At 44.8% G+C, this 121,896-nt stretch overlaps 3 protein-coding genes across 10 annotated transcripts; 2 read left to right on the top strand and 1 right to left on the bottom strand.

The window, feature by feature from the left end:
• Positions 1-792: 792 nt before the first annotated feature.
• PPP2R5D (protein phosphatase 2 regulatory subunit B'delta) lies at positions 793-58,544 on the top strand. 4 transcript variants are annotated; one of them, XM_080998149.1, is made up of 16 exons: positions 793-1,023; positions 5,678-5,803; positions 24,110-24,311; positions 28,144-28,343; positions 29,195-29,305; positions 32,791-32,883; positions 34,146-34,276; positions 34,907-34,966; positions 36,965-37,073; positions 38,575-38,628; positions 42,995-43,165; positions 43,493-43,620; positions 45,154-45,255; positions 48,420-48,492; positions 51,344-51,460; positions 54,214-58,544. In XM_080998149.1, exons 1-16 carry the CDS (start codon positions 808-810, stop codon positions 54,349-54,351), a joined length of 2,031 nt encoding a protein of 676 aa, XP_080854275.1. In that variant the 5' UTR covers positions 793-807; the 3' UTR covers positions 54,352-58,544. The 4 variants fall into 4 exon arrangements, with proteins under 4 accessions (XP_080854275.1, XP_080854273.1, XP_080854276.1 ...); XM_080998147.1 differs by lacking the exon at positions 793-1,023 and adding an exon at positions 5,430-5,532; XM_080998148.1 differs by lacking the exon at positions 793-1,023 and adding an exon at positions 5,432-5,532 and having other exon boundaries at positions 24,116-24,311.
• On the bottom strand, positions 58,425-64,847 carry MEA1 (male-enhanced antigen 1). Of its 3 annotated transcripts, none has more exons than XM_080998220.1 (5): positions 64,823-64,847; positions 62,709-62,747; positions 61,278-61,557; positions 61,059-61,155; positions 58,425-59,125 (listed from the first exon to the last, which is right to left on the bottom strand). In XM_080998220.1, the coding sequence occupies exons 3-5, from the start codon at positions 61,545-61,547 to the stop codon at positions 58,962-58,964; spliced, it is 531 nt and encodes a 176-aa protein (XP_080854346.1). In that variant the 5' UTR covers positions 61,548-61,557; positions 62,709-62,747; positions 64,823-64,847; the 3' UTR covers positions 58,425-58,961. The 3 variants fall into 3 exon arrangements, with proteins under 3 accessions (XP_080854346.1, XP_080854345.1, XP_080854344.1); XM_080998219.1 differs by lacking the exon at positions 64,823-64,847 and adding an exon at positions 63,281-63,564; XM_080998218.1 differs by lacking the exon at positions 64,823-64,847 and adding an exon at positions 63,287-63,499.
• A 337-nt stretch (positions 64,848-65,184) lies between these two features.
• Positions 65,185-110,799, top strand: KLHDC3 (kelch domain containing 3). 3 transcript variants are annotated; one of them, XM_080998176.1, is made up of 12 exons: positions 65,185-65,335; positions 66,697-66,798; positions 78,506-78,759; positions 81,764-81,940; positions 83,699-83,814; positions 85,827-85,898; positions 86,097-86,310; positions 86,885-86,971; positions 91,066-91,174; positions 108,559-108,632; positions 108,873-108,951; positions 109,812-110,799. In XM_080998176.1, the coding sequence occupies exons 3-12, from the start codon at positions 78,606-78,608 to the stop codon at positions 109,876-109,878; spliced, it is 1,149 nt and encodes a 382-aa protein (XP_080854302.1). In that variant the 5' UTR covers positions 65,185-65,335; positions 66,697-66,798; positions 78,506-78,605; the 3' UTR covers positions 109,879-110,799. The 3 variants fall into 3 exon arrangements, with proteins under 3 accessions (XP_080854302.1, XP_080854303.1, XP_080854304.1); XM_080998177.1 differs by lacking the exon at positions 66,697-66,798 and having other exon boundaries at positions 65,187-65,335; XM_080998178.1 differs by lacking the exons at positions 65,185-65,335; positions 66,697-66,798 and adding an exon at positions 71,821-71,844.
• The last annotated feature ends 11,097 nt before the right edge of the window (positions 110,800-121,896 follow it).

The raw sequence follows: 121,896 nt of genomic DNA, 5'->3' as shown, positions 1-121,896 counted from the left end.
GTTTCAACAGGAATGTTAAGCAGCGCTTAAATTCTCTCATGTGGTTCTACTGAAATTTTAAATAGGTCCTGAATTATTGTTCCAGTCCTCTCTCAATTTTATTTTCTCTGACCGATTGTGGATCTTGATTAGGAGCTGGGCTGTATAAACCCCATTTTCCTAGAAGAGTCTTCAATTGTTGTTGTTGTAATTATTATTATTATTAAATCTGTTTTATGGTTCCTCCTATTGTTTATTTTTTTTTAAAAAAACTGCCGCTTCATATAATAGCAGAACCTCGTACTTGAAGGAGCAGCGACCAAAACATTATTAATGGCTGGCACTTTTTAAGTGTGTGTGTGCAATGTGCAAAGAATTATAACTGCAATGCAGTTGCCATTCTTTGGGAGCAGCTTCATTCACGGCAACCTTTCACTTCGCGGGGTTGCCTTCTCCATCGGCGTTTCTCCTTGACAATGACACAGAAAAGAGACACACACAGAGAGAAAGAAAGCGGCCTGCACGCTGCACTACCCCAGTTGGTCCCTTATTTCACAAAAGGGCGCCCAGTCGCGGCACCCAAACCCCTTCCAACTTATTCGAAGCAGCCATGGTGACCTATATCCATAATCCGGCAGCCCCCCGCCCTCACCCCGAGCAGCCGGCGGCAGAGAAGCCCCCTCGCCCTCCTCCTCCAATCCCACCCGCTTCCCCTACAACCGCGGCGGCGCCTTTTTGCAAAACCGGCAGCGGCCTCCTCCCGCCCTCCCCAGCTGCCCTTCAAACCGGCCGGCCAATTGCAAAAATCGGCGCGGCCGCCGGCGGCCAATGAAGCGCAGGCAGCGAGGCGGTTGCCAGGCAGGTTGGGCCGAGCAGGTCCAATCGGGGGCTCACCCAACCCAGCGCAGAGGAGGGAGGAGGAGGCGGCGGCGGCGAGGAGAAACCGAGGGAGGGCGACGAGAGGAGGCCGGGCCGGCGGCGGCGGGAGAGGCCGAGCGAGCGCTTTCGAGGTCCGGGATGCCCTACAAGCTGAAGAAAGAGAAGGTGAGCGAGCGGGGGGCGGCGGCGCCCCGGGGCCGGCCCACCCCCATCTCTCTCTGGCGCCACCCCGCCCCAGGGCCGGGGCGGTGGGGTGGGCGGGAGCGCCCGGGCGCCAAAGCCTTTCCCGGGGCCTGGCGGCATCCGAGCTCGGGGCCTCCGCCGGGAGTGGAGCCGCCCCGCGCGCCGAGGGGGCCGAGGACGCGGGCAGGAAGCAGCTGCACTTGCAGCAGCCCGGGGCTTCGACGCAGGATCCGTGTACCTGTGCAACACACACACACTCACGAGCAAATCAGTGCACACACACCTGCAGGTCTAGGTTTGCAACACACACACATACACGTATCTATATCCTATGTAGGAAAGGGCGCACTGGCCAGACAATGCAGCACATATTTGTTATTACCCCTTAGCACGGGCCTCTTGGGTTAAGCAAGCGCCCGCGCGCGCACACACATCTTTATATCAATATCTGATTCACATATATATAGGAAAGGCACCGACCGGGCAACGCACAGCATATTTGTTACTACACTCTTAAGCACGGGCCCCCTGCGTAAAGCATACTCAAGCACATATGTATCTTTATTTCTGTATCTACATCTAATGCATATATATTTAGGGTGGAGGGAGGACGCACGGGCCAGACAATGCACAGCATATTTGTTGTTATCCGTGGGTTAAGCATACACACAAAACACACAAAAACATATGTCTTTTAAATCTAATTGCCGGAAAAGACGCCCTGGTCAGACAATGCACAGCCCGTTTGTTGTTAACTGCCTCTGAGCACGGGCCCCCTGAGTTAGGCGCGCACACGCGCAGGCAGGCAAGCACCCACACGGGGGAGAAAATGTCCGCACTCGTGCAGGAGCCTTGCACCTGGGGAGAGGCGGGCTGAGGAGGGTGTCGGCGGCGTAACACAAGGGTGCTGACGGGCAAGAGGCCGTTGCATCCTAGACGGGGTGGAAGGAGAAATGCAGGGGCCGAGAGTAAGGCGAGGGAGGGAGGAGAAGAGGCGATCGCAGCATGGTGCATAGGCAAGCGCCGTTGCATGGCACGGGGGGGGAGGGGGTTGGGTTGGGTTGAGTGCTTGCTTGCTTGCGGAGAAAGAGGGAATCTCGTAGTGACGGTCTCCGTGGCAGTTCCGGAGGCGGGGGGGGGGGGAACCCAACACGGATCTGGGCCTGGGCGTCCTAGAATGCAGTGTGCGCGCACCGATAGCGGAGGATGCGCTGCGCTTCTTTGTATGCTTCCTTCGCGTCCATCGCTTCCGGTTCGGGGGCTCCCTGTGCAGGCGTGTGCGCGATGCCCGTGTGCGTGTGTTGGTGTTGCATTCGGAGGTCAGACAAGCGCAATAGGCCTCACACTTGTCTTGCCGTGCAGCAGGGGGAGGCCTAAGGGCAGATTGCTCCCTTTAAATCGGACCCTTGCGTTTTAAGCACAAAGTTATGGGAAAGAGTACACAGTCATTGTTGCCTTTTGCAGTACATCGCAACCACACCTAAGTGGCACTGGGACAAATGCGGATTTAGGCAAGCGGCAGGAGTGTCACACTGTGGAAGTGGGGCAAATTCAAGGCCCATGAAGAAAGGCACTGACGATGTGATATTTAGGAAGGATGTGTGTCCATGTGCATGTAAAGAGGAAGAATATTGAAAAAAAGGTTTGTGTTATTTTGTGCGGGGCACAGAGTTCATGTGTGCGCTATGTGCAAATGCAGAGAAGGCTGTATAGGTAGTGTAAGCACCTGGTGGGGCCCGATATTGGGACACAGGAGGCTCTGGGTGCTAAGTGAGAGTGCACAGAGAACCCTGTGCAGACATTGGCCAGGCATTTGTTCATAACTTTAAGGGGATAGAAGACAGAACTCCTGTGAACTGCTGTACACTGCAGAAGTATGCAGAACACAAACAAACGTGCAGAGTCTAGGATTCGGAGCAGAGTCCGAAAGACTTAGCACCCCAGAAGTAATGTGTGTATCCATGTAATGTGCAGTGTAGGCGTGGCGCCTCTGTGCAACATAAGGCATGTGGCACAAATGTGTGGATCAGTTGCAGAGAGGAAGTATGCAAAGTGGGGTATGTTGGCATGCTGAGCTAAAGGTTCATGAGTGCAACATTCCTGCTAGTGGAAGTGGACATGCATTGCATAGGGATTGCATGTTCAATTTCCAGAAGCTCTCAGTAGGGCCAAGAAAGACTTCTATCTAAACCCTGGAAAACAGCTGCCAGGCTTTAGATGGCTTTGAACTTAGAACAAGACCTGTTCCTGTGTACCAATGTTCACCTTCATGAAGCAGGAACATGTAAATAATAATAATAATAATAATAATAATAATAATAATAATTTTCTTATACCCCACCAGTGTTTGAAACTCCCATTGTTCTAGGCGCATTTTGCGACAGGGAATTTCATTAGCACAAGCAATTTCTGAGCTCTGGGCGCAGCACTGTGCCTAAAATTTCATATTAAAACTGCAGAGTGGAAGGAAAGGAGGACCTTTTTTCTGCCTCCCCACTTCCAGTTACTCTCCGAAGACTGGAGAAGAGACCCTCTTAAGAATATTAGGGGGGTGGGCAGGGGAAGGACTGGACCTTGCAAAAAGTGAACATAACATTTTAGCTGCAGTTCATTCATTTTCAGCTTTGTATTCTTGTTATTTAAAGCGTGTGCCTAGACATTATGTTGTTGTGCCCATAACCTAGATTTAAGCTGCCATTTAGCTCCTGGCTTCATAGCCTAGTTTCTAACACTGTACCCCACCCATCTAACTGGGTTACCCCGGCCCCTCTGGGCGGCTTTCAGGAAAATACGGGGGGGGGGGACCTCACATCAAACATTAAAAGCTTCTTGAAACAGGGCTGCCTTCAGATGTCTATGAAAAGTCATGTAGTTGTTTATCTGTTTGACATCTGACTGGAGGGCGTTCCACAAGGCGGAACCAAGAAGGCCCTCTGCCTGGTTCCTTGTAACATCACTTCTTGCAATGAGGGAAGGGCCAGAATGCCCTTGGAGCTGGACTTCAGTGTCCAACCTGAATGATGGGGGTAGAGACACTCTTTTAGGTATACAGGGCTGAAGCTGTTAGGGCTTTAAAGGTCAATACCAGCAGTTTGAATTGTGCTTGCAAACATACTGGGAGCCAATGCAGATCTTTAAGGACCAGTGTTATATGGTCTTGGTGGCTGCTCCCAGTCATCAGTCTAGCAACTGCATTGGGGATTAATTGTAGTTTCCAAGTCACCATCAGAGGTAGTCCCTGGTTCCGATTTAAATGAGAGGTATCATCCACATACTGATGAACACTCAGCCCAAATCCCCTGATGATTTCTCCCACCTTTTATTTGAGCAGCAGATATGGACCTAAAGGCACAACACAGAATCTCTTCACAATATGGTTATAACAGATAACAGCAAAGGTTGCTAGGTTCATAGCAGGGGCAATCAGAATAAGGGCCACTAACTGACGGCTGATTCAGGACTTTAAATTGTGCTCTTATATCACGTTTACTTTTCTGAGTATACTGTAATGTTTTACTGTTGCTATGGCCATTGGCTAATGCAAATAAAGTTTTATCTATCTATCTATCTATCTATCTTCACAATATGGTTATCAAACACATGCATTTCACAGCAAAAAACAAAAGTGGTCCTGCAGCATGGATACTGTTTGTTATTATTTCTATCCCACCTTTCCTCAGACAAGCCCGTTCTGCTCCCCATTTTATCCTCAAAGCAACCCTGCACCATAGACTAGTCTGAGAGTGAATGGCTGGCTCAAAGTCACCCAGCAAGCTTCATAGCTGAGTGAAGATTTGAACCCTGGCCTAGTCCTTGTCCAGTACTCTTAACCACTGTGCTGCACAGGCTCACTAAAGCGTCATTTTCCACAGCAGCCCATCACATATGCCTTGGAGCAGGTCAAATTCCCTTGCGAAATATGTTTTAATACAACTAGTAAATGTATTTTCCTTACCTGTGATGAAGTTCGTTTAGATTGTAGCCTGTACACACTTCCCTGAGAGAGAGCCCCATTGAATTCTACCTTGGTCAGTACAGCTTCTGTCTGTGTTGGGGAGGAAAAAATAGGCTGAATACAGATTTTGTTGACTATCCACACACCAGTTGAATGGAGCTCCCTCCCCTCAGCTTGAGAACCCCTTTTCAGTTTGTCCTCCAGTCTTTGTTCTCTGCCTGCATTGCAAACTGCTTTCTAAATAGCAGTTTACTAGCATTTGCTTGCTGTTGGCAGATAAGCCCTTTCCCATGGAGGATGGCAGGAGCAGAGACTCGGCTGCTCTGGCTAAGGCAGAGAGAGCAACAGGCTGCAAAACAGGCAGCTGCCCCCCACCAGTGGGTGGGACTTCAAGAGAGTCAGGTGCCTTTTTTAAAGGGAAGAGAATTGATCGTTCTAGCAGAAGCACTTGGATGATGATCAGTGTGTTTCCGTACACAGACTTTTCTCTTGCGCCAGGAAGTTTGTGTCTCTTGGGCACCGACATGGAGAGCATGGTATAGGAGCCTATTTATGGGATGGTGTCCTCTTTTTCTGTCGGGGTTTCATGATGCTTGCCTTGCAGGATCCATGAACTTTGTTAAGCTGTTGGTAAAACAGTGCATCTGAATGTGCTTTTTTCCTGTTCCTTTTCCTCCTTAGGAGCCTCCAAAGTCTACTAAAAGCACTACGAAAGCCAGTAGCAGCAGCGGCAGCAGCAGCAGCGGCGGTGGTGGTGGTGGCAGCAGTGGCAGTGGCAAAGATGGAGGCACGGAGAATTCAGAAGAGGTAGGATGCTGAAGTCATCTTTTGCATGATGTATGTTGCAGTCTGGTTGGCTTAGAGGAGCCTTCCCTGACATGGGGACCACCAGATATTTGGGACTGCAACTTCCATCAGTGTTCCTATCAGCCCCTGTGCTGATAGGTTATTGTGAGATCAGAGAGGGAGACGGGGTTTAGTAAAGGAAGAATGGAAACCACCAGTAGAAATAAAAGCTCTACGCAAGCCGAAAAAGCATGTGAGGGGCTGCAATATGTGGTGGTTTAGCATGTAGCATAATAATTAAGTGTCTGAACTATAAAATTCAAATCTACTGTTGGTGTTGGAACTCCTGAAATTACCGCATTGTTCGCTCTATAAGACGCACCAGACCACAAGACGCACCTAGTTTTTGGAGGAGGAAAACAAGAAAAAAAATATTCTGAATCTCAGAAGCCAGAGGAGCAAGAGGGATCGCTGCGCAGTGAAAGCAGCAATCCCTCTTGCTGTTCTGGCTTCTGTGATAGCTGCGCAGCCTGCATTCGCTCCATAAGACGCACACACATACTTTTCAGGAGGGAAAAAGTGAGTCTTATAGAGCAAAAAATACGGTATTTCCATTCAAGCCACATGGCCTCAGCAGATTCCATTTCCTCATCTGAAACATGGTGATTATAATAATGATATACCGTATCTTATGTGGTTGTTTTACGGATTGCAACAAAATCATACATAAAACAGTTCGGACAATTATAAATTTTGTATAAGTGTTGAATATAATCCATCTATTAGGTTTTGGTAATTTGTGATTATTTCCTGAGCTCTTTTACCTACCCTCTTATTTAATTATAAAATATGGTTGTTTTAGATGAAAAATAGGCAGAAACTATTTTATGGGGTTTGTTTGTTTTTTTAATTAAGAGGGATAAAGGGTGAGAACTAAACCTTGTAGGAAAGGAACCGAACAGAAGACTAATCAAGTGTGTGTATCTAGGGTAGATGGAGATTACCAAAATACCGTTTTGGTTCACAGAATTAATGGCAGAGAAATTCAAGTGAAGGGTGGCATTCATGGAACTGACTGTGGTAGAAAAGCGTACAGGTTGCGGACTTGTTTTCAAAATCTAAAAGAAGATTTTGCATTTTTTCCCCTCCTTGAAATTCAAATAAATGGCTGTATTGTAAATAGAAAAAAAGGAGAAAGGTTAGAACAAAAATATCTGTTTCTTTATTTAGACTGAAACATCTTTTGGGGCTGCAGGTGTTTTTGAACTACACCTCCCATCATGCCTGATATTGGCCATGCTGGTTGGGGCTGATGGGAGTTGTAGTCCAAAACATCTGGAGGACACCAGGTTGGTGAAGTTTGTGTTAAAGGAACAGCAGTGCTGCAGGATTTGAAGTACAGGGGTTCTTCTTCCCATGATACAATGTGTGTATTGTCAAAGATGAGGATGCCTGTGTGGTAGTGAAGTTCTTTTAGAGTTAATCCTTCGTTGAGGCTTCTTGATGAGGTTCTGGTAGATAAGGTTCCCCCTCCTTGGGGTCTGCTTCCATTTAGCACCGACACCTCAGCCTTGGAAAACATGAGGTGGTCTTATTTTGGAATAAGAAACAAAGGTCCATTTAACGGTCACTTGAAGATAGGGCTGGGAAAATTCCAGCTGCTTTGTTGCTTGGGTTCTTAAACTCTTGATGCTGTCATCTAGGAATTGGAAAGGTCTGCAGGATCTGATAATAGCTTTTAAAAATGGAGGCCTAGGTCTTGAAATTATTTTTCATCAGCTGTGAGTTTGGAAGAAGTTTTTTGTGTCTGAAGTCGAGAGTGCTCCAAAGATATATCCTTCAATCAATAGCTTTTAATAATTCGGGGCAACTCTGGAATAATAAAATTCTAGTACCGTACTAAAATATGTAAACACAATTGGGAATTCCACCTCGTGTATATTTGCTCATTGTGTCCCAAGTAGGAAGAGGAACACCATCCACTGTGTTGGTCAGCAGATATCTTGGGGGGTTTCCCACAACATGACCCAGGGAGGAGTCAGGCTAGCATTTCCTGAGTCAATGGAAGATTCCCGTTTTCCTACTTGAATGTGTTGGTGGTAGACCTCTCCTTCCCATTTTGAATCACAGGAGTCCTAAACATTAGCTTTTCAAGGTTAGATCCCTTTGATAATATTATTGATCACACCCAGGTTGTTGGTGGTGGGAGAAACTGTGGCTCTCCAGAAATAGCTGGACTTATAGCTCCCGTCATCTGTGACCTTGGCCATTCTGGTTAGGAGTTGGGAGTCTACAAGTGCCCTTTCTTTGGATTAAACCAAACAATGTATTGTAGAAAGCTTTCCATCTCCTAATGGCAGTGAGGACAGGGTTATTGCTTTCCCCAAAGGTAGCTGGTTGCTCTCAGATGTAGTAGAAGATGCTGTCCCATAATTTTAGAAGACATCTGAAGGCAGCCCTGTTTAGGGAAGTTTTTAATGTCTGATGTTTTATTGTATTTTTAATATTTTGTTGGAAGCCGCCCAGAGTGGCTGGGCAAACCCAGCCAGATGGGTGGGGTATAAATAATAATAATAAATTATTATTATTATTATTATTATTATTATTATTATTATTATTAGTGTTGAAGTAAGATTCAGCTTGGGGTGGGCAGAGAGGGTTATTGGTTTGTTCCTGTTCTTGTTGTTATTATGCATTTTGTGTTTTTTATCTTGTGTTTTTATGTTGAGATCTACAGATGAAGGGTGGTATACAAATTTAATATTCATCACCATCTCTGGTTGCAGAAACAGACTTCTTTTATTGGCTTGAGGTAGAGTAGGGTGAAGAAAGGGACTAAGTAGGCACCGGGAAATGCCTCTCTTCTTATATTGTTGTCTTGAAGATTTACTGTAAGTCCTAACATTCAGGGACAAGAGCCCCATTCATATAATGTAGGAACGCTTATTCACAGATATGTATATTCGTGGGCATCAAGGCCATATTCACAGCATACATTCGAAGTTCTGTGACACCACTTTGAACAGTCACGGCTGTCTCCCAAGAATTATGGGAACTGCAGTTTGTTAAGGGTGCTGAGAGTTGTTGCGAGAGCCCTATTCCATTTAGGAGCTACAATTCACAGAGTGGCTAGCAGTTAATACCTCTCCACTGGGAACTCTTGAGAATTGTAGCCCTGTGAGGGAATAGGGGCCTCCTAATAACTCTCAACACCCTAATCCAGGCTTCCTCACCCTCCGCCCTCCAGATGTTTTGAGACTACAATTCCCATCATCCCTGACCACTGGTCCTGCTAGCTAGGGATCATGGAAGTTGTAGGCCAAAAACATCTGAAGGGCCGAGGTTGAGGAAGCCAGCCCTAAACAAACTACAGCTCCCACAGTTTTTGGGTGGAAGCCATGACAGTCTAAAGTGGTATCAAAGTTCTTTAAATGTATGGTGTGAATGTGGCCGAAGAGAGGGGGAATAAAATGACAAAGTGAGGTCAGGCTGCTGAAAATATTTTAGGCTATCGTACGGACCCCACTTAATCTGGGAGTAAGCCCCATTGAATTCATTGAGATTTACTTCTGAGTAGACATGGTTAGGATTGCAGCCATAGTCTTTTTAGATGCCACTAGGCACTCTTGTCATATTTTTTGTTGCACCAGAATACAGCTACCCTTGTGGCATTGATTAAAAGTTGCTAATGACGATGGCTGGAGTTCTTTCAAACTATCAGTAAATAATGTTCTATTGCGCTAGCATGGCTATTACTATTCAATGAAACAACAGCTCTAGTTTTCACACAGCCTGCTAAAAAAACAATGCCGATGCAGTTTCTGAAAGCATAGTTGTGAGTGTGTGACACCTAAGAATGTGCTAAGCAATTGTGAGCATCCTGGAAGCAAGTGTAAAACTAACTCGAGGCTTTCCGTTAATTTCGGCTGAGAAGCTGTTGCTATGCCCCAGCAGTTGGCATGAAAGAATTGGGAGTGTCAGCTTTTACCCTCTTGAGTAGGGCTGGGAAAAAATATTCCAGATTTCCTAGATTTCCCTAACTTAACTGTTTAGGGGCCTAGCACTAAAGCTCATGGCAAAGTCATGTGGGTCAGGAATCCCTATTTTTCCGTACTTGGGATTTATCCCGTTCTTCCTCCACATTGGGGAAGGCATGGAAGAAAACCTGCAAACTGTTCAGCAGCTTGCATCCATTAGCAAGATGTTCTTTGGGCTGAAAATAATTAGAATAGCAAATGGGCCGGAGAAGCTCAGAAGCTGTCCTCTATTCCTGCCTGCTATGTTGGAGCTGGGCAACAGTCACACCCTAGCAAAGAATGATCTTTAGTTGCTTCTAATGGGTGTGCATCTACATAGAGGTGAACCCGGCAGTTACCAGAGCAATCAGATGCTGAAATATAATGTCTGTGTGCAGGCTTTTAATGTGCAGAGATCTGGACACAAACCAAGAACTCCCGTTGTCTCGCTCCCATAGAGAGCAGGGCACATTTTAAGTCTGCATTGTTTTTTGATGCCTTCTTGATGGAATTCTGGTCGCAGAGCAGAGCGGAAACAGCAGCCCTCTGAAACTATTGACCTAAGCAAAGCCCGCTTAAAGTAGAGAAAAGGGCCTGTGCCCTACATGCAATTCAAAGCCAGCCTTGTAGACGTAAATCTGCAACTCCTTTCAATGGCAGCTGTGGCACCAGTGCGTAACCAAACTCATTCAATGCACATTTAGTCATGAGTTGGTTCTTTATCTGATGCCTTCTGATTTTGAACCAGCATCCTAGTATGGTTCGTTTGCCAGAATCTCTCTGAGGTCTGGACTGGTGTTGCTACTGAACAATCCTGCCCTGCTCCATTCCTGATGTGCATTAAGATGTTCCTTGCAATTCCTCTCCTATGTCAGATCTGCCGCTGCCAAAGGTACAACACTAGTCGTACAAATGGAAGCCACACCCATTATCTCCTGCAAGTACAGACTTATTGCTTACATAGGCTGACGGGGCATGTCTTCCTTAGGCAAAACTGATTGCAGGTTTCCAGCTCTCTCCTCCAAAATAATTTGTCTCTCAGTTACTCCCCATGCAAAGGATAAATTTAGGTATTTGAGGTGTGAAAATCATCATGTGTGCAAGCTGATACGTTCTCTCATTGAAACTAATTATTGCAGCAGCGGCCTTTAGCTTGTAGTTGCTTCCAGTGTGCAGGGCAGGACCATGTTTACTCTTTGCTCAAACAAATAAAATTGAAATTCTGCATCAACAAAAGTTCAGTTCTGCAATGTCCATATGCTAGGGCAAAAATGAGCACACTTGCATAATTTCCCTTGTTTAATTTATTCCCCATTTCCGTGTTACTTAATTTATCCTGGTTTTTCTAGTTAGGAAGTGGGGATGGACAAAAACCAACAGAAGGCACTGGACTCCTGTTTTTCTCCCCCCACCTAGCCAACCAAGCTTAGGAAGTCTTTGTTTATCAATTCTCCGGCTGCTGAGATTTCAGGAGGCATTAACCACACACTTTCAAGCATGCCTTTCCAGCCACAAGAACAGGAAGCTTGCCCGCTCCTTTTTATGAATACTGAGTTTTTGTGGGAGCAGAATAAGCAGTACCATGTTAATCCTGAATCCAGTACCATGTTCTGTGTTTCTGATGCATTGCATCACACCCACTGCCCTTCTTGGAGCTTTACTTTAGCAGAGGAAGTTCTCCCCACTTGCAAGCTCAACATCATATCAAGCTCTGTTTGTTCTGACATGTACTGTGGATGGACCATAGCTCTACGGGTAGAGCTCATGCTTTGAGTCCAGACGGCCTCGGGTTCAATCCCTAGGATCCCCAGCTTAAAAAAAAAAAAAGGCTCATGTAGCAGGTGATGTGCGAAGGATATTTGCCTGACATCTTGGAGAGCTCCTCGCAGCTAGACACCAATGTGATTTTGGGAAGTTTCCTACCCTCCAGCTCTTCAGGGCAGAGCACTGGCAGCCCTAATAAAGATGCCGGAAGGAACAATTAGAAATGAGCTGCTCCAGTTTGCAAAGAGAGAAGCAGAGGTGGTGATAGAGAAACCCGCAAAGTTCTTTTTCCAGCAACACTAATAAAATTACCTCTCCGTATGGCAATGAATTTCAAACACTTGGGGGGCGGGCCCCAGTGTCAAGGGCTGCTCAGAAGTCTACATTAGAAGAGCCCTGCTGGCCAGGTCAGTGGCCTATCTGGGCATGCAATCCTCAGAGTGCCCAGTCAGATGCCTGTGGAAATCCCACATACAGGATATAAGTGCAACAGTGCTCTCCCTTCCAGCAGCTGGTATACAGGGACATGCTGTCTCTAGCCACCAATAGCCTTACCCTCCGTCAATTTGCCTTCTCGTTGTTTAGTTGTTTAGTTGTATCCTACTCTTCGTGGCCCCATGGACCGGAGCACGCCAGGCACTCCTGTCTTCCACTGCCTCCCGCAGTTTGGTCAAACTCATGCTGGTAGCTTCCAGAACACTGTCCAACCATCTCGTCCTCTGTCGTCCCCTTCTCCTTGTGCCCTCCATCTTTCCCAACATCAGGGTCTTTTCCAGGGAGTCTTCTCTTCTCATGAGGAGGCCAAAGTATTGGAGCCTCAGCTTCACGATCTGTCCTTCCAGTGAGTACTCAGGGCTGATTTCCTTAACAATGGAGAGGTTTGATCTTCTTGCAGTCCATGGGACTCTCAAGAGTCTCCTCCAGCACCATAATTCAAAAGCATCAATTCTTTGGTGATCAGCCTTCTTTAAGGTCCAGCTCTCACTTCCATACATCACTACAGGGAAAACCATGGGTTTAACTATACGGACCTTTGTTGGCAAGGTGATTTCCACAGGCATCTATCTCTAATAGCCTTACCCTCCGTCAATTTGCCTAGTCCTCTTAAAGTCGCCCATGCAGCAGTGGGTGCCTTGCAGTGTGGCCCTGATGCTTGAGGAAATGAAACCTGCCCCTTAGTCTGAAGCACAGTTGTTGCTCAGAGCACACGGAGGGGTAATTGCATTGCAGCTGCTTGTTCTTCCGGCTTCAGAAAGAGCACGAGCAGGTTGAAGGAACAGTGAGCAGACTTAAGAGTCATTCCTGGAAATGACAAAGAAGAGGGAACCAAGGCTGCTTAGGACGCTGCCTCAATGCCAAGTCAGACCATTGGTCCATCTAGCTGACTGGCAGCATCTTTCTGGGAATCTCTCACAGCCCTTACCTGGAGATGCCAGGGATTAAACCTGGAGCCTTGCTCATCCAGAGCAGATGCTCATTAGCTGAGCTACAGCCCAGAGGTGCCCGTTGCTGGACCGCATTGCTCTAAATGCTTGGATGCTCCCTGCCTTTCAGTAAAACGAAACAGAGCAGCTCCTGTGCTTTCAAGATGCTAGCAGGTCAGGGAGATGGATTCTAGCCTAGACATGCTATGTTGCCCAGATCCTTTGTTGGTTTCCTTTTAGTGGCTTTTGAGTGGATCAGCACTAGGAAAGCTCTCTATTCATTTTCAGGGCAAGCACAACTGAAGAGAATCTTGCATAGTGGAAACAAGAACACACAAACGCACACACATTTTAAAAGCAGGTCTAAAAATGAACAGTGGATGAAGACCCAAGGGAGAGGGGTGTGAGAGAGAACATTGAATGAGGAAACATCAACATGGCAAAGGCAGTTTCAAGAGCCAGTGCTGATACCCAAGTCTTGCAATGCTGGGACCTCAGAAATGAGAGACTTTGTTTAAATGTAAAGTGTGAAAAGGGACTGAGCCTTAAGTGTGGCAGGCCCTGTCCTGTGGAACTCACTGCCAGTAGAGGTTTGGCAGGAACCACCCTTCTATCCAGATTTCTTCTGTTCTTAACATGAATTTTCTTTTTTTTAAGCCAATGAGTATTTATTGATGTTTTTATGCTGATTTTATTCTCCTGTGTTGAACAAATGTCTTTATTTTTTACATATATAAAAAAGTGTGGATTATAAATATGTAGGCAAATTAAAAGAGAGAGAGTACTCTTTGCCAGAAGAACAAAGAGATACCCAACTTTACTGAATGGTCAAGCCTTGCAGTTGTCCACAGTGCAGTTTTTACAAGTGTGCTAGTTTTTATATGGAAGCAGGAATCATTCAGGTATTTGATCGCTTCTGCAATCTAAGATGTCAAGCAAAAGATGCATTGCATGGGACATCTGGTTTTGTACCTTGGCTCTAAAAAGCTGTGGTTCTTCCATCCCACTAGCCAGGAGGAGGAACGGTTACAGTAGCTCCTTACCACATAAAGAGGAATGAAGGATTCTGCAAACCTGTTCACTTATAAGACCCTGACAAAAAGGGCAGGAGATCCTAAGTTTCTGCTGCTAATAGCCCACATCCTGCAATTCTACTATAGCTACTTTTCATAGAATCATAGAGTTGGAAGGGACCCCAAAGGCCATCTAGCCCAACCCCCTGCGATGCAGGGATACCTTCGCCAACCCCAACCATCTTCTTCCGACTACTTACCTTGGGATGCTAAATTGTAACGTGAGAAAGAAATCCTAAAAAGAGATATTTCGAGCTCTTTTTGAGTTTCAAGTGTTTATTGCTTTGTCATTTTCAGAGTTGGAACAGAAGGCCGAAACTGGATGTGATGCTAAATTCGGCACTCGCTGCTCCCTCTTTATTTTAAAAAAGCAGCCGCTTGGCAGAGACAGGCATTTTCATCAGAACAACAGTGCGTGGGAAGAGGTTAAACCTTTCTTCTTGGCCGCCTTCTCCCCCTCCGGCTGCTATTAACCACAAGAGGGAAGCTCCCATTCATGGAGGACAGGGCTTCTCAATGGCTACTAGCCCCCATGACCAGGTTCTGTCCCCACTTTTGGAAGGCAATGCTTCTTTGAATGCTAGTTGTGGGAATTGCAAGTGGGGAGAGAGTGTTGTTGTGCTAAGGTCCCGCTTTCGGACTTCCCATAGCCATCTGGTTGGCCTCTGAGAGAACAGGTCATTGGGCCAGGCAGCCCAACCTGTGGCCCTCCAGATGTTTTGACCTCCAGCTCCCATGATCCCTAGCTAACAGGACCAGTGGTCAGGGATGATGGGAATTGTAGTCCAGAACATCTGGAGGGCTGAAGGTTGGGGATGCCTGAGCTGGTCCATTGGTCTTTTCCAGTGGGGAGTCTTCTTACGTTCCACTGGTGCCAAAAAACCACGTTTCCTTCCATGCTGATGGTAGCAGCCGTGGGAGGCGATTTTTATGGGAAATTTTAGCAGGGAAAGAAAGGTCCTGATGAAAATCATCCCTCCTTGTTGCCTGCTATTAGTGGCTTAAAAATATGCAGCAGCAAGCATCACATATAGTTTAAGTCCAGAGAGAGAGAGAGACTCTCTTATATTTCTTCTTGTCCTCAAAAATTGGGTGGGACAGTGTGCTTGTTTTTTAAGCCAGCAAACTCTGTGCAAGCACGTTTCTGATGAAAGCACAGCAATTCAGTTGCAGGAACTTCCAATAAGGCTGCTTGTTGCCTTTTAAATCTTTTGATCTCCTCTGGGCAAAACAATAAGAGGCTGTTTCTGCTTATTCTGCTGTCGCCAGGTGCTTCTAAACCAGAAATCTTCCAGGGGGGCTCATATTAGTCATTATAATTTGTGGAGGTTTTGTTGAGGTTCGTTTGCGCGTGTATTCGTCTTTTCTTTAAAAAACACTCCCAACTGACAGGCTGATAGAACCTTTCTCTCTCTCTCCCTCTTTTTAATATACTCTATTCAAGATTCTGGGGAAGGATGCGCTGAGAAGTGGCACAGGGCCTCTTCAGACTTATAATGAACTGGCTGTGGTGAGATCCTGTTAATATTCAGCAGGCAGCGGGGGTGGGGTGGGGGCTGGCAAGGCGCCCCATGGCCCTTGTAAGAGAAGTGGGGAGCGAGGGCTGGGCAGCAGAAAAAGGGCCATCCATTTCCAAATGTCTTTTGGAGAGCATTGTTTGGTCCAGTTTGCTTCCCACAGTACTCTTTTTTCCCCCCTGGTCCAGGGAATGCCTCCCCCATTTCCTATAGCTGCCATCCACAGCCTTTCTCTCTCCCCTCCCCACATCGCGTAGACCTTAAAAATGCTTTTCCTCCTCCCCCATTGAGGGGAAAGAGGGGCTACACAAACCTGTAAGGAGAGCTTCCTGTTCTTTGAGCCTTTTTTTAAAATGCCATTTTTGAAACGTTTTGAATTAACCTGCTAAGGGTTGGATTTGGGAGGCGAGAAACGAACTTGGAGTGAATCCAGGGGGAAGTTCTGCCAGCCTTGTGTTGGCGAAACGAGGGCAGCATTTAGGAATGGGGTTCTGCTTCACTTTGAGTTATTTTTTCCTCTCTCTCTCTCCCTGTCTCTCCTGTTTCTAGGTGTCCTGCAGAATCCTCCCCTCCCCTTTGATATATTTGTTTATACCAGCTCCAGTTTAATCTCCTCCTGCTTTCACATTTGCCAGGGCTCTGGAGAGAGAGGGCTGTGTGTGTGTGTGTGTGTGTGTGCGCGTACACACACACACACACACACAGCCATTCCTCATCTAGTTTCGTGTAGCCTTTTAAAAATTAAAATCTCGCTGAGTACAAAGGCAGTTGCATCATTGCTTGCACGAAATAATAAAGTGTGCAGCTATAGCCGTATAAAATTCATTCATTCAATTCGTAGTGCTCCCTTCTTCCCAAAGGGTGCATATTGCCACAATACTTTACATTCCAGAGCACAGTGAATCACCATTGTTCCAGAAACGCATTTGGTCGTGCGGTGCAAGCTCTCCTAAAGCGTGTTAACTTGATCATGGTCAAGATTGACCAGTATCTTTGAGCCTATCTGTTTCTTGCAGCACTTGATCAGCCCGGGCCTTGTCCTCAGCAAACAGCTCTGATCCATTGGATTTTATCACCACTGCGTTGATGTCTGGACGATGGACTCTCCCTCCCCTCCAGCTCCTCCTTCCCAGCCTCATTGTTAACGTCTCCATTCATTATTATGCTGCAAATCTATACTTTGCTCACTTCTTAAATCCTCTTCCCAATGTTACTCTGCCTTGGGCATTGGAACCTCAGGAGGAAGGCGATTTCAAAGCTGAGGGGAAGCTCTCTGTTGAAATCCTGCACTGTGACTAGCTTACCAATCCTTTTGTTGCTTTCCTCTCACTGGCTTTGGGGCGGATCAGCATGGAGTGACTCCTAATTAGCTCTTTGGGAGAGTAAACCCAAGGAGAGTTCGGCTCAAGGAGATAAAAGCAGGTTTCGAAAAGAACAGCAGATGAAGGCCCAAAAGGTGGGGGTGGGAAGGAGACCGGGTGCAAAGGCAGCAAAGGACTTTGCATTTCAGGGTTTTTGTGTGTGAGGTTGCGGTAAGATGCAAAGAACCGTAGAGTCCAGACTTTGCAGTTTGGTGTCATGCAGTTTGGCCAGATGATCAGCTCAAGCCCAGGTGTCTGGCTACTGCATTCACAACGCAGTATTCGCAGTCCACCAGCCCACCACTTCAGCCTGTTTTGTATGATGGGGAAAGCCTTGCCTAGATTTTGTCTTCTTTCGGATTTGCGTCCAGAGTTCTGCCAGGTGGCTGTGCAAACGGAGAAAGGTTTGACATTTTCTGCGCAAAACTCTTCTGCGACCGGTCTGCTGCTTCATCCACTTCATTATACTGTTGAGGTGACCCACCCTCTGCAAATGTGAAATTATCCTCTTAAGATAACAGGGCACTTATTAACGAGCAGCAAGCATGAATTCAAACACACCCAGGGCTGAGTCACGCATGGCACTAGTCCCCCGCCTCCGAAGCTTGGTGGCTCTCAGCAGAATGAGCAAGCTGTCTCCATTTGGAAGTGCCGTGGTTCTGAATTGACATTGGATGATACGGCAGTTCTGCCGGGGGGGGGGGGGGGAGGCAGGCATTTGATCTGTGATGGCTCATTCACATGTGCACTAAGTGGCGGCTTGCTGCTGTAGATAAGGAGCAGTGAACATGCATGTGTGAGCTAGTCCTTAGTGAAGGCAAGACTCTTGTTCTTTTGGGATTCTGTGAGGGTGTCTGCCTTGCCTGCATTTTAATTTTTTTTTTTTTAAATCATTTTTCATTTAATGTGGAGCTGGGGAACCTTTTTCAGTCTTGGAATTCAGTTTGCATCCCCATGGGTCATATGCCCGTGATGGGCATGGTCAGAGGCAGTGTTAGAAATTCCCCTGGTGCGTTTTGCGACTGGCACAGGTCCAGTTGTGACCACATGGAGGTCTCTGGATGCCAGGTTCGCAACTGACACCTCCATGTGACTGGCCCCTCCTGTTTTCTTAAGAAAGTAAGCAGAAGAGCTTATTTATTGCATTTATATCCCACCTTTTCCTCAGGAGTACATGGCTCCTCCCCCTCCTCAGATAAACGTTACAACGACCCTGTGAGGTACGACAAGAGGCTGTGATTGGCCCAAGGTCACCCAGTGAGCTTCCCTGGGGATTTGAGCCCCGATCTCCCAGCTCCTAGTCTGACACTCTAAGCAAGGCACCCCCAAACGCAGCCCTCCAGATGTTTTGGGATTACAACTCCCATCATCCCTACTTACAGGACCAGTGGTCAGGGATGATGGGAATTGTAGTCCCAAAACATCTGGAGGGCCGAGTTTGGGGATGCCTGCTCTAAGCGCTATACCACTCTGGTTTCCTAAAGTCCCTCTGCTATGGGGCAGCTATATGAATTAAGTAGGTAAATAAATATGGGGAAAGCAAAATGTCACTTAGAGAAGTATCTGAAATATTTTCCTTGAAGCTTGAACTTGTTTTATTCTGGATTTTATTTGGTGTTTTAATGTGCTGTAAACAGCTTTGATATTTATTTTTTTTAAAAAATAAAGTTGTATAGAAATGAATAGCAATAATAAATTAAATTGCAAAAAAAGGTGCCTAGACCAGGGTTCGAAATTAGCAGGGCGCCGGATGCATTTTGTGCCTAAAGATTCTCTGTTTGTGAGCAGCTCAAAAAGTGTGGGTGCAATTTTTTGTGCCTGGCTGACGCTCAATGTATGTGCTTTGAAGCCTCAAAGTATATGTTAAGGAGAGACAATATGTTAAAGAATTTAACAATTAAGAAGAGTTTGGATTAAAGAGTAGAGTGTTTTGAAAACTGAAGTATGGTACCAATATTGCTATTGTAAACATCAAATTAAACATGTATTTACAATTTCTTCTAAAATTGTGAAATTAACAATGTGTCACTTATGTGATTTGCATATTAGTTCATGCTTATCAAAATAATAAATAAAGTATTGTGTCCCCCACAATGGCGCTCATAACCCAGGTACCAGAAGCCATTTGGCTCCTAGCTTTTCTATCTCAGTTTCTAACCCTGGCCTAGACATTTCGCTGTGGTGACTTCAACCTAGCTTTAAGGTGCCATTCAGTGATTGGCTTATATAACTTGAGTTTCTAACATTGACCAGAGCTGTGAATCTTAACCTTTTGTACAGTACAGTGGTACCTCGGGTTACAGACACTTCAGGTTACAGACTCTGCTAACCCAGAAATAGTACCTCGGGTTAAGAATTTTGCTTCAGGATGAGAACAGAAATCATGCGGTGGCAATGGGAGGCCCCATTAGCTAAAGTGGTAGCTCAGGTTAAGATGAGTTTCAGGTTAAGAACGGACCTCCAGAACGAATTAAGTTCTTAACCTGAGGTACCACTGTAGACTACATTTCAACCATGCAAAAGTCAAGAGTTTTCGGTACCTGCACACCTGTCTCTCCATTCAGGTGAGCAAGAGTCATTATCACAGTTCAAGAGCAGCTTACAGGCAGGCAAAAGCACTCATGGAGGCTGGTGACATAGGGCTGGTAAGATGTGTGGTCTGAGGAGAGGCATGTAGCCTAGGCAGAGTCCTGAAAGCCACAGAGAGAGTTCTGGAGCTCTATAGTTGGCCCTCCAGACCTGAGAGTTGTACACCCTTGATTTAATGAATGAATGTGTTATGGTAAAAGAAAAAGAAATCAATGTAAATGGCAACGAAACCTCTTAAAGGAGAGAGCCCAGGCAAATGGAAAAATAGGGCCCTGTGTTAAAAATGTATAGGGTTTCTTTTCCATTTTAACAGCTACGCCTTACGGACCTCACCGTGAAATAATGGCAAGGTAATCAATGGCTGGAACAGTTTCTAAAAGGTCTTGAAGGAAGAAGAAAAAAGCCTACATTTTGTTTGTATGTGTGCCCTAGGAGTCTTCAAAAGAAATAAAGGAAAGTCAAGCTAGCATGATGCGTTCCAGGTTTCTTTTCTCCTAGGAGGTAGTTTTTTGGGGTAAGCATTGTGGGGCTGAAGGGTACACCCCAAGCCTTAGGTTCACCTCCAAGAGGTGTTTTAGGTTTAACGCTGCCTGTATCCTGATTTGCAGGATGAGTGCGAGCCACAGGTTTCGTTTTCTGTTCGAGCAGTACAGTGGTACCTCTGGTTGCGAACGGGATCCGTTCCGGAGGCCCGTTCGCAACATGAAAAGAACGCAACCCGCAGTAGCGCGTCTGCGCACATGTGGGTTGCGATTCGCTGCGTCTGCGCATGCACGTGATGTCATTTTGTGCTTCTGCGCATGCGCGAGCGGTGAAACCCGGAAGTACCGTATTTTTCGCTCTATAGGACGCACTTTTTTCCCTTCAAAAATGAAGGGAAAATGTGTGTGCGTCCTATGGAGCGAAGACGCCATAGCCCCGCGACCCTCTCCCGGCTGGAGAGGTGACGGGCGGCTATGGCAAGAGCCTCAATAGCCGCCCGTCACCTCTCCAGCCGGGAGATGGTCGTGGGGGGCTGCTTTAGCCCCGCGACCCTCTCCCGGCTGGAGAGGTGACGGGTGGCTATGGCAAGAGCCTCAATAGCCGCCCGTCACCTCTCCAGCCGGGAGAGGGTCGCGGGGGGCTGCTTTAGCCCTGCGCGCGCTCTCCCGGCTGGAGAGGTGACGGGCGGCTATGGCAGGAGCTTCTATAGCCGCCCGTCACCTCTCCAGCCGGGAGAGCGCGCGCGGGCACCCCGCGACCCTCTCCCGGCTGGAGAGGTGACGGGCGGCTATTGAGGCTCTTGCCATAGCCGCCCGTCACCTCTCCAGCCGGGAGAGGGTCGCAGGGCTGCTGGAGAGGTGATGGGCGGCTATAGAAGCTCCTGCCATAGCCGCCCGTCACCTCTCCAGCCGGGAGAGGGTCGTGGGGGGCTGCTTTAGCCCCGCGCACGCTCTCCCGGCTGGAGAGGTGACGGGCGGCGATGGCAAGAGCCTCAATAGCCGCCCGTCACCTCTCCAGCCGGGAGAGCGCGCGGGCACCCCGCGACCCTCTCCCGGCTGGAGAGGCGACGGGCGGCTATTGAGGCTCTTGCCATAGCCGCCCGTCACCTCTCCAGCTGGGAGAGCGCGCGCGGGGCTGCTGGAGAGGTGACCGGCGGCTATAGAAGCTCCTGCCATAGCCGCCCGTCACCTCTCCAGCCGGGAGAGCGCGCGTGGGGCTGCTGGAGAGGTGACGGGCGGCTATAGAAGCTCCTGCCATAGCCGCCCGTCACCTCTCCAGCCGGGAGAGGGTCGCGGGGGGCTGCTTTAGCCCCGCGCGCGCTCTCCCGGCTGGAGAGGTGACGGGCGGCTATGGCAAGAGCCTCAATAGCCGCCCGTCACCTCTCCAGCCAGGAGAGGGTCGCGGGGGGCTGCTTTAGCCCTGCGCGCGCTCTCCCGGCTGGAGAGGTGACGGGCGGCTATGGCAGGAGCTTCTATAGCCGCCCGTCACCTCTCCAGCCGGGAGAGCGCGCGCGGGCACCCCGCGACCCTCTCCCGGCTGGAGAGGTGACGGGCGGCTATTGAGGCTCTTGCCATAGCCGCCCGTCACCTCTCCAGCCGGGAGAGCGCGCGCGGGGCTGCTGGAGAGGTGACCGGCGGCTATAGAAGCTCCTGCCATAGCCGCCCGTCACCTCTCCAGCCGGGAGAGCGCGTGTGGGGCTGCTGGAGAGGTGACGGGCGGCTATAGAAGCTCCTGCCATAGCCGCCCGTCACCTCTCCAGCCGGGAGAGGGTCGCGGGGGGCTGCTTTAGCCCCGCGCGCGCGCTCTCCCGGCTGGAGAGGTGACGGGCGGCTATGGCAAGAGCCTCAATAGCCGCCCGTCACCTCTCCAGCCAGGAGAGGGCCGCAGGGGGCTGCTTTAGCCCCGCGGGCGCTCTCCCGGCTGGAGAGGTGACGGGCGGCTATGGCAGGAGCCTCTCTGCTGCGCCTTTCCGCTGCTCCCTGACCTGCTCTTTGGGGCTGGTGGTGGGCTTCCCCCCGCCAGCCCCAAAGAGCAGGTCGAAATGAACCTGAAGCCTGGAGAGCGAGAGGGGTCAGTGCACACCGCCCCCTCTCGCTCTCCAGGCTTCCAAGGTAGCCGCCTGAACGCACCTTAAACGGCACCTTGTTTTAGAGCGGGAAAACAAGAGGGGGAAAGTTCTCCCCCTCTCTGCGCAGCGCCTCCTGCCACTTCGCTGAAGGGGCGCTGGGCAGAGAGGGGGAGAAATTTTTTTTCTTGTTCTCCCCCCTCTAAAACAAAGTGCGTCCTATTGTCCGGTGCGTCCTATGGTGCGAAAAATACGGTAACCCTTTCCAGTACTTCCGGGTCGCCGCGTGACGTAACCTGAAAGAACGTAACATGAAGCAGACGTAACATGAGGTATGACTGTATTATAAAACCACTGAGAGGAGATAGAATCGTGGAATTTGATATAGAGTTTGAAGGATATGATTGGGTGGGCCATCTGTCATGGATGCTTTAGTTGAGATTCCTGCATTGCAGGGGGTTGGACTAGATGCCCCTGGGGCGGTCTCTTTCAACTTTACAATTCCCTGATACTGTGATTCCTCAAGGCAGGATTGGAGGGAGCGAATTGACACATGTGAAGGGGGTGGGGAGGAAGCACACGAGTAACATGGCTTCTCACAGCTCATTGAGATCATGATTTGGCATTACATTTGAACTGCCCATAGGTTTCTGTAGGGCAGGTATGGGGAACCTGTCCCGTCCCCCCCCCCCCCAGCTCTCAGCATCTTTGTCCATTGCCCATGCAGGCTGAGGCCGATGGGAGTTGCCTGGATTCCACTTTATTACTGTTTAGGCATCAAGTTAAGACATCCCCCCCCAAGCATTTTAATGGTTTTCATTGAATAGAAGCTGGAAGCTTCTGATTGCTGTTTCCCTAGCTGTTTTATTTTTTGGGTTGCGCTGATTATGTTGTTTGTTTTATTGCTCTTAACTGGTTTGTTTTATTGCTTTGTTTAAAATTACATTGAAAACTATGCTGGGATAAAATGTTACCTAGGGTGGTATACGAATGTGTTAAATGCTTATCATAAGTCGTAAGTAGCAGCTTACAGGTACCGTACCGTACAACGGAATGAACTGTAACAGGGATAACCCACATCATTTGACGAGAGATAATCAAATGTGACAATATTTGACAGTGATTCTTAGATACTGTGTTTACAGTAGGTCCTTCCAGTAGGATATAATTGTTGCTTTACAAATTGCACCAAGAGTTGTATCCAAAAATTTTTAGTCCAAGCAGACCTAGTGAAACAAATGAACACAAGTGATTTGGGTTTGTTAATTTCTATGGGCCTACTATTAACTAAAACTTAATTGGATACACTTTTTTAAAAAAAACCACAAGATACAAGATACGATACAATAATCTTTATTGTCATTGTCCCATACAGAACAACGAAATTTAAAAAGAATATATACATAAAACATTCAAAACCAACAAGCCTGCTATCCCAACCTGGTTAGCCCCCTAAAATCTCTGATATCCCATTTTTAAAATACAATATACTCCCACATAGACTCCTTACACTGCGTTTAAAACCAAAATTTGGATAGAAACTGTTTCTCAGGCGGCTAGTCCTAGTCTTTATAACCCTGTACCTTCTTCCAGAAGGCAGAAGCTGAAAGAGATCATTTCCGGGGTGTGCACTATCCTGCACTATCTTTGCAGCTTTCTTATAGCACGGAAGTAATATAAACTTGGGTGCATAGTTTTTTTGTTTTTTTTGTTTTTATTTTTACATTTCTTACCCCACCTATTCTCCCAAATCGCTCAAGGCGGCATACACAATTATCACGGTTCCCGTTCTTTCTCTTGACAACCCTACGAGGAAGACTAGGCTGAGAGATAGTGACCGTCCCGAGGTCATCCTTCGGACTTGATGGACAAGTGGTGACTCGAACCCTGGTCTCCCAAGATCGCACCTGACGCTCTAACCAACACAGCGCACCGACTCTTTTATCTACAGCAAACCACTTAACTACTTACAGGAGCGTTGATTTCAAGTTAGCACTTAACCATTTATTGTCTGTGTACCTCCTTTTCTCTTCAGGTCCAGCAGCAGCAGCAGCAGCAACAGCAGCAGCAGCAGACCTCGAATAAGCGACCCAGCAACAGCACCCCCCCACCAACCCAGCTGAATAAGATCAAGTATTCAGGGGGACCCCAGATTGTAAAGAAGGAGCGGCGGCAGAGCTCCTCCCGCTTCAACTTAAGCAAAAACCGGGAACTCCAGAAGCTCCCTGCCCTTAAAGGTGAGAAGGAGTTGTAAAGGTAAAGGTAAAGGGACCCCTGACCATTAGGTCCGGTCGCGGACGACTCTGGGGTTGCGGCGCTCATCTGGCTTTACTGGACGAGGGAGCCGGCGTACAGCTTCCAGGTCATGTGGCCAGTATGACTAAGTGAAGCAGAGCAGTGAAACACTGTTTACCTTCCCACTGGAGTGGTACCTATTTATCTACTTTAACTTTGATGTGCTTTCGAACTGCTAGGTTGGCAGGAGCAGGGACCGAGCAACGGGAGCTCACCCCGTCGCGGGGATTCGAACCCACAGCGCCACCCATGTCCCTAGAAGGAGTTGAGTCGCCTTGAAATCACCGAGTTGGAAGGGACCTCAGGAAATCATCTGGTCCAGCGTTTTTTTAACCTTGCGTCCCCATATGTTGTTGGCTAAGCTGGCAGCAGAAGAGGGAGCTGTAGCCCAATGGCATCTTACTTACTTACTTACCTGGCAGGGGAGACACCTTGATCATGAAGGAGGTTTTCCTAGGGTGAGGCTCATCCATTGCACTAGCCACCCAGAGTGGCTGGGGAAACCCAGTCAGATGGGCGCGGTATAAATTATTGTTATTTGTTATTTTAAGGGCCCAAGGTTGAAGAACTCTGATCTAGTCCCAGGAATCCTGCTATAGCGCCCCTGTCAGGAATGGGCCACCCAGTCTCTGGCTAAGAACCTCCAGCAGAGGAGAGTCCAGGTTGTAAGCAACAGTGCATTACTCAGCAAGTGTTCTTGCCCATAATTACAACACCAATGTACCTACAAGGACTTAGTTATATTTTTGGCAGAGGCTGATAAGTAAGTGCTGGTAAACTGGTCTAGGATTAACATTATCCAGGTGGAAGATGAACAATTGGCCCTTATCTTTAGCTGAAAAGGTAACAGGAAGATTGAAGGTTATGGGAGGTTAAAAAAGCAAAAGGAAAAAAAGGATGGCTTTGACACAGTTTGGTTTGAATCCACAACAGACCTAAAAAAAGGTAAAGGTAAAGGACCCCTGACAGTTAATTCCAGTCTCAAATGACTCTGGGGTTGCGGTGCTCATCTTGCTTTACTGGCCGAGGAAGCTAACGTTTGTCCGCAGACAGTTTTTCCGGGTCCTGTGGCCAGCATGATTAAGCAACTTCTGGTGAAACCAGAGCAGCGCACGGAAACACCGTTTACCTTCCCGCCGGAGCAGTAGTATCTACTTGCACTTTGATGTGCTTTCGAACTGCTAGGTTGGCAGGAGCTGGGACCGAGCAATGGGAACTTACCCCGTCGCGGGGATTCGAACCACCGACCTTGCGATCGGCAAGCCCTAGGCTCAGTAGTTTAGACCACAGCGCCACCCGTGTCGCTAACAGACCTAGTCATACTTTAATTCCTCCATCAACCCACGGTGTCCTACAGAGACACTCTTTTAAGTTAGGCTGCCATATTTCACAGCGAACATGCTTACAACAGCAGTAGTGTGATTCTGTTGCTGCTTGGCATCCATATGGGCAGAAAGCCATTCAGTAGAAATACTTACCCAAAGAAGGGAGTCCACCACGTTCCGAGACTTTCAGAACAGCCCGTACCCTTTCTGCTGTTAATCAAAATCACCTAATGCCTACCAGGCAGCGGCTAGTTAGCCTGCGTGACACCCAGGAAGGTTTCTATAGGTAGAAACAGGACTGATTCAGCTGTGAGTCATGCTGGTTTAAGCAGCTGCAGTGCTGAAAGGAAAGCAACTCCTGAGTCTGGGGAAAGCATCACGCTGCATGACAATGCTAAGGAACACCACCGCAGTTATTCTCCCTTCAGGTGAGGGGAAGAGCCAGGAGATTCTGCCATCACGTTGCAGATTCAGCAGCGTGAAGCCCAGCTCTCGTACTTGGAATCAAGTCATGGAAAGGAAGTAGCTTTGCATATTGAGAAGTCAGAAAGTGGAGAGCGTGAAGGACACAGATACTGGATATTGGCAAACCTGGGTGTATCTGGCATATTTATGTTGCCTTCACACAGTGTTGGAAACCCAGGTATATAATCTAATTGCCAAATGGCACCTTAAACCCAGGTTATGGTTGCTACAATGGAATGTCTGGGTTCCATTTTCCCCTGGTGAAGTTGATGATGATGATTATTCGTTTCATACCTATACTGCTTTATATTTTAAAGCAGCTTGCAACACATTAAAACATCAAATAAATCAATGCAGAATAAAACAAATCCAAGCTTTAAGGAAATCTGAAGTAATCCATTTATGGAAGGTGGCTTTCCCCAAAGCATCATAATTTGACATCTTCCAGCGTGAATTGGGCAGGTTTAATTTAGCATTGCCTCTCTACTGTCCTTCTTGCTTCAAACACTTTGGGGTGCTTTTTTTTTTGCCTCTCCACACTGTGCAGATCTCTCTCACTACATTCCAGGACATTGCGCTACGTTACAAATGGTGTGTCATGGGATTGCACTTCATGGAAGGATCACAAGTTCGTGTACCCAAAATATTTAGAGGAATTAAAAGACCTGAATTAGATACTCTGCTGCATCTCAAATGTAATAAAAGAAAGCTTTGATTCCTTGGTTAAGTGCAGGAATAGGCTCTGGAGGAAGGAATTGAAGGATATGGAAGGAGGGAAGACTGCTCAAGGCGCAGGGAGTGGAATGGCAAAGACGGCCCCTTGGCTGGTTGCTGTTGAAAACAGTATTTTAGATTACGGTAGATAAATCTTTGGTCTGATCCAACAGAACACTTCTTATGTTAGTGGAAAAAGTGTGTGTGTGTGTAGAAATATCCAAAGTACTTCATGTATGTTACCTCTGTAGTTGTTACAACAGCCTTGCGAGGTAGGTCATTGTCATCGTAATACCATATTACAGGATTGGGAGAGGCTGGGGTTGAGAGAGAGATAGAGAGAGAGAGCAGGTTGCTTGAGGTCCGCCAGTAGTTCATAGCAAAGGTGCATTGAAAACTTGGAGCTGCTGCTCATTATTTTACTTACTCCAGTCTCTCTCAGTGAGCATGCGCAGAGCAGAAGGACCATAAAGAGAGGCAAGAGAAAAGAGGCAAGAGAAAGGATAGCAATCCATCCCATTTTGATGTCAGGTGCTCCAAGTGCTTCTTCACACACAGCACGGTGTGGAAGCCGCTCCTGCAGAATTAGACAAATTAATGGAGGGTAAGGCTATCAGCGGGGACGTGGGTGGCGCTGTGGGTTAAACCACATAGCCTAGGATTTGCCGATCAGAAGGTTGGCGGTTTGAATCCCCATGACGGGGTGAGCTCCCGTTGCTTGGTCCCAGCTCCTGCCAACCTAGCAGTTCGAAAGCACGTCAAAGTGCAAGTAGATAAATAGGTATCGCTCCGGCGGGAAGGTAAACGGCGTTTCCATGCACTGCTTTGGTTCTCCAGAAGCGGCTCAGTCATGCTGGCCACATGACCCGGAAGCTGTACACCAGCTCCCTCGGCCAATAAAGCGAGATGAGCGCCGCAACCCCAGAGTCGGCCACGACTGGACCTAGTGGTCAGGGGTCCCTTTACCCTTTACCTTTAAGGCTATCAGCGACTACTAGCCACAATGACTATTGTTCCATCTCCACTGTTGAAGCCAGTGTGCCTCAGAATGCCAGTTTCTAGCAGTCACCAATGAGGGCACTGCTTTTGCACTCAGGTCCCGCTTGTGGGTTTCATGTGAGCATCCGATTGGCTACCGTGAGAATAGGATGCTGGAGTAGGCGCGCCTTTTGCCAGCTGCCAGGCCCTTCCTTGGTCCTTAGGCTCAACTGATGAGCTGCAGTGGAAAAAGAGGACTCTCCTTTTTTGCCTTCTCTCTCTGTTTCCTCAGATGCACCTCCTCACGAACGGGAAGAGCTCTTTATACAGAAGCTGCGGCAATGCTGCGTCCTCTTCGACTTTGTCTCTGACCCGCTCAGTGACTTGAAGTTCAAAGAGGTGAAGCGAGCGGGCCTCAACGAGATGGTGGAATACATCACACACAACCGGGATGTTGTCACAGAGGCCATTTACCCCGAAGCTGTTATCATGGTAAGGCCGAGCTTATGGCTGGGTTGTGCTTCGGGCGGTGACATCACTTAAACACTCCAAAGTCAAGAAAGGCGTGTTCTGTACTTCCAGGCTGAAAAGGGTTAATAGTGTGAGAGGTTGTGGGTACCAAAATGTGCACGGGATGCAGAGTGGGATTCTGTACAAGCTCGTCATTTCGATAGGTGTTATACAAAATGTGTTGGGTGCGTGGCCCTTCTGATAAAGCGGCACTGCGTTAAACTTGTGATCATCATCTGAGGTCCTCCTTCTTTGTGTGCCTGCTCCATCAGAGGCCCTGAAGATGGCAACATACGAACAGGCCTTTTCTGTTGTGGCTCCCTGTTTGTGGAATGTTCTCCCCAGGGAGGCTCGCCTGGTGCCTTCACTACATATCTTTAGGCACCCGGCGAAAACATTTCTCCCAGACCTTTGGCTAATTAAACAATCTTTGGACCGTTTGAACTTTATGGGTGGTATTGTTTTGTTTGTTAACTATGTTGTATATACAGTGGTACCTCGGGTTACAAACGCTTCAGGTTACATACGCTTCCGGTTACAGACTCCACTAACCCAGAAATATTACCTCGGGTTAAGAACTTTGCTTCAGGATGAGAACAGAAATCGTGCAGCGCAGCGGCAGCGCAGCGACAGCAGGAGGCCCCTTTAGCTAAAGTGGTGCTTCAGGTTAAGAACAGTTTCAGGTTAAGAACAGACGTCCAGAACGAATTAAGTTCTTAACCCGAGGTACCACTGTAGTTGTGTTTTTTAATATTGTAAATACATTAAGAAACAATAACGGCAATAACTTCTCAACTTTCCCAAACTTCTCAACTTCCTTATCGCATCTTCAGTTTTCAGTAAATCTCTTCCGTACGCTTCCCCCGTCATCCAATCCTACGGGAGCAGAATTTGACCCTGAGGAAGATGAACCTACGCTAGAAGCTGCTTGGCCACACCTCCAGGTAATACTATATAGAATTTGGCCGCACCCGGACCCTGTAATCGTCATCTGAGTCCCTTCCCCTTCTCCATGGAAGGTCAGAGCATGGCAACACGAGAAACGGCCTTTTCAGTGGTGGCTCCCCTCTTGTGAAATGTTCTTCCCAGGGAGGCACACTTAGCACCATCATAATTTACATTGAGGTGCTAGACAAAATCCTTTCCCCCCTTCTGCCCAGGCCTTTGACTTGTAATTATATGCGGCCTCCATCGGTGGGTGGGTTGCTTTAGTCCTGTCTTTTAAAAATGCGAGCGAGTTTTAGATTTTTCAATTTTGTTTTTATGCTTGTTTTAATGTACCGTATTTTTCGCTCTATAACACGCACCAGACCATAATACGCACGTAGTTTTTAGAGGAGGAAAACAAGAAAAAAAATATTCTAAACGAAATAGTGGATATATGATTTTTGTGGTTCATGCTGTGGCCACAGACATGTGATCTGACAGTGAGTTTGGAGTAGCCCAATGCAAAAATCCTGAGGATCCATGTGGATCTATGCTTTGTAACCACGGAGGAGGGAAGGAAGGGGAACCATGGATCCTCAGCTCACGACTGCAGCAGATCCCCCCCGCCACCCGCAGGCATTCGCTCCATAACACGCACAGACATTTCCCCTTACTTTCTAGGAGGAAAAAAGTGAGTGTTATGGTGCAAAAAATACGGTATGTGTCGCTCATGTATTATGTGGATCTGCTTGAGTTCCATTTGTAAATAAGGAAAAAAGTGACTAATAAATTTAATAAATAATCATAATTTAAATCTTGCTTTTCGTACATGATGGAACTCAAGGCTTCTAGCAAAGTTCCTAGTCGGTCTCCTAGGCAGGACAGATTACAGCCACTCACCTCTGCCCTCAGCACAGTTGCTGCATCATATTCATTTACACCATGCCCTACTTGGTCTCTTTCTTGGGTCGATGGAGAACCAGTGACTTGCTTATATGTGAAATGAGCAGCTACTTGGCATAAGCTCCTAGGATCTGAAAGAGGGAGCAGGAGAGAGCATGCTGATTTTTTTTCCAGACAGAAGTTCCAAGTGGTTTTCCTCCACCAGCCATCGCTGTTTAAACATTTTGTGGCTAGGAGGTGGGGCCCATGGAGGTTACTGCCTCTGAGATGTCCCAGCCGCCTTGGCTTTTGCTAGGGAGAAGGGCTGTAGCTCAGTGCTGGAGCAATGTTTTGCATGCAAAAGGTCCCAGGTGGAATCCACAGCAGCTGCAAATAAGTCTGTGGAAGACTCTCGCCTGAAACTCTGGAGAGCAGCAGTCAGCTGGTGCTGGGCTCGGTGGACCAAGGTTTAGAATCATAGAATCATAGAGTTGGAAGAGACCACAAGGGCCATCGAGTCCAACCCCCTGCCAAGCAGGAAACACCGTCAGAGCACTCCTGACATATGGTTGTCAAGCCTCTGCTTAAAGACCTCCAAAGGAGGAGACTCCACCACACTCCTTGGCAGCAAATTCCACTGTCGGAACAGCTCTTACTGTCAGGAAGTTCTTCCTAATGTTTAGGTGGAATCTTCTTTCTTGTAGTTTGGATCCATTGCTCCGTGTCCGCTTCTCTGGAGCAGCAGAAAACAACCTTTCTCCCTCTATTTGTTTAGCATAAGGCAACTTCTTCTTTTTTTTAAATAAATATTTTTATTGAACAAATTTAACAAATCAAATTATAAATCAATATAACCAATTAAATCCCCCCCTTTCCCCCCTCCCTCCCTCTCCCACCCTCCAAAGACTTCCCTCAGCTCCCCTCTCTGATTTGTTTATACATGTTATTCTCTGCATGTTGCAAAATTGTACATATCATTGCCTTATCTATCATACGTTCTACTAATAAATTTGTGGGTGTTTATTCAAAACCTGCCAAGGAGTCCAAATCTTTTTGTTGTTTTTTTGGATAGTTTGTAAAAAGTTCCCATTCTTCCTTGAAGTCACGGTTGTCCTTCTCACATAGTTTATTTTGCCAACTCCACATAGCTCATCAATTTTTCTTGCCATTGTTTTCTCGTTGGGATTTTCTCATTCTTCCATCCTTGTGCTAACAAGACTCTTGCCAGTGTTGTAGCGTACGTAAATAAGTTCTTTGCTTTTTCTTGGCAGGTTTTGTCCAAAATCCCTAACAAAAATGCTTCTGGTTTTTTTTTACAAATGTCATTTTGAACATTTTTTTCAATTCGTTATATTTCATCTCCCAATGTTTTTTTAACTTCTCTACATTCCCACCACATATGATACAAAGTACCTTCTTTTTCTTTACATTTCCAACATGTATCTGACCTGGTTTTGTACATTTTTGCCATTTTTACTGGTGTGATATACCATCTATACATCATTTTCATATAATTTTCTTTCAAAAGAGAACAGTCTGTAAATTTCAAGTCTACCTTCCACAGCTTTTCCCAGTCCTCAAATTGTATATTATGTCCTATTTCTTGTGCCCATTTAATCATAACTGATTTGATCTCCTCGTTTTTCTTTTCCCATTCTAACAGAATACTATATGCTTTCTTCAACAACAAGTTGGTGCTGGGCTTGAGGGACCAAGGTTTAGCATACAGCAACTTCTTAAGCTCCTGTGCAGTATGTTGATGAGACTTGAAACAGAATTATAGAGTTGGAAGGGACCACAAGGGTCATTTAGTCCATCCCCCCCTCCTGCAATTTTGCCCAACAACAACCCTGAGATTAATAAGAGTCTCGTCTTCTACCAACTGAGCTATCCCACGAGCACATTTGCTTCCAAATAAACCTGCATGGGTCCCACTGCTGGTCCCTTTGTATTGCTGTGGAAGGGCCTCTCCAACCAGCATAATAATGTAGGTCTTTAATCACTGAATTAGGCTCCTGCTGAGATGAATTGTCTGCATTTCTGCAGTCTTCTTTCTCAGAGGTCCTGTGACATGACTGTTCTCCCGCTGGCAGGGAAAATAAAGATAAAAGCTTCCTCTAGAGACATCATTTTGGCTCCTCTTTCCTGTGCCAATCTGCTCTCGCATCTCTCTGATATTACATACTTCCTTTCTTTTTATTTAGCTTTCGCAAGGCAGGGAGAATCTTTCCCCATTCTGTCCTGTCTCCCATTCTGTCATCTCCTTTATCATTTAGAAGGACTGTCAAGCTAAAGCCATTCAGTTCTTTAAAAAAAAGAAAAGAAAAGAAAGCATTCCTCTTTCCATTCTGGAAATCATTTTCAGTTTCTGATACAATCTGTTAACTGCCAGGCACGAGGCCACACCCAAACCCAATGGATAATCTGTTTTAATTTTTATTGTTGTCAGTGGGCTTTAACTGTTCTTCAAATAGGTTTGACCATTTTTTGTGGTTTAACTGGCTGGAGGGGCACAACGTCTGCATCCCTGTATTTGCAGCAGGTACACAATACGAATAACCAGTCTTATACTTACAAATAATCCTTTTCCTGTTTTTTCCTCTCCCCACTCCCTTCTTAGCTGGTTTATGAATTCTTTCTGAGGTTCCTGGAGTCCCCAGACTTCCAACCAAACATAGCCAAGAAATATATTGACCAGAAGTTTGTATTGTCAGTAAGTAACGGCAGCTTCCTCCTAACTTGGCATTTATTTCAAAGGATTTCTAAACTGCTTAATATTTAAAAATGGCATGGGGGCCGGTCAGGACAGGATAGAGAAGAGGTGGGGCCGACAGGTGACCTTGGGGAGGGAGCCAGTTGGCTGGGCAATCTCTCCCCAGGTTGAGGGAACCTATACTAGAAGCAAAACAGTGTAATAAAAACAGAAAATTGGTAATGGCAGGATCCAGTCTCATGGGTCGGGGGGGAAATGGAACAAAGAGATATGGTTGGTACTCAGTTCACTCGTTCCGTTACCACAAGGATTTATGTTTGTGCAGTGGAACTTACCTCCCCTGCACACACAGACACATGCACATACACACCTTGTGCCCTCCCCCAGAAATCTGCTCTGCAGGGTTGGGGGAGGAGATAGTCCTTGCACTGATGGAACACTGACTTCAATTCTATGTTGATTTCCACTCTCAGTCCGCCATCTTTATTCAAAATGGCATCCAGTTGCATCCAAGTGTAAACAAAAAAACCCTGCTGCCTGATTTCATCAACCATCGCATCAAATTTGGTTGTGATACCTTTGGAGGTGTCTAAACGCATAGCGAACAAATACTTGATTGTGGGATATATATCCATACCCACCCACACACCACACCCACCCACCCACAAAATGTTATATTATGTGATCACCTTTTGCTATATTACTTATGTATTAACAGATGCTCTTCTCCATATTCCACCATTTCATGCGATACCGTATATGACAATACAGGAGAGAACCTTCTCTGTAGTGGTGTCTCTGTCTAAGTCATACTTGGGGTAGACCTATTGAAATGAAGAAGCATGACTTAATGCCCATTTGTTTCAGCGGAGTTATTTTCTGAGTATGAGTTTGATCTCTTTGAGTCTTAGGGGCAGAGAATCATTCCGGCTTCACGGGTCGGATCCTTATCAGGACCTGCCACATCTGCAAAATTTGATAGTTTGGGGCGGAGCAACCAGCTGGCATCACAAATGACATTAGGGCATTTAGTGCTTTGAAATCCCAAAGTCAAGACTTCAAAGCACTAGCAGGCAGCAAAAGAAGCCCCCCCCCCTTTTTGTTCCAGCAGCTATTTCACTGCAAACAGTTGCTGAAATGAAGGGAAAAGCATGGACAAAGCACCAGTGCCCCTCCTTTGCACCAGCAGAAGGTGGGGTGGGGAGAATCTGTTAGTGCTGGATTCGAGTGCCCAATAGAGTAATTAAATCCTCCATCCACAGCTGCTGGACCTGTTTGACAGTGAAGATCCCAGAGAGCGGGACTTTCTGAAGACTATTTTGCATAGGATTTATGGGAAATTCTTGGGCCTCCGAGCGTATATAAGGCGGCAGATCAACAACATATTTTACAGGTAAATACTGGATACCGGCAATATTTAATCTATTGTGAATGTTTGTGTGTGTGGAGGATTGAATCCTAATTTGAGCGGTTGCACTGCATTTCCTTGGAGTTTCATGTAGTCCTCTTACCTCCAACAATGATTAGATAAATAGATGGAAGACCTACGAGTGACTGAGAACAGGAACAGGGAACCTGCAAACCTCCAGATGTTGTCGGATGACCCCTCCCAGCATCCTCAGTCATTGGCCGTGCTGGCTGGGGAGTTTCTGATTCACAAGGCTGCAGGGAAGATTAGGTGTTATGGTACCTGATGGCAGGATCAGGGCAAGCATCTCAGGGCCCATTGCAAGCCTCTCCTTCCCTATCGCTCCTATTTGCCGCACCCTGTCTGCGCCATGCTTTCCCCCAGTCATTGGAATTCCTTGTCCAGAAACATCCAGACCTATTTGCCTTCCCCACTTTAGAAAGCAGAACACAGCGACTAAATCTATGCAGATGTGCTGCTTATGGCTACAGATTTCCTGCTCCCCTCCAGGGACAGAATGTGGAGCATTTTTATTTTGGGGGTGGAGAGCACAAGCCTCTGTTCCCGTGAAGCCAGCCTGTGTTTTCTACTTGACACTTGCTTCTCTCTACTCAGGTTTATCTATGAGACAGAACACCATAATGGAATTGCAGAACTGCTAGAGATTTTAGGGAGGTAAGAGGTACACCTTTCTCTTTATTATTCCCTCCCTGTTCTGTAGGGGGCTCCTTGGCAGGAACAATAATAATATTTTTATTATTCATATGCCGCTCATCTGATAGGGTTAACCAGCCACTCTGGGCAGCTCCCAACAAAATATCAAAAACACAAGAAAACATCAGCCATTAAAAACTTCCCTATGCAGGGCTGCCTTCGGAAGTTTTCTAAAAAGTCATATGGTTAATTATCTCCTTGACATCTAATGGGAGGGTGTTCCACAGAGTGGAAGGGACGCGGGTGGTGCTGTGGTCTAAACCACTGAATCTCTTGGGCATGCCGATGGGAAGGTTGGCGGTTCGAATCCCCGCAACGGGGTGAGCTCCCGTTGCTCTGTCCCAGCTCCTCCCAGCCTAGCAGTTCGAAAGCACGCCAGTGCAAGTACCGTATTTTTCGCTCTATAGGACTCACCTTGTTTTAGAGGGGGAACAAGGGAAAAAAATTCTCCCCCTCTCTGCTCAGCACCCCTTCAGCGAAGCGGCAGGAGAAACGGAGCCCCTTCCATTTCTCCTCCCGCTTCGCTGAAGGGGCGCTGGGCAGCTCTCCCTCTCTGCTGAAGCCAGGAGTCTTGCTCTCCTGGCTTCAACAAAAGGAACCCAAAGCCTTCGGAGCGCAGCACGAGTTCCCGCTGTGCACCGACCCCTCTCGGTCTCCAGGCTTCAGCAAAAGCAATGCGAAGCCTCCGGAGCGCGGAGGGAGCGCTCCCTCTGCGCTTCGGAGGTTTCGCGTTGCTATCGCTGAAGCCAAGGAGCCTGCATTCGTTCCATAGGACGCACACACATTTCCCCTTCATTTTTGGAGGGGAAAAAGTGCGTCCTATAGAGTGAAAAATACGGTACATAAATAGGTACCACTGTGGCAGGAAGGTAAACAGCATTTCCATGCGCTCTGGCTCCTGTCACAGTGTTCCGTTGTGCTAGAAGCAGTTTAGGCACTCTGGTCACATGACCCGGAAAGCTGTCTGTGGACAAATGCCAGCTCCCTTGGCCTGAAAAGCGAGATGAGCACTGCAACCCCATAGTCGCCTTTGACTGGACTTAATCCTCCAGGGTTTTTTTACCTTTTACCACAGGGCGGGTGCTACTACTGAGGAGGCCCTCTGCCTGGTTCCCTATAACTTCACTTCTCGCAGTAGGGGAACTGCCAGAAGGCCCTCGGAGGTGGACCTCAGTGTCTGGGCTGGATGGTGTGGGTAGAGACACTCCTTCAGGTATACAGGGCCGAGACTGTTTAGGGCTTTAAAGGTCAGCACCAGCACTTTGAATTGTGCTCGGAAATGTGCTAGAAGCCAATATGAATCCTTTTGGACAGGTGTTATATGGTCCCGGCAGCTGCTCCCAGTCACCAGTCTAGCTGCTGCATTCTGGATTAGCTGTAGTTTCCAAGTCACCTTCAAAGGTAGCCCCACGTAGAGCATGTTGCAATAGTCCAAGTGGGAGATAACCAGGACATGTACCACTCTGGGGAGACAATGCACAGCAGGTAGGGTCTCAGTCGGCATACCAGATGGGGCTGGTAGACAGCCACCTTGGACACAGAATTAACCTGTGCTTCTATGGTCAGCTGTCAGTCCAAAATGACCCGCAGGCTGCTCACCCGGTCTTTTAGCGGCCCAGTTACCCTATTCAGGACCAGGGAGTCCCCCACAGCTGCCTGTCCCCCAGAGACAGTACTTCTGTCTTACCAGGATTTAGCCTCAATAGGTGATTGCTAGCTAGGCCGTCAAGTGAAATTTACACACACACGCACACACATTTCTGCTTAAGAGTCTTTCAAGAAAGCATGATATGAACCCTGCAGCTGAGTCCCTGGGAGCATTGCAGATGTTTCCTGCAGGATATCCTGACGCTGAGGCACAGCAGCAAGGCGGGGAGGCTGGGAACTGCTCTGTGCACATACAAACATGCACAGACAGTGCAAGTCTTGGATGTTTACTATTCTCTCCCTTCTCCTCAGTATAATCAATGGATTTGCTTTGCCCCTGAAGGAAGAGCACAAGATGTTCCTCATCCGGGTCTTGCTGCCGTTGCACAAAGTGAAATCTCTGAGCGTCTACCACCCCCAGGTAAGAAGCACATTTAGTCAACGTATGTTGTGCTCACCCTAAAATGACAGGCAGGTTTAAGACCCTAAGAGGTGCTCTGCTGGATGACGTCAAAGGCCCATCTAGTCCAGCGTCCTATTCAGTAGCAGCACTCTCTCTACTTGGGTTCCCCAGCAGCTGGTATTGAGAGATTTTCTGTCTCTGATCCTTGGGCTGGCATACAGACATATCAATCATAGTGATAAACCTGTCAATTTCTAGTATTTTAAAATATATATATTTTAAAATACAATCGTATCCGGCCTTTCTTCCATCACGGAACCCACAGCGGCACGTACTTGTGGTCTTCCATACAGTTAGTGACCAAACACGGGTCTGCTTAGCTTCTGCAAGGTGGCGGACAAGTATGAATTTTATTATTTCGGTCATATACCAGTTCCAGCCCACGTACAATATCAAGGAAGTCATAAAACACGATAGGGATACATTTGAATTTGCAATTAGGTATAACAGGGACAATACAGATATAGCAACAGTTTAAAAATATATAAATTAAAACTTAGTCACTAACATATAACCTAAAATTATCATTTAAGGCCTTAATCATTATGATAGCACAGATTGCTCCCTACGTTTTATAGCAATTGCACAGAATTTGGCTACCCTTAAGGTGATCTCAGGATCCTTGTCCTCTACCAGGGATTTTAGACATTGAAGTTCGGAGTCATTTCGAGATTTTTGCATAGCAGGGGTAATAAATACCGAGCGTATATCCCCGTAGAAACGGCAGTGTAACAAGGCATGAGAGACAGTTTCTACCTCCATCAAGCCGCAGGGGCAGACTCGTTCCGCGGGTGGCGGACAAGAGGCATGGAACCTCTTGCCTGCAGGCCCTTCCCCACCCCCCAATCACGCTCAACTCTCCCATGCACCTGACATCAGGTGTGGGGCAGGTGAGGACACAGCTACAGAGGAATAATCGGGAGCTTAAAGTGAGCTCCTGATCCTTCCTTTGCATGTGGGGGCTCCCTGAGAGCAAGGCCTCTGAAGCGCTGCTTCCGTTCCAAATTTCATCTCTGCATACTGATACCAAAGGGGGCTCATTGTCAGTGGTCTTCCAAGGTAGCTGACCCCCTTTCAGCTGACAGGGTGGGGTTTAGGGGGGTCTGGCTGGATCCTGTTCCCCATTCCTGCCCCAAACCATACTCTGGGACTCTAATCCCCTTCTAAAGCTGTTCAAGGTGCCTATTTTCAGTTGATGTACAAACATGGAAGTGGTGCCATCGGACGACTTTCTCTTGGCACGGAAATAAATCTCACCGATTCTAGGGAACTGAACCCTCGTGTAATTGTGCTCAGGCTTGCAGCATTGGATTTGTGGGCTTGGATGCAGCTGACTTGCATCTGCGCCATCTCATTGGAAGGCTGGTTATAAATACTTTCAGATACCACACAAGTTCTGCCTGCCTCTGCCGTTTCCATAGTGCCTGGAGTTCTGACTGTACTGTGCTCTTCCTTGCAGTTGGCATACTGTGTGGTGCAGTTCTTGGAGAAAGACAGCAGCCTGACCGAACCGGTAAGTGCTCCCTCTGGGTGGGGCTGCCTTGGAAGAATATTTGGAAACTTCGTATGGAAACCTCCCACTGCTGCTGCTGCTGCTGTTAGGCCCTGTTTGCACTGTATAAAGCAGTACCATACCACCTTAAGCAGTCATGACTTCTTCCCCCAAAGAATCCTGGGAACTATAGTTCATTAAGGGTGCTGAGAGATGTTAGGAGACAGTAATCTCTGGAGGGGAAAAAGGCTTCTGAGACTGGGTGGATTTAAAAGGTAAAGGGACCCCTGACCTTTAGGTCCAGTCGTGACCGACTCTGGGGTTGCGGTGCTCATCTCGCTTTACTGGCCGAGGGAGCTGGCGTACAGCTTCCGGGTCATGTGGCCAGCATGACTAAGCTGCTTCTGGTGAACCAGAGCAGCGCATGAAAATGCCGTTTACCTTTCCGCCGGAGCGGTACCTATTTATCTACTTGCACTTTTTTGGGGCGTGCTTTTGAACTGCTAGGTTGGCAGGAGCCCAGGGACCAAGCAATGGGAGCTCACCCCGTCACGGGGATTCGAACCACCAACCTTCTGATTGGCAAGCCCTAGGCTCAAAAAAGCGATTCAGTTAAATGCGTTGTAAATGTCATACAGGGAAATCCTGCTGGTGAAAGGCGGGACAACACAGCGCCATCTGGTGTCACAGCATTGTAATGCGTATAGGGCACTCCGTCTTTACAATTAAGAGTGCTGAGAGTTCTTAGGTGACCCCTATTCCCCCCACAGCACTACAATTCCCAGAATTCCCTGCCAAGAGGGATTGATTGTTAAACTACTCCTGGGATTGTAGCTCCGTAAGGGGAATAGGGGTCAGCCTATGAGCTCTCAGCACCTGTAACCAAAGGCCACTTTCAAAGATTCTTTAGGGGGAAACCATGACTAATGACATACGACAACGCTTTAAATGCATGGTGCACATGCGGCCTTCGGAGATTTCTGTATACTAATGGCGGACTCATTCTCTGAGTGCCTTTCCTTACCTAGCCAAAAGGAGACCACGCTTTCACAAAAGAGAATTGTCAGCAGGCTTGGGGAAAACCCAGCGTTTGCTTGAGCACAGACTTCAATGGGAGAGGGAAAATAAAGGGGGGGAGAGGAGGTAGGTGTGATGGAATGGAGTAGCCTAGAGAAGGCAGACCTTGCTGGCTGGCACTTTGAACGGCAGCACTCTTCATTATATTGCAGATCTTGCTGGTGCCCTTGACGCTGCTCACTCTTTGTGGCTGGGGTGTTGTTTGGGTTTTTTTGTTCGTTTGTTTTTTTGCTTGTGGCAGGGGGTTATTTGCTACTGGTCTTTTGTATCTTCATTTTAGATCCTTGTGATTTGCGTGGAAATCGTTCAATTGTACATCTTTTAATATTTTATTTACTGTTTATGACTACTTTTTTTATGCGTTTTTTGCATGTTGTAAGCTGCCTTGAGTGTGGTTTAAAACTGTAAAGCCGGCATATAAGTAAGATTATGCATATATTTATGCAGTTAGTTTCTAAGCCCATTTCAGAGTGTGGGTGATGGATCTTATTTAAACCATAAATGGGCTCAGGGTACAATATCTGAGGAGGCATTCTTTTGTTCTGGAGGGTTGCGAATACTGTTTAGTGACCCCGATTTGATTTTTTAAAATTTTGTTTTTGATTATTTTTTTGAGAGTGCTGGGTGATTTGTTTATTTTTTTTGTAATAGTGATTCACTTCTTTCACGTTACTGGTTTTTATTGTGTTGTTTGTATGGTTGTAAATACTCTGAGGGCTGTTCGTGTGGCAGAAAAGAAAGTCCAGTGTGTACATTCTGTAAATAAGGAGTTAAGTTGGTTTTTCAGAGTTCAAACCGCTTCTGCACTGTTGACCTATTGTACTGTGGAGTTTATGACAGTGGCAAAACAATGCAAGCTTATCTCACCATCAACACGAATGGCTTAAAAGTAGTTTGCCCTGTGAACATAAAAAGCATAGGAAACTTGACTTACACTGAACAGAGGTGTAATGGTGTGGTGTCAATGGGAGTTGGAGACATGTTACTATTTCTGTAGCAGCCATCCCTGTTACCAGCATCCTAGAGCCATCAATCAGCATGAAAGGGGAGCTTTTTAGCCACTAAGAAGAAGCCCTTTCACCCTTTTTTTGCGTACGGGAGCCAATCAGAGTGAAGAGAGGAGAGTCAGCCCCTGAAAATTGACTCTTAGAATCACTCTGGAGAAGCGCATTGGGAAGAATGCTGAAGAAGATCTTGTTCTGTGTGCTCCAAAAGCTAAGCATTTAGGAACACTGAAAACACAAGGCGCTTCTGTTTCGAAAGAATGGTGTGCAAGTTCTGCAAAGTACAATAGAACTTTGAGGAAAACACAGCTAAAGTCACTCCGAAAGAAGGGCACATTTTCTAGCTGAAAAGCAGCACATGGAGTTCTGCATTGATTGTTGCAGTGCTAAGTATTACTATTGTATAGTTATACCATAATAAGGCTGCATAAACTTAGATGAGTAGGTGGCTGTGACTCTCGTGTAGGGACCCTTCAGTAAAATGTTTGGGGCTAAGTCATTCCTCATACAGTGGTACCTTGGGTTACATACGCTTCAGGTTACAGACTCCACTAACCTAGAAATAGTGCTTCAGGTTAAGAACTTTGCTTCAGGATGAGAACAGAAATTGCGCTCTGGTGGCGCGGCAGCAGCAGGAGGCCCCATTAGCTAAAGTGGTGCTTCAGGTTAAGAACAGTTTCAGGTTAAGTATGGACCTCCGGAACGAATTAAGTACTTAACCCGAGGTACCACTGTACTTCTCATTTGAATTGTGAAAGATCCAATGCGCTCCCATTAGAATTACTGCTGGTTTTGATATGTGGACACAAATCAGGAAAGCTAGAACAGGCAAGCTTACTCTTCAGCTGGTCTTCTTTTTGCCCTGCCTGGCAGTGCACTTCCCCAAATCCCTTTGGATCCTTGTGACTTAGGACACGCTGCCGTCCTTCCTGAAACTGCATTGTTGTCTTCTTTGATCTGTGGTTTGAACTTTGATTGCACTGACGCCCTGGAAAAAATCAGGCTGGGCCGCTGCAAAGTATTCTTGGCACGTTCTTTGAAAGCGTAGAAGCTTAGGTGAAAAGATACTTCAGTTAGCGCTGCTGACAAGTGTAATGAGTGCAGCAGATTGTCTGTAGATTACTTGATTTGTCTGTTGTTCCAGGTTCTATGAAATTGGTGTTAGGTCATAAGTAGAGCGACTGAAATTGGGTTAGGGGAGGAGCACGTTTGTGTAACGCAGACCTTGTTTAACGTTGCAGTGATAAATATGTGACTGACTTCGCATTATTACGTTTGCTTCACACACTATTCTGCAGCAATATTAATTTCTGGGTCCGATTAAAAATTAAGGCAGATCTCTCTTCCAAGCAGTCAAGAGGATGACTGCAAGATAAGCATTCATAGACAAGCACTGAGGGCGTAAACTAGTTGCAGAATGTTTAGGTGAACAACCGCTTCCCTTTTAACTGATTTATTATTTAATCAATTTCTGAAACCTATAGGTTTCTAAAACCTTAGTACAAGCTGCATTTTTTGAGACACTTTTAAGAAAAACATGCAAACCTCCAGTGCAATAAGCAAAAGCTACCAGAAGAGAAGGTCATATGGAATGTTTGCCATTTCCTGTGACAGACACACACCAGAAGCAAAGCATTCTTTAAACAAAACAACGTATGTCCCAAGTTCTTACTGGTTAGATTAATCTTACTAGGATTTCTGGTTAAATTTCACTCCTCGATTAAAAATAGCCTTTTCATTTATAAACAACTAAAACCATAGTTGATTCATGAAACTAATTGAAGCTTACAGGGCTGAACAGCACAGAAGCAGCTAGAGATTTCTAGCTTTGCATTGAAACCAGCATACCTCCTTATGAAGTGCTCCCCTTGTTGTAGATTCCTCTTGGAATGCAGTGTAAGATGCAGGATATGATCAGATGCAACACTAAACAATGGTTTGGAGTTATACAGATAGGCAGATAACAAACTTGTGCCCTCCTCTCTCTTCCCCTTCTTCACCTTGTGTGTGATGATTAATAACTTTCAACAGAAATCAAAAATTTCTCAAAAATCTGTATGTGCACTAATTATGTCACATTAAGTAAATCAACACTGTATCTTGTGCCTTTTGACTAATTATTCACATTTTAAAAAAACAAGCTTGGAGGGTAGAGGTCCTGGGTAAGTTGCTATCTTTTGGCCTCAGGATTTCACTATTGGCAATTTTTTCTTCTTCCAGACTTAAAATTCTTGTTGCTATCACCAGCAAATGTTCCTGCTTGTTTCTCTAACGCTCATAAAAATCTCGTTTCTTCATCTGTTCAGGTGATTATGGGCTTGCTGAAGTTTTGGCCAAAAACACACAGTCCCAAGGAGGTGATGTTCCTGAATGAGCTGGAAGAAATATTAGATGTCATTGAACCCTCGGAGTTTGTGAAGGTTATGGAACCCCTGTTCAGGCAACTGGCAAAGTGTGTCTCCAGCCCACACTTCCAGGTAGGTTCTAAACTCAGGGTGCTGGCAACAGCTCTAGTCTCTGTTCAAATGCAGAGTGAAACGCTGAAAGTCTGAAGCATGTTGGTGCACAAGATGAGCAATTATCCAGTGAAAGTTTTTATAGCTAGAGCAATTGGAAAGTGCACCTTCCAGAACAGGCCACTGTACCCCAGATGTGGTTTGCACAGCAGATAATAGAATGAATTTGTTTCTGCTTGTGATAAGGGCACTAGGTTTCTGTTAATTCACCTTCATATTGCATTACCTGCTTCCCCCTTTAAAAGGTCTCTCTTGTTTCAGAAGTTATGTTTTGCTTTATTTGTACAGGTGGCCGAGAGGGCGTTGTACTATTGGAACAATGAATACATCATGAGTTTGATCAGTGACAATGCAGCCAAAATTCTTCCCATCATGTTCCCGGCACTCTACAAGAATTCCAAAAGTCATTGGAACAAGTAGGTCATTTCTGTGTGCACTGGGCATGAGTGGAAGTACAATTGAGAGAGCTCCGCCTTGCTCTTCCACCACGGCCTATTGGTGCCGCTCATGCATAGTCTGGCAGAGGGAGAAAGAAAAGGGCTCTGATGACGATGATTGCTAGCAATATGGATGGGCGTATGGAATAGGTTGCCTCCCCTTGAGTCTGTTCTTTTTATCAAGATCATTTGTAACTGGGAGTTTTATGTGGTTTGTCCACTTTTGGTCCCCACGCTGCACTCAGCTCTCACCTGTGGCTCCTAGAAGCTGTCAGCATGCAGTAATGGCCATGTTCTGGGAAACTTCTTTGACTGGCCAGCTAAATCAAGTGAGGGTAGCCAGTGGGTCTCAAATGTTAGAATTCCTGCTCCAAGATTGCAGTCATGGGATTGTTGTCTATCACATGACGGTGTATGTTTTGACTCCACAGAGTGGGAAGTGACGGAGACAGGATGTTTGTGTTACTGTGTTCCGTGCAGTGGGACTCTTGTCCTTTGTTCTTTTTCTCTTTGCTGTCTGATGCTAGAGAGAGAGGGAGCCATGTTGCAGTGCTCCGTCTGTGTTTATATGTAAATAAAGTAGATTAGCCAAAATGCTGAGTTGCTGAGGTCTGTTACGCAAACTGCATACACTCTGCGGATCCCTAAGTGTGCCGGTGTCTGTTGGCATTGGTCGCTGTGATGTTCGGGCTGAAGAAAGCTTTTGAATATCCCGAACGAATGATCAGGAGGGAGAGAACATGCCAGTCGGTCATGTGTCTCTACCAGGGTCCTACTCGAGTGTAGGACGAGCTCCTGACACTCAAACCCTTGGTGAGCATGTGCTGTAAAAGGAAGTGAGAGGCATATGGGGCTCTTCAACCAGGGAATGGAGCCCATCTACAAGAAATACTCTTGATCCTAAACCTTCACTGCCTTAAGGGATATCTTCAGGAGAAGAAAAGGCCTTAAGGAATAAACCCTGCACAAATCTGGAATCCCTAGGATGATTGGATGGTGCCTTGTACGCCTCCTTCCAGCAACTCCTGAGTGGGGATTCGAACCCTGGTCTCCCAGGTCCTTGTCCAGTACTCTCACCACTATGCCACATTGGCCTCCATATACACTGCCCAGGCTTGCACGCCAGGGAGGTCACTTGGATGCTGCTAATGCAGTGGTTTGACTTCACCCCTGGATGCACACTCCATTGTCTCTCAACCATGGCAACAATTTATAACTGGGATGGGGGATCCGTTGAACTCCAGCCCCCATCACTCCTTTTGCCATGCTGGCCGGGACTGATGAGAGTTGGGCTCCAATATCCTCTGGAGTTCTACAGGTTCCCCACCCTGACTTACAGATTTATGCCAGTCTTCTTAGGGGTAGTGGAGGGATAAATGTCCTGGCATTTGAAGCTATTCTTCCTTTTTTTATCATGTATTGGAAGTTTACTGTCTTGGTCCATTAAATCTCTTCTGTGCAAGGGCAGTTTCCCCACCTTCTAATTCATTCTCCACCTCTTCTTTTTTTAAGGACAATCCATGGGTTGATCTACAATGCACTGAAGCTGTTCATGGAGATGAACCAGAAGCTGTTTGACGACTGCACACAGCAGTACAAGGCAGAGAAGCAGAAGTGAGTACTCGTGGCTGGGGAAACTCTGCCTGCAGCTAACCCTGCGACTAGTGGGGCCATCCCACTTGACAGCAGCTACCAAGTCTAAACTACTTGAGCCTCTTGGGCTTGCCGATCAGAAGGTCAGCAGTTTGAATCCCCGCGACTGGGTGAACTCCCGTTGCTCTGTCCCAGCTCCTGTTAACCTAGCAGTCCCGTAGATACGAGGGCCCTAAGCCACAAAGGGCTTTAAAGGGGAAGAGCCTCAGCTCTGGGAGGAACTGCTTGTCCCTGGAGATTGGGACTTACCTCTGAGGAGACGGGACTGGAAAAGGGAGACTTGGGACACTGAAGAAGGGACTATACTGACTATGAGTCTGCTGAAAGACTCAGGGATGGCAGGAATGTGGTTCACCAGAGGTAAAAGCAGAAAGAGTAAATCAGTGTTTTCTGGAATAAAACCTGGTTTGCAGCTGACCAGACGTGAGCTGGTGCCTTTTTTGAGCTTTTTGCCAGGTGTGGTCTATGGAAGCTATGGCACAAGCAGCTTCCACGGGGGGTACAGCACGGGTGTCCACATAAAACACCTTGAAAAAGGTGGTAGATGAGCAACACCTAAAGAACATTTAAGACAAAGCTACCTGAAAGAAATGGGAGTTTCTTTCACAGGCAAATCAGGCAGAAAGGAATTCCTCAAAGGGGGGAAGGACCACTGCGAGAACACTCTGTTTATTATGCCTGCTAGCCTATTAGATCTTAACCAGTCGGCCCAGGGCTGATTTTAAAGCGCAAACAGGTTTATACAGGTGGTCTTGACCCACAACGTAGCCCCGTTGCGGCCATATGGGATATCACTAGCAAAATAAATTCACCAGCGACCAGAGCAACTGATGCAATATTGGAGCTGCGTATTCTGACCCCCTTGGCCCTTACCAACATCCGAGTGGCCTCATTCTGAGCCGCTTGAAGTTTCTGAATGTTTCTGAAAGGCTGCCCCACATGGAATGCATTGCAGTAGCCTTGCCGACGGCGCTTCCACAGGTAGTCCAAAAGAACTTACAAGCTGTGAGCTTTATCCTTCAGGGAAAAGCCCCATTCCATATAGGAGTGGTTGGATATCTCTTTCCAGTTTTGGCTGTTTTCCGCACTCGCAATATCTCTGTCGTATTTGGATTCCGTTCGGCTTGCTTGCCCTCAGCCACCTCTAAACCACCTCTAGACACCTGTCTGAGACTCCACAGGCTTCCTTGGGATTAGTAGGGATTCAAACAAGAGACAGAGGAGCCTGTCAGCCACATACTGGGGACACCACAGCCGTGTGACTTCTCACAGTGTAAGATGTTCGAAAGCACAGGCGATAAGATGGAGCCCAGAGACACCCTGTTGGTTACTGGGCGGAGCAGATACTTTCTGGGTCTAATCTTCTTGAATAAACGGGGGTTACCATAACACTGTGCTTCCTAAGCCCAGCAGGGACCTTAGCTAAACTACCCAGCTGTGGCATTGTGCTAGTGGAAATCCCATAAGGTAGGGCACTCAGTTGCCACTGTTCCCCACCACCTTCAGTCCCTCTGCCCCGTAGGCTCTTGTAGTTCTGCAAGGTTCCACAACCCTCAGTAGCAGCTTTTCTGGAAGGTGTTTAGGGCTGTCAATGGGCAGGGAGGATTGGCAGAAATTGGGTGCTCTGCCTTACGCTGCAGAAGCGCTTTACAATACAGTGGTACCTCGGGTTACAGATGCTTCAGGTTACAGACTCCGCTAACCCAGAAATAGTACCTCAGGTTAAGAACTTTGCTTCAGGATGAGAACAGAAATTGTGTGGTGACGGCAGCGGGAGGCCCCATTAGCTAAAGTGGTACCTCAGGTTAAGAACAGTTTCAGGTTAAGAACAGACATCCAGAACGAATTAAGTTCTTAACCTGAGGTACCACTGTAGTGCAAAGCCACCACTGAATGCCATCCCATTGTTCTCTGTCCCCATTGAGAAGGCTGAGCTGCAGTCCTGTGGATGCTTTCTTGGGAATAAACTCCACTGAACCCAACAGGGCTTCTAAACTAAAAGCAGCCAAGGAAGAGTCATGTGGCTACCTTAAATACTTATATCCATTGTAAGGACACAAGGAGAGCCCTGCTGGATCACACCAGTATCTGGCCCAGCTTTCTGTTCTCACGCTGGCCTACGGGAAGCCTGCAAACAGGACCCATTTGTGATCCCCAGCAACCAGTTTTTGGAAGCAGAAGCTTTTCAGAGCAAGTTGAACACGCACATGGTTGAGCCTGTTAGGTACTCTTTGCCCCCAGTAAAACTGCCAGACTTAAGAGCTTAACTGTACTTGGCATTCCCAGTTCTGCAAAGCTCTCGGTTCTGCGCAAAGGAGAACTTGACCTATGAGGTGCTACAAAGCCTTGGGGAGGGGGTGGGCTCCTTGGGGTTGTGCCACAAATAAGATTAAGAAAGAGGGGAAGATCACAGATTAGGGATTTGTGCCTCCTTTATGAAAAGGGCATGAACTAAGAGGACTCTTACGCTTGGAGATAGGGATAAATCGGGGTGACTGTGGTCCCTCAGTAATCTGAGGTGAAAGGATCAGCTGGGAACAAACTTGTCTCTTTGAGGCGCGGCTTGAGCGATTCCTCAGCCATCTTAATTTTTAAAAAAGGAAAGAGCAGGGTAGATGTGTTTACATTTGAATCCACTTGGTAGGCAGCCTGCAGGAAGCCTCGTGCAAGTTCCAAAGATAACGGAAGCCCAGTCCACAGTAACTCGGAACAAGAGGAAAGCTTTCAGTGGAGCTGCCCCTGTTTTTGTGGAATAGCATTCCTGTTGAGATATAGCAGGCAGGCTGTCTGCAGTTTCAAAAACCAACTGAAGACATTTTTGTCCCATTGGCTTCCCATCTGGATGAATGGGTCTCTGCCATGGGTGTCTACTTTGCATTCACACACACACACACACACCTGCTGTTGTTTGCTGTGTTTTTAACTGCTTGGCTATTTTAATTTTTTTTGTACATTGATATGTGTGGAAGGCAGTTAATTACTTAATATATCTGTTTAATGTGGAGCATTTGATTGGGTTTTGAAGAATGGCATAACTTGACCAGAGCTCTAGAGGGAGGGTGCAGGTTAAATGTCTAAATGAAAAAATAACACCCACCCTAAAATAAATTCCTTTTCGTCTTCAGAGGGCGGTTCAGGTTGAAGGAACGAGAAGAGATGTGGCACAAGATTGAGGAGCTGGCCCGCCAAAATCCTCAGGTAATAGTTGTTAGCAACAGAGGAAATAGGTTTTGGTAGTGTACTTTCTTAGGTTACCCAAAGCACAAACATGTTACCTTAACGATAAACTCTATGTGTTTGCTCCAGTGAATAAGCATTGAACTATGCCTAGGACAGGGAACCTGTGTCCCTCCAGATGTTGTTGCACATGCCAATGGAAATTGGAGCCCAGCAAAATCTGAAGGGAGCACCAGGTTGGCTGTCCCTGCACTGTGGTTTTAAATTTCTGCATGGCCCTGGTCGAGTTGCTGTTGGTTTCAGTTCCTCATCTGTAAAATGGCAATTCTTGTCAGATGCATAAGTTAAGAGATTATAAATAACAAGACCAATGGTTCCTTTGTTGAGCACGGTAGATATGTCTCCGCAAGGTATTTGCTAAAACACACAGTTTAATTCTCCCTCACTTCTTCCTGGCAAAGTAGCATCCAGGTATTTAATCAGCTCCTGTCACCTCTGTTTGCTCATTTCAAATATGGTTACTAAATGCCTGCTTCATAGCTTGGTAAGTTTTGATAGCTTTGGAACAAACATGGGAAGCCACCTTATATTGAGCCAGCTCAGTATTGTCTAGGCCAGGGGTAGTCAACCTTTTTATACCTACCGCCCACCAATGCATCTTTCTTGATGGTAAAATTTCCTTACCGCCCACCTGTTCTAAATGGAAGGAGGATTCAGCTTGTGCCGTAGAATCCCCTACCACCCACCTAGAATCCTGAAACGCCCACTAGTGGGCAGTAGGGACCAGGTTGACAACCCTGGTCTAGGCTGACTGGAAGTAGCTCTCCAGAGTTTCAGGCCAAGAGCATTTTGCACCCCTACTTGCAAAGGCGAGTAATTCAACCTGGGACCATTAGTTTATTTATAGCATTTATATGCTGCTTTTTAGGGCACAGCCCCCACAGATGCAATTGATGCCCGTTTTGAATACTAAACATAAGATTCCAGAAACGTAAGGAATTACCAAGTCTTGGGAATTGGTGTAAAAGCACTTTGTTACGGAAAGGCAGATGAGTCACATTTTAAGGATAATGCCGAAAGGGGCCTTCAGTAATTCTACAGTAGTGGAGTTCCACAACTGTGAGGCCACCACCAAGAAGGCCCTTTCCCTTTTGCTCACCAGCCCAGTTGACTGTTCTTGTGAGGATTCCGTGACAGCCTTTGCCGTTGATCTTAGCCAACAAGCAGGATCTTTTATTACGTAAATGACCTTTGCACGGAAAACTTGTCCGCTGCCCCCGAGCTACGGCCCTTCCCTGGAGCAGTGACCTTTGGAAACAGAAGTGGTTAGCATCAAGAAAACATAATTAGGGAACAGCGCAGCCTGCAGATACTCTTCTGTGCCCTTTTGCATGTTACTCAGCAGAAGCTCCTTATAACTGTGAGTGGCTCCCTTGAAACTAAAGTAACATAAAAGGGGGCTCTTTCTTCTCACCATCAGTGAGGCCAGGCCAGGAAATACTCTGTTGCAGGGCCCTGGGAGAACCTGTTGCCCTCCAGATAATTGTGGGACTCCCAACTCTTGTCATCCTTGTACATTGTTGGCTGGGGTTGATGGGATCTGGAGTCTCGCCAGATCTGGAGGGGTCACAGGTTCCTGGCTACTGCTTTATAAGCCGTCTGTGTCAGAAGGAGTGTGATTTAGGAAAGATTCAAAGTGCTCAGTGCTCATCTGTGTGCTACTCAGTTTTAAAGCCCTGCGGTTTTAAAAAGCGCGACACTTTACAAATCAGGTCGGGAAGCCAGATTGATGCGTTCTGCCTTAGGGAGGAATTCAGTGTCACACATTCCCTCAGAACAAGCATTTCAGCTTCCAGATGAAACAAACCTCCCCTCCTGCAGATGCACTGTTCTTGGGGTCTTGTCAACCCCCCACCAAGCCAGTTTGTTGGGGGGAGAGGGAAAAGCCCCTGTTGCACCTGCACAAGTCCTAGTGAGGGCTTCTGCTGGCAGGACTTCGTAGTGGAATCCACCCATTTTTTTCCTCCAACTCCCATTTTTTATGAAATTTGAATATGAAATTTTAAATGAAGGATTATTTTATAATACTGCTCTTGTAGGAACATAGGATGCTGTCTAACATTGAATCATGGCATTGGTCTGATCCCCATAGCGGAAGGGCTCTCCATCGCTCAATGGTTAGAGCATCTGCTTTGCATGCAGAAGGTCCTGGGTTCAAGTACTCTGCATTGCCGGGAATCTCTTGCTTGAAACTTTGGAGAGCTGCAGCCAGTCTGTGCAGGCAGTACGGAACTGGCTGTCTCGCTCAGTAGAATGCATTTTGTTCCCTTGCATCTAGGATCTGTAGTAAATCCTCAGTATTAATTCCAGCAGGGCCTCATGCACCTCTGCACTTCCCCCCTTTAAGCCAAAGCTTCCTGAATATAGGAACAACAACAAATAATAATAATAATAATGGTTAGCAACTCTTATCTTAATGTAAAGCGGCTGTGCTGATGTTAAAAACCAGAGTTTTCGCCACTTTGGGGTCATTTAGACCACTTAGTACCTTGGACATGCTGAATTTTATAATCCACTCTTAATTGGAGTTTGACACCAATGCCATTTTGACAAAACAAAATTCAGAAAAGAGGGGGTGGTGGAGAGAAATCCCGCATGAAAGCTGCAGGGAACCGGGAGAAAAGTTTTAACCTTTTCTAATTCCTTGTGCCATTTTCACAGAAGGGAGAGCGTGAGCTGCAAAGGGGTTTTTTTTTTCCTCCAGTGCTTTATCACACTTAACCTACATATATATGTGTTTAAACATTCGGCGTTTCAGTACTTGAGTTGCTGAGCTTGCGTTCCCATTTTTCTATGTGCTGTGTTCTTGCAGTACCCCATGTATTGCGCCCCCCCACCCTTGCCTCCTGTTTATTGCATGGAGACGGAGACCCCCACTGCAGAGGACATACAGCTACTGAAGAAAACGATGGAAACGGAGGCTGTGCAGGTGACTCATCTCTCTATCCTCCAGTGGGTCAGGAGTCCTTTTCTGTAATGTGAAAAGCAGAAGGGGTTCTTGGTGACCAGCAGAACTCCTCACGAGCAAGCAGCCTCTTCTCCCTAATAAGAGACCTCACCACCCACCTCCAGAGGCAGGCTGTAGGCCTTCAGGCTACCTTCCGCTCTTTCTCCGTGAGAGAGGGCAGTGGAGGGGAGGCTGGGCGGGGACTTCATTCCTGGCTCTCAGTTGTCTTGGGCTCATTTAGATTTGAGGGCCAAATTGGAGGGCCTTTGCACACTTGCAGCTTGCGGCAGCTGGGACTTGCATGATGTCAAACCCATCGCCAGAGTCTTGTGGTACCTTAAAGACTTAACAGATTTGTGGTAGGAGGTCTGTGGCAATTGCCTTGTAAGGAGCCAGGGAGCCAAGAAACAGTCGTGGTTTCCTTGCCAGAGGTTCCTATCTCTGGAGTTGACACCAGTCTGCTAAACGCTGTGCTTGTTTAATATAGATTTAAACACTTAATTGTCACAGACTGTATTTTTTTTGGTCTCATTTCGATCCCACCATGCCAGTTTCCCCAACACATACCTTCCAACTAAGGTTTCGCTTTATGCAGCTGATGAAGTGGGCATGAGTAAAGCTTGTGCCATAGTGAACGTCGCAAGTCTGTTAAGGTCCCACAAGACTTGATTGCTTATGCTACAAGAGACCCAACACGGCTGCCTCTCTGGAAATGTTTGCATGGTGTTAGTTCACAAAGGATCCGACCATTTCTTCATTAAACCACTTCTGAAGTGCAAGTCAAACCTTGCGTTTCTCAGCAAGCGGCTATCCCACGCCCCCAGAACTGTCTGCCATGCAAGTGTTATTTCCTGCTCACGCCCCCCACCCCAAAGCCCCGCTAGTGTGTATTTTGCTTGTTTCCAGTGTCCTTTCTGAAAGAGAAAGAAAGAAAGAAAGAAAGAAAGAAAGAAAGAAAGAAATTGAGAACTGCACAGTTGCACAAAACCAAACAGACTTGCTTAATCGTTTTTGCATGAATTGACAAACTCAGCGGAGCAAAGGGGAAGACAGGAAGGGAGCAGCTAAACCATCCTTTGACATGCTGTGTTGGCCAAGTCACATGCTTTCTGTTTCAGCCAGAATAATCATCCCTCCTCATGGTGTCACACCTTGAAATATGTGGGATAGTGGTGCCTACACAAAATCACAGGGCACTGCAGATCAGCCATGGCCATGTGGTCAGGGCCGCCATGATTGGGCGTCCACCAGGATCCTCCCATTAGTGATTGCTGCTTCCCTCCTGGCATACTTGCTCTGTGCCTGAAGATTGCCAGTTCCCCTGTACTCCTCGCCCCAGCCACATCAGCCTCGTTCCCCCAGCTCCCATTCTGCTTACCTTTGCTCCCCGTGCAAATTCCCACACGGAAGCATTGGGAAGAGCTTGCACATCTGTGCTCCTTTGGGACACTACAGAAGTCCCATCCATTGCCAGCCCAACATGCCCACCCCACCCCTGCCAGCCCTGTGGCTGTTAGAAGGGAATGCAACCGGGCAGAAAGTACAGCTCAATATGCAGAGCTGCATTACGATGGCAAATGCCGGGCACAGAGTCCCGTTTTGTCCAAGTAAACATGCTTACAATCAGGTTAAATGCCTTTGCTCATACGATAGTGAGTGGGAGCACTGGATTGCTTATTTCCAAGCCTTCATCTTCCCACTTTGTGAGACAGGCCTATTAAGCAGAAAAGATAAAGAAACAGCAGGCTGTAGTTCTACCTGATGAAGAAATCTCAGATTCACCAGTTAGCCTTTATGCTTGCTTCTCGGCCTCTGTGTGTGTCTCTCATCTGCAAAATAGGATGTCTTCTAGACTGTCTTCTCCATGCTGAAATCTGTTTATGATTTGCCCTCCCTCCCTCTCTCTCCATTGACCTGTAGCCTGTGCCTTGACTCGCTTTCTTAACTTGCCAGCTTTGTGTGCAGTTTTGTTAGTTCCTCATTCCTGACTGTGGCATCACTGTTGTCTGCGGTGTGTGAGCTTGACATCATGCATTGCTGGAATTGCTTGGTGGGTGATGCTTTGCAAAAAAGCGCAAAGGCTGCATAGCACCGCTTGGGGAACCCTTTTCAGCCAGAGTGCCACATTCCCTTCTGGGCAGCCTCCTGGCGCCCACACGCCATCGGTGGGCGGGGCTAGAGGCAAAACTGGGCGGAGCAGTGAACGCAAATTTCACCTTCGTACAGCAGGCTGGTTTCCACACCCGATCATATACCCATTTCTGTCCTCGTGTCTTCCAGGCAAAAACACTTAAGAGTAGGGAGCAAAGTAGGGCTGGTGAGAGGTGCAGCTTGAGGAGAGCCACATGGGTCACATAGAAAGGCCTCGAAACTTAGTCAAACAGGCATTTTTGTGCTGGTTTTCTTTTCTTTGTCTATTATTTATTTCAGGCTAGGCCCGGAAGGTGCTTCAGTAGGCAGCATCAAGAGGGCACAGAAACCCTAGGGCTGACTCCATGGCTAGGATCAGCTTGGCATTGGCCTCCAGTAAACTCTATAAAGTAGGCTGGGCTTTGCCAACCTGTCACCCTCCGGCTGGCTGGGGCTGATGGAAGTTGTAGTCCAAATGGGCCGGAGGTTGCGCAGTTGGCAAAGATGGTAGTAGACCGAGCCCCAGAGAGGAGGGCCAGGCCAGGAGGAGTTGCACCGCTCCCAGAAGCAGCCTCTGCTAACTTCTTGCGGGATCTTGTGCCTAGATGCTGAAAGACATAAAGAAGGAGAAGGTTTTGCTGCGTCGGAAATCGGAGCTTCCCCAGGACGTCTACACCATAAAGGCCCTGGAAGCGCACAAGAGAGCGGAAGAATTCCTCACCTCGAGCCAGGAGGCGCTCTGACGGGCTAGGGAGCCCCTGGAGGGAACACAGAAATGCACTTTGTTCTAATGTATAACTAGGGAATGAACATGGTGAGCTGTGCCTGTCCTCCGCTCCATTCTCATTCTTTCAGGTTAGATTTGATTTTACATTGTACCTCATATCCCCCACGACACTGTCACTTCCTCCTGCTTTCTCCTCTTTACAAAGCTGTTTTTTGTGTGCACGTGTGAAAGGGAGCCTAGCCCCATCCATGAGGGGGTCATTCCACACAAGGGTCATCCCTGCTCCTCCTCCTGTTCCCCCCCCCAATCAATCTTCTGCAGTCCCAGGACCAAAGCATCGAGGGTTCAGCCGCAAACTTACTGTAGCCTTAGCCCAAGCTGGTGCCCTGCAGATGTTATGGACCACAAATCCCATCAGGTAGTCCCAAACATCTGGAACGCACCAGATGGTCAAAGGCTGGTGCTACAGTAATAATTCACTACAGCCCCCTAGCAATTGTTTATATCCTCCCTTTTTTTTATCTACACCCCACACAATGATATGGTCTGAAGAATGCAACGTATTATGTGAAACTGGCAGAGCTGCTCGCTACAGTCTGCTTCCTAGGGATCAAGGCAGGCTTGTTCCTTGGGGACCAAGCTAGATTTAGGAACATAGTTTTGCTCCCCCACCCCAGAATAAATGGCTAATTAGAGAGTACCGATTTGATTTGTTCTGATCTATATGAATAAGGGTCGCTGGCTTTTTTGTTGGGTTCTGTGCAAGGATGTAATCAGTGTGTGTGTGTGTGTGTGTCAGTGTAAGAAAGAGATCATGAATGCAAATGGAGTGCGAGTCAGGGAAATTTACAATTTGTTCTATTTGCACTCTCCCCCCCCCCTCCAATTGCAGCACAATGGCAGCCTTACATAGTTCTAGGTCTGGCCTGTGCTTTTTGCTGCTGGAGTGTCCAAATACAGACTAGTGATTGATCTATACATTTACCGCACAAGAGCCTCCCTTACGAACTGGTTGGCTTTTCTCTCTGCAGTTTCAGCTAGAGCTGGAGCGAGATTTGACGCTTTCCAGCAGATTCTCCTACTTGTGCCAACCTCCCTTTCTCCACTGTTGGGTTTCTAAGCTTGGGAGAACGCTGGACGAATTACTTCCTGACTAACTTCACAGCATACAAACAGCTTTGAAAGCATTTTTCATATTGGGAACAAGGGCGGGAGGGGACTTAACTGCACAAGCCAGGAAGCACCTGTTGCTGCTTTCTTAATAGGGACCAGCACTTCGTTTGCGGGGGGGGGGGGGGGGCAGGGACTAAGCCACAGTGTGCTCAAGTTCATTTCAGCCGTTCTAGTTCCATGGGCCTCATCTTGGAAAATCTCGGAGCAAGAGATAGGAAAGGCTCATTTTAGGGTGGTAGCCAGAGAGGATTACCCCATTTCCTGTAAGCTATAGGTTTTAGCTTGTGAGCCACTGACTCAAATCTCCTGCTCAGTGCAAGCAATCCAGAGCTATAGTGTGCTAGAGGTGGCCATCCAACATCCCCTTTTGGAGTTCCTGTAAGTTACAGCCTTCCATGCCTCTAGGTAATTGGTTCCATTGTCAAATTGCTCTTACCTTCGAAATTTTTCTCCTATTAGTGAACCAAAATATATCCTCCTGTAATTTAAGGCCATAAGATCTACTCTTGCCCTCCCCTCTAGGGGCAGAAAAGGACAAATGGTTGCCTTCTTTGTGATAGCTTTTCAGGTATTTCAAGCGCTAGCATGTCCGCCTTCAGTCTTCTCTTCTGCAGCTGTAACATCCCCGGTTACTTTAATGTATCCCTATGAGACTTGTTTTCTATAGTTGACCATGTTTGTTGGCCTCCGCTAAATCCAGTTGTCTGTATCAGGGGTTCCATGGACCACCGGTGGTCCAGGAAATGTGTTTGAAGAACAGTTACAATTTGAATTCCATAGAATTCTATACAATTCAAATTGTAGTACAGTATGAGAAATAAAAGAAGCAATAAAAATACAAGTAAAAACCATACAGCATCAAGCACAGCGCGTTACAACAGGCAGAGAAAAACCATTAAGTGGTCTCCCTCAGAGTTGGGGCACCCAGAACTGGACCCATTACTCCAGATGTGGTCTGACTAGTGTAGAGTAAAATGGAACTATTACTTCTCATCTAGCCTATATTTAACCAGTTCACCAACAGAAATGTTAAAAAGACTTTGCCAAATGCTTAGCTGTAATAAATTACATCCAGAGCATTCCCACACTCCAAGCTAACGACCTGATCAAAAAAGTCTGAGATTCTTGACAAATCCATTATGACTTCAACTAATTGTTATCAAGATTGTATATATACATAATTTGTTCTAGTATCATAGTCAGACTGACCAGTCTATGATTTCCTAGATATTTCTTTTTGCAAAGTGGAGCAACAGTTGCTTGTCTCCAGTCCTGTGATGCCTCACAACCATTCTCCAGGGTTTTTTCAATTAGTGCTTCTGCAAGTAAACTAGTGACTTCCTTTAGTACTCTACGATGTGATCTATATGCCCTGAAGCCTTGAACTCATTTGAGGTAGCTAGGTAGTTTCCTGACCAACTCCTTATTAAACTTGAATTAGCTTCATATGCTGCCATTGTTTACAGATTGCTGATTGAATTTCAGAATCATGGAAGGTCACAAAAGGGGAGGTCCCTCATTCCTAATCAATTCCACGTCAACCTTCTCTTTTATGAATTCTGACTTCTGTTTCCCCACCTCAGATTCTAGGTTCCAGTCTTCTACAATTAATTTAAGGCTGTAAATCCAAGTACACTCACTCAGAAGTAAATCCCATTGAAAGCAGTGAGGCAACTGTGGGGTGTGGGAGGTTCAGACTGCAAGCCTCTTTCTCCAGTCTACATCACACTTTAAATCTTCATACGCTATATTGCATTATCTACACACCTACTTCACTTCTGTTGTGTTTCTCCCTATTTCTTCTGTACCTAGATTAATTTTGTTTCAAGTTCCCTAAAGCCCAGTTTCATAGATCTGCCTGCATCTCACTAAAGGTACCCACTTTCTTGTACTGGTAACTGATCTGCACCGTTGCTTTTCTGAATTTGCCAATTAGTTTGGAAAGGAAGGTGAGGCACAGGCTATTAGTACTCTGACATCCAGCCCATCAATCAATCATAGCTCCTCCACTGTCTGCTGCCAAAATATTTTCAATACCCGTTGAAGATGCTCTGGCTGACTGGTGAACAGTTTCTCTGAACACTAAAGCCCTTCTTTGAGTGAGATCTGCTTAAACCTCTTGCCGTGTGCCAACTGAAGCAGCAAGAGGGAAGCAGAAAACCATGACACAAAAGGAAAGGGGGAGTTTTGATTTAATATATTTGCCTGTCTTTTCAGTGGTAGAATTGAATAGGAACCAGAATGAACTGAATGGCCACTGGGCTTCAGGTGTAGCTGCTGGAGGGACGATATTGACTTGGAACTCTTCTAAAGCAAAGTGCAATTCAGTCAATTTGTGCCCCCCACCCCCACCCAAGGCTGGGCTCTGCAGACGAGAACTATAGGGCACATCCCCCCACCTAGCCCCATACACAACACAGCCCTTCTCTGCCTGCTGGAGTTTTGCAATGGTGGAGCAGGGCTGCAATTGAGCATCATGTGCTGTATGACTTAGATGTAAATATAGCCTCTGTCTAATCTTTGTTTGGGGTCAGGGAACTTGTGTTTGGTACCTAACATTAAAGTTTAGTTTGCTGCCAATTCATTCCAGTGTCCTATGTATCTTCACGGGGATGGGAGAAGCTGTGTGAGAAAGGGGGCGAAAGAACTAACGCCTTCCAGCCAAAACGAGCACCTCAAGCACACGGCTTCAGGTCACTATTCACTTTAATCCAGCTCTACTTTAAAAAAAAAAAAGATTCCCTTGTGTTTCTCCCACTTTGCTTGTATACTTTCCCTACTTTTTACATGGACAGGGTTGGAGCTGCCTCTTTCACTTCTTACATAGCCCCTTCTCAAAGGGAGTGGGGGGCGCAAGCAAAACTTAAGTGATGCATTCACTCTCTGGACACAAGTATTAAGCTGCTTTACAGTTCATTATGTACATATGGTGTACTTTATTTTCAGTAGAGTATTACATAGTATGACAGTGTTGGATTTTGTACAGATGTCCCTGTATGTACAGAACTAAATAAAATGGATCTCTTGAAAAGATGACACGCTGGACTCCACCTCATGGCCATGTTTAGCTCTTTAGCCTGTGTGTCACTTGGAAAAGGGGGGTGGGGCTGGTGGGGGAGAGACTAAACAGCAGGGCTAGAATCATGCATGTCGAAGGGCGATTTCATGAGACGGTCGTTTATCTCCTAGAGGCTTCTCCCTCTCCCCAAGCTTAGGAAAACAGCCTGATATCACTAGCACCACCACTCAAGTAGCTATGACTGGGCGTTACAAAAACAAAAAAACAACCCCATATGAATTAGGCCATATTTTCAATGCGACAAGGTGAACACAGAGTTTCAATGCTGGTAAAAGATAAATATCTAACCCAAGCAGTTCAGAGACAATGGTTTAAAGTGCAGCACTTCTGTTTAGCTCTTTCGGCTGGAGGCAAGGATGCAGAAGAGCCAGCCTTCACTTCCATTCTGGCTTGGGGCTGCTCTGGCTCTGGCGGGCTTGCAGGGTTCGCTGCACCATATCCTGCCACTGGTCATCCGAGATTTCGTTGGCCCACGCAGGGATTCCAAGCGTGGGGAGCTTGATTCCGGCCATAGTCCTTTTCACCAGCTCCACGTGTTCTAGAGTCAAAGACAGCCGAGGGATGAGAGGGGCAGCACAAAAGGAAACCAGCCGCCAACACCACACCCCCAAGACTCAACACAATTCCTTTCCAAGGATTTCCATATTCATGCAGTACTCAGTCTGTGTATAGATAAAGGGCAGCTCATCCAAGGTAGCAAGCAACCCAGGATGAAGGCTCAGATTTACTTGGGGAGGGGGAGTGAAGGACGCATTTATGGGCCCATGGTAAGCTTGAACTAGGGACTGGATAGCCAAAAACGATTGCTGCCCCACAAATCTTATGAACAAGAGAGACCACCATAGCAATTAGCCAACCCACAAACAGAGTTACCAGGCAAAACTGTGCAGCCAATAAGACACTAGTACATAGCTGTCAACTTTTCCCTTTTCTTGCGAGGAATCCTATTCGGAATAAGGGAATTTCCCTTTAAAAAAGGGAAGCGTTGACAGCTATGCACTAGTATCAGACAAGTGCTAAAACTGAATGGCAAGAATGGAGAGAGAAATGCCATGAAAGCTAGAGGACACTGTGTGTTTGGACTTGAGCAAGGAGAAGCCAGATTTAGACCCAGTTGCCCTGTAAAGTAGATTAGGTTGAGAGGGTAGTTATGTGTGGCCTTTATATAGAACTTAATCATAAAAAGGGATCATGAACACAGGTGAAATAACCCTTCTGCTACCTTGCACTTTATGTGGGCTACATGATGCTATTGTAAGGTGGATTGGTAGATGGTTGGCTGACCAAGGCCAGAGGGTGCTCACCAATGGTTCCTTGTCATCCTGGAAAAAAGTGGTAAGTGGTGTGCTGCAAGGTTTTGTCCCGGGCCTGGTGTTGTTCAACATCTTTATAAATGACTTTGATGAAGGAATAGAGGAGAAGCTCTTCAAAGTTGTACATGACACCAAACTGAGAAGAGCATGTAATGCCTCAGAAGACAGAATCGGGATTCAAGAGGATCTTAACTGATTGGAGAACAGGACCAAAAATCATGACAAGCAGTTCAACAGGAACTAGCAAAATGAATTTCAGTATGGATGTATGTAAGGTTCTACACTTAGGAATAATCAGATGTGCAAATACAGGATCAGCGGCACCTGGCTTGACACAGCAGTGCATGTGAAAAGGATCTAGGGGTCCTAGTAGATCACAAGCTTACTGTGAGTCAACAGCGTGATGCAGCAGCAAAAAAAAGCTAACACTATTCTAGGCTGCATCAACAGAAGTATAGTGTCCAGATCAAGGGAAGTAACAGGACCACTCTATTGTGCCTTGGTCAGATCCCACTTGGGAGTACTGTGTCCAGTTCTGGGCACCAGAGTTTAAGAAGGAGTTAAGGGTTGGGTATGCTTAGCCTGGAAAAGCGAAGACAGACGTGATACAGTAGCCATCTTCAGATATCTGAAGGGCTGTCACACAGAGGAGGAAGCATGCTTGTTTTCTGCTGTTCTAGAAGCTAGGACCTGAGCCAATGGATTAAAGGTACAAGAAAGGAGATGCCAACTAAATAGAAATAACTTCAAGACTGTAAGAGCTGTTCAACAGTGGAACCAACTACCTTGGCAGGTGGTGGACTCTTTCAATGGAAGTTTTTAAGCAGAGGTCAGGTGGCCATCTGTCAGGGATTCTTTATTTGTGATTCCTGCATTGCAGGGGGTTAGACTAGAAGACCTTTGGGATCCTTTCCAACTCTACAATTCTATGTAGGAATGGCAGGATAGAAATGTGATTTAGAGGTTATGGAACATTAGAGACCTAGAGAATCTCTAGAGAATAAACTAGATAATCACAAGCCTTAAAAAACGCAGAATGGGAAAATATAACATGGGCTGAATGTGGCAGGACTTACAGACACCAAGTTCTAAGGCTGGCAATTCTCTCTGGAGACTATAAAGACTAAAATAAATAAAGCTGCTTCAATATTATGTTACCTGGATCCATAGGGATAGAGCTGCGAGAGTTTTGAGCTGCAGATCCCTCCTCCTCATCGCTGTCCACAGGTGGGTCAGGCAGATGCAGTCTCATTGCCTGCATGCAGTGCATAAAGCCATTACAAGCATTAAGCACAGCACAAAGGCATGCGCATGCAAGAATCTGTGGCCCCACCTTGAGGAACCCCAGGACACAGACTTGAAACAAAACTGTGATACCTGAAGTCGCTCATTGATATCGGGCGTTGGCTCTGTGCTGGGTTCCGTTTCTTCAGCTGCTGCTAGTCCCTGATCTGGATCTTGATTCAGTGGCTGGTACAAGTAGCCATTACTACCATCTTCCTCCTCCTCTTCAGGTTCTTCACTACTCCACTCCCCAGCAGGTTCAGGGGTTCCATCAGGTGTCTCTTGCAGCCCCAGCTCTTCGTGCTCATTTGGACAGATCCTCTCTGGACCCATTATCTGTGTAACCACTGGCTCCAAGGCCATGCACTAGGATCTGAAGGGAAAACATGGGACTTAAATCTCCGCAACAATACTATTGTTTAAAGTTGTATATTTGTCTGAGAAAGACGCATATCCTACAAAGAGATTGCAGGAAGGCAAGAGAAATAAGCACTCTAAGGCAGAACAGACTGACCTAAGAAAGTCCATTATAGTCAACTTTAGAGCCATCACCACATTTCACATCTCATACTATACACTAAAGCAGGCATAGGCAAACTTGGCCCTCCAGATGTTTTTGGCCTACAACTCCCATGATCCCTAGCTAGCAGGACCTGTGGTCAGGGATGATGGGACTTGTAGGCGCAAAACATCTGGAGGGCCGAGTTTGCCTATGCCTGCACTAAAGCATTATGCCACAGAATCATAGAGTTGGGACCCTGAGGATCATCTAGTCCAACCCCATTGCAATGCAGGAATATGCAGCTGTCCCATATGGAGCTTGAACCTGCAACATTGGTGTTATCAGCACCACGCTCTAGCCAGCTGAGCTATGTAATGTGATGGGTTTCAGGCTGCCTTTCAGGGAACACCAGGATTCTATGGAAGCTTATCAGGAGCTTCCCAGAAATACAACTTTATCATCACTGCTTTAGTTTTTCCTGCAATACACAGGAAAGTGTTGAGTGTTTTTATGTGGCTCAATTCTAGTTTGTCCAGTTACGGCAAAGCTCAGTAGCCATGGCCAATGTCAAACCTGCATATGTCACTGTTTCCCTAAGCTAGAGATGGAAAACCTGCAGCCCTCCAGATGTTGGCAGTCCCACTCATATCAGCCCCAGCCAGCATGACCAATGGTCAGAGATTATGGAAGTTGGTAGTTCAACAACACTGGGAGGGCTGTGGGTTCCCCATCCTTCCCCTAAACAAGGCCACTTCTTCAGGGTAAATTAGCTTCCAGGTCCTATATCCCATTTGCCTCTCACCCACATCAGTTGAGGGCCAGGTTTCTTTAACTAGAGGTAGCTATTCAGTATCTCATATTGCCTTCTATGGGACAAATTAATAAGCTGTGATGTGGGTTAGGAAACAAAGAGTTAGGTTTAGGCCCGCTCCATTATCTTCTATATAACCCAGTGACTGCCACGCCCATAGAAGAGACTTTAAGAAAGCACTTTAAGACAATGCAGTTTAGACCAAACTCACCTAGAACCCGTAACAGCGATTCAGTTCTCCAAAGTATTTCTAAAATAATAATAATACAATAACTTACAATTACTGTATTAAAACAAGTGTTCTATTATGTCAAGCTTAGGCACATGCAATATAAAAGCATGGTGATTAATCACAGAATCGGCAACAATCCTGGCTCCCCCTTCCCTTTGAGATGGAGTCATGGCTCTGACTCGCACCTCCGTAAAGTTACTTGCCTTCAAGATGCCTTTTCGCTTTTGCTGCTACAGAGTAACATGGCTACCCCTCTGGAAAATAAACTAGCCTTAGGCAGCCGAGGTTCAGGCTCCCTCCTACCCACCCCACTGGGAGGATGGACGAAAACGTGTCTTTCTGGGTTTCAGAAGGGTTTCTATATGCGCCCGTCGTTATGGACCTTTCAAAACGCCCTATAAATGCTGAGCCCTGTTGTCCTCGCCCCCACCACAAAGACCTCCATTTCCAACACTGCCTGCTCTCGCCGTTTCGCCTATTGCCCTCCATCGCTGCCTGACGCCCAGCAAACCACAGCCGCGCCCGCCACCCAGAGCAACAAGACCCCCTGCCTTCACCCAGAAGGGAGTTCCGCCTTCCCGATCGGAGGCCGATCCCAGCCGCTCAGCCTCCGGAAAGGACAAGGCGCGCAGGGCCACTGGAAATGACGTCATAGCCATGCGCGGCGGGAGGAGCCGTAACTATGGCAACCTGCTCCCCATCTTGGGCGAGATACAATATACAGGTCTACCCCACCAGCCCTCGCCTCTCCGTTGGCCCCGGCAGTTCTGAAGTCGACGAGCGGCTGTGTTTGATAGGGTCACAAAGCACGTTGGAAGGACTGGCCAATAGCTGCCGCCTTGCGCTTCGGGAAAGCATAAGGCTCGTGCAACAAAAGGCACTCGCTGGGAATCGGGATTGCGGGGCCGGGTCTCAAGTTACGGTGATGGGCACCCCAAATGCATATAAGTTAGCAGTTCGGTAAAACCGTATGTCCAAACCACTTCTTCGTCACCAGGCCAGCTTTTATCCTTTTTATCACCACGCGGAGGCTTTTTGTTGCAGCTGCTGCTGGTGGTGGCAAAAAAGAAAGAAAGATGTTTCTCTTTTGCACCGTGGAGAATTACGGAAATGCCTTTCCAGCAGCGCATGCACGTGCACTAGAACTGCCCGACTTCCAGCAACCTCTGGGGCTCTAGAAGTCAAATCTCTTTTGAGGTTAGAGGTTGTAGCTTAAAGGCGCTCCCACCCGCACGGACACCCCGGGCAAGGAATTCGCTCACCAGTTTTGTGACATACCTTTTATTATTGCACTTCATGCAATGCAAGCTGGCTAGATTTTTTGGGTTGCAAGTCGCTCTGAGTTGCCTTGGGCAAGATAAAACGCCTCGCAAATGCAAATGCAAATGCAAATAATAATAATAGAGCGAGGGACGGAGCTGCCGGTCATCCTCTGTGGGAGGGGTACAGGAACATTGTTCCTATTTTTATATGCGGAAATTTGAAGGTCAGGGTAGAAGATGTAAGGGGTATGTGTTCAATGGCACTGCATACCATATAGGCATAAAATCACCAAGTAGGGTTGCCACCTGTCCTTTATCATAAGGGATTGTTCCTTTCTTCAAGGAAAAATATGGGACTTCTCCCATATTTTGCTTGACCTGTCCCATATTTTGCCCGACCAAAGGTGGCAACCCGACCGCCAAGTGCCCTACTATAGGAAGGATCCAGGTGAATTCCTACCTACTGGTGTTTATTGTGAGTTGTTTTGTTAAAATGTAATTCAATGTTGCCTGTAATTCAATGTTGCCTGTAAGACACGTTGGAAGGGTTTGTATCCTAAAGACGGGGATATAAATACTTGAAATAAATAACTACAGTTACCCCCACAGAGCTACAATTCCCAGCACCTTTAACTACAGTTCCCAGGGTTCTTTTGGGGGGCGGGGAGTGTGCTTTAAATGGTGCATACGCAGCCGTAGTTAAATCTTCTTTCTCTGCCAGTTCTCCCAGGTTCCTTTTCTCCCTCCGGGCTTATTTCTGGAGCCGGGCTTCTGGAGCACGCACCACCCACCCACCAACCTAAGGCCGTTCAGTCCAGAGTCCAAAATTACCTGCACCCGCCGCGTGTGCACAGAATCGCTTTACCAAATCCGTATCAAGTGATCTGGACCTATTATGTAAATAAGGTAACCTTCATCCAGCGCGAAGCTGTGGTGGAAAGAGCTACAGCGCCCAGGGGCTTCTTAAAACCCCCTTTGCAGGCCGTGGGTATGTGAAGACGCTGCCCGCCCCCCACTTCGTGGCCATTTTTTTTGAAACCGGCGTGCTGGGGTCCAGGGTGACGGGGTACAGAAGAACACTATATCTCGCTATATCTGCGGGCCCTCCCAAGACTACATTTCCCAGACTCCCCTCGGTGGGCGTGGCGCGTCATCCTCAGCCGTTGTGCGCCGAAGCTGGGCCTGTGGGAGGGAGGGAGGGAGGGAGGGAAAGAGCGGCTGAGGCGCCTGAGAAGAAAGCTCGGGGCTTGGCCGGGCCGTTAACGAGCGCCGGGAGAGCGGGAGAGCGCGACCCTTCGGGGCCGCGGGCCGGCCCCGCGTCCCTCTCCCCGCCCGTGGGGGCAGGTAATGCAGCTGAGGCGCCGGGGCGTGGAGGGAGCCCCTGTGGAGGAGGGCCGGGGGGCTGTTCAGCCGCGGGCGCGCGGCGTTGGCGGCGCTGACCGTTGGGGCGGCCGGGATCCGAGAGCCGGGATGCGTCTGTCAAGGTTGGGGGTGGGGCGCGGGGGTTGTTATGAGGGACTCGACGGTTATGGGGGCCGGGGAGAAGTCCCTGCAGGGAGAGAGAAAATATACATATAGAGAGAGACGCGGCTGAGGGGTGTGACAGGCTCGCATTGTGAGCGCTGCGGAGCCCAGGGGCTTTAAGAGGAGCTTGGTGCATTTGTTTATTCTGTCGGGGGTCAATCTGTCTGCCAGGGCCGACCCGAGTCGTTTTGCTGCCTGAGGCGGAGCAGCAGATTTCGTACCCCGCCGCCCTCAACGCACGCACGTGCGCGCGCCTCTCCCCCCGGTGTCAAGAGTGCAAAGTCCTCAAGCCATGCCAAGTTGTTTTGGCGCATGAGGCAGAAGATCCTGCAAAAGGCCTGTCCTCCTTCCTCTGCACCCCCTCCCCGCCCCGGCGGTCAAAATACGACAATAGCTTTTAAACGGTTTGGCGTTTGCTGCCCCTCCCCCTCCCAAAAAACATTGATCTGCCCAAGGGTGCCGTTTAACGCACCCAATGGTAGTGCCAGCGTTCCCAAATAAATGCCCGTGGCAGTCTTAAAACAGGGCAACCCTCTCCTTTCCTGGACAGTGTGTAAAGCTGCATTTTGCAGTATTTTCTAGGCATGTGGTTTTTCTGCACTGGGGTGCTAGTTCTGTTTTGGGGAGGTGGGAGCTCTATGAGTGTTCATTAGGATGGTATATGAGAAAAATCATATAATAAACGCCTGTTATCCCTAAAGTTTTATGGAGTTTGGTTTTCTGCTTTTTCCTTTCTTCGTTGGGGCGTTCTTCTGCGTTATTATTATCATTGTATAATGCAGCACCATCAGTGTACATGGAACTGAGATGCATGAGCAAAATTGACAGTGTCCCCAGTATAGAACAGTATAGAACAGATAATGGTTAAAACAAGAGGAAGTGGGGCATGGAAGGATGAATGTAGTAAAATGCTGTTGCTATACTTAGTTGGAAATAAAGGAATAAACCAAAGGCTTAATCTGGAATAATTCTGGCATCCTGGGTCAGTAGTCATCTATGGACACAGTGTTTTGACTGACTGGAACCTCCATTTCACCTATTGATGTGTGCTGAAAATGTGGATTTTTTCTCTCTTTCTGCTACACTTAACACAACTCTTGGTACTTTTATATATTTAAGAACCCCATTGTTTTCTTCTTTATTCCCAAGAAATTCTGGAATAACTCTTAATTCTAATGTAGATTAGAACTCCCATCAACATTCTCAGAAGAATGGAGAAAATATTCCACCTGTCATGTCTAAAGCATCCAGATACATTGTACATTGAGCAGGACAAAATTCAGGTCAGCAAATCCTGGAGATGGCAACTGAAATTCAAGGGCCGGCATGTTAAAGGCTTTCTTATTGTCTGTATCCCTGGAAGCTACAGACTTGCTTAAACATTTATGTTCATCATTTGGTGATTGCAGCTTCAAATATACATTGGATGTGTGAATGAACCATCACAGATATTGCCCCTCAATCACATCAAAACAACAGAATTGTTCATACAGTGGCTTGTTATAAAGTTTAGAAAAACTTAAGTGGTAAGCAAGCATGTCTGAATCAATTCTGTTTGTTCCCAGTTGAGGTCAGATTACTTTTCGAATCTGCCAGATAAGCAGGATCCTGTTGTCTGGGTGTGATACTTTTTCTTATAATAACTTATCCATAATAAACTCAAATTTTATTCCTGCACGCAACTCAAAAACAATGGTTCCTGGGTCTTTTAAACCTGTTAATCCCTTTGTAAACAAGCCTCATGTGCCACATATGCACATAAAACTAGTCATCTACCACTCACCTTAGCTTTTCCTAGTTGCTTCTACTCCCAGTGTGACTTAGCATGGTGCATACTCATGCTAACATGAATAAGTTATACCAATGTGCTTATGCCCTTTCGGCTGATAGCTGAGAAGCACATGCAGTGGTACCACTGGTTGCGAACAGGATCCGTTCTGAAGGCCCTTTCGTAACATGAAAAGCCCGCAACCTGAAACGCCATATCTGCACAGGTGCGCGGCGCTATTTGGCACTTGTGTGAATGTGCAAAGCACGATTTAGCGCTTCTGCGCATGCGCAAGCAGCAAAACCCGGAAGTAACCCTTTCCGGTACTTCCGGGTCACCGCGGGACGCAACCTGAAAAAATGTAACATGAAGCAAATGTAACATGAGGTATGACTGTACTCACTTGGGCTGTGGTCCTAACCGCAATTTGAAACAAGTTACTCAGTAACTTAGGAGAAAAAAGATACGAGATCAGGATTTTAGCATGTATTAGTTACATATCGCATACTTTAACCACCCTGCCAAGCTCAATAATTTATTATTCGTACCCTGCCCATATGACTGAGTTGTCCCAGGTGGGTGACATAATAATGCCCCAGATGGGTGGCATGCTAAAGCATCAAACATTAAAAACTTCCTTATACAGGGCTGCCTTCAGATGTCTTCTAAAAGCTGTATATTTATCTCCTTGACATCTGATGGGAGGGTGTTCCACAAGGCAGGCACTCCATAGAGTGGCTAAAGGCAGAGTGGGGGAGTACTTTGATCTTTTTTATGAAAAACAGAATGTGCAACATTGAAGTAATAGTAGTACCGTAATTAAGGATTTTAATAACTAAACCCAATTTAGCTCTTGAGTTCAGTAGCACCATTAAGACTCTTTCTGCACTGCAACTTAGAATTCACTTTAATTTCATGCTGTGTCAGTTTGCTGTATTTAGATTGTTTCTATTTAGCGTAGATGTTGATTAAAGCACATTAGTATCTGGTTGTTCATAGTTTGCAGCGCTACAGTGAACTTATGTGATGGGTTTTTGATGGAAGGAAAAAAACCCACCTTTTGACATTAACCACCAGAGTGCTTTAAGGAATCACATTTGAGTGCTGTAATTATAGGCAAATGAAAATAATGTATCCTTAATGACAAGCCAGACCCACATACTTTTGGAAAAGTTAGAAATGTTCACATTTTCTTTTTTCCAAGTTAAAATTACCATACAAAGGATCCGTGATTTCACATTTAGAGCTTTGTTCAGAGTTTCTGTATCCTGTAGAAGTTGCAGCTGCTTCAGTCTAAATATGTAATAATGCAACTTTGATGGTAACTGAAACATTGACAATACTAGTGCTGTTTTTATTGAAGTGGGCATGCAGCTAGGTTTCAAATATTTTGTCTTTATATTTTGACTGCAGAACCATTCTGCTTCACTAAGAACGGCATCACTAATTTGGGTCTGTCATCATTTTGTCTATAGCTTGATTTTAAAATGGTTAGTTCTGGGTATTTAGGCTGACTTCACTTTTTGAGCAGTTGTCTAATCTCAGAAGGTGCAGCTGTGTGTCTTGTTTAAGCTAGAAGGCAAAGTGTTGGGTTGCTTGCCCTTTCCAAGAGTGTGCAAATGAAGTAGCTTTACAAGGTGCATATTCCCTCATTTACCGTAGGTTGTTTGGTAAGCCCTTATTTATTAATCCTGAAGTTGTTATTGCTGTCAGAATGAATTCTAAGATGTCTTTCTCACTATTTTTGAAGCACTCTATAAAATCACATGTTCCTGTATCACATGTTTGTTTTGATATGTCAGCTGTTGAGCTTTCAGCCAAACAAGACTATTTTAATTTGCTACTTTTGTATAGATTATTATGTATTATCTGCATTAAAAGGTTTTGGGGATACAGTATTGTGAACTTGTTATGTGATAAATGCACACCTTTATTCTGCCCCTTGTAGACATGGTAGGCAGTCGCCCCTGCCAATCAGAATTTGTCACTTCTACACGTAACACAGAGTAAACATCCACTTGATACACAAATCAAGGAACACACAGAGTTTCACACAGGACCTTAATAAAGTACAGTCATACCTTGGGTTGCGAACGCTGCGGGTTGCACGTTTTCAGGTTATGGACCGTGCCAAACCCTGAAGTACCGGAACGGGTTCCTTCCAGGTTTCGGTGCTTGTGCATGTGCAGAAGCGCTAAATCACACTTTGCACATGCGCAGAAGCACCAAATTGCATCGCATGTGCGCAGATGCGGCGCTGCGGGTTGCAAACGTGCCTCCCGCATGGATCACGTTCGCAACCTGAGGTTCCACTGTATTTTTGATAATGTGCAGAGTGTTAGATACTTTCCCTTGTGCTTATTATGATTGTACTTGGCAGGTTTACTGACTGCATTCAGTCAGTTAGCTTTCTTGCCCATAAAGAGACCTTGTACATACCGTAAATAGCATGTTAGACTCTTGGCAGAAATGAAGCATATTGTAAGAGTATTGATTTGCTAAATACTTTCTATGCTGTTCTATCATTTTTCATGTGTGCATATGCAGGAGTTAGCTGCAGTAAAATGGAAAAAGAAATTTTTGGAAAGATGCAGACAGGGAACTGAATTTGTAAAACAAGCTCCTGAAGGAAATTGTTGTAGTTCTCTTTTGCATAAAGTTAGGTGAGAGCTACTTCTGAAATGTGTATAGGCAAATTGTGTGGACTGAAACTTAGGGTTGTATTCAGCTTAACACTAAGGAGAACATTCTCCTCCTTTCCCTGCACACTCCTTAAGTCTGTTTTGGGGGTCCCCCCAATCTTCCAGAGCAAATCTGGGGACATCGCAAATACCACCTACTAGCAGTGCCTGTTTTTCATCAGGATTCACCCTCAGTTAACTGGCAATCGTCCAACTCAAGGCATATTGTTCTAAGCTAGTTAGCTATATAAAAATAAATTCATTACATTGTGATATAAAGGTTTTTAAGTCTCTGTGATAGTTAATGTGTTTGAGTTTCTTCCAGGATAACTAGAACAGAATTTCCATAGATAATTTTCATGGAAAATCTCTTTAGAGCAGGGGTGAAGAACCTCTGGCCTTCCAGATGTTGCTAGATTCCACCTCCCACAATCTCTTACCATTGTCCATGGTGGCTGGGGCTGATTGTTGGAAGTCCAACAACAGCTGGAGGGCCACAGTCCATTCCCCCCCTCCCCGCATTAGAGAAGTCCAAAATATTCAGGCTTTGTTTCTTTGTCCACAACCTTCTATGCCTGGAGTCTGAACCTTTCCTGTGGCTCCCCCTTTCTTAGGTTATTGCTTGAAGTCTATGCAACCCTATAACCTGGCTTATTTTTTTCTGTGTTGCAAGATCATGGTGGTGGCGATGGGGTGGGAGCAACTTGAAAAGGTAAAAGGTGCGTTGAGATTGAACAGGTGCTTCTGTCACTGGCAAACGAGAGCTGCCCTTCTGTTTGAATATAGCAGTTTCTTCTCTCTGCTGTTCAGATGACTAACGGTGTTTATGGAATTTCTGGCTTGCTTCATGACTTCTGTTTATAGCAAGTTTCTCCTGGAGACGTGCATCTAACGCACATCCCTCTAAGATTCTTGGGATCTTTCCTTGAGGAATCAAATGACTGTCAAATTGGGTCTCTTGGGGTTTGGGGGATGGAATCTTGACATTGTGGTCTTCTGATTAGTAATTTAATAGGAGGGATCTATAAATCAGCATAATGTCATGGAGTGGGAGGCTAATCTCTGTAGGCTATGGAGAAGGCATCTTTTGTGTGTCTAAATGAGCTCTGTCACATCTCACCTGAAGCATCTAACACAGTAATTTACAATATAATACAAAAAAATTAAAATCCAGACGTTGACATCAGAAGCCAATTAAGACTCACACCAGTAGTAAAAATAATAGCTAAGACTGCAAGGAAAAGCAAAACCAAAATGATCCCCAAAGATCTGCAAGTATTGTTCCCTTCACCCGATGTCCAAATTTTGTATGTGCCAATAAAGTGGCACAGGAAGGAGAGCATTCCACACTTAGGGCACTACCAATGAAAACCCCTATCTCTAGTAGTCACCTACCTTACTTTTAAAGTTGACACACAGAGATTCTGTCACAGGTCTTAATGAGAGAGCAGGTCTGTGTAGGAGTAGACAGCCCTTCAGATAACTTGATGCCAAGCTGAATAGGTCATTATAGGTCAAAATCACTACAATATGTTGAATTGTACCTGGAAACAAATTGGAAGCCGGTGAAGATATTTTTAAGCTGATGAGTTCTTCTGAATGGCCAATATTAGTCAGTAATCTGGCTGTTATATTCTGAAACAATTGAAATTTAAAAAAAATCAAGGACAACCACATGTACAACATACTGTATTGCAGCAATCAAGTCTGGATGTTAATCTGGAAATTTTTGAAATTCTGTAGTGTTTGCTTATCTCTGATGTCAGAATGGCCATACAGCATAACGGAAGGAGGCCAAGGAAGAGAGAGAGAAAAAACCCAAGGTTCCAAGGCACCTGTGGGTGCTTAGCTGAGGAGGAGGATGAGCACTTGACTGGCAGGTGCTGCTTGAGATGGGAAGCTAGATTAAATTCATGAGGTGGAAAGAGTTTGGGACTGGGTAGACTTGGTGTGGGTGGCGTGTAAATGTAGCTTGCTGTAGAGGTTGGTTCCTTTTGATTTTAGCGTGGACTGTATCTTATTAAGTCAGCTTACATAAGTGATCAGATGTATGACCTTTTCTATGTCAGTCTTTTCACAGCTGGTATTCCTACTAATGGGTATGGACAGTATCCCTTTCTTGTGGCATGTCACTTCAGTCTTGCTAAAAAGGAGGCACTGAATCAGAAAGGATTAAAACACCTGCAGTGTGTTGTCAAACACGAGGAAATCTGTTGCTCCTTGGCCAATAGCAAAGAGAAAATGAGGTTGAGGGGCTTACAAGGGTAGCAGGTTCAGTAGTTACAGCTGAGGCTACATGACAGCAGCTCAGCTGTTGCCCCGACCCCTATATGATATGCATAAAGGTTTTGCTAGAAATAGCTTGGGTTTTGCTCTTGCAGTTCGGTAGTTTAACAGTGCAATATCCTCTCTGCAGTTGTTACCCCCTCACTTTCTCTGCAATTTCCATTTCCATTAAAAATGGGAAATGGCTCACTACTTGAGACATAGAATGAGCTTGATTAGTACATTCAGCCTTGGGAAGATCTGTTTTCAGCAAGCCCTTCTTAGGCTTCTGGTTGCTCTGCATTTTTCTAGCATGCCATACCTTACCCTGTTATTATGCTATTGATAGGAAACTTCTATTGTGTTTTACTTTGAGAAACTAACCATGAAGTGGCTTCACATCTGTGGACACATTCTACTACTTTGTATGTCTCATTTGTTTTCTGGGTGCTATTCCATGGTGGTTCTTCTTGTCCCTTATGTACTATGCTGTCTCCAAAAAGTGAATAAGGGCAAACTAGATTCTAGAAGTTTGCTTTTGCAGCAATTAATTTGACTGTGTACAGTCCATATTGCCCTTGTTTAAAGTTTAAGATGCTGGATCACTCTTTGAGAGGCTGACTGCTCTGAGATTTTTGCTGTACATGGACAAAATTATTCTTTCACGTTCAAGAACATGTGGTGGCATACCAGTGACTTTCAGAAGGCATCCTCAATCTGAAAGCAGTGACATGAGAATGATCCCTGCGTCCTGGAGATCTTAGAAATTTGCAAGTTTCTTGTCTTATTTTAGCAGCAGCATGAGTAACTCAGTCTCCCTAGTAATTAGGCAAGTGTCAGCATTGCTGCTCCTCATTATGAAAGGCCACTAACCATGCCTGTGTTGACGCTGGCTTTCATTTCCTGCTGTCTTGGAATGAATAGCCAATGGAGTGCATAAATGTCAGGAGTGAGAAAAGTTGCTGGATTGTTATTCTGCTGGATGTAACAGTGAGTTGGGATGTGCCTGAAATAGAACAGTCTATATGGCCGGCCTCAAGCTGACTGGATCTATTTTTAAGTGCTACTAAACCACGTAGCTGGAAACACAGCTTTTCAGGTTACATATTCTCAAGGACTGAGACAACAACATGGTAGGGACACGTCCTTTGCGTGCACTTGAGAAATAGTGGGTGCAAGATTGCTTTGGTGTTTGGGGGAAGAGAGTGTGTGAAGATGAGTGAAGATTTTGTTTGCTTCTTGCTGGGCTCATTTGTTCTGGAACATAAAAGAGATTTTGACCCATATATTTCTTAAAATTTTAAACTGCTTTACTTATAGAGCTAACTTTTGTCTGTTTCTTTTAGGACTGGTGTTTCTGCTCTTTTTGGAGCTATGCCTTAGTACATAATCTTCCTCTGTTTACCTTGCCTCAGTTGCCCTCTCCCTTTCTCAGTTGTCTCCCTCTTAGTAGATTTTTCATTGTAAGCTCCTTGGGGCAAGGATTTGTCTTCTTATACTTTCTAGTATAGCATATGTGTGAGTTTGGGGCAGGGTTTGGTGGTGGTGTGTTCCTTTCCTGGTTGTAGATTTCTGACGCATCCATTCACTGGTCAAGACTGTTTTTAAAATATTGAAAACTTGTGTACAGTGCTACCTTTATCATTTTTTCATTTTTTGCCGGAGGCACAAAAAGCAATAATTTATATTAACAATATTTGTATCATTCTTAGTACAGTACAAACTGATATATTACATTTGGCCACAATTGTTTATTGTTTCTATAGTCAACAAAACTATCTGACTGCTATCATATTTTTGTCTTCTCATGTAAATCTGAGATAATGGGTTAGTTTGGCCATAGCAGCAAATTCCCGAAGTTTCTCCACACATTCTTTACTGGATAGTGTGTTAACTGATCCCATGTCTTACCAAAAATATTATTGGTGTGGCTAACATAAAAGAAACAAATTTGTTAAGTTCTGATGCCCCCAGCTTTCTGCATAATTCAGTTTTAAAAAAAACCTGGATGGAGAGGAATTTTATCACCTAATATCTTTTTAATACAATTTTAAATATTATTCTAGTAGTTTTTTGACAAATCACATTTGCACCACATATGGGGGTGGGAATCACCTTTCTGTTTTTGGCATTTCTAACATGTGATAGGATAAATTTTGTTAATATTTGTATCTGGGCTAAAGTGATATGCCACATACTTATCTTAAAAGAGTTTTCCCTTGAATATAAGCAGATTTTTAACCATTTTAAAATATTGAATAAAATGAATACTAGGTTCGAGGTTGTGCCATCACTTGCATTCAGTTCCTTTGTCTTCTGGCTGAGATTCAAGATGCTGACTTCGGTTTAATCTAAATGGATAGGTTCCTACTTACCCTGGAGCAGGAGTGGGGAACCTATGACCCTCCAGATCTTGCTGCACTATTGGGAGGAATTCAGTGTGTGCTAAAGTGATTGTTTTATAAGGGAAGCATTTGGGATTGACAGACAGAACAGTGTCCCCTCTCCTCTCCCCAGACACTCTTCCAAGAGTTCTCCCTACCTCCTTGAGCCAATTTTTTTGGGGGGGCATGTTGGGGGGAAGTCCTGCTGCACAAGAGGAAGTTCTTTTGTAGGCCTTCTGTTGATGGGATTCATTAGCTGAATCCCACCCATTATTATTTTTATTTATTACCTGTCCTATACCCTAAGGTCCCTGGGCAGATTACAACAATTTAAAATGTAGTTTAAAACAGTTTACCGCAACTCTAGTAACCCCTGACTAATGACCATTCTGGCTGGTGCTGTTGAGAGCTGGAAAATATCTGGAGAGCCGCATAATACCCTTCACTGCCTTAGGTTTCCTTCTGTCCTACCTCCAGTTGCAGTCAGTCACAATCACTTAACCTATCAGAAAGTAACCTCTTAACAAGAACAGCATTGCTCCAAATCACGCTATCAAGTCTACAGGGAGCATTCCTAATTACCGGAAAAAAATATATAAGGTAGTCACACTCACACTCATTTCACAGTAATTGTTTAGAAGGTACCTGAATGCTTTGCCCCATGACTTTCTTTCTAGGTGGGCTACAGACTTACTTAAAAAAGAAAAAAGAAAACTCCGTCATTGATCCCTGGCCACAGGCACATATACCTTAAAATTTAACATGTACCTAAAACTTTTGGGATAATTCTTTCAGTCCTTCTCCCTACCTGCAGAAATCCCGAATTGCATTTCTTAATTGCATGCATGTTAAAAGATGTGCATGTGATGTGCTCAGTGCTTGAAAGGCAAGTATGATGGATGCATATGTAGAATTTTTCCATGAAGGAGCTCCCCCACTAAGGCCCCAATTACTTGTTTGGGAAACTGAACTATTCTTCATTTTCCTCTATAGTGAAGCTTATAAAATGCATATGGAAAATAGATGTTATCATTATTTAGAAATGGCTTTTCTATGCACTACGATAAACTAGCTTTTCCTCTTAGGATTCTGATCTTATACAGCCATTGTTGTGCTCCTAACTTTATACATTCAGCCAATATTTTTCTCTCTTGAAATAAAAATATATATTGTAGGCACCTTCATCCCTCATGTTACATTTTGTCAGTGTTTTTAACATATATACCATAAAAAGGTAAGAGTAAAAGACCCCTGACAGTTAAGTCCAGTCGCAAATGACTCTGGGGTTGCTGTGCTTATCTCACTTTACTGGCCAAGTGAGCCGACATTTGTCCGCAGACAGTTTTCCTGGGTCATGTGGCCAGCATGACTAAGCCACTTCTGGTGAAACCAGAGCAGCACACGGAAACGCCATTTACCTTCCCGCCGGAGCGGTACCTATTTATCTACTTGCACTTTGATGTGCTTTGAAACTGCTAGGTTGGCAGGAGCTGGGACCGAGCAATGGGACTTCACCCCGTCATGGGGATTCGAACCATTGACCTTCCGATCGGCAAGCCCAAGGCTCAGTGGTTTAGACCACAGCGCCACCCGTATAATATATATAACATAAAATCATGGAATCACATGTTGGATCTCTGCCTCTTTCTTAACCGTGTTACCTTCTTTCATCATGCATTTTATACTAGAATTTTCACCTCTTTTCTTTTAAGAATTTATATATTTTAGTACACCAGACAAAGGGAAAGTTTTCAAGTGTTAACATCTGGTCTGTGTGTTTGGGGTGGAATACTCTAATCTAAACTATATTTGGCTGATGCTAATTGATTTCAAATTTTTTGGAAAATTAGTTTCAGTTGCTTTATTGGCCCTCATTGCAAGCCCTCTGCTTAGAGAAAACATTTTGTTTTCCTATGGATATTTCCAGTTGACTGGACTGGTGCTGAGTTTGTTGCCACAGACAGGAGATGAACAGTTAAACAAGTAGAGAATATTCTGTTCCTTGGTTTTAAAACTCCTACATAGTTCAAACACCTGATGAGACAATCTCTCTCTAAGTACTCTAAGATTCCAACTTCACGAAGTCTTTTGACAAGGTTTCAAGAACTCCCACTACAGTCATCACACAGCAGAAGACAGGTCTTGATTTTCCTTCTATTTTGGACACATAGCTGGAGAGACGTGTGTGGGCTTAAATCTCTAACCACTGATTTTCTCCAAGGGATTGACTTTTGAAAATGCTTCTTTAATAAGCAGCCTGCTTTTTTCTTGCTTGTGTGTGATGAAAAGCCAGACACAAAGCTCTAAATCATTAAAGAGGATATTTACCCTTCAAGTAAAACTATATATATATATTGCCTGGACTCCTATTACATAAGAGCCTTGCTGGATCGGATCAAAGGCACATCTAGCTTACCATTCTTTTCTCACAGTGACCAACCCAGTACTTCTGGGGAGTCCTCAAGCAGGACGTGTGAGCAACAGCAGTCTCCCCATTTGTTCTTACTGGTATTCAATGGCATACCGCCTCCAATACTGGAAGTAGCACACAACCATCATAACTAGTAGCTTTTGTTAACTATCTCCTCCATGAATTTTTCTAATCCCATTTTAAAGCTGTCCAAGTGCTGGCCATCTTGTAGTAGCCTATTTCATAGTTTAATAATGTGCTGTGTGAAACTGCACTTCCTTTTGTCTGTTTTGAATCTTTCAGTTTCATTGGATGATGCCAGGTTCTAGAACACTCTTTGGTTAGGCATTAAATAAGTGGGGTACTGCAGGGTTCTGTCCTGGGCCCAGTGTTTTTCAACATCTTTATAAATGACTTGTATGAAGAAATAGAGGGGGTGCTCATCAAACCTGTAGATGTTACCAGATTGGGAGGGGTAGTTAATACCTCAGAAGATAGAATCAGGATTCAATATTACCTTTACAGATTGGAGAACTGGGCCAAAACTAGCAAAATGAATTTCAATATGGACATATGTAAGGTTCTATATTTGGGAATAATCAGATAGGGTATAGGGCAGGGGTCTGCAACCTTTAAGACAAAAAGAGCCACTTGGACCCGTTTCCGAAGAAAAAAACAACTGGGAGCCGCAAAACCATTGCGACATTTAAAGCATGCGCGCCGCTGCCCTCCGATCTGACAGCGGGTGGGAAGGTGACGTCGGGACGGTGCGTGACTAACGCACGCACCGCCCCCATGCGACGTCACAGCCAGTACAGCGCCCGCCACAGTGGGGAGTGTCGGGGCGCACAATGCGCCTCCTCCCCTCGCTAGTATCCGCCCCGGAGCCGCGGCAAAGGTGTAAAAGAGCCACATGCGGCTCCGGAGCCGCGGGTTGCAGACCCCTGGTATAGGGCATTGTAGGATAAGGCATTGTAGTGACTTGACTGGTAACTGCCCCACATAGAGAAAAAAGACTTGAATTGTAAATTCATTTGATGCTATTAATTTGCCATGAACATTCTCTTTGTCTTCTGTTAAAACAAATAATTGCTGTACAACCTGATGGGAACATCTTTTCTCTTTACCATTACTGTTGTTGAGTATGAACTCTGTGAAATGATGACTAGAGGGAAATGCTTATTCATGCTGCCCTCCTGAACTACTGAGACATAGTTAACACTCCTGTTTTTTGAATGATTACATATTTCACCTTTTCTGATTCAATAAATACTATTCCCTATCTTAGATATGTAGCAGGCTAACAAGAAAAAACTAATTGCTTTCTCCCACCCAAGAGGAACAATGTAATTCAATATTCAAAGAGGCAGTTAAAACCATGTCCAGTGGGAAAGCTGTTGCATAGAGGAAGACTCATATTCATTTTACAGTGGGCATAATCAGTTGCATTTTGAAGATTTGTAAATTTGTTGTCTTTTTCAGAGCTCTGTGGCTACATACCAACATGGTTGGTAGCCCTGTTGGCATGAAACTCTGATGCCCCAACCCCCTTCTTGGAGGGACTGAGCACTTGCAAAAGGGAATGTTACGGTGGACAGTGCATTTAGAAGGTGGGCCCCGGAGAGTAAACCACGCTGCTGTGGCTGTTGGACACAAAGTCTACTCTTTTGGCGGTTACTGTTCTGGGGAAGACTATGAGACACTGCGACAGATCGACGTTCATGTATTCAATGCAGGTAAAATGAGTGTGGCTGCAAAGGACCTGAACAAGTAGCACTTTCATACGATTGAATGTTGTGATTTTGAGATCTTTAAATCCAGGGTCCACGTGCTGTTGCAAACAAACCCAGCTGCCTTATTTATTCAGTAGTATTCAGTTAGCTGTTAAACATAGATGAGGTCACTAAGAATTTAAAAGTATCAAAAGCTGGAATTGTTCTTAAGGAGCATGGAAACCAGCCATTTCACACAACATGAACATTATATTTATTTGTTGTTTATCATTTATATATCAACATTCATTATAAAAAATATTAGAGCCATGAACAAGAGGTTAAAACTTAGAATTACAATACATTAAAGTATAAGATTGCAATAATAATATACAGCAGTAAACAAATCAATGCATATATTTTTATATTAAAAAAAATACATGTATGCATCCTGCTGAAATTTCACCTCTTTGGGAACTACTTGCTGTCTAGGAAAAGTATTGTGTATGAAGTGACCTTTAGTATATCATCAGAACAAGTTTGGGGAACAAATGTTGGAGCAAAGCTTCGTTGTAGGAAGTGCTGAGGGAGGAAAAACTCCCTGATTTATGATTTCCCTTTCCAAGATATTTTGATAACCTTTAGGTTGCCTTGGAGAAGGAATAATCCTTAAAATGAGTCATTGGTTGGGAAATGATTTGCTGCTGTGGAAAGAAATGGAACATTATTTACTTGTTTAAGCCAGAAGTTATACTGTATTAAAAATCAAACATATTTGCAAAAACTCAAAGGGGTTATAAAAACCGTCAATTGTGTGTCCTAGGAAAAAAGAGTTTCACACATTTGCAGCCGCAAAAGCAAAGGCGATTACTTTTTAAATTAGATTTATTTTTCTGATGGCTAACAGAACTTCATTTATTTTATTTTTTTCTTGCTAGATCAACATCCCTTTCCAAAAACAAGCTATCCAAGTATTCATTGCTTTGTTTTCTTTATACAGTGAATACTGGAATAAGTGGTAGAGCTTCAATAACACTATAAATTATGGGATCTTAAATTGTAAGGGCTTTCCCTATAACTACCATTCTGAACTGGAGTACATATCTGCTGAAATTACAAGATGGTCAAAATTTCCCTTATTGATTATTTAGTAAGAATCTATAGATAGCTTTCATAAATGAAAACATTTTTGATCATATAATTCATGGAGCAACCATCACTATATTTTAGTTTTCAGTACTGTGTGACATGAATACATCTTTCACTCTGTTATTAAATTGATTTTTTTTTTTACTGCTGTTACCATATGAAAATAATACAGCAGTCTGACACTAGCCGGTTGATATATAATGTATGGTAAGCATCAAGTAGAAATGATCGAAATGCAACCTGTTCATAATTCAGGTTAAGAAAACAAGCTTGTGTTCTACTCTGTTGCAACAGGTTGGTTCACCCAGATGTCACATTTACAACTGACCAACCCCAAGCTCTTTGGGGAAGGTGCAAAAGCCTGTTAATGATCCACTTGATGATGCATGGACAAGTCTCATCATTTAGTGGCAAACTTGGGTGCTTAAACAGGAATGGCACAGTATGACCTAGATGCTGCTGAGCTATATAAATACCTGATTTTACTAACCTTAATTGGAAGGTGTTTTTTTAAAAAATACATCTTTTACAGTTTTATTTGTTTAAACTGGGGAATCTCTTGGCAGCAGTAGTACACTATGGCATGGAGTTTTATGGAGCTAATTACAGATTTTCATTGTCATATGTGTAATATGCAGATTCCAGTGGAGAGTCAGAAGAGGGGAAGCAAACAGGAGTCTGGTAGGGCAGAGTAAGTTTCAACAGGACAGAGTAGTAGATTCAGTTATGAGAGACCCAAGCGCAAATACTCAGCAATGAAGCACATTAGCCTTCAGCAATTGTCTTAGCCCAATGTTCCGAAGAACATTGTTGTGAAAATAGACAATAGAATTGTACATTAGTTGATTACTGCTGTTTTTAAATGATTAATAAGAGTTGAATATTTTTACTTTTTCTAGTGTGCGCTGTCTTACATATTCTAATCTGCCATTCAGCTACCTATTTCACTATTTTAAGCTTTTACACTGTGTGCTTTTAACAATGTTTAACCATTACCCTAAATAGGCCTTCAAAGCACTTAATTTTTTCTGCATTGTACTTGTGTGTGTTAATTCTTTTAGAACTCTAAAATATATGTCTTTTTCTAATGGAGCAATGGTTGAAAATACTATTTTCATCAGGTATTCTTTATCTGGCACCAGCATCTATATAGTGTAACACATTTGCAACAGATTGTTCAGAGTGTTGGTGCTGACCTTTAAAGCCCCAAAACAGCCTCAGTCCAGTACACTCCCATCGTTCTGCCCAGACACTGAGGTCTAGCGCCGAGGGCCTTCTGGCAGTTCCCTCGCTGCGAGAAGCCTAGTTACAGGGAACCAGGCAAAGGGCCTTCTCGGTAATGGTGCCTGCCCTGTGGAATGTCCTCCCATCAGATGTCAAAGGAAAAAACAACTACCAGACTTTTAGAAGACATCTGAAGGCAGTCCTGTTTCGGGAAGCTTTTAATATCGAAGGACTATTGTATTTTAATATTTTGTTGGAAGCTGCCCAGAATGGCTTGGGAAACCCAGCCAGATGGGAGGGGTATAAATAATAAATTATTATTGTTATTATTATTACTAGGTGAACATCTTTCACATTCTCTTAGTAGTATAACCTTTTTAGCATCTTTTCATTGTTCTCTCTTTCTTTTTTATTTCCCCCGAGTAAAGTAATGTTTTGCAATCTTAACGCGCACGCACACACACACACACGAGAGAGAGAGAGAGAGAGAGAGAGAGAGAGAGAGAGAGTACTGCATGACAGCATTGGATTTCCTCCAACAATTATGACTTGTTAATCCAAGCAATTGAATTGTTTGTCAGTTAGTATCTGTGCATAGCAGCCTGATGCATAAGAGCAAGCCAGTCAAGTAACACTGTGGGCTTTTTCCTTTTAGTCTCTCTGCGCTGGACCAAACTACCACCAGTGTGGACAAACAGCAGGGACCATGTGAGGGAAGTTCCATACATGAGATATGGACACTCTGCAGTGCTTATTGAGGACACCATCTACATTTGGGGAGGCCGCAATGACACAGAGGGAGCCTGCAATGTCCTGTACGCCTTTGACGTCAGTAAGTGTTGTTCGCTGCTCCCCATATCCCTGGCTGTCACATGCTGCTGAAAGTGTATATTCTAAAAAGTTGCAGTTTTTCTCCAGGTTTAAACTGGGAACAGCAGTACTTAATCTTGTTGATTATAACATTTATAGAGACGTGATTAATATTTTCAAAGAACGTGGGAATTGTTGGAGACCCACTGTACAGTCTTCAGTCTTCATGACTGGTGCTTCATGGAAATTATGCTCTCACTACTGTGGGCAGCGCACAATGCAGGGAGACTGCGTACAGTAGCAGGAAAAGGGTATGTTGCATCAAGGGAAGGTGTTGGCATCTTTTTATTTCATTTATTAACCACTTCCTATGAAGCATTTTGAAGTGAATTTTCAATACAATAGAAGCCATATGCAAAACAATTGCATATCTAAAACCAGCTAAAATAGTTGCATGTGTAAGTTGCAGATCAGTTCAGATACTGATCAGAACTCTTCACATAAAAGGTTTGTTGAAAGAAAGTGTTCAACAGGAAAGAAGGAAACTAATCAGAAAGAAATAATGAGAGAACCAGTATCTTACAACCTCTCCATGCAATGAGAGATGGGCTCTCGATTCTAGGGCTCTCTTCCCAGGTCTAGCTAATTCTCTAACAAATTTGCTTTCTCGGTATCTTGGAGTTCATTCTAGGGAGCAAAACTAGATATCCATAGAATTCCGTTGTACATAGGGGCATCACACAGCTGCCAAACTGATTTTTGTTTGAGGAGTGGTGGAAAAAGCTGCAAGGGACTGTTGCTGTCCAGAGTCCTAGGCAGCCTTGGATGCACTTGCTTGTGCAATTTCCTACCATCCCTGGAAAGCAAGTCTACTAATCCTTCCCCTCTCATGGGAAAAGGTGGAAACCCTCTTGCATGAGTCACTTCAGGCTAGACAAAGCCCTGAAGCTATTCTGCAAGGCATTGTCCTTTGTTGGCTTGCAAATGCTATCTGTATTAGATGTCACAGCCTGCTCCAGTCTCTAGTTTCATATGTAGCTCTTGGCCGAGGTCTCTAGGGGTAGCACATGACTGGCTTTAGAAATCCAAGCATGGCACACATCCCACTAGGAGCAAGGCTCACTTTCCCTTTGTGCTAATAATCTCCACAGAGTTTACATTGACCTTGTGTTGGAATGGAATACTTATCCAGTTAATCTAGGTGGGTGGCTGTGGATGGAAGCCAGGTTGTGAGAGATTCTTGGGTGCTAGAGGATTATGAACAGGCCGCTCTATTCTGCTTCCTGGAATAAGCACTGAAGCTGACTGCCAACTGTGGTTAGGCAATCTCTTGCTTCTCCGAGGATTATCTGTGCTTCTTTTTATGGACTTCTGAGACAGGTGCTTGCTTTAACTTTACAGATAACCAGGCAGCCTTGCATTAAAAATATTTTTGAGGTACTGAAAAATACTCTCCTACAGTTTAATTGCTTCCCAAAATATTGCAACTGTTTCTTACTTTGTAATACACAGTAGGATAATAGTGAAATCTCACAGAATGTGAGTGGTGGCTTTACACAGTTTTTCAGGAACTATAAGATAGCTTCTAGAGAGGCAGCTGCTGTTCCACTGTCCTGTGTGGAAGAGAATGTATAAGTGGTTCCTTCCTTAAAAGGAGAGATATGTGTTTGTTTAGGATTTTTTCCCAAGGGCCATGCCCTTTTTCATTAATTCCTGAACATGACATTCTGTGTCTGCTAGTAATGGCTCATCTCTTTGTTTTTTGTTTTTAACATATTAGGCACGCACAAATGGTTCACACCAAAAGTTTCTGGAATGGTTCCGGGAGCAAGAGATGGACATTCGGCTTGCGTCTTGGGAAAGAGCATGTATATCTTTGGGGGATATGAACAACTGGTAAGTTAAGATCTCTGCTATTTGTGTTCAGGTCTGCATGAGAAATGGTACTTCCAAATCAAGTTATTCAAAGAGAATTCTGAGTGGTCCCTCTGCTCCCACTTCACTCCCCCCCCCTTCTTTCTTTCTTTCCTTTACCAACAGTTATATTTAAAGACATTTGTGAATTAAGTTAAAGATCACTGAAATGTTCTCTATTGTAACCCCATACTGTCACATCCTGATAATAATGCCAAACTTTCATTGTAGCTGATGAACTCCAGGCATGAGGCCATGTCCTGTGCATATTTATTCAGTAGGATTTACTCCCAAGAGTATTAGACTGTAGCCTTAGTCTACACCTAGGTTTAAAGGGCTAGATGTATTTAGAGCCAAAGTCTGCTTGCTGCTTATGCATCTCTGTGCTCCTTGCCTCTTAGAGAGCAAACTGCTGTACTGTTGATTGGTAAGTAAAAAGCAAAACTCAGTTTAGTCTATTGACATTTCAGGCATTATTGCCTTTGTTGTCAAGCCACTACATTTGTATTTTCCTCCTCTTTCTTTTTATGACAGGTTGCAGTTCTGAATGCTGTCCTGGGTTATTAACATGAAGGGCTGTAAACAAGTATCTTAGATCAAATTGTCAAACCTCTTAAAAGTTGGATTGCATCAGAAGGATGAATAGATGCTCATTTATGAATAGATGTTAATTTGTTCTGTGAACTGCCCTGAGACCTCTGGGTATAGGGCGGTGTATAAACTCAATTAATAATAATAATAATAATAATATGCACAGAAACAGTCCAAAGGGAGTCTAGTTCAAGTCCCTGACCTATCAGATGACTAAAAATTTCAAACTTTCTAAGAGAAGTCTGAGCAAATGTTAATTTATGCTTGGAAACAGACTTAGATTCTCTAAGTGTTGTCTTTCTAGATGACTTTCTAGTGTTGTCTTCACCATCTCTAGAGAGAGATTCCACAAGTTCCTAAGACAATCATAATTGTGCTTGTAAGATGTGCAGAATGTTTTCCCTTCCTGCTTATTATTGCAATTACTCTAAAATAGACCACCTTTGTTTTCTGGTGGTGACTGAGTTATTTGGAACAGATGGTGTCCAAAAGCCATCCATTGATTTGTGGCTGAGCAGAGATTTAACCTGTTTCCAGTACACAAGCAGCTGGATCTCACTGGCTTTTTCAGTGACTAGATCAGGCTTCCTCAACCTCGGCCCTCCAGATGTTTTTGGCCTACAACTCCCATGATCCCTAGCTAGCAGGACCAGTGGTCAGGGATGATGGGAATTGTAGTCTCAAAACATCTGGAGGGCTGAGGTTGAGGAAGCCTGGACTAGATCTTATGGCAAATGAGTTTGTTTTCAGTGGATTTACAGCATTAATTAAAGTCTGTGTGGCAGGGTACTGAAACAAACGAAAATATGGTGATGGGATTTAAGGGACTCACCAGCAAATCCAAAGATTTTATCTCTCTCCATGGTAGGTCCAAGTGTTACAAAACTTGGCAAACCCAGCAATCCTAGTATCTTTTACAGGTAGTTGCTAATTATGCATTCCTCTCAGAACATTTAGCTTAAGGCTTGTCTGGTCTGACTTAGTGACTCTTTAACAACTCCAACTGAGGTTAATGAGAGCCACTGATGTTTAGCACTTACTTAAAAGAAGGGCAAAGGGCAGCCTTTGCCATCTCACACCAGACATTCAGAACCAGTGTACTGTAAATCATGGTTTTAATCTCTCACTTTACTTCTTTTTTTCTGTATATAAACTGGAGTGGCATATGTATATTCAGTGTGTTGTTTGGATAGTGTGCACTGATGTGAGTCAGTCTGAACAGCTGCTTTGTTTTCTGAGCCACCTATTTCAGTTCCCTTAATATATTTCAGCTCCACAGGGAAATGCTGAAGAATTAAACTCTGTTTTTATCTCTAGAGAGCAAAATAACCAAGGGCCTTTAGAATGCCTGGCAGTGCTTGATCCAGCATCCCCACTAGTTAAATACTTTCTCTTTCTTTCAGGCTGATTGTTTTTCAAATGACATCCACAAATTGGATAGCAGCAACATGATTTGGAGTCTGATCTGTACAAAGGTCAGTATTGGTATTAGTATGTCTTTGGGTCCTGCATGTGACCCTGTTTGCCATTTAACTTTTGTCTGCTTTCGTTTGTAGTCAACAGAATTTTGAGCACCCAAAATCCCCTTTCGCCTACATCCCCTTTCATATCTTTTACTCCTAAAGTAACTTCCATTTCCCTTTGACTTACTTAACAGGAGTCTCTTGTTTCAGGGCACACCAGCTCGATGGAGAGACTTTCACTCAGCCACAATAATTGGGACAAAGATGTATGTGTTTGGGGGAAGAGCAGACCGCTTTGGGCCTTTCCACTCCAACAATGAGATCTACTGTAACCGAATCAAAGTATTTGACACAGACACAAACTCTTGGCTGGACTCGCCTCCCACTCCCCTCCTTCCTGAAGGCAGAAGGAGCCACTCAGCATGTAAGTCATCATTACACTCCATCGAGCGTGAGAAGTCTAATTAAGATTAAAGAGAAAGTTGTAGTTGGCCAATCAGGCACAAGTCTTCAGAAGATCAAGTAGTGGCCTTTGTTGTTTTTAGAAAGCAACAATGAACAGGGAATCAGCACATAAATCAGTCTTGTGCATCTCCCATTGGGAGAGGTGCCCATTATCAATTTTGGACAAGATGGAAAAACAGAGGACAAGAATTTGGAGTCAGTTGCTTACCTCCCTCCTTCCTCCAATATGAAATTATTTTTAATCTAATGTAAATGGACAACCTTAGCTCTGAATGTGGCATGCAATAACACATGAGTCCTGGTGGATCAGACCAAAGGCCCATCTTGTCCAGCATCCTGTTCCTATACTGACCACCCAGATTGCTTATGGGAAAATCATAAACAGAACTTGAGTGCAACAGCATTCTCCCCACTTGTGATTCCTAACAACTGGTGTTCATAGGGGAATAGCACAAAAACTTTTCAGTTGTAACTGATATGAAACTGAGCTTCGTTTTAGGTGTCCTGACATGTAATTTCTCTATTCCCTACAGTTGGCTACAATGGAGAGTTGTATATATTTGGTGGCTACAATGCACGTCTGAACAGACACTTTCACGATCTCTGGAAATTTGATCCAGGTATTTTTAATTGACATTCCTTCTTATTACTGGTATTACAGGAACCTCCAAGAATCTCTGCTGTGATCAGGGCTACAGCTATGCATTAATCACATTTCCTCCATGCCCCAGATGCTCCCATATGTTTTGTAGGATGTATATGTTCAACAGATGCATGTAGAATGTGTTCACAAACACATAGAGATTCCATCAGTAAGGAGTGGTGAGGTCTTGGACCCAGTTAACAGTATTAGCTGAAGTGGTAGTTGCTATATTGATTTGGAGCTCAATGCACTAATGGCAACATTGTACTCATGAGGAAGGGAAAGCTAAACAGCCACACTCCATAAAGCTCCAGGCATATGTCAGGGGCACCACATAGGACCCAGGTAATGCAACAAATACTGGTTCCTTAATCTGAGCCTGGAGTGAGTCTCCCTGACCCTGCAGCTTTTGTCTATGAACTGTTGCTGTCTCTGCCAACAGTAACAGCAATACCAGTACCTGTTCAGGGTTGTGGAGGCCAGGGGTTGACCGTGCAGTACTGCACAGTAGACTTTTGCATCATGCCTTTGATGGATGAGTATATCCATTAGGAGCTTCAAACCCTCCACCCTTTTATTTGCATCTCTCCGTTGGTAATGTGGCTGTGTGGTACTGATATGGCTCACTGCTAATGAGTTCTCAAATAAGAGATTCAGGAACCTCACCAAAATGCTGGAGAGGGTGCACCTCCACAGGCACATACCTCCACATGTGGTGGGAGTGTCCCAAAATCCAACTATTCTGGACAACAGCCATACAAGAAATATGTAAAATAACTAAGCAAGTAATAGACATCACCCCAGAATTGGCCCTACTAAACATCTTCCAAGACAACAATGCTCATTTACACCACAAAGAACTCATAACCCACCTGCTCTCAGCAGCCAGAAACACCATAACCAGACACTGGAGAGACCTGTCAGGAGTAAGCATGGACCAATGGTACCAAATAGTATGGGAAACAGCCCTACTAGAAAAATTAACTAATAAACTGAAACTGACACGGGGACAAACAGAAGAAGACGCCTTCACCCCGGTATGGCTCCCATTTATCACATACACAGCCCAACAGGACAATGACAATAATCCACCAACAGCATACAAATCAATATGGCTAACCTGATCCAAAACACCCACCCACCTCACTCACACACGAAAACAAAGATCACCACAGCCAATCACAAGCAAACAATCACACCCTAGGCCAACCCCAACCTCTCTCACCACCAAAGGAACACAAGTGAACAACACAAGCAACGCTGACACCAAACTCTACATACATTAAACATAATAGAAACACCGCCACCCGACCCCACCCCCATCCATCTTCCCTCTCTCCACCCCCCCTTTTCTTTTTTCTTTTTTTTTTCTTCTCCCCCTAATGCCTCAACAAATGAAATGGATTTGTAAAAATGTTACATGGAAAAAAAAAAAATACGAGGCACTACACTTCTGTAAAACAAGAAAATCCTTAATAAAATATTAAAAAAAAAAAAAGAGATTCAGAAGAGTGTAGCTTCTTCAAGATGATGTTTTATGGCCAGCTGCTTTTCGCTAGTGGGCTGATGCTCCCTGGCCAGGCTTCTCAGGAACTGGACACACACATGCACATGTGCACACATCGCCATGACCACCACCACCTTCCTGTGCATGGTCATGTTTGCTGTGCCACCTCTCAGTGTGAAAGGGCAGGATATAGCAGAGGCCTCCATAATGGTGCAGAAACCTCTTGGGCACCCTTTTCTTCAGCACTAGAAAGAATGGCAACCCTTCAGTGAGATTTTACAGACTAAAGTACTGGATAGTCCTAGCAGATCTAGCTTCAAATCCCTGCTTAGCCAGAGACTCGCTAAGCTCTGCTTTAGTTCATAAGATTGCTTTTCAATCTCAGAGGGCTGAGTTTAAAAATGAATGAGAAAAGAATTTTAAATTACCCTTGTATTCTGCACATACATCCAAAGACCCCACAAATTCTCTTTTCTGAAAAGCAGCTGAGACCACTTCAGATTGTTCCCGCTAGCTGCTTCAGCCCCTGTCTGCCACCTTCACTTTGACTTTCCCCATGCTGCAGTTGACCTGTAAGCTCCAAGCTAAGGCCGCCGCCACTACCCCTGCTGAGCTTGGATGGATTGATTGAATGTTATTGCTGTGGGCTCAGCCAGTAAGTAAGCGGCATGCCCAAGGAAACACAGGGTCTGTAGAAGTAGGGGGAAATCGGCAGGCCGGGGGGGGGGGGGGACTAAGAGGAGGAAAAAACACCCACCAACTCAGTGAGGACTGAGCATGAAAAACTAGGGGCTGTAGGATGGGAGTACCTTGGAAGAAGGCATGGCTGGCTGGAACACATCCATTGTCTGATCACTGCAGCTTGTGGAAGTGAATTCCTTACATTAATTATATGTAGGTATGCCATTGGTTTAAAATATTTATTTACTGTGTCTCATTACACTAATAACAAGGCAGCATACAATTAAATAATTCAATATACAATAAAAATGATCCAGTAAAAAGAACATGGCAGTTACAGTACCTAGGAATTGTTCAGCTGATGGCAGAGGCTGGAGAAAGCTTGAGCAAGTGGATGTGTTTTAACAGCGGGTGGAAGTTCACTGTAGTAGGTGTATACTACATGAGTAGGGAGCTCATTCTACAGAGCAGGGGCCCTCCTCAAAGCTGCCATGAAATGAATATGGCCGCCTCTGAATATTTTCAAGAATGGGCAGGCCTGTGTGGGAGAAGGCATTCTTTCAGAAAACCTGATCCAAAATTGTTTAGGCAAGGCTATCCTAGTCCAGAAACAGTCAAGGATAGCAAAAGGCACTCCTAGCCACTGAGGTCATTTTTGCCTCCAGTGACAACAAAGATGGATCAAGGAGAACTCCCAGAATATGTACCTGTTCCCTCGGAAGGAATGCAACCCCATCCAAAACAGGTATGCGCTCTAGTTCCTGGGAATCACTTGTGCACAGGAGTATTAGTATTTAGCTTCAGCCTATTGGGTCTCAGCCTGCCCACTCATGCATCCAGACACCAGCCTGGGGATTGCAAGGCCCCACCTTAAATGATGTGAAGTGATGCTTATGTATGTCCTCAGTTTACTGCCACACAGTTCCAGTTATCTCACCACACCTTAGTATGATGCTCATGGAGGAGGTTTGTCAGTGTATGCTCCAGAGAATAACTACGTCCTGCCTTTATTTTATTCATACAACTAACCTGCCAATCTCCACTCTCTATAAAGGAGAGAGGGTAGCAGGCATCTCTGTGGGGATGTCTCAGTGGTTATGGCTTCTGTACTTCAAGCAGTTAACCAATAGATGGCAGTGCACCCACATGTACTCTTCAAAAAGAAAGTTAATGCATAGTTCAATCTGCAGAATGTTTTCAGAAGATGCTGCGTGGTTTCTTAATTCTGAGTTCTACGGTTGTCACCTTCTTCTCATTTGCCCTCTAAAGCAATTGCTTTTTCAAGGGTCCTTATGCAATAAATATCCGGGGTTTTTTTAAGTGAAGTGCAAACCGGAACAGCTGAATGCTTTGAACTATAATATCCTTAGTCTTCCAAGAGAATTTGGAAGAGTTCCCTTTATTTAAGGAGTTGTGGTGTAATGTAGCATTTTCTTGCTTCACACAGTCCTGGGTGACTTGAAGGTATGAAATCTGTATCCTCCTCGTTAACTGCTGGAAATGTTCAGCTTGTACAATGAAACATACAGCTTTGCATACATTTCATGTTTGTGATTATTGGTGAGAAGGAATATATAGCCTTAGCAGGCATTTCAGGGAGCTGTCCCAGGGTTTTTCTGTTTAACCAGAAGATCCCTGCCCCATTGGTAATAAAATATCAAGAGTGCAAACAAACATTTTTCATGAAGAAAAGACTGTGATATTTGAAACCTGAGCATCTTTTTCACTTGCAAGCAAAAAACCTCAACTGTTTCTGCTGAAAAGCAGGTTTGTTTCTATGTGTTAAATTTGTAAACTTCTTAGAACTAGAGCTTGTTCATGTGGCTTGTCTTTACCAGGATTGCTTGAATATTCAGCTTTCATGGTGTATGTGTTTTCTCCAGTTTCTTTTACCTGGAAGAAAATTGATCCCAAAGGGAAAGGGCCATGTCCTCGCCGCAGGCAGTGCTGTTGTAGAGTAGGGGACAAGATCATCCTCTTTGGAGGCACAAGGTGAGTGGTATATCAGATTGGCTTTCTTGGTGTCTTGACTTTGGATTTGAAAATTCACTGTTCAGTTCTTAAGCAGTGACAAAGAACCAAAAGCAAGCCTTACCACAATCACACCATTGATCATTCCACAGGCTCTGTTCAGTCTATTTCTAGTGTACGAGATTGCTTCTGAGCCCTCGAGTCTCTCCTGTAGGCCAATTTCTTAAGCCAACTTACATCATCCCTGACCATTGGTCATAAAGACTGGGAGTTGTAGTCCAAAATCCAATGCTGTAAGATTGGAGATAAGAGAAATGCTCACTGCTATTTAAAAAAACAATATTTAAAATCTCTGGTAATAGTGCTAAGCACCACAGTGCTAAAATTGGAGATAAGCTTATTTCCAGTTTTAGCGCTTTGGTACTTAGCACTAACACTGAATATAAGAGATCACTTGTCTCCAATCTTAACACTTAATGTTTTGATCAGAGATAGCAGATCTATGTGCCCGATGCCATATGTCAGGTGACTGGCAAGGGTGTGTGGTTTGCCCAGAATGGCTTTGCAGGCCAAAATCAGAGGCTTAGTAGGCCTAACTAGGTATGCAGGCCAGAGTTTCCTTCTGCTATTCCGAAGCTGCCTACTGCTATTTTGTGATTTTTTATATTTTTTATTTTGCTTCTCAGTTCCTCCTTTCCCAATTGGAGAGTACAGTAGTTATGAACTCTTGTAGAATTTTCACCCAATTTGTAGGTTGCATGATGTGGTTTAAAATTTTATATTGTATCTAGCATTGTGAACCATTAAGTTCAGTGCAGAGAGTAATGGACTTGGTGAATAAAAGTTCAAATTACACCTTAGCAGTCTGAGTAATCTCATACAAGTCACGCTGTCTTATATTTGGTTCCCCATCTGCAACATAGAATTATTTAATGCCCTAATTTGTAACAAAAATTCATGAGACAAGGAAGGTTTTTAAAAAACTGTACATTAAACATACCGTAAAATATGAAAATTATGCTGTTATTGTTTGAGACTTAGTTTTCCTCCTTTTTCCATGGATCATGTTCAGTTTCACAAAAGCAAGCGGGGGGGATCATAATGTCATAAAGAACCAAAAAGGATATCTCCTCCCATTTCCTGGAGTTCCATGTTAGTCCTTGCTTCAGAAAAATGCAGCAACATTTAGCAAGAATAGTGACTATTAGCAGACTTTGCAACTTGGATGAATTAGATTGCTATAATGACTTTGCAGTTTCTGGAGTTCAAAGGCTTTATGCATGCAAGAGCTCTTTACAGGCTGAATAGTGATGAGAGAGAAAAACCACAGACATATTGTCTGGAGAGAACAGCAAACAAAATGGCTTAAGCTTTGTGGCAGAGTTAACTTAGACATAGAAGCTTGCAAACAAGTGCTGGCTAGATTGCTTGACAAAACAGTGGCTTTGTGTGGTTTAAAGTAACACATGCATTAACTGCAAATTCAAGAGAACAAAATGTATTTGCTTTCCCCTGACAGTGACAACCAGCTCCTTAAAATGTCATTTTTATTGTTGTAATCTCTTAATTAACTGCTCCTGTGAGTCTATTGTTGCTTTGTGATGATGCCAAAAGGTTTTGTGTGCCCCTTCCCTATTTTTCCCATTCAACTTTTACTTCCCTGCCCTTATGCCTATCAATTGAACCTAATCAGAGAGATCTCAGTGGGTTATGCTGCGGGTGTCTGCTGATTTTTTGGGGGAGGGGGGTGTTGATCCCACTTTGGGTTTCATGCAGGGGCAGTAGCACAATTAGGTAATTTTGGACTCTGGACTTAAGGGCCATGCAGTGGGGGCCCTAATAAGCTGGAATGGTGTAGTACACTTCAGAATGTGGTAACTCCCCCCCTGTGTGTTTGGGAGCCCACCTGCCAGTTTTGTCTGGTGCCCTGGACTTTTGTTCAATGGTTGTGCCCTGATGGAATCATTGTACAGGGGAGGCAAGACAGGGAGGGAAATCTCATGCATCTTAGCAGCAGTTTCCTTGTACAGCACCACTCATTGCTCTTCACATCACCAACAACAGCCAGTTTCTGACATTCACACAGTTGGCTGATAATGTGTTCAATTCTCTACAAGAAAATTACATTTTTCTCAGTAACAAAATACTGCTGCTTGGAAGGCAAAGGGGTGTGGGCAGTGCTTTGCAGATGAGGAAACAAATGTACATTTGGGGCACCATAAACAATGCAGAAAGGCATGTAAAACCAGGAAGCAACTTGGGACTTGTCTGTGGCAGTGAATGCTAAATGAGTGATAGAATTACCTCTGTCTTCAAAGCTGAATTTAGCTAAAGGGTCTACTAACTAGGAAAGATGCTGGAGTTGGGGGTTGAGTTGTCAAACATTGGCAGTGACCTCAGCAAGATACAAGTTGGCTAGAAGTGATCTAGATACTTACCAGCTGCTATGAGCCAGGAAGTACGTGAGTGCAGCAGAACTTTTGGCATCTGAGCTTTTTCTTGATGGTAACCATATGTTAAGTATACAAATCTATAAATATAGACAAAGTAAATGTTTATTAGAAATTAATTTATTTTCTCACCTGTTTTACTTGGAAAGTTTCAAAGCACAACCTACTAAGCTCCTGTGACTCCTTCTATACTAATAAACTTGCAATGTTTAAAGACAGGCAAGATGAGATTAGGGTGCTCCTAAAACTAAAATGAGTGTTCTCAAGAAACCCCTAAACAGATTTAACCGCCAACAGACATAATTTCAGGACAAAATACTGTCTCGCCTATTGGTCTGCCTTAAAGAAAAAGAAGAGCAGAGCAAGAGGCTCAGACAAGTGTTTGATGAATGGTTTGGGAGTATCTGAAGCTGCAATACTTCTACCACTACAGAAGTGTTGATATGATCAGATTTTTGCATGAGAAGACTCTGCCAGCATCCCATGTAAGAGGCTGTAAATATAATTTAAACTTCCTTTGCAGTGAGTGTCAATAATAACATAACCTATTTTTTTCATAAGCATCTCATTAATGTTGTTATGACAGGGCTCAGTAGCCTGACTGGATTCGTATGGGTAAAAGCTTCAGAGGCCAGGAATATCCACTTTGTTAGGCATCACCAGGTTGAAGACGTACATCAAAATTGAGAATATCAGAAACTTGAGACCAACAATGACAAACCAATTTTCCATATCATTGCCTTGGGCTGGTGGTTTCCTTCCCGTATAGCAAACTATACTTTCCGTTCTTGAAGGCAGGATATCTCAGATGATGGACTGAGCTATTGATCTGATCCAGTAAGACTTATCTGATATGTTATTTAGACAGCCCCATTAACTCATGAGATTGGGAAGAACCAGAAGGTCATAAAGTCAAACACCTCCCCCTGAAGCACAATCTCCCAGCTATTGCACCATATCTATCTTTCTTGCTCGCTCTCCCTCTGTCACACAGAGATGCACACTTCCAATCAAAGTGTCATCTGTGTCACAAACCATCCAGTCAAGTTGTGTCAGTCTCTGATAACATCCATAAATTGTCTTGCCCTGCAGCAGAGGTGGATAACTTGTGGAATGTCAGATGTTGTTGGGACTCCCAGCTCCCACCTGCCGGAGCCAGCATGGCCAATAGTGAGACATAATGGGAGTTGTAGTTCAGCAACATTTCGAAGGCCATATGTTAGCCATGCCTGACACAGTCAGTCACTCACTGAGAGTGAACTCTAGTGTAGCACAATATTAATCAGATGTCTGGAGTAGCCCCTCCATGTGGGGCTGCCTTTAATGATTTGGAAACTTCATCTTGTACGAAACGCAGCCAGCTGGATGTTGAGGCTAGGCAATCGGATCCTGTGCTGATGCAGTGGTTGCCAATGCCATTTCAAGCCCAATTTAAAGTCCGAGGGCTGCATCCCCTCATAGGCAACATTTGGTGGGCGTATGCCAGTAGCGGGCATGGCCAAAGGCAAAATTGGATGTGGCAATGAATGTGACACTTAGCTTTGCACAGTAGGCTACACTCCAGCCCCACAAAAGTTAATTTCTGCACCCACATACACCTCTCCCCATCCAGGCAAGCAAGTGGTATTTTCAGAACCGAAGCACACATTCCAGCAAGGCACAAAGTACTTGAGGAGGAAGCTGAGCAGGGCTGGGGAGGAGGCATGGCCCAAGAAAGTCCCAAGGATCAGACACGGAGGCCTGGTGGGGCTGTATTTCACTTCTGGGTTTCAGATTCTTCAGTCTAGTTCCTCGTAAATGGTTTGGAATGAAGTTACTTGCAGGACTACCTTCACATATCTCAGCCTACACACTGATCATCATCCGAAGCCCTGCTTGCACACCTATTTCCATTATGGATACTAGAACACAGGGCCACACAGTGAAGCATTGGAAAACTCAAGACAGACAAAGTACTTCTTCACACAGCACATAACAACTATGGAATTTGCTGCCAGTAGATAGTGATGAACACCAGCTTAGATGGCTTTAAAAAAGAATTAGTCAGAGTCATGGAAAATAGGGCTATCAGTGCGACTACCGTGATAATTAAGTTCTACCTGCATGGATGGAAGGAGCATGCTTTTGTACATTGGTTGCTGGCAAACAGAAGTGGGGCGTGTGCTGTTGCACTCAGGTCCTGCTTGCAGGCTTCCCATAGGTATCTCGTTGACCACTGTGAGTACAAGTTGCCTAAACAGGCCTTTGGCTTGATCCAGTATTCTGAGTTTGGTAGACTCAGGGAAGCTTGGTTTTAAGTTGCTTTGGATTGCCCTGGGCAAAATAAAGTGTCTAACAAATGAAGGAAGGAAGGAAAGAGAACGGTTTTTTGGCAGTGGCCTCACTTGTGGAATGCTTGCCAGTGGGGCTGCATTATGCCCCCCCTTCGTACCTTGACTATTTCTTGGATTCTAAAATTTGTTAAAATTATCGTTATTTATTTACCAGGGAGGGTATGTTTTTAGTGTTATTGCTGGTCCTTGTTTTTAGGGAAGCTTTTAATGTTTGATGTATTACATTATTTTAATATTTTTGGAAGCCTCCCAAAATGGCTGGGGAAGCCCAGCCAGATGGGCGGGGTATAAATAATAAAATTATTATTATTATTGTCTGTTCCTAGCTTTGTGTATTACAGTTTTATTATTCTTGAATCTTACTGCTAATTATATTGTATATTGATTGTTGCAACCTACCTTGGGAGGGTTTCTAACCCTACAAGACTGCCTGTAAATATGTTTAATAATGATAATTAATTAGGTCATTTGATCTAAAAATGTTTTACTTATCTTCACATGCTTCTTCCTTACACCCTGCCTGTGAGCTAGGGGAACTAAGGATAGTACAGAAGTCACTTTTGATATCGGAAAGATGTGGGGAACTTCCAGCATTTCTTTTACACTACTGAACAAAATAATGATAGCGCTACTTTTTATTATTATAAATTTGGGTCTGCAGAAAAGAGAAGGATATGCGTACCCTGCATATACATATTTTATATTAAGTATAATACCTTTAGATCTAAATAAAGAGAATGGTCCAATTTTTTTAAACAATGAGTGTTATTGTCTGTCATAATAGTATGTACCATTTCAAAACATTAGAAAAGTCACTTTTTCTCAAAATTATGTTGCTAGATTTTTATCATTTTAAGTGAAAAGGTAACATGTTACTATGAGCATATTAAAGCAATGAAATAACAGTTCCAATAGGTTCTTCAGTGTGGTTTTCCCACCTTCATTTTTCACTGTTGGAGTGTCACAATAAAAGTGCATTTGAAGTGCCTATTTTGTGTCCGGATTTGGGGGGACGGGGGATGGACAACTTTTATTGCACGTTACAGTTTCCCACATCTTTTGCTGGTTTGATAAGACACTGTTTATAGTGTTGGGAGAGGATAAGAAGGCCAGAGAGGGGGGTTGGGGTGGAGAGGGAGCTTGGTTCACTTCCTCTGAGTAGCTATCAGGTAAGCTCTGGAGCTGGCTGGCTTGATAAGACGTTTTTCCAGGAAGTTGTTGTAAATGAAGAGGTTCCTGCATCTTGTATTGTCCTGAAGGTGACAGGTCACCAGGAAGTGGGGGTGGGGGTAGAGAAGAGATAAAATTTCAGAACAGGGCAAGGATTAGAGAGAACATAAGTGGAAAAATAACAGCCAGCAAATCTCTGGATCCATTGGAAAAATGGAACAGGAGGCATCAAATAGGGAGAGCTAAATCTTATCTGTCTGCTATTCAGACCCACAGGAGCCCTTGCCTCCCTGCTTTTTGCATAGCCTGTATTTCACATTTAGTTTGCAGTCTTCCGCTGAAGATAGACATAAGCTTTTAAAAGAGGTGAGAGTGATAAGTTTGCCACACTGTACCCACACATTTCTTCTGTTCTGCTGTTCTTTCTGGTCAGAAGTGTTTTGCATAAGCAGTACAAAAGCCACTTACTGGAGATAATAGTGGGATAAATGTACGCAGTTGGAAATTGTTCTGCTCTCATCTCATCTTCAGTTCTGTGGTGAGAAATTACTTTTCCATTTTCAGATGTTTCTGTGGTGTTTTCTGTTGGTATAGCATATAGTGAGGAGATCTCAACAGTTTATCTGCAGACCACAAATCAGTGTCCTCAGATCTGCTGCAGGCTCTGTTAAATAAATATCTGTCCCATTTCCTGAGGGGTAGTTATTTTAGTTTGTTCAGCAAAAACAACAGAGAGTCTTGTGGCATCTTAAAGACCAGCAAATTTATTAGGGCACAAGCTTTTGTGGACCAGAGTCCACTTTGTCTGGTGCATGGAATTGTGTCTTGAGTTGGCAGGGATATATGGCCATACACATGGGTGGAAAGAGAGAGAGAGAGAAATATGTTAGCAGTAAGATAAGAGGGAAATGGAAAGGCAGGAAACACAGATTGTAAAGCTTAAGTGTAAAAATAATTACAGTGACCAAACACAAACATGTTAGCAGATGTGTACTTTGATTCAGACATATATACAAACTTCATAGCTGGATGTTGAATGTTTAGCTAATCAACTCTTAAAATAGATCCTATCCTGGAGGAGCTGGCCCTCTGCAGCTCCTCTTGCCCAAAGAAGAAGAGAGTCCACAGCTTCATGCTAACAAAATAGAATAGGGTCAGGGTAATTTTGATAAAATTAACCAAACATGAGCTAACAACATAAGCAAAAAAAGTTTTGTTTTGTTTTTTAAAAAAGACACGAGTCTAATCTACTGAGCTTCTTGGGCTTTGCCAGTCAGAAAGTAGGCGGTTCAAAACCCTGCAATGGAGTGAGCTCCCGTTGCTCTGTCCCAGCTTCCCCCAACCTAGCAGTTTGAAAGCATGTCAGTGGAAGTAGATAAATAGGTACCGCATCATAAGCATTTACTCCCTAAACAGTGAGATTACTATGTGCAATATCTTGGGACTGAAGTTCCCCATTTCATTTGTTCTGTACCATATGTAATACTAAACAGCGCTTGGTAGGACTTCAGCAAAAGGCACTTGTATTGCAAATGTACAGCATAGTGTTGATGGATGGAGGTTGCTAGAAGAACTGTATTACTGCTTATTTGATCCTTCCCGAAGGAATTCTGAATGTGATTGGATGCTCTTAAGCTCTCCGTTTCAAAATTTCTAGAGGCCTGGGAGTGTTGCATGTACTTTTTGTGTGCAGGATGTGCAGTGGTGGCTGACAAATTAATTTGATTTGAATTCAAATTAATTTATTGGCCTTGCATTTACTGTCTAGGGAGTTCTGTGAGAGATGTTATTGTCTCTTGTTGCTGATACTCTTCCTACCTAAGTTCAGCAGAGTAAAGTGTATAGAAAGTTGTTAAGGGAGCACAACCCGATGCTCAGAGCATCCAGTGTGAAACTGTCAAGCTGACCCACCAGCTTGACTGGCCCCAGAGCCTGGCTGATAACAGAGTAGTAGGTGCCCCAGGTTATCCCTTCATGGGAGCCATTCACCCCCATGTCTGGCCTTATTCTTCTATAATCATTTTGGCCTTGAACTCTGACGTCTTTTAGCCCTTAAGACTTGTCTGTAATGCAGTAGACACTGCTTTTTTCTCCCTCACAAAGATAAGGAGTGCATTAGGGTTTCCTGACGTGGATGTGAACTAAGGTTAGATTATCCTGGCTGGGAAACTGCAGAGCTGTGGTGCTTGAAAGAGCTTTATCATGAGCTCAGATAGACAGCGCTGCTCTACAACAGGTGCTGTCCCTGCTAAGGTTGAAGCTATTGGAAGAATATCTTTGCCCTTATGTGCGCTTTTGTCAGGACAAAAATTAATAATGCCAACTGTTCTTCCATTTTCTGGCAGAAAATTGAGAATATCCCATTGACACATGTCTCTAATCTGAGACCTAAAATTGTTAGCTTGTGGATGAAATTGTAGCTTAATTAGATTTGATTTTAAAGTATAACATGCTGTTAAGCATCTGTCTTAACCCTCCTGTGGTAATGGAGTGGCTGTGTGGACCCTAGGTGGTGTTTGAAATATTTGTGCAAAACCTGAACCAACTTCATACTGCATCCTCAAGAATTATGTCGTCCTGTGGTGTTTCATCTCTCTTCAGTGTTTTTTCATTTATTTAATTTTTTTTTGCATTCTACCAGGAGCCTATTGGTATTGAAGTTAATGGGGGTGAGGGACAGTCTAGTAGGACCTTAAAGATTTCCTTTGAGTTCTCCCATCCTTGTTTGTTTATAACATTGTTGGGAAGGTACAATTTGAAGAAAATAAGTGGTGTGCTGGAAAAGGCTGCTTAGTCCTTCTACTTACCACTTGTTTTTCAACTGCAGCACCATACCACCCAGCCTGTTTTATCCCCGCCTAGCATCTCGGGTTCCAAAGCAGTCCCAGATGTCTTGTGGCAAGCCTCCTGGAGAAAATCTCAAAAAGGTTCTGAATGAGTATTTTTATCTCTGTCATCACATTGCAGTTCCCAATCCAGAATAAGGTATTTGAACTCCCAGGTCATTCAGTCTTGCTATACTGCTGCACAAAGACCTCCTTTGAGGTTAGCCAGTGTAAGGATGATGAAGGGCACTAGAAGAGGGCTCCATGTCCTCCTCATGCAGTTAAACAACAGGCATGGAGCAACTCAGAGGAGGATTATTCTAGGTCCAGACACTTCATAAAGCAATACAGGACCAGGACAATGTGGAGCATCTTTACTGGTCCCAGACACTTCATTTCCCCCACCTGGATTTGGACCTGAAAGACTAGGACCAAGTGTGGGTACATGGAGGGCAAGTTATAGGGAAGCGCAGTTTGAGACATCGCGCAACTTCATTACTGATGACAGAGCATGTCCGTTACAGCATCAGCATTATCTTCTCATTTCCTGGCTTTGTGTATCTTAAGCCAGCATAAGACCCTTACTCTGGCATTGAACTGGTAGCTTTCTTGATCATATTTCTGTGACTTTGATTTGCATTCCTCAGATACACACACACACACACACACACACACACACACACACACTGCTCCTTCATTGTACTCTTCCTTGATTTAGCTAATAGTTTTTTGATGGGCAGGTAACAGGACCTTGTTCTTTTAAGAATGATTCCTGTGGGTCCCAAAGAACATAAAACATGAATCTTCTGTCCTAGCTTTATTGAATTTACTTGAATATATCTATTAAGCACTATATAAATAGGAACTAAAATATCTGCTGGTTGCTGAAGAAGCCAAGGTAGTAATGGATTGGACACCAGAGTGTTGTTTTATATTTAAAAGCTGTCAGGAAGAAAGGGAACTAAAGAGTAAAAATGAATAGCATGCTGTTTATCTTGTTAAAACCCACCAGTGACATACTCAAGGCTCTGTGCTAGACCCAGTGTTGAATTGAATGATTCTATAGAAACAATAGGTCAAGGATAGCCATATTTTCTGTTCTTATTCACTACTGATGGAAAATAACCAGCGTTGCTCAGGAATTCTAAGGAACCAATTTATAAATTGATAATAGAATATAATGTGGTAGTTTCTAGGGCTGTGCACAGGTCCCTGATCTCCAGCCCCCTCCCCCATACCAACCAAACTGGCCAGAGGGTTCAGTCCTGTTGAGTACTGTTCCTCATGGGGAACAAGTTGGTGGAGCAGACCCCTTCAGCCAGCAGGATTTCACCCTTGACATGGTCGCACCTGCACTGCTGCTGCACATGCTCAGCTGCCATGCCAGGCCTGCTTGCCCACTCCTCTGTGTCATTGCCCCTCAGTGTAGTTCATGCCCTAGCCATTCTTCCTGCCACTGACAACAACGCCACCTCCTACCACTCAACGGCTGGCACTTATCCAGCTGCTATCGCTGCTGCTTCCACCAGCACTGCTTTATGAGAAGCAGTTGTCTGAGCTGGACCCACCTCACTCACCGCCACCCCCTACAAACTGATTCCTGCATCAACCAACTCCCATCTTCATGGGTGCAATAACCAATGGTGAACTACCAACTGACCCCTGGTCTTGGCCCAACACATTGTTGGTTGCTGGTTCTTCTCTCCTCTTCTCCCCGCCCCCCCTCACTCGTCCTGGGGTTAGGTCTCCTCTTCTGTCCTTGGGTCCTCAGTCTCACACTTGCCCCTGATGTTTGCTTCCTCAGCATGTTCCCTTTGAGTAGCATGCAGGCAAAAGGTCCCCCTGCAGCAGTTTGGAACAGGTTGGTTCAGCATCTTAATTCAAAATGGTATTTGACAGTTTCCAAACATAGACCAAAACATGCTCCTCAGTCTCGGAAACTTTCATGCCAAATTGGGTGACAATATCTTCAGAAGTGTCCAAATCATCTTTACAAATCAGTTTCATTTGTTGAGATATTAGGAAGAAAAGGGAGAAAGAGGTGGGGGGGGGAGGATGGGGGTGTCGGGTGACGATGTTTCTATTTTACTTAATATATGTAAGGTTTGGTGTCAGTGTTGCTTGTGCAGGTTCTTTGCTGTTCACTTGTGTTCCTTTGGTGGTGAAAGAGGTTGGGGTTGGCCTAGGGTGTGGTTGTTCATTTGTGGTTGGCTGTGGTGGTCTTTGTTTTCATGTGTGAGTGGAGTGGGTGGGTGTTTTGGATTAGGTTACCCATATGAAATGTTGTAAAAACGTTACATGGGGGGGACGAGAGAGAGACATTGCACATACTTTTGTAAATCAAGAAAATCTTTAATGAAAATACATTTTTTTTAAAAAGAAGAAGTGTCCAAATCAGTGCAGTTTGGAATGGTTTGGTCCACCATCTTGGTTCAAAGTGGTGTCTGATGGTATCTATCCAAATGTAGACAAAAACTGGTTCCTCCATCTTAGAAACTGTTTGGCAATGATGTCTTCAGAGGTGTCCAAATCCATAGAAAACAGACGGACAGATGAACCACTTTCCAAAATATATAGTAGACATAGAGGTACAAAGGCTAGAAGTATATTTTACTGCACAACGTTGAGTGTACTAATGTTTTTAATCATTCTGAGCACAAAGGAGATGTAGGCTAAAAATATTTTAAATATATAAAATAAAAAGGAATTGGAAGTAAGTGCTCTATGAGTTGGGGCACATGCATCCTCAGGCATATCCATTTCTAAAAATCCAAAGAGAGATGTGGCACTGAAGTGTGAAGACACTTGCTTCCTCTCACCCACATATACACAAGTTGAAAATATTTATTTTGTTTGTGAATGAAAATGCAGAATGCTGCTGCTTTTCACCACAACTTGATTTGAATTTGATAAAATTGCTTCAGGAGACCAATCGCTGCTAGTTGGCCATCCTGGCTGTAGATACTAAGACAACGGGCATCTGCAACCCATAACTAAAAGGAAATATTGGCACTAACATGATGAATGAAAAATTCAAAAGTAGATGAAATTTAATGTAATTGCATAGTCAGTACAGTGGTACCTCGGGTTAAGTACTTAATTTGTTCCGGAGGTCCGTACTAAACCTGAAACTGTTCTTAACCTGAAGCACCACTTTAGCTAATGGGACCTCCTGCTGCTGCCACGCCGCCAGAACACGAGTTCTGTTCTCATCCTGAAGCAAAGTTCTTAACCTGAAGCACTATTTCTGGGTTAGTGGAGTCTGTAACCTGAAGTGTATGTAACCTGAAGCGTATGTAACCCGAAGTACCACTGTAAAATGTAATACTAAGGAACTTTAGAATTACATCCTTTACAGGACTCTAATCTAGCAATTACTTGAGAAGGCTGTTACGTATTTGGGGAAAGCCAAGTGTATGCCACTGTTCTCAGTGTGCTGTCATTTTGCCAAAGCAAACCCTTCATTTTTTTTTTTTTATAAAATATTTATTGAAATTTTCAAAGTGTTATAACATAAAATAAAAGCAGAAGAAAATACAAAATAAAAATAGTTAACAAAGTAGAAAAAGAAAAAAAAAACCCTTCCAACCATACGAATACAAATTCAAAAATAAGAAAAAAAGACAGAAAAAAAAACAAAAATACAATTTAAGAACATTTAAAAACAAATTCATTATTCTCGAATCCTCAACTGTCATTACCTTCTTTCTTTGACCTCCTCCTCCTCCCTTTCTTTGTATCCTAGTTATTAATTATCCCAGCAAATCCTTTCCATATTTCATAATATTCTGTCATTACATTACCCTAAACAGTTTTAATCTTATCTTTCTATAAGAAAATAAACCTTAAAGCTTAAAACTTAAATCTTAACCTTACCAACTTCTCATAACCATAATATTCTTTCATAATTCTTTAAACATCTTTACTAAAGCCGAGTAATTTCATTCCAACATTTTTCTGACATTCATCAATTTTATAAAACAGTTCGAATGGTAGAAAAAAGAAATACAAACAGATCCAATCTTCATCCAATGTCCCTTCCTCCTGGTTCCGGGTTTTGTCAGTCCTTATTATCCCATCGATCTGGCCCATTAACCTGGCAACCTTATATCCGAGGCCCTCAAGTCTCTTCCATGTCCCTTTCGCAGCTCTTCTTCATATTTGTAACTGTATTTTCCCTTGTCTCCTGCTCGTGGTAACTCCAGCTTGGCAATATTTTTAACCCTTCTTGACAGATCAGCCCCTTTTCCATATTCAGCACTGAATTCCATATGGTATTTAGAAGCATGTTTCAAAGACCCTCCAAAATTAAGAGCCCCCACAATCCCAAACATCTCACGGCCCATTGCCAGATTTGAAAAGTCCAAACATCCCAGCATAGAGGGGTCAATCCAGCCCCCCATTTCCAAGCCAAACCAAACTTTTTCTTTCCAAATCTGGCTTTTTCCAAGTTCATTTGTCAAATCCGAAAACTCATATTCCTGTTGGGCCTGTTCTGTCAGGACACACTCCTGATTTAATTCCTGGGTGGGCTCCACATATTTTCCCACTGTCTGTTCAAAATTTCCCACTGCCTGTTCAAAATTTCTAGTCGAAGTTGTCATCAAATTCACCTTCTCATGTAACTGTTCCAGTAGGGCATTTGTTTTGTAGAAAGCACACAACAAAGCTTCTGAATACATTGTCCTGCAAGGTCAAATGCCTATTCCCACGGTTGTAATCTGTAAACAGCTGCCAGCTCCCTGGAGTTGGTTACAGTTTCACAGTCTCCCTCTAGGGGGAAAACTTCTATTTGATCTTGCAACAAAGTTTCCCTTTTTGAGATACTTTGTCAATATTTGTTCCTTTGAAATGCGAAGGGAAACAGTGGAATCACTGTTTCTCTTCTTTTAGCTATCTGTCAAAAACGTTTGTCTCTGGTCAATGAACTTCAAACGTCAGTCCTGACACCCCGCTCCAGGATCAGGACGGAGGAAAGTTGCTTTACTTTAAACTCACTTTAAACAGTCCAAAAAAGATCCCCCTTCTTCTCCTGCTGTCGAAGGGGGGTTCCACAATTTTAAATGATGAAATCCAATCCTTTAAAAGTGATTTTCTGAGCTCTAGTTTACATTGTCTTTGCTTTATTCTGTCTACAGAAGAACGGAAGGCTGACTTCCTGTTTAGACCTTCCCGTTCCGTACCAAATTGAAATAGATTTTTAAGATCCAATTCCTTTCTGCTCGCAAATCCCCATCTAATGTCCAGTTGTTCAAAGTCTAAGTACTCACGGGTGCTTATTTTAGAGTCCAAATTGTCCCAGGAAAAAGGCAGCACTCTCCGGCAACGGCTATGCGGCTTCGCTCCACGGAAATAGCAGTTGACTCACAGCACCGCGCCACTTCCCCCTCTTCACTTCGGAGCCCGTTAGTGGGTTCCTTAGCGAGTTGGGGGGGACGCTAAAGGTGCCCGCCGAGTCCCATGGTCACAGGCTTCATCCACCTGTGATTTTTGAAAGGGTCCCCGCTTCGCCGTAGCGGAGAAGACCCGTTTCCCGCGGAGCTAGTCCCTCCAGTTCAGAGGGAGTCCGCCATTGCCGATGGCGCCACCCCGGAAGTCCCAAAGCAAACCCTTCAAGACCAAGTGTGAAAAACCATGGCAGAGGGTCAGGTATTCTGATGATTAAGAATGGTTTCATATTTTGGTTCCATACCTTAAGTCATTTTTTTTTTAGTTGACAGGCTGAGGGGAAGCAGAGAAGCCAAGTGATTAAGCATGTAGAAAACTCTATAAAGAGATAGGGATTTGTGTTATTTCACTGGGGCCAGGCAGAAAAAGTATTTTAATCAATAAATGCCAGGCCATTAGATTGGAAGCAGAGATTCAAGAGAAGATTGTGAATAGATGGCAGGAACACTCAGAGCTACAAGTGGGACCTTCAACAAAATGTTCCTGTGAGTAATTCTTCTGTGCAGGATTCTAGCAAGCTGTGCCAGCTTATAGGATATTCCATTCTCTTTCCTACCACCACCACCGATTTTTAAAATATATATATATTTTTTCCACCCAACAGTCAGTGTCCTGTGGTCACTGAAAATGCTCAGTTCTTATTAGCTGATTTGGGGGAGGAGCTCCCTCTTAGAGGTTTTTCTTTCTCTCAAAAGTAGTAGTAGTAATTTTATTATTTATACCCCGCATACCTGGCTTGGTTTCCCCAGCCACCCTGGGTGGCTTCCAGTGCACACAAAAACATAGTAAAACACCAGACATTAAAAACTTTCTAAAACAAGGCTGCCTTCTAAAAGTTGTATAGTTATTTATCTCCTTAACATCTGATGGGAGGGCATTTCGCGGGAATAACAACGTTTAGGTATTTCTGCACTTCCTGATACCACCCGTTAGTTTGTAGATGGTACCAGATGAGCTACATAAGAATCTGCTTTTGGAGAATGCATTGGCCATTAATGCATAAAATGGTAGCTGTATGAGGCAGAAAGATGAAACCTCTTATTTATCTCCAAATATTCATGATTTGAGTGCGGTCTTCACAAAGCAGTCATTTACACAGTTATGTAATATCAATGATGTACCTATAGGCAGATGAAGCATAGTTATAATCCACTCTGACTGTTTCCGTCCTCTGATTTTATGGCTCTTCCATTCCACCAATTTATTAACCTTATTGATTTATTGATTTTTCAAGTAACATTTATACACTGCTTGATTGTAAAAAAACAACAACCTCAAAGTGGTTTACAAAAGATTTCCTTGCATAAGGTTTACATGGAGACTAGATTATGTTCAGTCTTCATTGAGAATTTAGATTTAGTTTACGTGTTGGATATACAACAGTGAGTATTCATCCTGATTTGCTTGTGGGGCATTCACGCATCTCCCCATTAATCACTCATTCTTTCCACACTTTTCAATGCACTTCCTTGTCACTGTCGAAATTATTTCTATTTAAAAATGAATTTGCTGTACTAAGGCAGCAGAGTGCTTTAATCCGCTTTAATTGTCCAAATCTAACTTTCCAAGGATGCACTTGAATCCCTTCCACAAAATAATGACAGTCTGGAGCCTCCCTTAGTGTAAGGCAGCAAAGGGAGAGACTGGCTTATATTTGTTTATTTTTTGCAAGGAATCTGCTTCTCTCCCAGTCGCTTGCCTGTTATTCTGTTTAAGAGTCTGCCAACCCCTGTATCTGTTACTCGAGTTGATTTGGTGGGTTAAAAAACCCACACCTCTAGCAAGAAAGAATCCTTTCAACTTTAGAGAAGAACTCAGACGTCACTGGTGTTGTGGAGTGATCAAATACACAACCTAAATCTGATTCCTCCCCCACTGCTCCCAAGCTGGCTGCCTGCTAGGGGTCTCTGTGACCTTCTGCGATAATGAAATTTCCAGATGGTGCAGGAACATCCTGCCCTGGCTGTTGCAAGGGCAGAGCAAGGAGCCTTGTTTGTTTGCTAGGGAAGAAGAGAGGCTGGAGCAAATGAAGCAACTGGGCAGAAGCTTGTACAAACAGGTCAAGCCCATGCCCCAAAGTATCCCCTTTCTAACATGCTCAGGTTTCTCCTTTCTTAAACCACGGCTGACAGATCTGCTACATTTCCATGCTCATCTTGGGTATTTCTTTGTGTCCACATAGAGGTTTAGCGCGCAGTATGCAGAGATTTGCTGCCACAATTGTTCCTGGTACTAAGCAAAGTGATTAAGGCAAACCTGTTGCCTTGATGATGGGATTTGGAACGGCAATGCTGAGAGGAGAACCGAGGGAGTCTAGTGTGTTTTTGAATGGAGTTCATATAAGATGGGAGGGAATTGCAAAGCTAATGTAGAGTTGGGATTCCCAAGCTATGGTCTGCAGACAAAGAGCAGTTCGTGAGCTACATTAAGGAAGCCTGCAATGTGTCTGTAAAAATACTATTAAAAATCATACAGCATCTGGCACAGCGCATTACAGTGGCTACAAAAGGCAGAAAAGTCATTAAGAGGTCCTCCAAGACTCTCAGCAATTTGTGCAGGGGACATTTAAGGAACCACTGATGCAGAGTAACACAGAGTGGGGAGTTTATATGTATTGGGCAGAGGCACAGGGCGGGAGAGGGGGGGGGGAACTACTGCAAGGAAGTTGTATGGTTAGAATCCAGTGTTGTTTTTCATTTTTGTAACCTGCCAGGGTACGTAGAAGTGCAAGGTATACGTGTTTCAAATAAATTTCATAGACTGAAATAAATACATATCACAGTCTCATTGCTAATGCAGGAATAGCAAAGTGGGGAAGGGAAGACTTCGTTGCAAAGAGACTATTTCCATCCTGACACATCTATGATAAAATCCTTTTGAATTGCAGAGGATAGGGCAGAGGTAAAGGAAATAATCTTGAAGGTTAAAGGAATAGATGGCAGCATTAGACATAAGGCAGTAAAGGGAGTAGGAACTGAAAACAAACAGCATTGGCTTGGCCAGCAGTAAACACAGAGGTTATTAAAGAGAGCCTTTGCTATCAGCAGCTGCACTTTGTTAGGTAACACTGAAGTCAGGGAGGCCCTGTGGAATAGTTCAGAACTCTGGAAGAATCTGAAACACAGCCTTAATTTGAAGTGAATTGCAGTGATTGATGGGGTTCTCTTTGTTTTCCACAGCCCATCCCCAGAGGAAGGCATGGGAGATGAATTTGACCTGATGGATCACTCGGACCTGTACATCTTAGACTTCAGTATGTGAACATTTCCTCCTTATGTTGCCTTTAGTAACTGCTTCCCCTAGGTTGAATCTCCTGGTGTGTTTTCTTTACATTAAAAAGCCTGGTCAAAGTAGCTGCAATAGCTGTACTGTCTCCTTGTCCCATTGAGGGAGCTGCCTAGTGCAGCTAATTTGGCTTACTTTTTATGCTTCTCATGGGCTGCTTCCAAGAAGGGCAGTTTTATCATCATACTGTATGCTTCTTTTTCTTCAGGTCCCAGCTTAAAAACACTCTGTAAACTGGCAGTGATACAGTATAACCTCGACCAGTCCTGTCTCCCTCATGACATCAGGTAAGTTACTTATCCCCATTCAGGGATGTTCAATATATCTAAACCACTTGTTCTATACTACACAAGACACAGGCTTTTACCAGGGCAGACTATTTCCCCCTCTACCCAATATTGTCTGACTGGTACTAGGTCTCCTTTAGAAGTATTTCCCATCACCTGCTACCTGATCTTTTTAATTGCAGGGTTCAAACCTAGGACTTTCAGCACATAAAGCACACACTGTGGCATTGATTTCTCTTCCCCCAGTCTTCCCATTTCATGTTTGTCATTGTTGATGGCATCTGTCTGTCTCGAAAGACAATGGAGTGGTGAAGTCAAACCTCTGCCTTAGCAGCACCAAAGTGACCTCCCTGGGGCGCAAGCCTGGGCAGTGTGTATGGAGGTCCTGGGCTCCCCAGACAACAAGACCCCCTCTCCCAGCCTCACTGATGTGGTCCAAAGGAAAGCAGAGCAATACATTTGGCACCAGCTTGGCTGCAGGAGTTGCCAGAAGGAGACGTACACGGCATCATCCAACCGCCATGTTTAGTAGCTGAAACATCTTGATTGTTTTGTTGTTGTTGTTTAGTCGTTTAGTCGTGTCTGACTCTTCGTGACCCCATGGACCAGAGCACGCCAGGCACTCCTGTCTTCCACTGCCTCCCGCAGTTTGGTCAGACTCATGCTGGTAGCCTCGAGAACACTGTCCAACCATCTCGTCCTCTGTCGTCCCCTTCTCCTTGTGCCCTCAATCTTTCCCAGCATCAGGGTCTTTTCCAGGGGTCTTCTCTTCTCATGAGGTGGCCAAAGTATTGGAGCCTCAACTTCAGGATCTGTGTTCGATTGTACCTGTGTTTAATTCTAGCCCATTGTCTCTGCAGGTGGGAGCTTGCAGCAATGACGACAAACAGCAACATCAGCCGACCCATCTTCTCCTCTCATGGATAATCCAGTCTCCTGCTCCCCCTCCCAGCTGCCCTCGGCCCCCCGCCTTGCAGACATCATCTACCGTCTCCTTCACTGTGCATGAATGTTTAGCCTATTCAGGAAAGGGGCACTGCTTCACCTCCACATAAGAGATTTCTTTGTAGCCCAGCGCTAGGAGGGCTCTACTTGCCCATCCTGCTGCCACACCTCTCCAGCTGCAACTTTGCCGAGACCTCGCCTTAAAGGCAGCATGCATGCAGAATTGGACAGTGCGCTCTACAGAGAAGCATTGCAGGTGCGCTCCTGCTCCTGCTGCTGGACACTACAGCTTACATTTCTCTATGGCGGTAGTACAACTTGAATAATAGGAACAAAAGAAACTCAATCTCAGGACTAACTGGTGTAAGGCCAGCATGTGCTTCGCATAAGTCTAGGATCAAAGGCAAACCAAGCAAGGACTTACCAAGACCCAACTTCTCTACGTCCCTAGCCATTTTGAGTGCCTGGCCCTCATCATTAACCCAAGGGCTGAACCAGGTGCCCTGTCTTAAGCCATTTTCTCTGCTCCGCTGTGAGCTCAGAAAAGCATGCCTGGTCTTACATATTTTGAAACTGGACTGGGTTTGCCCTTCTCCATTGGGCATCCAGGGGAACTCCATATATATATATATATACGAGATAATCAAGCACTCGCTGCCTTTACAGTAGTGTGGACTTCTGTGAGGTCAGACTCTTTGCTTGGAAGAGGAGGGGGAAATGATGACAGCTCTGCCCGCCTAGGCAAGGAGTGGCCATCCAACATCTCATAGGACTGAGTAGAACAGAGACTTTTCTGTGCCTGTTGCAGGAGGGGTCACTGCAAGATCTGAAACGCTGCTGCCCAGTTTCATGTGTACAAGCAGCACCTCTGAATTTATAAATACGGGGGGCGGGGAAGCTAAACTTTGGTAGCCTTGTGTGTCAGTGCTTTTTGTATGGCTGGAGGGTGAGTGATGGACCCATGCAAAGAGCTGGGGACACAGGGCCCGGAGATTGCAAACTGAGCCTGAAATCAGAGAACTGGTCTCACTTTGTGGCTAATGGCATGCACTGGGAAGCCATCTGTTCAAATCTTCCTTTGACCAGGACTTGCTGGATGACCTTAAGCAAACTTCTCAGCTTCAGCCCCCACCTGAAATTCAGGAGTATTACTTGCCTGCCTTACGGAGAAGTCGTAAGGTTAAGTGAAGTGTTTCATATATTCTAAAGTGCTATATAAATGCTCCACATTATTTAAGATAAAATTGGGCTTCGTCGTCACCCTTATTAAACGAGGCTTTCAGCCAGCCAAGACCACTCTGGTGCCTCAAAGCTGCCTGTCTCAAATGTTCCATTGACCTATTTAACCCAGTATCAAAATTACACCATTTTGGGTGGGGAGATCAGAAGCTCATCCCTTTTGCTTTCTTGTTACTTTTATTACCCAAACATATGACCTGCTTTGTTTTCTTCTGCGTCCATGAAGAGGTTGACATCCCAAAATGCTAGCAGGACCCCATGGACTGGAAAAAGCATGGGGGCAAGGAAGAGGAGAGGGTACATGCAGTAGCTTTGACCCTGCTTAATTCATGCATTACATTCCCAGCCAAGCATTGTACTCTGTGGGCTTATCTGTGATGCAAGGCAGCAGTTGGCCTCTTAACCCACAGTGCCTCTAGAAAACCGTGGTGTAATGGACAATGCCTTAATGTTAGGTGGGTGTATATGGATATTCACAACTATGATGAGAAGATTGTGTGTGTGTGTGTGTGTGTGTGTGTGTACACATGTGCGATGAGCACATTAACCACATTGCAAGAACACTGGATGGAACAAATGGGACCAAAACAAAAACAGTAGCCAAGGGTTTCAGGTGCCCACATATCTTTGTTCCTCCGTTTTTTTCATCATGACATGTAGGGCTGGTTCACATAAGGTATGTTCATCACTTGATGTGTGAATAAGCCATCACAGAACCAAGCATTCTATAGAGCATTCTTATATCACCTTCCCATGCTCAAATATAATGCAGTTCCTTTGTTCAGCCGCCACTGACCAAGTGTGAAAAGTGCTTGTCAGAGTTTCAGTTTATCACACCCCAGATAACAAAAACCGGGACCCTTCCAAGTTCCAGCTTGCTCTTTTTTGCTTGCTTTCTCTTGTTTTCTCTGCCGCGTGGATTTTATTCTTTGACGGACTTTGATCAAATAACTGCAGAATGCTTGCCGCCCAACATTTACTTATTTGTAATTGTTTTCTGAATTAGTCCTTGTCTACCTCACCCAATTTGTGAAGAGCGTTTACAGTTCTTTCTAGGAGGAAGACTGATCTACAGTTTGCAGTTAATTGTATTGGCTTACTAGGCACACTTACATGTTTAACTATCTCTTCTGAGATATCTCCTTCTGAGATGGTAGATCAGACCTTGCTACTTCTGTGGCAAACTCATCTACAAATCCCAAAATCATAGCCTTGAGTTAAAATAGCACAAATTAGTCACTGGCAAATAGTTTTATAGAGAACAAACAGAATGTCTCTAGTTCAATTACAGCACCACAGAACCCTTATCTGTGATTTCGTCCCTAGTAACTGTGATGAACTGTCTGTGGTCGTGATATATACCCTGCTTCTAAATGCAGTTGCTAAAAAATGGTCCGGCTTCATCCTAGTCTCAAAACTTCAGTTACTTATTTGGGTTAAAAATGGAAGCTAGTGTTTAAACACTGGCTACCTTTTTACAATTTGATTAATTTCGTACTTCTCTGTGTCAATTATGATTTAAATAATTCTTAAACTGAGAAAATCGGACTTCCACCATGATTCCCAGTTGCGTGAGAAATTTATGCTACTTGGTAATGAAGGTGGTGCTTGTGAACAGCCTGCTTCTCCAAGACAAGAAAGGCTTTATATATGGTAGTTGAATTTCCCTAAAGGTTTTGATAGCATGACCCTGAGTCTTATTTTCTGATTTGTGGCTTTTAATCTCATGGTCTGTTGTTACAGCTGTATCTATACTTTATGTTTCAATTGTTTGTGGTCATTCCCTCTCTGCAAAGACCACTGGCAACTCTAGTTTGGGGAGGGATCATAGAATCATAGAGTTGGAGGAGACCACAAGGGCCATCGAGTCCAACCCCCTGCCAAGCAGGAAACACCATCAGAGCACTCCTGACATATGGTTGTCAAGCCTCTGCTTAAAGACCTCCAAAGAAGGAGACTCCACCACACTCCTTGGCAGCAAATTCCACTGTCGAACAGCTCTCACTGTCAGGAAGTTCTTCCTAATGTTTAGGTGGAATCTTCTTTCTTGTAGTTTGGATCCATTGCTCCGTGTCCGCTTCTCTGGAGCAGCAGAAAACAACCTTTCTCCCTCCTCTATGTGACATCCTTTTATATATTTGAACATGGCTATCATATCACCCCTTAACCTCCTCTTCTCCAGGCTAAACATGCCCAGCTCCCTTAGCCATTCCTCATAAGGCATCGTTTCCAGGCCTTTGACCATTTTGGTTGCCCTCCTCTGGACACGTTCCAGTTTGTCGGTGTCCTTCTTGAACTGTGGTGCCCAGAGATGAACAGAGATATAACAGAATTCTAAGTAGCCTCCTCAAACTACACTTCTGAGAATTCTTCGGGGAAAGCCATGCCAAGTAATCTAGTATTTTTTATTTTATTTTTAAATAATATTTATTGAAGATTTTAAAATTACAAAGAAAAAAGTAGACAAAAAGAAAAATTAAACAATACAAGTCAATAAAAACAAAAATCAAAAAGAAAAACAAATCACACAAATACATCAAAATCAAAAAGCAAAAATAAACAGAAAATTTAAAAACAAATCCAATATTCCCAAATCTTTATCTTTCATTAACTTGTTTCATGGACCTCCTCACACCTCCCTTTTTTGTATTCTAGTTATTGATTATCACAGCAAATCCTTCCCATTTTTCATAATATTCTGTCATTAAATTACCTTAATCTATTTTAACCTTATCTTACTATAAAAAACCCTAAAACTTAAAGCTTGAGTCTTAGCTATACCAATTTCTCATAACCATGACATATTCTTGCATAGTTCTTTTTAACATTTCTGCTAAAGCCAAATAAATTCGTTCCAACATCTTTTTTAATACTCATTAATTTTAGAAAACATTCCTAAATAGAATTTTTGAAACTTTCTCCAATCTTCATCCAACGTCTCTTCCTCCTGGTCACGGGTTTTGTCAGTCCTTTCTATCCCATCCATCTAGTTCATTAACCTGGTAACCTTATGTCCGAGGCCCTTAAGTCTCTTCCATGTCCCTTCCGCAGATCTTCTTCATATTTATACCCGTACTTTACTTTGTCTTCTGCACCTTTCACACGTGGAGACTCCAGCTTGACAGTATTTTTATCCCTTCTCGACAGATCAGCCCCTTTTCCATAGTCCACACTGAACTCCATGTGGTATTTAAAAACATTTTTCAAAATCCCTCCAAAATTGAGGACCCCCACAACTCCAAACTCCTCCCGACCCAACGCCAGACTTGAAAAGTCAAAACATCCCTGCATAGGGGGATCTATCCAGCCCCCCATCTCCAAACCAAACAAGACTCTATCTCTCCAAGTCTGGCTTTTTCCAAGTTCATTTGTCAAATCCAACAACTCATGTTCCTGCTGGGCCACAACTCCCTCCATCTCTGCCACCCGAGGTCCAACAACGATCTCCTCCTTCATCTGATCTGTCAGAGCACATTCCTGATTTGATTCCTGAGTGGGTCCTATATAGGTACCCACTACCTGTCCAAAATTTCTGATCGCAACAGTCATCAAGTCCGTCTTCTCATGTAACTGTTCCAATAAAGCACTTGTTTTTACAGAAAGCACGCACCAGAGCCTCTGAGCACATTGTTATACAAGTCAGAAGTCTATTCCCACGATCTTAATCTGTTGCAGCTGCTCCCCAGTTCAAGTTTAGTAACAGTTTCACAAGCTCCCTCTAGGGGAAGAACTTCTCTTTGTATCCAACTCTTTTCTTTCTTTTTTAACAGCAGATCTAACAACAAAGTTTCCTTTTTCAGATATTTTGTCAATATTTGTACCTTTAAATTGCGAAAGAGCACAATGGAATCACTATGTTTCTCTTCTTTTAACTGTCTGTCAAAAACCTTTGTCTATAGTCAATGAACTTTCCCAAAAGCGTCTGTCCTGACACCCCGCTCCCAGGTTCAAGACGGTGGAAAATTACTTTTCTTACACTCTCTTCTGCAGGTTTAAGCAATCCGCAAAAAATCCCCCCTCTTCTCCTGCTTCCGAAGGGGGTTCAGTAATTTTAGATGATGAAAGTTGATCCTTTACAAACGATTTTCTACACTCTAGTTTGTCATGTCTTTGCTTTAATCTATCTACAAGAAACGGAAGGCTGACTTCCTGTTTAGACCTTCCCGCTTCAGTGCCAAATTAAGAGGAATTTCTTAATCCAATTTTCCGTTCTACTCACAGATCGTTGTTTAAAGTCCAATTGTCCAAATTTGATCTGCTCACGGGTAGTTGTTTTGTAGCCAAATTGTCCCAGGAAAAAGGTAGCACTCTCCGGCAACGGCTGTGCGGCTTCGCTCCACAGAAGAAGCAGTTGACTCTCAGCACCGCGCCACTAACCCCTCTTTGCTCCGGAGCACGTAATTGGGTTCCTTTACGAATTGGGGGGGCGCAAAAGGTGCCCGCCGAGTCCCATGGTCACAGGCTTCATCCGCCTGTGATTTTTTAAAGGGTCCCCGCTTCGCCGTAGCAGAACAGACCCGTTTCCTGTGGAGCCAGTCCCTCCAGATCAGAGGGAATCCGCCATTACCGATGGCGCCACCCCGGAAGAGTAATCTGGTATAAAGCAAGTAATCTAGTATAAAGCAAGTAATCTAGTATAAAGCAAGTAATCTAGTATAAAGCAAACATTTGTGCCGTAGGTACATAGACCGAATCTGTGACAAGGCTTTCTTGATTTCTCCCCAGGAGGAAGGCACAAGTGCCAGAAATTTCACACTTTTTCATTTGGGTGATCAAGGCATGTAAGGAGGGATGTCATAGAGCTGTTTAAAATCATGCTCAGAATCAAAAACATGGATATGGAGAGGTTTTTAATCTTCTCGTAATACTAGGAATGCTGGGCCATCCGAGAAAGCTCTGAATGGTGGGAGATTCCGGGCGAACAAAAGGAAATACTTCACATTGCTCAGAGAATTTGCTGTCACAAACTCTGGTGATGGCCAGCAGCGTAGAAAAGCCCTTAGACAAATTTATGAAGGATATAAGACTATCAGAATAGCTGCATACAACCTCCATCATCAGAGGCAGCATGGCTCTGGATTCCAGTCACTGGGAAGCAAGAGCAGGAAAGGGCTGATACATTTATGCTTTGGGAAACGTGATACCGAGCTAAATAGGCCTTGGGTCTGATCCTGCAGGGCTGTTCTTCTGTTCCTAATCTGTTCTTCTCTGTTGCATATCTTGATTGCTGGCAAAGGCACAAGGTTTCTTCCACTGTACAAGGGAAGGGGTGTTGGCAGCAACACTTGGACACTCCCAAGAAAAGCGACCAGAGTTCATACTGGCCCCAGACTCTCTCACCTGTCTTGGCTATTGATGCCTTTTTCAGTGGTCAGTGCAAGCAGTGGCAGCTGGACTGGTTGCACCTAGTCCTTCATTAAGGGAACAATATGAATCAGGCTTTAGCTTTCTGAAGTTAGATAACTCGAGTCATCTGGGGGGCGTGTCCCTCTGTTACAGGAGTTATTTCTGCTGCAGAATCTACCTCTTGCCTTTTGCAATCTGGGGGTTTCTTTACGGAGATCAGCTACCTTCCTCCTGCCCCCCAAAAAACAAACCAAACATCATCCATGACAACATAAAAGCAAATGCGACCATTGCACAATCCAATGCATCAAAACACATCTTCATGGAACCGCAGCACAAATGATTAGTATCAGAGTTTTAAATGTAGCATACCAGCTCACAGCCAAGAATCTGCTACAAAACTTTTAAATGTCTTCTAGGCTGGAAAAGCAGCAGTTTTGGAGGCACATGGAGAGAGCCCTACTGAAACAGATCAAAGGCCTCTCTGATACAGTGGTACCTCGGGTTACATACGCTTCAGGTTACAGACTCCGCTAACCCAGAAATATTACCTCGGGTTAAGAACTTTGCTTCAGGATGAGAACAGAAATTGTGCTCTGGTGGCGCAGCAGCAGCGGGAGGCCCTATTACCTAAAGTGGTGCTTCAGGTTAAGAACAGTTTCAGGTTAAGAACGGACCTCCAGAACGAATTAAGTTCTTAACCCGAGGTACCGCTGTACTTCTGCGAATCCTGCAAGCAAGAAAGACCTGACTGCAACAGTGCGCTCTTGCGTGTTTCCCCCCAGCTACCCTATCAGTCATGCTGCCTCTCATCCTGGAAGCGCTATATTGCCATCATGGCTAGTAGCCATTTTAACCTCAATGAAGTATGAGGTGGCCACTCCTTCCTATAGTGTTTAGGCACATTTTGTGTGCTGTTCATGATTTTGCATATTTTTGAAATAATACACCCCCCCAGCAAAATCCACTTGCCAGAGGCAAAAGTGGGATGGGCATACATACCATTAGCATCCTTTCATCTTCTCAAATCCACCACCCTCCTGTCTCTAGCCTCGGAGGTAGGCAGAGACTTACAGAACAATCCTGAGGAAAACCAGTTTAAGTTAAGTTGGTGTAAGGTACTCCTGTTCCATACTCCGTTCAGGAGCCAGACTGAACCTGGCAAAGAGAAAACAAGCCATCAAAGTAGACTTTGACTTAGCAGCATCATCAGCCAGTGTGGTGTAGTGGTTAAGAGTGGCAGACTCGTAATCTGGTGAGCCGGGTTCGTTTCCCCGCTCCTCCACATGCAGCTGCTGGGTGACCTTGGGCCAGTCACACTTCTCTGAAGTCTCAGCCTCACTCACCTCACAGAGTGTTTGTTGTGGGGGAGGAAGGGAAAGGAGAAGGTTAACCGCTTTGAGACTCCTTCAGGTAGTAATAAAGCAGGATATCAAATCCAAATCCAAACTCTTTGCTGGTGTAACTTTTGCCAGGTCATGTGGCTGAGCCAAACGGTTTGTAACAGATGTCTTTCTTTGTCCCACCCCTAACCCTTTTGGTGTGTGTGTGTGGAGGGGGAATTTAAACCAGGCTAAGTTCTACCAGTTTAAATCCTGCTGGCATAGGTCCCGTTCAGTCAGCATGCGAGAGTTACTGGGAAAAAGTTGGCACTACAATGGGGATAGCTTCAACCTGTATCCTTTTCAGCCGGACGTGATTGACAGATGTGCTGCAGAGCTACACCTCCCTACCGGCTCCTAACAAGCAGGGAACTTTGTGCCCATTTTTATTGGATTATCCTTAGCAGCCACCCCCCCGCCAGTCTGTGCGATTAAAAAATCTCTTTGCTGAAAATTAATTAGGTTCTCAACACGTGTTCTTCACAGCTCTCCTGTGTGCATCTGAGCCTTGTCATTACATTTCCCCAACCTGAACAGTCTCACATCTCTCCTAGGTGGATAATTGATTCAGAACTGAGAGTTCGACAAGAAGTGTTGTTCTATTAAGATGCAAAGCCACAGTACTCTGGGCTGGGCTCCAGACTGAGTGGGACAGAAAGAAATTGCATTTTTAAAAAGGGAAAGGAGGAGAGAATCCGCTTTGCTGGTGCAATCTGGTGCAACACTCAGCCTAGGTTGAAATGTCAGGGTCTAGCCGCAGGGTATGCATGTTTGTGTGCATTAATTATAAAAAAGAGAATACATCTAATTACATTTCCTCTATCGGTGTGCAACCACAGCCAGTCGCCATCCATAGCAGAAGACATACTTTGCTCAATCAGACCACCAGCTTCTGAACTCGTTCTTTCTCCAGGTGCAGATTCTTGTGTAAATCATGGAGTTGAGTTTTTGTTTTCTGTTTCTGTACAAACAGCCCGATGAGAAATGAATGTGTACAGTGGCCACAGAACACTTAATACTAATGAATGGGAGAAGGGAATTGGCTGGAATGGTTTTTCCACAGAAGAGGACATGGCTGGCTATAACTTTCATCAGGAGCACTCCACCCACTTGCAAGAAATAGTTCCAAGTCTCATTTGTTCCATTTCTGCACAGGCAGATAGATGCCTCTAGGAAGCTTACATGCCGGACACAAGCATTAGCCATCCCATTGTTTTCCCTCCAGCATCTTTGTTGGAAAGAGATGCTTTCTGAACACAGAGATTTCATTCTTAGACATGAATGTCTAATTGCCAGTTTCCACAAATTTGTCTAACCCTCTTTTAAACAGCCACCTAAGTGCACAAGAAGGGGACGTGGGTGCCGCTGTGGGTAAAACCTCAGTGCCTAGGACTTGCTAATCGTAAGGTCGGCGGTTCGAATCCCTGCGGCGGGGTGAGCTCCCATCGTTCGGTCCCAGCTCCTGCCCACCTAGCAGTTCGAAAGCACCCCTAAGTGCAAGTAGATAAATAGGTACCGCTTTATAGCGGGAAGGTAAACAGCGTTTCCATGTGCGGCGCTGGTGCTGGCTCGCCAGCTGCAGCTTCGTCACGCTGGCCACGTGACCCGGAAGTGTATTCGGACGGCGCCGGCTCCCGGCCTCTTGAGCGAGATGAGCGTGCAACCCTAGAGTCGGTCACGACTGGCCCAGACGGGCAGGGGTACCTTTACCTTTAAGTGCACAAGAAGGGACACGGGTGGCACTGTGGGTTAAACCACAGAGCCTAGGACCTGCCGATCAGAAGGTCAGCGGTTTGAATCCCTGCAACGGGGTGAGCTCCCTTTGTTCGGTCCCAGCTCCTGCCAACCTAGCAGTTCGAAAGCATGTCAAAGTGCAAGTAGATAAATAGGTACCGCTCCAGCAGGAAGGTAAACGGCGTTTCCATGCGCTGCTCTGGTTCGCCAGAAGCGGCTTAGTCATGCTGGCCACATGACCTGGAAGCTGTACGCCGGCTCCCTCGGCCAGTAAAGCAAGATGAGCGCTGCAACCCCAGAGGCGGCCATGACTGGACCTAACAGACAGGGGTCCCTTTACCTTTAATTACACAGGAGGCTGTCCTTAATTCTGCATTTGGTGTAGAGGTGCTTTGTTCTGAACCTACGGCAGTGCCATCTAAATTTCACTGGCCACTAGTTTTCCAGCTACCATGAAAAAAGAGACCAGTCTCTCTCCCCTCTCTCTACACTATAATTTTTCTGCTGGGGAAGATGCTATAGAGGCCCAGCAGTGTGTCAAAATGGGGGAACTTAGGCAATTTCCCTAGTTATGAAAATATGGGTGTTACAAACATTTTGGGCTATGTGCTGTTGGAGGGTAGACAGGTATACAAGCTCCCCACCCCCACCTCAGCCCTGTACTGAACATCTCTTAAAGATGTGTGCTAAACTATCTTCAAATGAGCACGACGGCAATTCATTTTCTTTGCTCATGTGATAAGAAAGCTGTTTATGTGATGCAATTTGTAGAAGTGGATCTTTTTGTTGATCAGGGACTGCAGAAGAAATGTGACGATGTGCCTTGGTAAATGTTTTGCCTTCTGTTTTAATGAGAGCTGCTAGACTACCACGCAGGTTCAAGGTAACCCCTATTATATGTCTGGCAATTGCCTTTTTTTCCCTTTTCCTTTTTTGCTTCTGCCTTGGCTGCTATGCTGTTAGTTATGCTATTTCAACGCCGTTCCAGCCTTTTCCAACCCGCTACGCCAAAGGGATGCAGCCCATTTGTCAGATATTTTCTCTCTCACCTTCCAGAAGCATTAACCTTCATTTCCCTGCAAATTAACCTCTTACAATCTTCTTGATTCATTTCTCTCCAGTCTCCTCATTTTCCTAGTCTTCTGCCGAGTTTGCTTAGAGGGGGAAACGAGAGTTTGTACTGAGAAGCAATCAGCAGCATCCAATACACAAACACCCCAGCTCCCCAGTCCAGTGCAAAAGCGGGAGAGATCCATATACACTCCATAATGTCCAAGTGCAGAGTTGGCTCCAGGTGTCCGAAGACACCGTCCCTGGTGTCTCCTCCCTGCCATTGTTGCCAACTGCTGCTGCTGCTCCTTTTCCTCAATCTTTACTGCCAGGCAGGGTGCCCCCAAGGTTGAAGAAGACTACATGTACCATCACACCCATCTCCCAACACTGAGCAGCCCAACGCAACTTTCAGATCCTCCAAGTGTCCTTTTTCCCCAGGGACGTCTCTGATTTAGAGAAGCTGTCCCAGTTTCTGATTTGATCCCAGAATGTCCTGCTTTCCCTTAGGACGTCCCTATTTTCATTGGAGAAATGTTGGAGGGTATGGAGTTTTGTTACCTTTTTATATGTCTTGGAAGTCACCTAGAGTGGAAACCCAGTCAAATGGGTGGGGTATAAATAATAAAATTCTTCTTAGTATTATTATGGAAAAGGACATTCCTATTGGAGGGACTGGTGTTATCATCTCCCGCCATGGAGGCAGAGCAGAGCCGTTGTGCCTAGTGGCCATGGATGGTCTTCTCCGCCACCAATTTGCCTAATCCTCTTTTAAAACCATCCAAGTAGGTGGCCACACTGCCTCCTGTGTAGGTGAGTTCCACAGTTTAACTCTGTCCTGCATGAAGAAGTATTTTGTCTGCCCTGGCTCTCCCAACATCCATTGGATGTCCACGACTTCTGCTTTTACGAGAGAAGTAAAACTTGTGTTTATTCACTTCCTTCGTGCAATGCATAATTTTTATAAACTTCCGGCATGTCGCGTCATACCTGCCTTCCCCCCCCAAACCATTAAGTCCCAAACACTGTGACGTTCCTTCAAAGGGGAGCCTCTCCATCCCCTTCATCCTTTGGGCAGCCCTCTTCTGACCTTTTTGTAGCTCTACAACTGTAGAGTAGGAGAAAGACAGATTTGGCTCGGGGATTCCTAGTTGCTGATCTCCAATTTAAATTTGTGGGATTCTGGGCACAGGGTTTGATTAAATGCCCCGTGCAGTCCCCCTGCAGCTTCATGTCAGTAATGGCAATA

Source organism: Podarcis pityusensis (genome assembly GCF_964106645.2).
Source record: "Podarcis pityusensis genome assembly, chromosome: 3".
NCBI classification, from domain to species: Eukaryota; Metazoa; Chordata; class Lepidosauria; order Squamata; family Lacertidae; genus Podarcis; species Podarcis pityusensis.
Note: the sequence above shows the minus strand (reverse complement) of the source record. Positions and strands in the feature narration are given on the sequence as shown.

What these genes read in the sequence shown, in the direction of transcription:
- PPP2R5D (XM_080998149.1), top strand. Translation starts at nt 808, where the DNA reads ATGAAGCGCAGGCAGCGAGGCGGTTGCCAGGCAGGTTGGGCCGAGCAG. An exon ending in ACCAGAAGTTTGTATTGTCA is followed by an intron (nt 32,884 to 34,145) that starts GTAAGTAACGGC and finishes CTCCATCCACAG; the next exon opens with CTGCTGGACCTGTTTGACAG. An exon ending in CTGCTAGAGATTTTAGGGAG is followed by an intron (nt 34,967 to 36,964) that starts GTAAGAGGTACA and finishes CCTTCTCCTCAG; the next exon opens with TATAATCAATGGATTTGCTT.
- MEA1 (XM_080998220.1), bottom strand. Translation starts at nt 61,547, where the DNA reads ATGGCCTTGGAGCCAGTGGTTACACAGATAATGGGTCCAGAGAGGATC. An exon ending in ATATCAATGAGCGACTTCAG is followed by an intron (nt 61,156 to 61,277) that starts GTATCACAGTTT and finishes CACTGCATGCAG; the next exon opens with GCAATGAGACTGCATCTGCC. An exon ending in CTCTATCCCTATGGATCCAG is followed by an intron (nt 59,126 to 61,058) that starts GTAACATAATAT and finishes CTTTGACTCTAG; the next exon opens with AACACGTGGAGCTGGTGAAA.
- KLHDC3 (XM_080998176.1), top strand. Translation starts at nt 78,606, where the DNA reads ATGTTACGGTGGACAGTGCATTTAGAAGGTGGGCCCCGGAGAGTAAAC. An exon ending in CAGAAGGAGCCACTCAGCAT is followed by an intron (nt 86,311 to 86,884) that starts GTAAGTCATCAT and finishes TATTCCCTACAG; the next exon opens with TTGGCTACAATGGAGAGTTG. An exon ending in CCTGTACATCTTAGACTTCA is followed by an intron (nt 108,633 to 108,872) that starts GTATGTGAACAT and finishes CTTTTTCTTCAG; the next exon opens with GTCCCAGCTTAAAAACACTC.